Raw genomic sequence first — 141,949 nt, forward strand, 5'->3', positions numbered from 1 at the left:
GTACAATGCATGTAGCCGCGAACGCATTTTGGCGTGACGATGCGTGACGGCCACATGCGGAACAAGCAACGTGTGAGCCTCACGTGCAGTGATTTTCACCACGATTTCACTTCGTCTCGATAGGCAGATGGGGGGTTGCATGGTGGGGCACATGCAGGTTATCGGTCACTGGAGTGCAGTAGATTTGACCAAAATTAAACTGGTGGAAAGGAGGGACTAAAAACACTAGTTAGAAAACTTATACACAAACAAGAATTGGAAAAGGAAAAGAGAAGAAGATGGAAGCGAAGGCCCCATCCTGCTCTCTAGTAGAAGCACTGATCGGAGAGGATGAGTAACTCTCTAGAGAAGAGAGAGAGTTTCTCTTTTTAGAAGAGGCAGAGTGGTTTACTATAAATTAATATATCTTGATATAATATTCTAGATCTATTAAGTAAAGAGAAACTTTATTACCTGATATATCACACTAAGTCATATTAATTTATGAATTTATTTTTATAAATTTTTTTTGTAAAAATATTAATTTTCTTTTTTAAAAGAGTTACTCTATTACGAGGTCAGTATATAGAACACATCATTCACATTACTTAAATAATAAAATTTAATTTGTAAGATTTAAATTTTAAAATTGATCTTTTAATACAAATTATGCCATAGATGCATGATGCGTCCCTTCTCGTGAGATTACATCAATAATATAAATGCAAAAGTAAACGGGTTTGTAAATATAATTGTTCTTTTATTTTCTGAACTTTGTCATTTGGTTATTATTCTTGTTTCTACTATCGAGCTTGTCCTTTAGCTGTTATCTTTCTCCATCAAATTATTAATGAATTCGTGCAGAAGAGTCTTCCTTGTTGATGAATATTATTTTGATTATTATTTTCTTTTCGTATTAATGATTGATAGAAAAACAGTACAAGAATATATATGTGAATGGGGTTGTTATGTACCAAATGTTTTGGGCACGATGACATGCTCCAAATGCAATAATAATTAAGTTTTCATCACTTTAATTAAGTAAATAAATTTTATTTTTTTTAAGGAACGAGGGCATATTTATGGTAGTTAGTGACTCCAATTTCTGTTGGGGGAAAAATCTGAAAATTGTGCAAATAAAGAGTCATTTTTTGAAGAGAAAATCATCTATTTATGTAAAATAATAAAAATAATTAATATAAAAATTTAAAAAATAACAAACATACGATGATTAAAGTTGCGTTTGAATAGTGAGATGATTTTATATATTCTGTGAATAATAGTGAAAAAATAATAATAAAATATTAAATAGTAATAAAAAGTATGAGAATAATAATAATAAAATAATAAATAATAATGACTATCAAACTAGCCCTAAATCTTAATAATATTGTTTTTGTTTGTGAATATTTATTTTCATGACAAAAAGCTCTCATTACTAATATTATGTGATTTGACAAAATCAATAATTCTTCCAATTTTCAGTATACTCCAATAGGTCTAACATTTTTTAAGATTGTAAAAATTGTATTGAAAATACATTTTGTGTTTAAGTGAATGTTTGATGGCCAAGTTGTTATAAATTTTGTCAAACATGTCCTATATGGTCTAATTCAGAAAATATCTCATATAATGCAAAATCAATATTATTCAAAAACCCCACATATATAGATGACCTTTAGACAATTGCAAAGGATTGCTTTGCTTTATTCATTATTTCTTTTTTTTTCCTCTTCCATTCCAAGCAATATTTTTTTTATAATTTTTTATTTAAGTATTTTATAATTTAAAAAAATAGACAAAATATATATGTGAATCTCGTTAAATTTTAATGTTAGAATTCACGCTATTCACAAGCAACATTTATGTAAATGAATTATAAAAAGTGTTTATGTAAATGAATTACAAAAATAAAAAATAAAAAATCTTAATCCCTTCCATCCAGTTGATTGGGTAGTTCTTGTCATTAAATTTTTTTTTCATTTTTTAATTATAAAAAAAGAATAATTTTTAATTTTTTAATTAGCAAAATTTTATAATTGTACTCCAAATGATTAAAACTGAGACATTACATTTTCAAATTATAAAAAAAAAAAATGACATTCTACATTAAGATTTGATTGCTAAAATTGAGCTAATTTTTTTTTTTTTTTAATATTTATTTTAACGGTTAAGATTACATGAAGATTTAAAGCCTACTTTTTTAAGCAGAAGCCGAAAGGTGCAATATGTCACGTGAAATACAAATGAGAAATTCTTTCCACTCGTCATCGTCACACTTTTCACATCTTACGAAAAATATATTTATATTTTACGAAAATCATTTCTATAATTTTTGAAAAAGTTATAAATGTGACGTCTAAGAGTGAATAGTAGATAGCATTCTCAATACAAATTCTCTCTCTCTCTCTCTCTCTCCGACCTTCTTTTTTTAGAGTCTGGCTCTAGTCAGTGCATTCGCTCTGTGTTCAGGTGTGCTTGCGTTCTAAGCATTTTTGTATGCCCGGAGAGAGCCACACGTATCAACGACAACCCGAAGAGTATCCGCCGATGATTCTCTCTCTTTCTCGACATGGACCTTCAAACCTTAACGATCAGAGCTCCTGAACATCTCTTCATGTACCACCGCAGGTACTCTTCAACACTCTTACCTCTTCCTTCCGCTCTCTGTTTCACTTTCCACGATTCCAACTGTCTCTTCTTCTAAAACCGCTCTGTTTTGGTTCGATTTCTCGTCATCCATTCCTTCTCTTTGTTTTTTCTATTTCTTTTTATTCTTTGAAGAAAAGAATATGCTTCTTTTTCCTACTTTCGGAAAGTTGATTTTCTTTTCTTTTCCGCTCGAGGACCTCTTCGGTGTTGATTTCCTGGTTCTGGAAATGGCTTTTTTTTAGTGGATTTATGGTTTTTTGGCAAGCGTGGAGTATACTTCGTTTAAATGATGCTGAAATAGCTTTCTGTGTAGAATCGATTACTAACTGCTTTTAGTACGAAGTCGAAGTGCTTTAGAAGCTATTGGTGTTTGGTTTTTTGACTTTACACGGTAAATTTAGGCTGTTAGTGTGCGGATAAGACTCACTTCCAACATGTTGGGAATAAAGGGTTAGGTAATGGGTTCTAATTTCCTGCTTATATGCTTTCTGATTACGTTCTCATATGTTATGTTTTTTTAATATATGTTTCTTTTTACGTTTAAGGTAAAACGGAAGCAATAAGCACGAGTAATTTATTTTATGGAACTGTAGGAGGCTGGAATTTGTTTCAAACATCATCTGCTAATCAACATTACTGGACCTCCTAATGCTTTCTTTATATTTTCTGGCATTATGTTGCTTTTGTTAATAGTATACCTATTAATGTGCCGTTTTAAGTTCATATCTTGGCTCCTCAGTCACGCAATTCTTACTTTTAAAAAAATCAGTTTTGTCTGATTTTCATTATTTTCAACCAAATAAGGAGTTTTTGTGTGGCAAATTGTATGTTTTTATATTTTATTTTAGTTTTTCTGTCAACTTTTAATCTTATAATAATCTGGGAATCCTTGTCACATGTCATGTTATCTATGGCTTTTCAGGATTTTGTTTCACCCGGTCAGAGCATTCCAATTGATAGTGGCTCTTTCGTGCGAGTTTTTTTTCCAAGCTACATGTGGACTAGATTCCATGAATGGAATGCTGAAGTTGGTGAAACATGATGCATGTGGGCCCTCCAGAGATCGATTTGGTGTGGGGTTTCGGGATATTGGTGTTGGTGGTAATAGTTCTAGTTCTGGATATGTAAGTCCAATGAACTACTCAAGGCTTAGGATGGTTTGTACTGATTCTCATTCATTCTGCTTCCCGTCAACATTACCTAGTTTTTCTTCTAAAGAGCATGAACGCAAAGTTGCTGCTTTAGAAGTTTCTAGGAGTCGGTCTAACGGTCCTGTTTCTGAAGAATCTACCATGGATAGACAGTGGGTAACTAACAAAAGTCGTTCGTTGGACTATGGTATGTTCAAGTTAGTGAAAGGAGGGATTGTTTCTTGTTCTTTACACTCCAAAGAGGACATTAATGAGGTATCATCCATTCAAGCTGACAGTCCCAATCAAAATTGTCATTCTTTCTGTGGAAAATCTTTAATTGATCATTGCAGAATTTTTTGGCCAGAAAGGATCTCTATGGTGACAAAAACAGGTTATTTTGATGGTTCTTCTTCTCCCAATGTAGAAATTAAGCCTAATGTGCTGGATTGGGGACAAAAGTGTTTGTATCTTCCTTCATTAGCTTTCTTGACCGTGTCAAATACATGCAATGACAGCATTTTACATGTCTATGAACTGTTCAGTACTGATTTTCAGTTCTATCCATGCAATTTTAGTGAGCTTTTGCTAAGACATGGCAAAGTAGCTTCGATCTGTTTTGTGTACTTGCCTAGATGGTTGGGGTTGTCCTCTGCTCATTTGCTTTTGCAGATAAGCTCCGGCGGTTTACTTGTTCAGACTAGGGGCTTTGCTATTGAGTCGCCTTATGAAATTCTACCTATATTAAGTCTGGATGTTTCTTCCAGTGGAAGGTGGACTAAGAATTTTTCACTGTTCAATCCTTTTGATGAAAGCCTTCATGTGAAGGAAGTGACTGTAATGATGTTAGCTTCTCTAGGGAAAATTTCTCATCACACCGAAGTGCTTTGTAGTGTAGAAAAATCTCAGGGCTCTAATGACCTTGGCGTGCAAACCTTTAAGGACCAGTTGGTTGTGAAAAGTAGTCAAATTGGTTTGCCACTTTTGGGAATTAGGCCTCATAGAAACTGGGAGATAGGTCCTCATAGGACCGATGCAGTCATAGAGATAGACTTCTTCAGAGAGTTTGAGGGGAAAATCTTGGGTGCATTTTGTATGCAGTTGCTAAGGTATTCACAAGAGAAGCCTGAGACAGTTATGATTCCTCTTAAAGCTGAACTAGATGGGAAAGCTGTCTATGATGATCTTTCTGGATCTGTATCAGCATTTCTTGAACCTCTAGCACCATGTGATGCCTTTGAAACTGTTGTTGTTGCTATCTCTCTGAGAAATGATGCTTCTCACATGTTGAACGTTGTGAAGATTAGTGAAGTTTCAGACACAACAAATTTTCATATCAAATACATGGAAGGCTTACTACTTCCAGGCACTATCACAAAAGTTGCTTTGATTACTTGCACTCAGCTGTATGTTGAATTACGTGATTCTCCACCTGAAGTATCCAATATATACAGGAGCTGTAAGTTATTCATGCTGACAAATGACTCCAGTAGTCCTCAGATTAAAATTCCTTGCCAGGACATAATCCATTTCAGTTCAAGACAACATAGGAACTCTTCTAGTGGACTTGAATATCAGTCTAAAAAGGTTGAATCTGGCTATATGAGGCCAAGGTCCTTGGGCATTGGCATACATTCTTCATCAGAGATTAAGGTATGCTTATTCTACTCCCTGTACAGATCCTTTTTTCTTGATAGATGATTGGGGCACTGGATCAGCAATGAGTTTGTTTTCAAAAGTCTAGTTACTATGTTAATTTTTAGAAATTACTCATGAGAAAAGTTTTTTGTTCTAAATAAGATATCTGCTTTTCAGCAAACAAAAATGTGACTGTACATGCGCCTTGTCATTAACAAGTAATCAGATATTTGTTGATTATTTGAAAATAGTGACATGTCCTCTCTTACAAGAATATTACACCTTAGCCCATTATGTAAATTGGACAGCGCTAGCCTCTAAGCTGATAAAGCGATTGGAACTTATGAGATCTTGGAAATGTAATAGACAACATAGAAAGGTGCATATAGATATGCCCATATCTTGCTTTTAGCACGAGATATTTCTCAATAGTAAATTAGTAAATTGTGTTCCAGAGCATTGTTACATCTCTATCACTGGTAAGTTCTAAGTTCTTTAAGATACATGCACTGATTCTGTGAAAGTAATAGCGAGATGTGGAAGTTTAAAAGACTAAGAGGATAAAAAGGAGAGTGATCAAACAGAAGTAAGAGATTGGTAACTGGATTCTTTACTCAGTTGAGGGTTTATTTATACTTCTTGGAACCTTTCCCAAAATACGTTGAAATAAGTGCACAAAGAATGCTTTACCTTGTCAGGCATACCACAATACCAAATAGCAATAACCTCCAGGTCTTTAGAGACACACATGCACACAAAAACTAATACTCTTAGAAGAACTTTAGCACACACTTAAGAAATCTAACTTATTTTTGGTTTAACATTTTAGGTAATCTCTATTTTCTGCTAATAAATGAAGGTTGTATGCAACTGCAGTTTAATGAAGAAGTTCTTAATATATTTTTATTCAAGGTTTTACAATCGTATTTAAATGATACTGCTGAATGGTTGATACTTTTCATTGGTGGCCCATGTTTAGAAGCACAGAGACTGTTACCTTTGTCTAGTGGGTAGCATGATAATGTGTTATGGACTCAGAATGCTAGCACTTCAGTTATGGTGTTTCTTGTTGCATTCTCTTTCTAGCATCTATGTTTACAATAATTAAGATGCTTCTGTGAACTTATTATCTATAAGGTTCTAGACATAGCAGAAGCAGATAAATTGGTGCTAGAAAACTGGAAATCTCGCGGTACTATAAGTGGCATGTCTGTGCTTAATGATCACGAGGTACTCTTCCCAATGGTTGAAGTTGGAGGTCATCGCTCCAAGTGGATCACTGTAAAGAATCCTAGCCATCAGCCAGTTGTCATACAGCTTATCCTGAACCCTGGAGAGATTGTTGATGAATGCAGGGGCCCTGATGGTTTCACGCAACCACCATCCAGTAGTCAGGTTTGTGATGAATCTGTTCCTCCAGCCAATTCTTCTGAATATCCCTCCCCCTGACACTTTGGTTGACTTGGAAGATACAATTTTTGCCTGTTCACAGCCATTGTCAAAAGAGCTTTATGCCAAGAACTCGGGGCACTTACCATTGGAGGTGAGAAAAATCAGAGTTTCAGGAACAGAGTGTGGGATTCTTGGATTTATGGTGCATACTTCTAAAGGTTATGCTCGTGAACCTAGGGAATCGACAAAGCTTTTGATATCGTACCAGTATGATTTTTCTGCAGCCCTGGCACATAGAGATCTTGAACTTTCCTTGGATACTGGTATTCTTGCAATTCCTATGAAGGCAAGTTTGCCTCAGTTCATGCTTAATATCTGTACGAAATCAGTCTCCTGGATGCGAGTGAAGAAACCCTCTGTAGAAGTCCTCCTTGTTTTCTTAACGTTTCTGGTGTTCTGCTGGCTGTTTTCCCTAGCCAGAGCCTCGGGTTCCCAGGATGACTTGTGCAAGAGTGAGAGAAGTTCCATTGCTGCTTCCTTAAGGAAGGCTGGGAAAACCGTTCTTATGCATCATAAACAGGGAAATGGTAAGTTTTCTGTCTCTAGTGAGGTAAGTCTCTTAAGGTCTAATGGGGATGACAAAACGTCAATGCAGTCTTCTGTTGGAAGATACCCTGATGGTCGGGGTAGGGTCTCAAGACAGGGAATGTCCGCTCAACATGTGGAATCAACACTTGAAAATCATAAACAAAATAATCAAAAGGAAAGAGAATTTTCATCCTCTTTACTGTCAAAATCTAAAGCAGTCGAGAATTCTGATACAATAGAAACATCCCAACAAAGTAACGTTACAGTCAAAACTGGCAAAGAGAAGGGAAGAAAACAGAGGAAGAGAAAGGGTGCTGGTTCCAAATTAACAGGGCCGTTTGAAGTTTCTAGCAGTCAAAGTGGAAATTCTACACCTTCATCTCCCTTGTCCCCAGTCACATTCTTAACGGCTAAACCGACACGGCCGCTATCTCCTTATATGGAACAAAATCTTGAGGCTACATATCCATTTACTCAAAAAGCACATCGACTCAGTGAGAAGGATCACCTTTTTGGATCTGCTACGGAAATGAACATATTGGAGCCTAAGGTTTCTGAAAAGCATTGCAGTAGCAGCTTGTTCTTTCCTACTCTAGACCAGCCTACAGCATCAAGAAAAACAACTAATCCTTTGCTGTTGCCTTCTGCTACTTTCCCTTGTCCCGACGGGCATTCCCCTAATGTGTTGTGCTCTTCCCCTTTTCTGGCTTCAACTTCTGCAGTTGCTCCACATGCTCGAGCTCCTGGGTCCAAGCTTTTCAACCTGAAAACTGAAGAAAAGTCTGGACTGAGGGATGAATATACATATGATATCTGGGGTGACCATTTTTCTGGACTTTATTTAGTGTCAAAGGATGTCACTTCCTTAGTCTCCACTGCTACAAGTGATTATTCTGAAAGCTTCTTTGTAAGGGATCCACTAATCCTAATGACAAAGTGTCCATCTAAACTTGTAAGTTTTGAAAAATAAGGTTAATGATAGATCACTAAATAATTGTTAAAATTTCCTTGCAACTGCAAATCTCTCTTTAGCTTGCACATTTCTAGTCATTTTCATTCGCGTATGATATGAGAGTGAAGCCTCTCGATTTCAATCTTAAATTTTAACATTTTGCTTTAATTAAAGATTTGACTTTTGTTTTCCAAATCTATATTAACATGACACATCTTTTTCTTTGGCTTTTAAGCGGGTAGATGCTATGTGTAACACCCGGACCCAAAATTGGTATAGTCGGACTTTAGTTTTTTATTCATTTATTTTTTATTGGAGCTTATTTTTTTTAAGTTTTTATTTTACGGACTTGAGTAGTGATTTTTTTATTTTTTTTCTTTCTTCCCGCATGTTTCATTTTTTTTGTTTTTATTTTTTTTGTCTCTTTCGGTCTTTTATCTCTTATTTCCCGTAAGTTTTTTTTTTTCTCTCATTCACGTCGTGCATGCTCACGCACAACACAAACTTTCATCCGCGCACACGTCTCTCTCTCGGCTCTCTAGGGTTTCACCTCAGATATATATATAGACACTCATAGGTTTTTCCCATGCTATTAAAAACTGCCCAGACTCTAGCCGTCGCACCACCTTGGAATCGCAAGCCCAACCTCCATTCCCTTGGTTTCTTGCACTCCCATACCGAGAGTCACCCCACGTAAGCCAGCCCTCCGTCGTCCCTTTCTACCGCCACCAGTGCACCCCTCATAAGCCTCTGATCAGCTAACCCATCTCCACCGTGCACCGACCAGAATTCACGTTGCCCTCCCAAGCGAAATCGACACACCGTCCATGCTTTGCATCTCCACCTCGCCGTGCATCACCTCCTCTTGACCATCACTGGAGTCCAGCTCCTCCGCCGTTCACGACTGCACCATCATCAGAGTGCCGAGAAACAAGCATCTGCAGAGTGAATCGAACTCCTCTATTTTGAGTCCGAAAAACAGAGCATTTGGTTGCTCCCCCAAGCACAGCAGTTTCGCACTACCAACCCTTTCAGGCGTTTCCTCCACGGCGCAAAGGGAACCCATAATCCAGCACCTCAGCCACGCCTCGCCGTGCCACCAACGATAGCCACCCCAGGCCGTCGCCGCGTGTAACTCTCTCGGTAAGGAGCCTCTCTCTCCGTCTCCTTCTCGGTGCTCTCGTACCTCTCTCTCTCTCTCTCTCTCTCTCTCTCTCTCTCTCTCTCTCTCTCTCTCTCTCTCTCTCTCTCTCAATGCCTCACCACCGTGACCTTCTTCGCCGCGTCGTGCGCAGCTCCTCCCTTGGCGGTGAGTACCTCGCGCCCCTGTTCTCACGGTTGTGCACCGAGACTACATGAATGTTTTTTTTCCAGTCTACGTAACTGTTATTTTGCATAGTATTTTGAAAAGGGAATTACATTTTTACCCTTAGTTTTAGAATGTGTTCAAGTTGATATTTTTGGTCTGTTTTTACGTGGTTTATACGGGTGATATAAGAAGTTTACAGACAATAAATAGGATTTTCAAATTGTACTTTGGTAGCAAATTATTTTAGTAATTGTGAAATTTTATTTTAAACTTTTAAATTACGATTAAAGCTTTTTGTTTATTATTATTTAACGAAAGTTTTACTTGTACTTACCTTGAATCGCTTAAGTATTTTAACATGTTATTAAATAAATGTTTATTTTAAGAGTAAACAATATTGGTGTATTGTTATTTCTACATTTTAGATATATTTTAGTCTTTTTAATAATAGTTATGGTTTATTTTAAAATATTTTGGGATAATTATATTACTTAGTATTAAATTTCATAAGTTGTTTTCATTAATAAATAGGTCTGACTTTTAAATGTTTTAGTCATGATATTAAATTGGCATTGACGATTTTAGAAAGTGATGATTGATAATTTTAGGTTTTGAGGAATTGAATATGTTATTTTATAAGCTTAGGATTAAATATTGAGATACGTGATTAATTGGAAATTTATGAGAATTATGTGATTATTTTATAGGTGACGATTAATTATTGTCCGACGCTTTTGAGGAATTTTGAAAAAGTTAAGAAGTCCAGGTAAGCGGGGTTCCTATGCTAGAATTTGCATTAAATAAAATGAACTGAGATCCGTTTTGGAAAATATGCATGTTTTGTTATGAAAAGAAATTTGAACTACCTCAGTTATTTGTTCTACATTACTCATGACATTATGTTTAAGAAGAAAGTATTTTCTGTCATGACTGGTGTAGACATGAGCTTATTTTTGACATTCTGTTTCTAAACTTTGAAAATGAGAGCGAATATGAAATTTGTGCATAAATTATGTTGTGATATGATTTTGTTCTGTTCCGAAGGTTTTTGTTCAGTACTCTGTTTGGATAAGACGTGATTTCTGAAAACCTTTGGCATGACTCTCTGATTCAGAATTTGATTATGTTTCCGTTCTGTTCAGTTACGGCCCTGCCACGGGTGATAATAGTGGCATACGGCCCAACCACGGGTAATAATAGTGGATATGGCCCAACCACGGGTAATAATAGTGGATACGGTCCAACCACGAGTAATAATAGTGGATAAGGCCCTGTCACGAGTTATAGTAGTGGTCTCTGTTTTGAGTGCACACCTTGGTGACAGAGTGTTTTATGTTCTGCTTGGCTATCCGCAGATGCACAACCCTACCACGGGGGTTATACATGGCCTCTGTTCTGATATGATGTTCTGATGATGATGATGATCATTTATGCTATGCCAAAGAATATTTTGAATGAAATTATTTCTAAATCTTCGCTCTGATATTTTGATAACATGTTTTGCTTCCGCACTCTGAAAATGAAAATATTTTGTTCTGCATTCTGATTTCTGTAAATGTTCATGTTTATACATTGGTATATGTTCTCTGCTTACTGAGTTGTTGATAACTCACCCCTTATCTCCAATTATTTTTCAGATGATTTTTGAATAGACCAGCTAAGGATCAGAATTATGGAGCAGCGATGAGATGATTAGTTAAGCATAGTGGATTACTCATAGAAGATTTCTGAGAAGTGGCAGATTTTATTAAGAGACTTTGTAGTATTCTAATGACGTTATATTTTGGAGTCTATAAATACATTGATGAATTGTGAGTTTTAAGTTATAGGGAGTAACTCTTCGATCCCTGCGAGACCGGACGTTACACTATGTGTAATATTTGTTAGCCTTATTAGTGATCACACAAGACATTAACATGGCAACTCCTCAACTATTAAGCAAGGGTAACAAAAGGACCTAATTGCAGTCTTTTAATTTATTTTTTTTTTAGATTTGTTGTAATTTTCTAAATTTCCTGACCAAATAAAGCTTCATGTATTTTTATATGACTGAAACCAATGTGTCCTAAAGACGTGGATTTCACCATTGGTGACTTTTGTTTCTTGATCTGTAATCTAGTCGAATTTCAGATTTTCTTCATTTATACCATTTTTAAATTTATTACCTGCTCTGTTTTCCAACTTATTTTATTTTGAAGTTGTTATCCTATCTTCACTCAAATGTAATACTACTCTGAATAAGCTTGTTAATTCTGGTGATTTAAGGACTCCTGTTCTAAAGACCCTCCTCTCTAGAAACTGAGATTGAAATTCTTCGATTCCATATTTGAGCTATGTCACCCACTGAAAGTTATCTAGAATATGTAACATCTTAGACTTTATACTCCTTTTTGAAAAATTATTTAATGGGTTTCCACCCTGTATCTGGATGACCTTTGAAAAGCCTCCAGATTGCAATTTATTCATGACAGACGCTTCTCCATCCTGGATAAATGGTTGCAAAATAGCGACTTTTTAAAGAAGAAAAACGCTAGTTGCACCCGGGATGGCGGACACGCTGCGTACCCGGGTTCCAACCCAACATTTATTGAAACGGTGCGTTTCCATTTTAAGTTAAATGCACCGCTCCGCACTTAGGTCTGTTTTGGAGCATCATAACTTGTAAAATCAAACCAAGCCACCAGAACGATTCCGCTTGGGTCTGAAGATGAACCCGAAACACCCATGGAAGACGATGAAGAATGCCAATCTTCACCTCGAACTGTTCACATCTCATCTCCAAGCTTCCCAAGCTTGCTACGAAGACCATTCCCCCACGAGGGTACGATGGGTGGCCACAAGCTTCTCCTCAAACAACCTTGCCCACCGACATGCTGCCAGACGAAACATGAAGGGAGTCACAAGTTGTTCTCATGCTCTGATCTCATTTTCACACTTCACATGCCCTAAAACGAGATGGGTGTTCTCAAAAAAGAAGAAAAATAAAAAATAAAATGCATAAAACAGAGCATGGGTACAACGACACTCACTTGACGCCCGTTGCTCAGATGGCCATGGAAGACAACAGGAACACGATGAAGAACAACGAAGACGAACCCGCTTTTCTTTTCTGAGAGTACAAAATGGTTTCTAGTTTCTGGGTACGACGGCACTCACTTGAACATGATGGATTTTGGTGCTTTTCTTTTCAGTGCAAAATGGGTTCGGAACAAGATGAAGAATGACGAACCTGCAGAATGGTTTCTGTGCAAAATGGTTTTTGGTTTTTGAAATCAGAAATCAGTTTGGCGCTCTAGTCCTTCCCGTCTTTTTTTTTTTAATATAATATAAAGCTGACGTGGCATTAGCCACATCAACGATTCCGCAACGGGTACCCGAAGACGGGTACCTATAGCAGAATTGAAGAAATGACACTTCTCTAATGCATGTAAAGGCACCACAATAAAGGCCACCTTGGAAGGAGAACACTTGATAAGGTAAAACAGCTTTGAAGACTTTACACCCATATATGTGTTATTTGGGCTCTAAGCTGTGCTTATATGTGTTTGTACTTTGTATTGATCATTCCTTCTATTTTTAATACGTGTAAATTGAAAAAAAAAATACGATTTATATACTTTCTTGGAGTACGTCTTTAATGCACCCTAAATGTGGTAATGTTTACTGCTTTGTAAATTGGGGGAGGAGTGGATAAGGCAGATACTTGTAGATTGGATGTGCTACTTACTTTAAATTGTGTGGACCAGAAATCCATGCTCCAGTTAATCCATGGATGAATCCAAGAGGCAAAGCTTCTGATATTGGTAAACACATTTGTCTTGTTTCATTTGAAGGACTGAAAAATAATGATCCATAAGCGATTGGTATGGACTGGCAAGATTGCAGTCTTCTCCATGATGGGCTAGCTTGCGATGGTCTGAGGAAGTCCTTGCTTCCTTTTAAATGAACAGCTACTTTTTTTTTTTTTTTTTTGAGAATAAATGATGGAAAATGCTACTCCTTCCATTGGGATTTTTTATTAGTATTTTTAAATGATGTTGTGAATTTTTTAAAATATTAAAAGTGTTAAAAAATGTATATGAAGAAAAAATTAAAAAAAAATACATGAAATACACTGTTGGGAGCACCCAGCGCCAGCGGGGCTCCACAAGCTGTGGCTGTAGAGTCACCCTAAATGATACAGCTACTGTTGCATGTATGCCTGTGCACATCAAATTGATTGTTAGAAGGCTGTAGGTACGTACTTTTGCTTTATGATGACAGCCAACGCCACAAGGCAGTTCCTAGCTATGATCTCGACTTATAACCGGAAAAACATTATTCATCATCTTGAATTTTTTCTTCAATTATATCAGTTGATGTGTCATATAATTTGAAGTGATTAACCTATGGAGTTCTTAAAACTATGTCAGAAAAGTCGTTGTGATGAAGGATGAATAGCAGAATTGCTCTTGTAACAAATGAGAAGATGAGACTGTTTACTCCATGAAGGCTGATGTAGACAAGAGAGTGGCAATCCCGTGGGCTTGTGCAGGAAGAGCATACAATAGGGAGGCTATTAAGTAGAAGTAGTACTACTGCAGAGCAGCGATCATATAAAGGGAATTTCGGGACCATTCTTTGCAACAAGAAGCTGGCATGCATATGGTATATGGAAACTAGACAATGACGATGACTATGACTACCTAACAACAAAATCCAATCTTTCATTCCATTCCATTAATGGTTAATGTCTCATTTTTATGTTTATACCATTTTAAGCAAGGTGATCAAAGTCTCTAATTCTGTAGGAATGGGATAAAAGCTCGAGTTAGTTCCCGTCAGTCTGTTATAAGTTGGAGTTGGGACACCATTAGCTAGAGGTGGTCCATTTCCTTGTACGTGTGCTGGTTTGGACCACATTTTACAGCAAATGACCGTGACTGGTCTGGTCTCTAGCCGTACGTGGGGTCTTCCATCTTGGGGACCTTCGTAACATCCTAACATGGTTATTATGTGCCAAAGATCGAGATAGCTGCTTCCTCACTTCTGTACACAAGTACAAAAATCAGGTATGTCTTTACTCTTTTGACTTACCATTGAAGGTCGGGAGCAAAAAAACAACCTATACAATTTTTGTAAAATAGCTTAAGGTTTTGATCAATCACATCAATTGGCCCAAAGTTTTTGTTATTTGAGTCGCAACAGAAGTAGTACTTGACCTTCTAAAAGGTTTTAATTACAACTATTAAGTGTCATCAATTAAACAACTCAAATTACTAAGTTATGGTGATTTTACAATAATTTGAGCACCCACTAGCTAATTGTTTGAGTCGGACTAGCAAGTGGTGAAAACTGCCTTATATTTTCTTTGTAGACAATATTACTGATGTTGTGCTACGGATATATAGCCTCACGGCCATGAGTTCCACCAGAGAGATTCTCATAAGTGAGTGGAGAAGGACGAGGAAGGTCCGGTTTAGATTAAGAAAGTGTTTCGTTTCATTTCATCATTATAAATTTTTTAAGTTTCTACACAAAAAATATAATAAATAATTTAATTTTTTTAAATCTTAAAATAATAATAATATTAAAAAATAATATTCTAATAATATTTTTTTAAACTTTTATCTTTTATCTAAAATTATCTCACGTGAATCCAAACCAGCCGGAAGACTCCTTTTCTGAGATGGGACGGGGAAGACTTTCTGCATGTGCATTTGCTTTTGCCCTTTCCATGGTTTGTATCGATCTTCTCTTGTACTGCTGTTTCACTTTATGTTTTTGGCCTCACTATTCGCTACAAAATTTCATGTCGCATGCATCACTGCCTCTTGATCGATCCATGTTTGGGACCACTTGCTTGGACCCTGCAATAAAAAAGAAACAAACAAGAAAAAAATTAGGTTAATTTACTCGACCATTTCGTGAATTTTTCTATTTTCCTGGGGGATTATATAATATAATATATAGATATAAATGTTACAAAGGCTGCACACAGGGTCACCCTCAATTAAAGCGTGCATGCCATTGATACCTAGTTCCCTTGCTACTGATAAAGTTTTAGGGGTGTAATCGGTCCAGTCTGATCCGGTATGTATCGATTTTATATTTTTTAAAATTGATTACGTACCGGTTATCCTCCTAAACCGGTGCTTCCGGTTTTACCGGTTTCCGGTCCGGTCCGGTCCAGTTTTTTAATTTTTTTAAAATATAAATTTCACAATTTGTCATTAAAAATTTGTTTATAAAAAAAAATTAATTTAAAAAAAACTGTTTTATACTTTTATTAATATATTAGACTATATAATAGTATTAATATTAGACTATTGGTATAGTTATAAATTATATATTAGTATTAGTGATAAACTTTTAGTGATTTAGTATTAAATTTTTATGTAATAATTTATAAATTATAATAAGAAATTATTGCATATATGAATATATATATTATATATATTATATATAAAATTTCACATAAAAATTTATAATTATACATTATATATAAAACTTATATATATTAATATTTAATATATATAAAATATTTTGTATAAAACTTATATATAAAAATATTATTTTTTATTTTTTTTAATCAACCGGTCCGGTCCGGTCCGGTCTAAAAAATTCCGGACCGGAACCGGTCGGTTTTTACATTTTAAAAATCGGTTTCGAATTGGATTGGTTCAAAACTGATAAAACCGGTCTAGTTCGGTCCGGTCTGGTCTGATTTTCCGGTTTGAGTTTACACCCCTATAAAATTGTATTCAACTTTTCAAGGTACGTAATTTCTTCATAAGATAAATTCTCTATAAAACAATGCCCCTCGAATTTATTTATACTCGCAGCTGCTTGTCTTCTTCCTCTTAGCCTTTACCTCACACGCATTCAGGACTCCATCAATTCTGATGTATTTTTATTTTTTTTGCCCTTTGCTTTAGAACTTGGTTCAATTTGTGGGAAAGACTTTAATTTGATGCACTCGACTTTTCGCTCGACAAAAAGGTTGTACAATGATTTCCATGAGTAGAGTTGCTAGAAACAATCATGTAAGCTGGATGTTGAAATGAATTGAATTAAATTAAGTTGTGAATGATAATATCTTGTAGATCTCATTGAAATGATGAGTTTGACTTTTTAAGTCTTCGACTTCGTTTGGAAGTTAAACTCATCTCAACTCATCATTATAATTTTTTTAAATCTCAACAAAAAATATAATAAATAATTTAACTTTTTCAAATTCTAAAATAATAATAATAATAAATAATAATATTCTAACAATATCTTATTATCTCAATTCAACTCAATTTAACATTCAAACACACTCGAAATATATAAAATAAGTTGAGAGAATTTAATTTTTTTTATAAAAAATTAAAGCTAGCAGATGAGGACCATTGACCAAGACGTAAGTACGTACATCTTATGGATTGAAGTTTTCTTAATTTCTTAAATATATCACAGAAAAGAAAAGCAAAGCAGCTAGCTGTTTACAACTTACAACGACAAAGCTGGAAAAAGATCAAAAAGAAAAAGAAACTTCTTCTTTAACCCCTAATTAAATTACGTACCTTTATGCAAGCGATTCAAAACAAAGCATTAGCATGCATTGGGATAATATCGGTGTCACTTATAATAAAGTATATATACATACGTACCAAGAAAAACAAATGTGAATATATTTGTTTGGAAGGAAAAATATACATGATACGATACATGCAGGAGTAGTAGCTAGCTAGTGTGTATTATAATAAAATGTCAAAAAGTCTCACGATTTGACAGTTCTCAATTTTTAATATTTGTACATTAATTATAGCTAGGAACATACTAATATATGAGAGAGAAAAAAATTATTCATTAATCATCAAGACTTTCTTAAATTAGCATATGCTATTGATCATATTTTGAAAATGAACCAGATTTGGGAGTTGTTTAGATAATGAGTTGAGATAAAAATTTAAAATTAAATAAAATATTATTAGAATATTATTTTTAATATTATTATTATTTTAAGATTTAAAAATTTTGAATTATTCATTATATTTTATGTAAAAATTTAAAAAAATTATAATAATAAGATAAGATGAAACATTTTTTATATCCAAACGGAACCTTAATAATATATTAAATAAACGGTTGAATCAAGTTGACCTCCAAGTTACACGAATCGATCTAATTGCTAGATGATTAGCCTTCTCAGTTGGAGTTCTCGTCAAAACTTGTTGGTAGATCAATTAACCAGATGATTCTGGTGAGGTTGGGTTTCAATTTTATAGGTAGATTTGACTGAAAATTTTTCTATAAAAAATAATATGAAATATTCTTCTGAGGAACAGAAACACAGATTCCAATTTCACAATGTGAAAAGCTTGAAAACTCCTTTTTCTTTTTCAAAAATGAGTTATGTGCGCTGCGTCCCTTTGGTTGGGGCGCTTTGCTTGACCTGATCATCATTGTGCCAAGGGTTGGTGGTGCGTTGAGCAGCTCTGAGTTCCGTTTGCTGGGCCCCTGACGGTAGGCTATACAGCAGGCTAGAGACTTATGTTGTGCGTTGCCAACAACTGTGTTACTCAAATACTCAAATACTCCTTCCCAACCAACCCAGAACACCTAGAATGCCCACTTTGTGAATCAGAACAAAAAACCTTAGAATATACCTTCCTACACTGCCTTTTTACTAGAATCATCTATCGATAAAGCCCATGGCCACTAGACGGACATCACAAGTGTTAAGATATAAAATAATAAAATTTATATTTTTCTATTAATTTAAATTTTTAAAATAAATAATAATTTCATATGGTATCAGAGTAGAGATCTTAAATTCAAATTCTGACTCTATACTTTATCTCATTTAATTAAATATTTTGAAGTTACTCGTTAAAAAAAGTGTTAAAATATAAAATAATAAAATCTATATTTTTTCATCAATTTAAATTTTTAAAATAAATAATAATTTCACTTTGGCCTAGAGCATGCACAAGCAAGGCAACAATGCCTCCAAAAAGACAGCCGTTAGATAGCCCCAACAATAGGTGCTTTCAAAATTAATTACGATGTGGCCATACGAGAGGAGCACTCAATCATAACAGCCATCTGGCGCGACTCCACTGGCTGCACCATCCATAGTCAGATAGAAAAATGCATCAGTACTAAACCTTCAACGCACCCTCCTTGCGGCCTCCAAAGCGCAATGTAAAAAGTTCAGACGGATCACCATTGTAAGAGACTCATAAATCGTTCACAAGGCACTCTGTCAGCCCTCTATAGAGTTAGGATGGCAAATCGAACCATATAAACTTGTTGGCCGTAGAGAATATATGTTATAATATATATATATATATATATATATAGAGAGAGAGAGAGAGAGAGAGAGAGAGAGAGGAGTGCATTATCTATCGAAAATTATTGTCCAAATTTAAAAGCCTTAAGTGTGAGATAGTGACAAATGAAGTAAATCCTACAACATTTATTATTACCTATATAAATATTTTAGATAACATTGAATTAACAATAAATGATATATGATCCACTTTAGATGTTACTCACTCTCTTGCTTGATTCCTTAACTTAAGACTATAAATAATTAAATTTACATCTTTCTATTAATTTAATTTTTTAAAATAAATAATAATTTCACGTAATATTAAAGTAGAACATCCGATTCGAACCATAACTCCACATAGCATTTACATATTTTTATCACTTTTACCATTCTATCTAAACACACGTATAATTGATGTGTAAATATGTATTTTTAAATAAAAAGATAAAAATGACAAATTATCACGTATTAATAGCTAATGTGAAAATAATGAATACCATTTCTCTCCTATCATTTTCAATTTTTGAGATAACGGGCGAGTTCATAATTTTTTTTTTTTTTTTTAAATGCAGCAGAAAAGCACATAGCCCTTCTTGCCAGGTCACAAAGGAGTTACGGAGGAACTCTCTCTCGGTTTTGTTTAGTAGGAGTTCGCTTACATCACAATTTATCTCATTATGATTTTTTAAAATTTACACATAAAATATAATAAATAATTTAATTTTAATTAAATAAAATATTATTAAAATATTATTTTATTTTATTATTATTATTTTAAAATTTTAAAAAAATAAATTATTTATTATATTTTTTATGAAAATTTAAAACATTATTGAGATAAAAGTAAAACATTTTCACTGTCGAAAGTGCTAGTTTTATTATATTACACGACACGAAGAATCGTAGCACTGGAACAAATTTCAAAAGATTGAAAGTGATCGAGATCGAGATCGAGATCGAGAGTATTTTCAATTTTCAGTGCCACTGTCTGTCTCCGGTCTTCACCTCTCTCGCACTTTTCTCTGTTTATCTTTTTGTTTACGTCCAAAGTTGAGTTAGTTTCTATACTATTTAGAAGTAATGTTCGGTTTTACATGATTAGTTTAACACAGTCGGTTCTTGGCCCTGTGTCCCATTTTCCTTGATGACGCTTCAAGCTCGAAATCTCGTCGTTTTCTTGTCCTTCTTCTGTAGCCTTTTGTTGCTTTCTTTCACTCTGTTCGAGATATAAAACCAACCCAAAAATATGCACCTGCCATTTCTGTTTCTTGGTCGCATTGCTTTCTAGTTTCCCGCTCTATAAAACGTATGGGAACTCTCGCTCCCTCTCAATGAGATTTTACGTTTTACGTTATTGCATCTTAAATTTATTATTGATTTTTTTTTCTAGATTTTATGATGATTACCTGTAACGTACTTATCTTTTCTTCAGGGTGTTTTGATTGTGCTGCTTTGTTCTTTCATTTTCTGGAAAAAAGTACAAGAAGATGAATACCAGAGTGCGCACCACTCTTCAGGCAATGAAAGCTCCTCTGAACCTTGATAAAGTATGGGACTTTCCCCTTTGGTTTTTCCTTTTGTTGATAACTCCACCACACACCCCCCAAAAAAAAATCAAAGTGAGGTGTTTTCAATTACAATTTGAAGATGGGTCCGTCACTTTCTTCAGTAAATGTGGGTCTGGAGATTGAAAAGTTGAAAGCTCGTGGAAAATCTGAAATAGAAATTATAGCTAATGGCTTATCTGAAATGCCTTCATTTCAAAGCTACTTCAGCCAGTCTCAGTTTCCTCAATCTTTGATATTTTTTCCCACTAAAAAAATATAAGCATAGAAAATTTTACGTTTAATGGAGTATCTCTTTCCGAAGTGCAAAAAGCAAGCGCTTTTGATCCAAATCTGAATTGGGTTTATGCACTTCTCTCAAGAAACGAATAGTTTCTTCCTTTGCTCTCTCTCTCTCTCTCTCTCTCTCTCTCTCTCTCTCTCCTAATAGCCCCGGTTTGATTAATGCCATTTGATGTTGAATTTACAAATGGAGAAGATGGAGACTCAGGGGAGCAGAGTAAAAGGTGGCGAGAAACCTGTGACCAATCGAAGGCGATCAAATAGAGAAAGAAAAATGACGTTACTTCAAGATGTATTGTTCTCTACAAAACTATTCCATTTTTATCCTTACACCAGTATATTCCTAACTTGTTTTTATTTCCTTTGCGTTGATTTGATTAATGAGTTTTGAAAACACGTAGGTTGATAAGCTAAAGAAGAGGCTCAGACATGAAGAGAATGTTCACAGAGCATTGGAGAGGGCTTTTAGTAGGCCTTTAGGAGCTCTACCTCGTCTTCCTCCTTATCTTTCCCCACATGTCAGTATAAGACTCTCTCTCTCTCTAGGAGTATTTATAAAAATGCAAATTTGTTGAATGGTGAACAAGACTGAAAATGCTATGGGAAGAAATAAAGGAACCCGAGTGAATAGGACGTTCAGATCTATATGATCCTAAATATTGAAACTTTTGCTATATATTTCTACTTATCAAAAACTTTTGTTATATATTTCTTGAACTTTTGATGGATTCAAAATAATGTTGGATGTGGTTTTAATTTTTTTTTTTTAGACACTAGAGCTTCTTGCCGAAGTAGCTGTTTTAGAAGAGGAGGTTGTTCGTCTGGAAGAGCAAATCGTGAATTTTAGGCAAGGTCTGTATCAGGAAGCTGTCTACATATCCTCCAAGAGGAATGTGGAGAATTCGAGTGATACAATCGACCACGAGTCAGTTAGAAACTCCAAACATCAGCGATCAAAGTCTTTGCCCCAAAATGAGCTGAATTCAAATACATCTATAACCAGACCTCAACCTTGCCTTGCCAGAAGTACAAGTAGAAAGTTCTTTTCCCTTGATATCATCCACGATCGAACGGCTAATTGTTCCAATAGGCCAGTGATGGGGAAACAATCTCTTAATAAACGCAATTCCTCTCCATCTTGTCCAGAAGATGGGCAAGGAAAAGAGAGTTGGTTGTGTTTTAATTCTGTGAAGGACAAGCAATCTCCGGAAAAGAAATATGCAAAAAACATAACCTCGATGCAGAAAACTCCAATCAAATATGAATCAATGGAGAAATGTGCGGATCCTATAAGGTCAAAGGTATACAAATTATTAGCATTCTCCAATAAGACTGATCTGTACTTTGTTATAGTCATGAACTTTGGATTTTTGTTGTCCAGCTAGGGAGCAGACTAATAGAGGAGAGAGCACAGGAGAGTACCTCCGGTTCTTCAGATGAAAGAGTATTGGAAGCTGATAGCACTCCCAACAAAGTATCTGAGGATATAGTGAAGTGTTTGTCTAGCATTTTCATGAGGATGAGCGCATTGAAGGACAAAGTAGTGGAATCAGGGACTTTTCAAGCAGTAGCTTCTCATGGAAACAACAGAGAAACACAGTTTAGAGATGCTTATGAAATCTGTTCAGAATACAGAGAGAGAGATATTGGTCCTTATAAGCATCTCTGTGCAATTGAAGCAAGTTCAATCGATCTCAATCGCACAACCAATGCTTTGTTTCTGATTCATAGGCTAAAGTAAGTTCTTACCTTTTGGACTGATGTTCTAATGGTACTGGTGTTTAAGTCATACCTCTGAGGAAATCTATTCAGGTTGCTATTTGGAAGGCTTGCTACTGTGAAGTTAGAGGGTCTTACACATCAGCAGAAGCTTGCATTCTGGATAAATATATACAATTCCTGCATGATGAATGTACGATATCTCCTCTCACCTATGGCTCCAAATATTTTCGATGGCAAATTAAGACACCCCCAAACTTCCACACTAATCTCAAATACATCCCAAACTATGACTTGTTAAACTCACCCCCTTAATTGAACTTTGAGTTCTCCCTTGAGTTAGATTTGGGCATTATCTGGGAGGCAAATTCACAATGTTACCCTCTATTATGATAAAAATAGCATAATTTCTCTCCCTTTAAAAATTAGTAAAAGGAGGGTAATTATGTTTATTTTATTATAAACACGGGTAAATGCGTCATTTAACCACCATTTAGTGCCCAAATCTGGCCAAGTTGGCCCCTAACAAAGATTTTTATTTGGAAGTTGATTTGTCACGATTCATAGTTCGTGGGTGTGTTTGAGACTACTGGGATAGTTTGTTAGGGTCTTTTGTAAATTACCTTTTATTTTCTAATAGAGCTTTGGGATGCTGAATGGCTAAGAAGAAAAAGTCCCTTTCCAACACTACATACTTAAACTGTTCCATCAATTTTGTAGGCATTTTTAGAGCATGGGATACCGGATACCTCCAAAATGGTTGTAGCACTAATGCAAAAGGTAAGATTTATCCACTATTCTTGTATTCACAGCATCTAGTATTCTAGTTTCTGCTTTCCCCTCCCCTTCCTTTCCACCTCTTATTATGTACTAAAATTCAAATAATCTATCAAATTGATATATACACAAAGATATGAATTTGATGTAATATCTTAATCAGATGTTAGAAGTTTCTCTTTTAGCTTTGGTTGAGATGCCATTCGTCATCATCTTTAGATATTCTCCATCGAGCTTGTTCTCCTTACAATAAAATAAGAACAAGGATTATAGCCAATATCATATGATTGACAGCAATTGTTGGATAAATCATTTTTGCAATTGACTAAACTTTCCTGTGCTTGCTTCAGGCGACAATTGTTGTGGGGGGACACTTGCTGAATGCAATAACAATCGAACACTTCATCTTGAGACTGCCTTTTCATTTGAAATTTGTGAGTCATTGTCTCAACTTAATTTTTATGGTTCGTGCAGGTAGGATTTTGTTTTTCTGTGTCTGGCAGGATTGAAATTACTTATTTTTCATTCTTCTACAGACATGCACAAAAGCTGCAAAAAATGATGAGATGAAAGCACGCAGCATATTTGGATTGGAATGGTCTGAACCCTTGGTTACATTTGCACTCTCCTGTGGAAGCTGTTCCTCACCTGCTGTAAGTTTGTATTCACTCCTGATGATATTCTTAATTTGTGGGGGAAGTCCCAAGTTTTTTTTGTTTTTTAATATTTTGGACCATGAGAGTATAATTCATGGGTTCAGACTGTTCATAAGGTTGATTTTCAATTGGAGTAGTACCCTACAAGTAAGATATAATTAGTTCATTGCTTGGCATTTCTGAACTCAGTTATTCTGATAAATTATCATCATGTTTATGGTAACTTCCATACAGTGTTTTCGTAGTGAAAATATGGATGAATTCCTTTTTCATGAGTATGCTGGTACTGAAACATACATTTATATATATTTTTTCCAATGAAGGTGAGGGTGTACACAGCATCTCAAGTGGAAGAAGAGTTGGAAGTTGCAAAGAGGGACTACTTGCAGGCAGCAGTTGGCTTTACAAAGACAAATAAATTAGTTATCCCCAAGGTACTAGATTGGTATCTACTTGACTTTGCTAAGGATTTGGAGTCATTGCTGGATTGGATCTGCCTGCAACTACCGGATGAACTCCGTAGCGAAGCAGTCAAATGTCTTGAGAGAAGAGGAAGAGAACCCTTATCACAATTAATACAAGTAATGCCATATGATTTCAGTTTCAGGCTACTTTTACATGGATGAGAGTTTTTTTTTCCCTCTCTTGATCAGAGTCTGTCTAGTGTCACCAATTTTGGATGTGGTGAGGGTTGTGTATTGATAGTCACAAGTGGAAGCGCATACATATCAGATGTGGTGGGGGTGTGGTGTTTGATTCATTATTTGAGGAAGAGTAAATGAATGTGATCAATTCTTTAATGTTTTTCATTTTATTTTTCTTTTTTGAGATTTTCTTTTTTATCAACTTCCTCAATTCTTGACAGAATTATTAATGTTGAGCATTTTGTTGGCACTTTATAAATTTTTTTTTATTTTCTATTCTCATTCGACACTATTGGGATAGTAGTGTGCATACTTCCTAATCTTTTGAGAAAGGTCAGCTTTCTCCAAGACACGTCTTTCACATATTTTAATTACATCTAACATTATTTTAAGGAAAAACAAAAACATATCATGTAAATTTTTTCGTGCTTCATGAGAAAACTATACCAAATAAATTGCTCATAACAAAGTTACTGTTCAAGAGTAATGCTACTAGGTGCAAATAAGGGTGTAAATTCAAATCGGAAACCAGTTTTGAACCGGTCCGGTTCTTGGAATGTGAAAACCGGCCAGTTCCAGTCCGGTTCCGGTTTTAATATTTTTCAGCCCGGACAAGTTGATAAAAATATATATAAAAAAATAATATTTGTATTATTGTATATATAATTTTTATAAAAAATATTATATATATTAATATATATAAGTTTTATATATTATGTATAATTATAAATTTTTATGTGAAATTTTTATATATAATATATATAATTACATATATGAAATAATTTCTGATTATAATTTATAAATTATTACATAAAATGTTAATACTAAATCACTAAAAGTATATAACTAATACTAATAGACTAATGACTATAGTTATACTTATAATTAATACTACAAGTTTTTACTAAAAGTTTATGACTAATACTAATATTAAATATATAGTTTATAACTAATATTAATATATAACTTATAACTATATCAATAGTCTAATATATTATTTAGCTATACTAATAGTCTAATATTAATACTATTATATAGTCTAATAGATTTTTTTAGTAAAAGTTAAAACAAATTTTTTTAATAAAAGTATAAAACATATTTTTTTAAATCAGTTTTTTTTTTTATAAACATTTTTAATGACAAATTGTGAAACTTACATTTTAAAAAAACTGGAAAATTAGAAAATAGTCTAATATTACTAATTGGAAAATAGTCTAAAAGTTTATGACTAACACTAATATTAAATATATAGTTTATAACTAACACTAATATATAACTTATAACTATACCAATAGTCTAATATTAATACTATTATATAGTCTAATATATTATTTAGCTATACTAATAATCTAATATTAATACTATTATATAGTCTAATAGATTTTTTTAGTAAAAGTTAAAACAAATTTTTTTAATAAAAGTATAAAACATATTTTTTTTAAATCAATTTTTTTTTTATAAACATTTTTAATGACAAATTGTGAAACTTACATTTTAAAAAAACTGAAAAATTGGACCGGACCGAACCGGAAACCGGTAAAACCGGAAGTACCGGTTTATGAGGGTAACCAGTGCGTAATCGGTTTTGAAAAATATAAAACTCGTACATACCGATTCGGTCTTAGATTTTATCCAAAATCGGATCAGACTAGACCGGTTACACCCCTAAGTGCAAACCTAAAGGGTGCAAGCCTTACGTAAGCCCTTTATAAAAAATTAAGTCCTACTAGAAAAGATTGTTCATGGTGGGTCTACTTTTTTACAAAGGGTCTGTGATACCGGACATAATTTAGATTAATTCTGATGGTTAGTTTCAATAGATAATCGAGACGGAAAAGATAAGAGATTTGCCCAAAACACTAAGAAAACAACTCTGTTTTCAATTAAAAATTGTCAAAACTCATAAATCATCCAACAAACCCACAAGTCGGGTTGAAATAACTATAAATCCAAAAATATTAGAATTTTACCAAAAATAGAAAAATCCCAATAAACATAAAAAATTAATACATAAGTAAAGAAGCAATCTAGCAAAAATTCAGTCAAAATTGGGTTCAAAATCACTTCCTAACATAGAAACGAAATATTACCATAAAAGGCAAATAAATATCTAAAATTGGAGATTTGAATGAGAAAATAACTGATTTTGGACTCGGGAACAATACATATGCTTGGTGATCACCATGATGTGTGTGCCGAAAAGAACTTTTGAATTTGAGTCATATGCGCGAATCCGATACCCATAACCAAAGTTATAGTCAAAATACCAACACGTGTTCAAAACAGCCCCAAATCAAGAAAAAACATTTTTTCCTATTGTACTTGCATTGATCTACCATCTGAAGGTGGTTCAGCGCCATAAACGTGCAATCTGATAGTTCAGCATTATATGACCCAGATTCCCCTGCATCAGCATGCGTAGAACTGATCTATCTAAGACTTGTACAAATCATTACTCTACTGTTCAATTATAAGGTAGTCCAATCTCAACATTATAGAGCTAGAAAAATCAGCATTATGAAAGTCGACAACGACATATATCCTAACTTATTTGTACTTCAAGTGGCAACAATATCACCGGTAGTCAGGGTTTTGATAAAGTAAAGGTACATAGATGGGTAATTGTGAAGAGGTTATATGTCAATGTTGTCATTTGTAATATTAGTTAGATATATTAATTATATATACACTATACTCCTATCTCACTTTCATTATATAGCTAATATGACATTATTCATGATCGGTTAGATAAACTCTAGTTTTAAAAAAATATATGAATAATATTATCACAACATCCAATATAATAAGAGTGAGATGAAAATGTCGTATTTAACACTATCCCCGTACTATTAGTTGCAACTATATATTGGAATTACGGCCATGGAGGCTGATCAACAACTCAACCAGCATGCAACCATTTCAAAATAGAAGAGCAAACACATAATATAAACCCAAATTCATAATGTTGCCACACTCAAGACCTCAAATGGTAAAAGTAGAACCAGCAAATGAATCACCTATCCGAGTGCGCACACACGCTCTGACTACAGAGTTATATGGAGGGATCCGTAGCAATAATCGATGATATCAATCTTAAAAATCAAAGCAAATTAAAGAAATGTGAATGTCTTGGAGGATGGAACTAGATCAGCACCCTTCATAATTTATTCACTAGGACCAATGATGCATGATTGAAATTGGTATATTTTGTCCTCATTGGAATGCTTTTTCTCCCCTCTCACTTTTCTATTCATTACCATTTATGTTATTTGTCGGCTATGGCTGGAATGGCCAACAGACTGGGTGAGGTCCTCACAATGATTGCTGTAGGGAAAATGATGTACTCGTGAGTGAGAAAGCACGTAGATAGAGACATGCAAGCAAAGACAAAACACTTGCAAAGCTTGCATGCAGACGTAGCAGGCCAGGTGAGACTTTTTGGAGTGGTGTAGTTCTATATACCGTCCATTGCAGTCCTAGTACATGAAATGACCATTTTATCTTCATTTTAAAGCATGAATGAACTAAATTACCCTTCCTTCTCTACAATCTAAATCTGAAGCAAATTTGACCCAAATTCAAATCGCATCCCTACGTTTTTCCCTCTGCGTCGTGCATGCCCTTCGACCCGAACAACTCTCTCTTCCACCATCGATGACCACCCTCAACCCACCATCGACGGAACGACCTTCTCCACCATCAACTGCCGATGACCTCCTTGGTAGAGAACCTTGATAAGCATTTATTTATTTACATACATCATGGGTTGTTTTAGCTAGTTTGCACTTTGGATAACACACTAATTTCATGTTTTAGCTAGTCCTGCTGTCGGGTTTTGGTTTTAAGAAGAAATGATTTAGGGATGGACAATCTGATTTTTGTTTGTTGAATCAGTCTATAATGGCATGTTCCTAGTTTTTTTTGGTGAACCAGTCTATGATGGGTTGAATGGCTCGGCTAGGGGGGATAGCTGAGCCAGAACAGAGGCATCGAGAGGTCGTTAAGGCCGTTCTTAGGCACTCTTACCGTTGTGGCCTAGCATCACTCTTCCCATTGTGGCCTACCATTGTGTTGTGTTCTTGTACCAATATTTCGGAAAATATATTTCATTTCTTATTTATATACACCACTGGAATGCATTAACTTAATTTTTCTCAAGTTTGAGTTTTCTCTATGGATTGTCTTGAATCTATGACCATGTTCTACTTATAATATATATATATATATATATATATCTATATATATATATATGACCATGATCTCATGGCTTAGTTGTCCAGTATTTTGTTTTGATGTGTATAGTTTACTGTTTTGATCTCTTATGTGGGTATAATGACTAATGATGTGGGTATAATATTTGGTGTTTGCTCTTGTATGTATCATGTTCTTTTCAACTTTACTACAAATTTTATCAGAGAATGAAAAGAAGTTTAACAGTGATCGATGATATATGCAACCAAACTCATACGATGTGAGCATCTGTTTATCTTCTTATTTGCAAGCCAATGAAGTATATAACAAGAATAAATATTATTGTCTGCATGCAAAAATGACTTTGTCCGCATGTAAATACATCCTATGCAGATAAGCTGGGAAGGCAGGCAAAATATATGTTTCCTGGAGAATTCTAAAGCATAAATCAGAAAACAAAACTACACATAAACACAACCAGAAGTTAAGACAGCATTGCCCTATCAAGGCAGAAGCTGTGTGTAGAGCCACATTAGTTCGAATAGATCTGTATCCAGCAAAAAAAACCAAGTCATCTCTGCATATGCTGTGAGAATGAAAACAAATAGCAAAATCTCATTTCCAATGGAGATACCCTCTTCATTTATTTTATTTATTTACTAGTTTCACATTTCTTACCCAACAAAACATATTGTACTATTAGGAAACAATAAAAATTAGTCCATAAGTTGAAACTGGTGGTGTTAAATTTTGTAAAATTGAAACAAGTTCTTAACTTGGCATTTTTTTTCATATGGGATTAGTGTATACATGATTCCATAATAGGCAAAAACAGCATATAAACAAGAATCAGTCAAAGATTTAACTAGATTTTATTTAAGTCTTGTATTCTCCTTGTGTACTTGGACTATGCCTATTACTTGGTTTAATAACATTTCTTTTTTCCTATATAAACAATAACCACTCCCTCGAAATTACAATATCGAACACTTATTCATTGGATACATCTTACATCAGGTAGCCTATTTCTTCTTGTGTACATGAGCTTCACCTATTTTATTTGCTTCTAATAAAATTATCTCTTACTTATAAAAAAAAAAAAAAAAAAAAAACATCAAGTAGCCTATTTCCAACCATGACATGTCTACAATAGTAAGAATATAAGTGATGCTCTTCTTCATCATAACCTTTGTCATCTCCAGTCACACTTGATGATGTTGCACATTTCACATGGGTGTCATTTAAGTGAATGAAAATGAGTATATATTGCCTATGTTAGAAACATAATCATACTTCTGAACTTTGTTTCTAGCATTTATTAACTTTTGTTTCAATTGTTTTCTATTCTTGGTTGTCAGGTTTTCTAATTTGTTGTGTTTTAAATTATATATATACATATATATATATTTACTTTCATGTTATGCTTTAAATATATAAAGATTGTTCTTGATGGAGAAAGGGGAAGAATGCACATCTACTAGGCGACCGCTATTTTTTTCAGAAAGCAGTAATTATATGGATACCCCAAATGTGACAGATGATGAGGTAGTGATTGATAATCATGGTATAGTGCTGGGGAATGATGATGACAACATGATTTTAGAGCCAACGCCAAGAAATGATGATGATGGGGTTTCAGAGCCAACGTCGAGAAATGATGATGATGGAGTTTCAGAACCAACACCGGGAAATGATGATGATAGGGTTTCAGAGCCAACGCCGGGGATGTTTTTTAAAACTGAAAAAGAACTCATTTACTACTACAAGCAAAATGGGAGACAGACTGGATTTGGCATAATGACCCAAAGAAGTAAAAGAGAAGATGATGAGAGTGTTAGATATGTAACACTTGGGTGTGCTCGTGGTGGTAAGGCAAGGAAACGTATGACTCTACTTTGTATTCTTGTAAACTTTGTGTATTGTTGTAACATTGGATATTTATATCATTTTAAGTATATGAATAATGTTATGGGTATGAGATATGTTATTATTGTTCGGAATGACGATTGATCAAAGTGTTGGATGCTTATATTAAAGTGTTGGTTCAAAGTTATAATCTCATGGATTTTATTCAATGTAGAACAAAATAGATGAAATATAGTGCAAAGAAAATACTTCTCATAACCATTCATAATGTTCACAAGTTTGATGGATTTGAATATTACAACATTGATAAAGGTTGTAAACCTATCTATTACAACCTACTTAACAACATTACACAGTTTGATATACAATATTGCTACTAATTTGTAACTGTTCTTGATCCTATCCAATAACAAAATATTAGAATTGCAAATCTCCAATACACGCAGGGTCGCATGCTTGTATGATTAATATATTTCATTACACCATGAAGCTCATACTGATCATTTTGGATGTCATCTTCTGATTTTTACATCTGTACCCTTGCACGTTGGAGCTCTTCCTCCCATTTTTAGAGTTCTTCATCTTTCTTTTGGAGGCGACGTTCTCTTTCGCACACAACCTTTTTTTCATTTTCTACTTCAATATCTACCCATAAGAAGTACTCCCAGTATGAGCCTTCCTTGCAGCAAACATCTAATTAGTGTGAGAAATTACAATTAATACAACAATATCTGAAAAAATGTTGCACATACAAATTTTTTTAGTGTTACCCCTCTATTATAATTTGGACAATAATAAAAAGGTCGGCTTGAATTTTTTGTTATTTTCGATAATTTTAAGCGTGTCATCTCTTCACATAGACATTTTGGAGTATGATTCGAAGAAGATGAAGAATGCGATGAAGACATTGAGTATCAAAAATAGAAACGGTTCTCGAAACTGTGTTATTCTGGAAATGTGTTGTGCCTACATCAGATAATAATCTCTTAGTAATTGCTGGTCCAGCAAAAGCAAGAAAGAAAATGGATAAAAGTTAGTAGAAACTAAAGTTCCCAAAGTTTGGGTAGCTAGTACATTCTTCTTTAAAGTTTCCAAAGTTTCAAAAACAAGATAAAAACCAATAACAATGAAAGACATATGATAGACTGCAGTTAAATAATATCTTGTGGGTATCATGTGTGCAGGTGCAGCACCTAATGTTAAGTAAATGATAGTGGGTATCATGCGTGGGTATCATGCTTGAGATTGAAAATCAAGCACACATTTTCAGAAGAGAGCCTTTTGCAAATCACTTACATAGTTGGTAAATGATAGTATTCAAGTAATAAGTGAGTTGCAAGAAGTCTATCAACAAGTCTACAAGTTAAAACACATACACTTCAAGTATAAATTACCATATGGAACAAGTGAGTTGCAGGAATGAAATATTTTATGCAAACCCCAGAAAATATTTCTGGGTTCCATAAGTGAGTTGCAAGAAGCCTATCAACAAGTATGCAAGTTCAAACTCATACACTTCAAGTATAAATTACCATATGGAACTCATTCATGAATTTGAACAAACACGTAGAGTGCATTTCTAAAACCAGAAATATTTTCTACAAATAAATAAAGATCTTAACACAAATTTATAAACAAGCAAAACCATGCATACATTTTCACGCTCAAGCGAAGAATTATATGCAGAAGAAGACACTGAGTGAAATCCCAGAGAAGGAAATCCCTCACTAACTACCGCTCAAATCGCAGAGAAGGAAATCTCTCACCAAGATGGAGATGGCCACGGCGACGGCGCTGCACGATGGGCATTAGCGACGATTTATTAAATATTTACGACGACTATAATTTGTCGAAAAAAATTTTTCTAGCGATTTAATAGGCAAACCGAATGAGTATTTACGGCGTTTTATTTAGAATTTGGGACGTAAAAAAAATCACTAGAAAAAGTAACTGTTTATGGCGATTTTTTCAGTTCGCTGGTTTAACTTATAAGTGAGTAAGCAATTGTGACGAATATTCGGCGCAGTAAAAATCGTTTGAAAAGATTATTTGCAGCGATATATGAGGTTATTTCCGACGATTCTTGGTGTCGGAAAAGACAACATTTATTGTAGTGAGATGAGTTAGATATTATTATGAGCATTTTATAGATGAAATGTAGGATTTCAGCTATTTTCGATCTGTTGAAACCAAGCTCTTATTATTTTTCACTCGAATACGATATTTTAAATATTTTCGAGATATATCTATGCATATAGACACAGCAAGCTGTGAGTTTCATATAAATCGTCTACTCGATGGACTAACATTAAACAATATTATTTAATAATGTACAACCCTCGTGTAGTATGTTTCTCTCTCTTAATTATTAGACTATATATTTAGTTCAGATTCGAAATTGTATATAGAATAAAGTTAGTCTACTAACCCAAAGTGACCGCTTCATTTGACCTTTCAGTGAATTTGTAATTTAATGATGAAGGAAGTGATTTTAAGTGTATTAGTATATTTTTTTATTTTTTAAAAATATTTAAATACACTAAGAAAATGTGAATAGAAAAATTTTAAAAAAAAAATTTGCCAAAGCAATCGGTAACACTGAGCGATGCTACTCATGCGGCAGAGTAGCACCGCTCTTGTATATATAAACAAAAATGCTGCTTGCAACAGAGCTGTGGCACCCCCGCATCATCGCAATGCGACGTGGCAGTATGAGGAACAACGTCGTTCTAATTTGAGAAGAGCAGTCTGCAACTCTGCCCCATCGAAACACTTTGTCTCTCCCATCCCCACGACGTCAGAAGCCATCCCCATCGTCTTCGTCTTCTCCCTGTCGAAGCCCCCCTCATCTTCGTCTTCTCCATTAAAGTCACCACCTCACAATGCCACAGCCCACGAAGCCCCTATCGTCTCCTCCACAGTCAGCCTTTGTCTTCTCCACGAACGCACGAACACCCACAAATCATGATAACTTTGAATCCCATGGTCTAAATCTCAGTCCAAATGCGTACCCAAACTTTCCCAAAATCCAAACGGAACAGAGCATAACGAACCCACCCAACCCAAATGCACAAATCATATAAATTACACAAATTCCCTTGTTGATTTATACCAAAAACATAAAAATAACCCACAATTGAAAGAACCCAAAAGTCAGCAATGACAATGAGAAACTTCTTCAAATCTCTTCTAGTCATAATATCATGCAAGACTACAAAATCTCAGTTAATTTCAATTCTCAGAGCAGCAGCAACTTGCAAGAAGAGCAAGCTCGAGAAGATGAACTTCTGGGATTTGGGGTGGATTCTTTTTTATACAAGAGTAAAAAAAGACCCAAATTGCAGTAGCTCAACCGAGGAACTTTGCAAGCATCTCCATGAGAGATCAGGAGCTTTTCTCCCAAGCAAAAATAATTAAGAAATGGGATATGAGAACTTTGGAAATTAAGGATCCAAACCCTTGGACATTTTTTAGGGTGTGGTTGAATCTCGAGTCTAAACTCGTTGTAATGCTATCTTTCTTCTACTAAAAGACTAAGGACACAGGAACAAGGGAAGTGGTGGACAAGACGATGACAGTGACTTCGAGTGTTCGCGTGGGTTTCATGGGTTCGTAGAAAACACGACGACTGACTGTGGAGAAGACGAAGATTGGGCTGCGGCGGGCTTCGACTTCGTGGGGCGGCGACTTCGTGGAGGACGATGGGGCTTCGTGTGGATGTAGAAGACGAAGAAACGAAAACATAGTGAAGAGTAGCATTCGTGGGGATGGGGGCGAAATGGAAACGAAGACAGAGTGCAAATGACGTCATTGTTTTGCCACGTTGAACACGATGCCGCGGGAATTTCCCAAGACGGTTGCGAGTAGCATTTTTTATATATAAATATCTATATATACTAGTGAGGGTACAATTCCATCTAAAGTCCTTTGCATTAATGTATATATTTGGAATGTACGTATATTAATGGTCCTCATGATTTGGAATGTACGTGTGTATATATTATATATATATATATATATATATATATATATAAAGTCGGAATCTGTAATGCATACATGAATAAATGACTGTAGTACTACTGGATTTGATGGGGCCGGCATGGATCATGATGCACTCCCGAATTTTTTTGCAATCGATGATAGTACTGTTAGGGACCAACTTTATTGGTTGGCATAATATATATTGCAGTCCAACATTTTGGCAACCAATTTTATATATTTTTCTTGAATAAATATAAGTATTGAGTAATGATATTATGCTGTATATATTTTATAAATATTAGATATAATTTTAGAGCATATAAATTATGCACGTTTTATTTTTTAAAATGTAGAATTTATCATTATAAAAAATAATAATATTAATTCTTTTATCTAGATCTAAGATTTACCTAATTTTTTTTTTTAAAAAAGAGTATTACATTAGACTTACCCTCCGTTTAGACATAGAAACGGTTTCATTCTATTTCATTTTTTTAAAATTTTTATAAAAAATATAATAAAAATTTTAATTTTTTTAAATTTTAAAATAATAATAATATTATAATAATATTTAATTTAATTTTTATCTAAAATCATTTCATCTCATTATTTAAATGGCACTTTCAGTTATTAAAATTACAAATATCATTATTCATAAGTATTGAATCGATGTACTAATAAATATATATAATTAGGATGAATCAATAAAGTGGCCGAGGAATGCAGATAGCCAGATATATATATTATAGATGTGGACCAGTCGATGATCATGCCGCTTAAAAGGTGTAGGATTGGGACTAGTCATTCTGGTCCCCTAGTTTTTTTTTTTTTTTTTGAACTAGTAATGGTCCCCTAGTTAATGATTGAATCATCTAGGGTATCTTCCTTTCTTTTCGCAACGCTATCTTTCTTGAGTTTATAAGCAACATTAGCTTGAGATGATCATTAATTATTTAATTAGGATTGTAAGACAAAAACCATTACAAGAAAAACTAACTTTTGTGATTATTTGTTTATAACGAAAAGATTATTTATGATTAAAATATATTTATTTTAACTGTAAATAGTCATTTCGTTAGAATTAATTAATCACAAATAAACTATTTTCTTATAGTGAATTATATATTAGAATACGTGATAGACACTATAAATTAAAGAACAATCTTATAAGCAAAGAGATGCATTGGTCTGACGTCTACACTGTAACAACCATAGATCAAGATTAATTTCCTGGCCCTCCATATATATATACATATATATATATATATATATATGTATGTATAACTTTGCAAGCAAAAGAAATTTGTATTTAAATTAGTAAATCTCTTTCACTAAAAACTCTGTTGCATCTTTTACCCTTTTTCCTATAATCTAATTAATTGTATTTAAATATCTATGATTAAAAAAATATTTGTTTTTCGGTCATGTGAGAAGAAGGTAGTAGTGAAAGTAGGTAGGAATAAAAGAAAAAGAAAATAATAGTAGCTAGTTATAGAAAGATGAAGATAGAAAGGAGAAAAAACTCTCCTACTATTCGATTGATCATGAGCAGTATGGAGGAAGGGACTACTTCTTACTTGGAGAAGGAGGGATATTGATGATCGGCTCCATGCATGATCTTGGTTTAGTTTTTGGGAGAGATGATCAAGAAAAGAGTATTATTTTTCCTATTTAGAAAACAAACAAGTTTTGACGGAAGAGAAATATTTTAGTCATTAAAGGATTACATAAAAATAATCTCACAGACTGATATGGTTTGACGTGGTTCGTTAAATTATAAAATTATTTTTATTATAAAATAGATCTAATAAATCAGATGAAATCACGTCAATTTATAAAATTATTTTATATAATTTCTTTCTAGATGTAATAATACTCCGACGGAATAACATGACTAGGTGGCCACTTTAAACCAAAAGCCATTTTGGAAATTCTACCCTCACATTAAAGTTGTCTGGCAAGTTGCCTATTCCTATTCTTCTTGGCACTTGTACACATGGATAACACTAATTAGATGGGCCATGCTCAAACGGTCAAGCTACCATGGAATCTAGGCCTTTCAATCCATGAAACTTTTTTTTAAAAAAGATCCTCAAATATATACGACGTTGAGCTTAGTTTGGAAGCTTCTGTTTAATGGAATTTGTAATCATACGGCTTCATTTAGCCAATTAGGGAAAACTTCGAATCTGAGATGTTAGTTGAATGAAGAGGTCCCATTGGCCTTACTGTCCAAACACAGTCCACAAAGTTCCTCATATCTATCTATCTATCTTATCTATCTATATGATATATATATATATATATATGTGTGTGTATATATATATATATATATATATATATATATATATCAGAAAGCTGCCTATATATGTACCCATCTCTCTGATCTTTATTATTAGGAATGTTATCATATCTTCTTTCATCAGAATCCTATACATGGAGCCTCCATGATGGAGGAGGTCCCATGAAATTACTGGATCCGTGGGAAAAACAGAGCAAGTTCCATGTTAGCATGTAATCTTGTTAAGATCCAATGAATGATAAGGTATCCCAAGCACATATAACCCTTGCATATGCATGATGCAGACATATAATATTACATCGACCCAACAAGCATAAATGGGGTAATTAAAGTCGATGAGAAGTTCTATTTGTGAGTCGGTGTGGAAGATCATATAAGGGAATTAAAAATCTACTATAGCTTTTAAATTATATCTAAATTAATATCCGTTTCTTGTCTATATATATATATATATAGAGTACCAATTGAAGATATACATCTCCTGAGAATACTAAGAATATATAGGTGTAATATCGATCCATATGGTTTTTGAATTCGTAATGTTTCTATTAAACCAATGATCATAATTAACACTACACATGATGTGGAGACAAAATTACTGAAAGGCAGCTTGCATATTGTGCAATCAATGGAAATGCTACCAGACGTGGATCGCTGGATACAAAAGCTATGAAAAGACTTTCAATGTGATGTTTTATGACAGACAGACAGACAGACAATCATTAATTTGTTGATTTCCATGATTTTACATGCCCTAAATTTTCTTAATGGCCGTCAAATCTTTCATCTCAGACCCTACCATGCATAAGAGCACTCTGTATTAGTCAAAATTAAAGAATATTTCTTTATAAATATATGAAAAATTCATAAATAATTTCTATATTAAAATATTTATTTTTTTATTATATAACAATAAAATAATATAATATAAATTTAATTTTGGTTATTCACATCAAATTTTTACATTAGATTATCTATTTATTCATTATATAATAATGAATAACTAATAATTTCAAAATTATTTTATTTTTATTTTATTTTATTTTATCATATTTTACTATTCTACCTATTATATATTAATTAATAATCATATTCTTATTAAATTAATATATCACTAACTCAAATTAATATATCAATTATGATAAAATATGTGATAGAAAGAAAATGAGAGAGAAATAATTAATAAAATATGTATTTGATGTATGTACAGTAACCTTCAAATTTTAAAAAAATAATTTAAAAGTCACTATAGCTAAATTCTAAATATTTAGAATTTAGCTAATCCATTGTGAGCATATTTTACTCTCTAATAGCTAAATACTCAATGGATTTAACTTTTAGCTAATCCATTGAAGATGCTCTAAGAACATTAGCCATAAGTCTGAAGTTCGACTAGAATCTTAATTTTTTATTATAATATCAATTTTTGACTAGGTGAGTTTATATTGGACTAGTCATTTTAAAATTAAAATAATAATATAATATTATATCTTTTAATAATATTTGACAAAAATTTTCTGGCAATTCAATCACTCGATAAAGAGGAAATGGGAGAAAATAGAAAGAGAAGAGGGAGAGAAAAGCGTACACAGAGAAGAGGGAGAGAGAAGCTAAGAAGAGAGATTATCGTTTGGGCTAGAAGACGATGACAACGTAGACGATCGACGGAGAGAATGGTGCTTGCAAGTTGAAGAAGAAGAAGCTGAAGGTATCTTGTGTTGGGAGCTTTCAGGAGAAGAAAGGAAAAACAAGGAAAATGAGAGGAAAGAAAAGAACAAGAAAAAGAGAGAGCGGAAGGTAAATGAAATAATAAAATGTTACTTTCTAATATGAATAGTAACTCGCAAGGTTTGGAGATGACTTAAGATTTACTGTAACTCAAGTATTGAGTTTTAAACCTTTTAGCTAGTTCAATGTAAAAAAAATTTCTTACATATAATTAAAATTTAGACTTACATTAAATTTTGCTAGCCGTTACCGATGCTCAAAAGCACGAGTCTTCAACAATATGTTTATCTCAGCCAGGTTTGCACTTACTACTTCAATCATTTATGTTCCATCATCTATATATATATATATATATATATATATATAATATATATATATATATCTGTCTATTACTTAAAAGCGTCTATCACATACTGTTCATTACTGTTAATCAACAGTAATGAACAGTACGCAGTTTTTTTTTCTTTTTTTGTCCGTGTGAATGCCAATGTGGAACGTACTACCACAATCGTGCGTAGGGAATGAGAGAGAGGAAGAAAGAAAAAGTGGAAAAAAATATTGATTTTTGAGTTTTAAATGAACAATAAAGAAGCTGTTTTTTTTCTCACATGTTTTTTTCGCATATCCTATTATTGTTTATTATATTATACACTAAAAATCAACTTTAATTTATAAAATATTAATTTTTCATCATTAAAAAAATGATGAAATTTTACTGTACATTTTTAAGAGAAAAAAACTATCTAATTAATTTGAATTTTTAATATAATTTAAATTTCATAATAAATGATGAACATAAATAAATAATAATTTTATTTTTATACATTAGACTATTTTAATATTCGAAATTACACTTTATTTTTTTCTTCAATTTGAGAGATTTGGCAAACGTGCTTTTTTTTATCAATTAGAAAATCTTACGCCATACAGGATTTTACACAAATACCACTAATTTCAACATAAACAAGCTCATTCTAGAGATCAGCGCAATCACTGAATCAAATAAATAGCAAAAACAGAAAAAAAATAATTCAAAAATATGAACTAATTAATTACTGTCGTATGGCCGATCTGACACTTGTGTCATTGCCGACCTTACTATACTAGGATGCCAATTAACCTTTTATATATGTGTACGTATATATATGTCCTTATATTTAAAAGTGTATGTCGTCTGATGAATAGTAAGATGAACAGTAATGAACAATGATAAACAGTATTCTTATTTTACGCTTCCCTTCTTCGTTCATCTCTACATCCTCACAGCAATTCTCTTTACAAAATCACCACAAAATATCACAAAAATTATTACAAGAGAACTGCTACAGAAAAAGTAGACCGAAAATATGTCCTGAATGTGTATTTCACTTTTTTATTTTTATTTTTTTTCATGTATTTTTTTAATTATCATAAACATTTTTAAAAAAAATAAAAAATTCACAACATCATTAAAAAACAATTCCTTAATCACTAGGTTAAAAAAAAAAAGGTGAGAGAGGGAGAAAGAGAAAGCGAGACGAAAATGAAACTTTTTAGGATTGAAATCTAACTCTTCATCATAACTCTCCAAATTTGATCAAATAGTAAAAATTTAAATACTGATTTAAATTAATTTAAAATATATAATTAACATATAAATATCATATTATAAATACATTATCAAATTTAATTTATAAAATACTAATATTTCATCATTAAATAAATGATGAAATTTTGTTAAATATTTTTAAAAAAATATAACTATATAAATAATTAGAGTTTTAACATAATTTAAATATGATAATATTCTTAAATAACTAAAGAGAACTGCTACAATTAACGAAAAAGCAGCCCGAAAATATGTCCTAAATGTGTATTTTATTTTTTTATTTTTCTTTTCTTTTTTTTAATGTATTTTTTTAATCATCATAAATATTTTTAAAAAAATAAAAAATTTATAACATCATTAAAAAAACACTTCCTCAATCACTAAATAAAAAAATTAAAAAAAAATTAGGCAAACGTCCTTGGACGTTACCTACTGCTAGTATATATATATATATATATATATATATATATATATATGTATGTATGTAATTTTAAGTGTCTTAGAGTGTTTTTTTATTTTTTAAAATTATTTAAATATATTAAAAAAAACAATAACAACAAATAACAAGTAGGACTGTATAGAAACCGACAGCACCGGCCGCCACCGACGCGAACCGACCTGCCGCGTCAGGAACCGGCCAGAACCGGTCGGCATGCGGAAGAAATTTCAAGAAATCGACGTTCAGCGGTTTGGTCTCGATTTGAAGCTAGACCGGACTGCTGAACCGACCGATATAATAAAATCTTTTTTTTTTTAACATAGCCTTATCAAAATGGCACCGTTCCACTTGAGTTTAAGTTGAACGGCACCGTTTTAGTTAATAAGTACTACAACAGATATTGGAAAAGACTTCGTTTGGCATTAAACCAAACGTCGTCGTTTTATTAAGGACGTAAGAAAAAAATAATAAGTCTGAAACGATGTCGTTTCACTTAAACTTAATTGAAACGGCGTCGTTTCGTTAAGAGTATTCTTCTTCCCCGATCGTCTCCTTCCCGAACTCTCCTCTGTAACTCTCTCTCTCTCTCTCCTCTGTAACTCTCTCTCTCCTATCCATCTCTCCCTCTCTCATGCTCTCTCATAATTATCTCACTAGAACTGTCAAAGAACCAAGGCCGATCGAGAATCGATAGAGAACCGCCTCAATCGGTATCTTCCTTGCCATCAACCGATTACGGTCGGTGCCTCACCCATTTTTCTAGATGTCGGTCGGTATCAATTTTGTCCAAAAACTACGCCGACGACGTCTATTTTCACCCCTAATAACAAGCGTCAACTTGTAGCCCGATTCTTATAATTCAACACTGTGGTACCAGTACCATAAATTAATACAATGATTACGAAAGGAGGCAAAGCACAGGCCAAAAAGTACCTCTTGGTGATGGAGCAACCACCGCAACAATGACGGGGCAGATCACTGTAGGCTCAGTCGACCAGTCTATCTTTCTTCTCTTAATTAAAACAACAATACAAGGACTACGATACGTACATCCATCCATCCATCGATGATCTCTCCCGATGTTTAATTACTCTTGCTAGCTAGTTAGTCTCCTCTTTTCCTACCTCTCATTAATTTCTAGGCTAGCTAGCTATTTCAAACCAAGATGCGCAGCATGACCAGTTCCACCTCTGCCAGAGGCATCGCCGCCATTGTCGGCGTGGGACCGATGCTCGGCCGCTCCATCGCTCGCAAGTTCGCTCACGAGGGCTACACCGTCGCCATCCTATCTCGCGACTTAGGTATCTTTAATGTATACAGAATATATGTCCTATTCCCTTCTCTCTTACTAATTTCCATGTAATTCAGATAGTATCGAAGAGATGGGTCCAAATTTCTCATATCAAACAGTTGTACGTTTTGTTTCTGGGTCTTCCATTTCCTTTCTTGTTACTAATAATTGGCCGGGGAGGATATACATATATTTTTTAGGGAGATTGTCGAGGTTTGCGGAGGAGATAGCGAGGGAGGAGAAAGCGCAAGTGTTTGCGATACGAATCGACTGCTCGGACTCAAAGAGTGTGACGGAGGCATTCGAAGGGGTTCTCTCTCTGGGATTTGTGGAAGTTTTGGTGTACAATGCGTACCAGCCTGTGTCTTCGCCCCCAACCAACTTCGCCAGCATCCGCATCGACTCCTTTGAGAAGTCCCTCGCAGTCTCTTCCGTTGGTGCCTTCCACTGCGCCCAACAGGTATTATATATACAGTACCCTAACTCTTCAATCCCCACGAGCCCTTTGGCTTTGGTTGCCCTCTGCTGGCTGCAGGTTGCTCAGCTATGGCGTCGACGTTTCCTTAATTTTCTCGGGAACCATGCAATATTTTATGTGTAGCTCTTTTTTTCTTTTTTAATTTCCTGGGTTTGATTTCATTTATTAGTTTAAAACTTTTTTGCTTCCATAAAATTGGGAAGGTTCTTCCAGTCATGGTGGAAAAAGGAAGAGGGACAATTCTATTCACGGGATGTTCAGCTTCTCTCAACGGCATTGCTGGTTTCTCGGAGCTATGTACGTAATCTCTGGTTTTCTTTTCTTGTTTTCTCTTCTTTTTCTCTTCCAATCACTTACATGAATCAGATTACAATATCAATAAATGATCAGTTAAAATACCCACCTTTTTATTGTTTGGCTAATCTGTGCATATATATATATATATATATATATATTTCCAATTTTGTATTTTTTGTACTTGTATGGAATGAGACAGGTTGTGGAAAATTCGCGTTGAGAGCACTATCTCAATGTCTGGCAAGGGAGTTCCAACCTTTGGGTGTACACGTCGCCCATGTTGTCATTGACGGTGTCGTTGGCCCACCAAGGTAAAGGTTCTTTCATCTCTTTCTTTCACTGTTTACTTTCTTACATAGATTTGGAATCTACTCCTATATATATGTCTATGCTGCTGCAAGATATTCTCTCTGTAAATATATATAGATAGGACACGAGTACTTTTCCTGTCAAACGTTGCCATCAACCAAATATTGCTTTGATTGAGAAATTAAGTGAATCGTGAAAAGAAAGTGGAATTTGCAGAGTGAGGCCATCAGCGTCGTCGCAGAGGGCGTTGGTTGGGGAACAAGAGAGCGGAGGAGGGGATGCATCAGCATCAATGGACCCAGACGCGCTGGCGCTGAACTACTGGCACCTGCACGTTCAGGACCGGGCCGCTTGGACCCAAGAGCTCGATCTACGAGCCTCCTTTAATCCCAGATCCTTCTAGTACTACTAGCTCCATTTGTATCTTAAAAAAGTTGCGGCTCTGTATGTCGTGATTCCCGAGCCTCCGACCCTACATGCAACATACACTGATGATCTTCCAAGTGGCCGGGAATAAGTTCAACTGTGTTGCATACTTTCTAGCCACCAGCTAGTTCGATCAGATGATTGATTACTCGCATTATTGTTTCTCTCTTTTTGTATTAATTTGTTCAAATATTAGACATATAATTAGATGCATGCATGTTTAATTTGCTACTTGAACTGTGATATTATATATTCGTAAGAATATATTACTTGATGATATTATATTTATAAACGTGGTTTATTATCTCCAAGTTCGAGAATTTTAAGTAGCAGTGATACCAAGTAGTGGACTCTTACAATATTTATCTATGTCTATATAAATATTTCATTAAATTAGCAATAAATTATATGTGTCCCACTAATTTATGGGATCAAGGTCCTTCAAATTCTTATTCAAACTTGGGGCCTCAAGTGAGAGAGAGAGAGAGAGAGAGGGTGACATATGAAGTGGAACTTACTGCATTTATTGTTCATGTGAATATTTTGGGCAATAATAGATGTTGTTGGGCTTACTTCATATCTCAATCTCTCTCATTTGAAACTCTAAGATTCGGGCAAGAAATTTATCAAAGGATTTTTTTTTTCTAGTTTATGTGTCTATGATCTCTTCCACTTGAGACCTTCAAATTCGGGTAAACGTTTGAGGAAATTGTTTTGCATTAAATACATCTTTATTTTAAAAACCTAACGCTGGGTAGAATAAGAATTATCTGAACGGTTAGTTAATCAATAAAAATTAGGGATTGAGATTAAGAAATGATACAAAACATAGAGAAAACTCTAAAATTAAGGTTTATTCATAAAAGACGAAGAATGGTTCTGAGGCCCACAGGTTGGGCTTAAATAGCTAAAGAAATATGAGATTGTGAGAATCTTGTCCTAAAAGAAAATTTCCCAATTATTCCATAAAAATAAAATATGTAATAAAATAAGAATCTCGCCAAAAATATGGCCCAAATAGGAATAAGAATCATCTCAAAAAAAGACAGTGAAACATTACAATAAAAGGAAAAATGACTTATTTTGGGATTTGAAATAGGAAACAACGGTCATAGCTAGAGACCATGATGTGAGCATAAAAAAAAATGCTTTCTAAATTGGGATCATATGCTCGATTTTGATTCTTGAAACTAAAATTATGACCAAAATCCTGATGCGTGTGCAATATTGTTCCAATCCGATCAATCTTCACATTTTTCTTTCGTAGTGGCACTGATCTACACTCTCGATATGGTCCAACACTATCAATGTGAAATCTGCCAACTCAGCATGGTTAAACCCGAATTCCCCTTGATCATCAAAACCTTTATTATTAATCAATATAAGAAAAATATTTGTATTTTAACTTCTTTTTTTACAACCATAATAAACACTATAATGAGTATTAATTTATAAATAATAAAACTCAATCAATAAAAATAGAATGAGAAGGGGCTATAATTACTTTAGAGGAAAATGACCTCTTTCACTTTTGACTGAAAAAGATAGAAAAAGAAAAAGAGAAAGAAAGAGAAAGGGCCGGATAAGAGTAGTCCTACCATGAAGCCTGTTTAAAATGGTCCATGCTGGCAGGTATATTTTCAACTGGATAATGATACACTTAAAATTTTTTTTTATAACTATTCTACAATTCATTTTCAGTTAATCAATACAACCATGTTGCTCCATTAAAAATAAAATTTCAATATTATAAAATTTCCCTTCATTTATGTAGAGTTATAAAATAATCGTAAGAGAATCATTTTCCTTTCAACTAAAGAGTAACAGAAGTACTGGGCATTTATCTTGCATGAGCATACATTGGGACAGTGTTTGGGTTACGTAATCACCAACCAATCAGGGTTCCACATTGATTTCAGGTCAGGCTTTTGGGACTTCTACAGTTCCATCCCATTACTTAATTATAGCAAGGAAAATACTAATCTTGAGACATTCCATCGGAGTGGGTTTCGACTATTTTTTTATTTATTTAATAATTAAGAAAATATTTTTTAATGATTTTTTTTAATATTTAAAGAGATTAAAAAATGTATTAAAAAAAAAAGAGAAAAAAACTTTTGGCCGTGGGAGAAAAGTTTTGTTACACATCTTCCACCACACTCCACACTCTACATATTTTTTAATTTTTTAAATTTTTAATATTTTTTTTAAAATTTTTTTTTTTGAGTTTATTATTTTTAAATTATTTCAAATTTTTTATTCATTATTCATATAATAAATATTTAATAAAAGAAAAAAATAATAAAAATTAAAAATAATGTAGAGTGTGAAGTGTTAGGAGGTTGTGAAGATTTTTTAGTAGGAGAATTCCTCTATACGGAATCTTGGTGGCAGTGAACAAATTGGTCTAAGTAGGGCTAAATACAGTTTTTGTATGCGCAAGTCTCATGCATTCGTTTTGAAAAAATATATATATATGATTTATATTTAAAAAAATAATTTTTTTATGTGTGTTTCAGATTTACTTACTATTTAAATGGAACGTACAGAGTTTGCACCCTCCTTAAACTGTATCTAGAATTACTCTATTCAATATATTTATGCAATCTCCTCCCCCATTATATACATGATCTTCTCCTTTCCCTCCTCAAGTTTGGCAATCATGATGGACAAAGCAAGGGACATCTCTCACTATTCATAACAACCACCCAAAAGTTGGAAGAGAGTAAAAGATAACATTGGACTACATCATGAAAAAGATCTCTCAATATCATACCACCACATGAAAAGAAAGGGAAATTATTATCAATAGCTTTGATACATGAAGATCTTAAGGTAGTATAAGAGTAAGCAATTCCGAAGAATAGGATGCTCTATTACTCTAAAAACTGTCGAAATTTTATCTTACTTGCTCTTTTTTTTTTTTTTTTTTTTTTAATCTCGCCATATAGACCTTATCTGCCCATAAAAAAAATTGTTGGAAGTTACATCTCTAAGTCATTTCAATTAGTAAACGGATGTACTCTCCAACTAATTTATCACCAATGCTCAAATTTCTGAATGAACTCATGTCTAGATGAGAAATAAATCAGGCATTCGAGGGTTTGCCCGTGCACTAACTTTGGTAAATTAACCATTTGGAGCCGTTGGAACTTCTAGTCAAGGTCCGGAATGGTTAAGCGAAAGCGGCATTTTCTCATAGGAAATTATAAAGATACAGAATTTCATGCTAGTTTAGTTACACAAAAACAAACTATCTTATCTCATCTCATATAATCATTACAATTTTTTTAAACTCCTACACAAAATATAATAAATAATTTAACTTTTTCAAATTTCAAAACAAAAATTATATTATAATAATATATTATTGATCAACTTTTAACAAAACATCTCATCTCATCTATTCTGAATTGCGTAACCAAACTCTATATACAAAATTTTGTGTTCTTAACATAACACTCTGATCCTCAGTCCACCATTGTTACGAAACAAACTATTTTTTTAACCAAATTAATTAAAGGTACATCTTCTTGTTCAAAAACTTCCATTAGGGTGGAGATCTAACGTACAAAACAAAGAAAATGACAATAAACTAATTATTTGCATCTTAAATATGTTAAATCAGCTCTTTCTAAGATAAGCAGCCTCTTAATAGCTGGGTTTAAAAAGTTTAGACCTATTGATCAAATACAGCGGTGAATTCCCTATAGCACGTACATTCCTTGGCAAAAATATCTCATGTAATCTGATTAGTTTCTCGATCTCTATATACAAGTAATTATATGAACACATGGATTTCTCTTGACATGAAACTCCTTTTAGTCAAGAAACCACAACAAGAGAATAAGAATATACTAATTCAATATAATTATATATTGCTCGGCTTATAAATACACATGAATTGCAAAGTTGTATCTAGTACGTCCTTAGCTAGCTAGCCTCGTCCATCATATTTGAATCATAGGCATAATATGGTGAAAATCCATCTATATTTAATTTTGAAAAATCACACTAAAACCTATTAATTAATGCATCATCTAGAGGGGGTGAATCGGTGTGTGACACATTCTACGGGATATTTAAAAATTATGTAGGATGGGATTTCATCAATTAGATTAGATTTTTCTATAGACCTTTCCAGGTTAAAAAAATTACTCAATATCAACTAGACATATAGCATGGTCAACAACTTAAAAAAAATAATGATTAAGAGACAAGAAACTTGTTCACGAAGTTTAACCTTTTAAAGAACTCCTTAAAGGTAAAACACTCTGAGCAACGTACCTAGAAGAAACGAATTCACTATTTGAAGAAAACTAATTACTAGTTTGATTACAAGCCTTAGAACCATCCCCTTCTACAAAACTTTTAAAAGTAATTAGAATCCTCTCCTGCATGATAAAATGAGATGTTCTGCACCTACTGTAGTAGTAGCATTAGGAACTCTGGTAACCTTTAAACTTGTTTCTTCTACTCTAACTCTAATGGCTAAACTCATTTTAGATTAAACTAATTACCATCTTTGTGTTTTGTGTGGTTTTGCAATAATTTAAAGAGAGATTCCTTGAAAAACCCGTATTCTCTCTTGGCTCATCTAAATCATGATAGCTCAACATTTGAATAGGTTCACCTAGAAGTGAATTTTGTGCTAAAGCAATCTTTAAACTTGTTTCTAATTCTACTCTTAACTCTAATGGCTATACTCGTTTTAGATTACATTTATTACCATCTTTTTGTTTTGTGTGGTTTGCAATAACTTAAGAGAGGTTTTTCTTCATGTGAGAGCTCGAAAAACCTTTTTTCTCTCTTGACTCACCGAAATGATCATAGCTTTAAATTTTAATAGGTTCATCTGCATGGAAGTGAATTTCGTGCTCTTATTTCAGCTCTTAGGATAATGAAGCATTTTTTGGATTTTGAAATTGCACTCCTAGAAAATATATGTGTGTTGGATTGTATGTGGAGCTTGGTTTGTGATCAGCAAGAAAGGTGTAGACAGAAAGTTCACTCGATTGTCGCTCGACATAGCGCCTGAGCAAATCTCAACCCGTGAGTTTGCTCGAGGTACACTCAACAATGGACTCAAGCGAATATCAGACAGATTGTTTGCTCGAGGTGTGGGTGATGTTGGGCTCGAGCGAAGCACTAACCCTAGTGTTCACTCAAGCGGCGCTCAATAGCCTGAGCCAATGTTTGATTGGCTGTCTACTTGAGGTGCACTCGCCACCACCCGCTCGAGATTGAACTGGAAAAGTAGGCAAGAGGTGGGTGAGCAATTTTGAGAGAAAGAAAGGCCCTAGAGAGAGTTGAAATTGTGTGTAAATTGATGCTCTTGTAACTCACCGTGTAACTTTATAAAGAAACAAGTTTGTTCAATGAGAGATTGAACTGGAAAAATAGGCAAGAGGTGGGTGAGCAGTTTTGAGATAGAGAAAGGCCCTAGAGAGAGTTGAAATTGTGTATAAAGTGGTGCTCTTGTAACTCATCGTGTGATTGTAATCTCCTCTAGCATAAAATTCCCTACAACTATATGGATGTAAGCACGTTGTCGAACTACGTTAAATTATGTGTGTCGTGTGTGCGCTTGATTCCTGTGTTTCCACATTATTGTTTTGCACTATCTATCTCGATATTATTGTGTGTGGGTGTGATGACTCTTATGCTTTACCAGAACAACTAGTATTAGAGCTCCAAGGTTGGAGGTCGAGGCTGGACAATGTCTGGAGAAGACATGAAGGTTGGAATCAAGAAGTTTGATGACACTGATTTTGGTAATTGGAGGATGCAGATCGATGATCATCTCAATGGAAAGAGGCTCCAAATTTCCTCTGTTGGGACAAAAGCTGGAAAGCATGGATGATGTTGAGTGAAATTTGTTGGATTAACAGGTTATGGGGGTTATTCGGTTGACGTTGTTCAGATCAATGGCGCTCAACGTTATCAAGGAGAGAATCACGGCGTATCTCATGGCAGCTTTGTCTATATTGTATAAAAAGCTGTCTGCAAGTAACAAGGGGCATCTGATGAAGAAGCTGTTTAATCTGAATGTGTCAGAAGGTACGTCTGTTGCCCAATACTTGAATGAATTCAACATTATCACAAATCAATTGTAGTCGTTCAAGATTGAGTTTGATAATAAGATCAGAGTGTTAATTCTATTGGCATCATTGCCAAATAGTTTGGAGGCTATGAGGATGGCTGTGCGTAATTCAGCCGGCAAGATGAAACTGAGTAACGATGACGTACGAGAAATGATTCTTGTTGAGGAGATACGCAGAAACAACTCTAGAGAGTTTTCTAGTACGAGTTCGGCCTTGAGTGTGGACGATCGGGGTCGGGGACCTGACAGGTCCAAAAATAGGGGCACGAGCAGGACGAGACCTGGGCAACAGATACTCGCTGGAGTTATGGCAAGCCAAGCCACATCAAGAGAGACTGTCGAAATCAGGAAAGTACTAAGGATGGCGTTGTGAACGCAGTGGCTGAAGAAATACAGGACACTCTATTTCTTGCAGTGCACAATCCTGCTAATGATTGACTGGTGGATTCAGGGGCTTCATTCCATGGCACCTCACATCGAGAGATCATGCAGAACTATATTGTTGGTGATTTTGAAAAGATATACACAGCTGATGGAAAGGCACTGGATGTAGTGGAAGTGGGCGATGTGTGCATCGCACTTCAGAATAGGAGTGTGTGGACTTTGCAACAAGTTAGACACATTCCAGATCTAGAGAAAAGACTAATCTCTGTGGGACAACTTGATGACAGCGATCATACAATAGCATTTTCCAGAGAAGCGTGTAAGGTCATGAAAGGTGCGCTGGTCTTGGCGTGTGGTAAGAAGACTGACGCTTTGTACTTGAAATCAGAGTCCAATGAGGTGCAGGTAAATACAAAGTTGTAGCAAAGCAGGTTTGGTCGCACAAACAAGATGATGAAGCAAAAGGGAGTCAGCTTTGCAGTTCCTCATATAAACATGGAGAAATCCAAGACCACGATGTGGAGTAGAGGGCGGAAAGATGTGAGCAAAGCGTCTGGTGTTCCAGGGACGTCTATACCTATAGTTGCTGGTAAGACGACCAGACCTCCACATAGGGCATGTGTTGGAGACAGTGGTTGGCATGTGGAGAACCAGTCTCCAAGTGGGTGATTGTTGGGTTGTATGTGAAGCCTGGTTTATGAGCAGAAAAGATGCAAACAAAAAGTTCACTCGATTATCGCTCGACCTAAGCTCGAGCGAAACTCAACCCATGAGTTCGCTCGAGGTGCGCTCGACAGTGAGCTCGAGCTAAAATCAAACAGATTGTTCGCTCCAGGTGTTTGTGATGTTGGGCTCAAGAGAAGCACTAATCCTAGTGTTGGCTCAAGCGAAGCACTAACATCAAACAAACCGCTCGAGCTAATGTTCAATTGGTTGTTTGCTCGAGGTGTGCTCGACACCCACTTGAGCGAAGAACCCAGACTATGCTGCCTTAGGGTTTCTCATGCCTACTTATATATATGTAATGTTTTAAAGAAACAAGTCTGTTCAATGAGAGATTGAACGGGAAAAAGAAGCAAGAGGTGTGTGAGCAATCTTGAGAGAGAAAAAGGCCCTAGAGAGAGAGAGTTGAGATTGTATGAGTAGAGTGATGCTCTTATAAGTTATCATGTGATTGTAATTTCATCTGGAATAAAATCTCCTATAACTCTATCGACGCAGACATATTACTGAACCACATTAAATTTTGCATGTCATGTGTGTGCTTAAGCCCTGTGTTTCTACATTATTGTTTTCACTGTCTATCTCGATATCGTTGTATGTGGATGTGGTAACTGATCTGGTGCTTTACCACAACAATATGCAGATAAGCCGTCATGACATATTGCCACTAACAGGGTACTGCAATTTATTTTCAAATATGCAGATAACCGTATGATCCTCATTTCATACTATTGAAATTTATCTGATCAAATAACAAATTTATTATCAAACTTGATCTCCTATCAAATATATTAATCCCATTTAGCAAAATTTACCTACTATCCAAAATAACACGAGAGATACGTGTCCCTCATGATCTAATGGGTCTAAGAGCTCCAACAAAAATTGGACCAGAGCCTAGTACATAATTTATTAATTAAGGTCATCATGTATTAATCATTTCCAAGCATGCTTGAGAGATTTCACCCTATCTTTCATCATTCGGAGTGTTTCATTGCACTTTTGTCTTTGAATGTTGAGTATGGAGGAAATTTTGTTGTATAGAACTGTAAGACTCCCTAATGACGAGCTAGGATATAACCAGTTTTATCTGTTACAGTTGAGTTTAAGAAAATTCTACCTATAAAAAAGAATACCCAGAATCTCAGATCCTTCATCAAACTGACTAAGGAAATCACTTCTCCAGGGAATCCTTCTGTTCAAGCCGAGAAAACTAATTAAAACAAAACTTAAATGGAAAGTCGAGTAATTCGTGCATAAACTCATTGAGCCTCTGAGATTATGGACTGAAGATGGGCACAAACTTTTGATTAGAGAGCATTCAGCAGCAAGTACGATCTAACCCAACTTTGGACTTGTTAGACAATTCCAATATGTCAGGAGATCAAGTATACTTGTCTAACAAGTAACAACCATTTGACAAAAACCCTCACCTGCAACTAAACAGACCTGATAAAAGCTTTACAGAAGAAACACAAAACTCACAGGCTTCATTGCTCGAAGGAGAGCACAAGGGTCAACTCCAATCCCGAGAGTATGGGGAAAGCAGGCATGGTTCGTCGAGATGAAAAGTCCACATATGACCGTGCTGCTGACCACAACTGGATGGAAAATATGCATGAATATTGAAGGCCTAGAAAGTGCATTAATCACATATGACCAGCTATTTTGCACAGGTCAAGACACAGCATGGTACAACTAATGCTTTCTTGGTTCTCCAGCATGGGCTTTGAACCTGTCATTGAGCTTTTGCAAGGGTCCGGCTAGACACACCATGCAACAATTTCACAAATCCAAGGAAACTCAGCTTTCCATCTGTATGCCTAACCCAATCGTGAAGAACAGCATGAACAGGGACTGAAGGACCAAGGCCAAGTTCCTGAAAGTGTACAAAAATTCGAAGGTCAATCTGTATCTTGTTAGTTGACAAGATGAATTCAAGCATCAGTGTTTCTCCGGCCAAGTCCAACAAACAAACTGAATAAAAGCAAAAATGGAAGAGCATTTTTCATCTTCCAATTTTGATGAAAAAACCAGCAGTAGTTATCCAAAACAAGAATAAACCAGCAAAATAATCATGGGTTTGCATTTCAACCCGACCAGGGCAGGTAGAAACTAAACATTGAATGTTAAATTGGGCAATCAGATATCATTAATTTAAAAGAGCTTGTTTATAATAATACTGTGGGATCACTGGATGCAACATAGATCATCCATCTTATTTGGAACAAATTTAATGTTTCCCCTTTCAAGCTGTGACCCAAAACAAAGTTCACATTAGCACACTGAGAAAGTTGACTGTACAACAGCTTGATGCGCTGGGGGGACGGGGAGGAAGAAGAGAACTATAAGAAAAGTCTTAGCAAGATAAAAATTCAGAAACAGATGAACTATCCCAGTACATATCAACACAGTTTTTTGCAAAACATTGATTCAGTTTGGTGTTTACGCCATTACCAACTTTTCCAATTGCACAATATTCCCCATTGCAGCCAAAAAAATGATAAATGAAACAGTTGAAAATCACTATCTATCTAATTTCTAATAAAACTTGGTTCTCCAATCTACATCCTAAAAATAGATCCATTTTTTTTTAGAGGTCATGCGCAGGGTAGCATATTGTTGATCAAAGTCATTTCCTACACAGGCCAGCATGCACACAGTTATGTTATTTTTTAACCAAACATACCGAAGCCAACTCCTCAATAACAATAGCTCTGTTTCCATCCTTCTCAAAAAGTTCGTAGGCACAACGAGCATGTTGCTCCCACCGATCAAGAGCCTCAAGTTGATGCACGCTTAGTGCAGCTGCACAGAACTCCTCAAAGTCCATCCTTCTGTATTGCAATGCATTAAGCTGGAGCCAAAGAGAGGCAAAACAACTTGCTGTTAAAGTCAAGATTGAAGAACATTAACGAAAAATAATCACCACATCCAGCAAAGTTGTCAAGCAACCTACCGACACTAGAAAATCAGGGACCCGCGACTCCTTCATAGCTTGTGTTGCATTTTTCATCAAGGCCTAGCAACAGCGAAAGACTGAGGACATAGCTTACAACATCCAGTTTAAACGTAAGATATATTGATAGAAACTAACCACTTTGATATTTTCTAAGCTTATAGTGCCGTTTTTGTTTGGTTCCAATAGTGCAAACTGCTCCTTCAAATAAAATAGTTCATCTACAGTCAATGTTTTAGACAGAGCCTGAGACAACAATGAAAAGCAGAATGTAAGAAACTATTAGACGCTGAAATCGAGTTTACCATATGCAGATATAATTAACTTAGCAGACCTAGAACTGAATGATTAGGTTATGAAGAGAGATTTCAATCACTTCCAAAAAATCTAACACTTTAGATAGCATAAAAACTACCGAAGAACAGATTAGTAAATTATCTCCACTTATAGATGGCATCATATACACACCCTTAAAGCAGCCTTTCGTAGAGATGATGATCGCATATAAGCCTTCATGAGCTTGAATACAAGTATATCCAGAGGCACTTTTACATCATTAGAACTTTTAATCCAAGGATGACCTGCAAGAAAACTGTTTGAGCAACTCTATAATTACATGAGAACAACAACCAAACACTTTTGGAAGTGGATGAGGCACTATACTTAGAGCTTGAGCAGCTGTCATTCGTTTTCGTGGGTCTTTATTCAAAAGCCGCTTAACAAAATCTCTGGCCTCAGCAGACAAAGATGGCCAAGGCGGCTCATCAAAACTTGGATCAGCTTTTAATACAGCCCGAAAGATCCCAGACTCAGTTCTGGCCCAAAACGGACGGCTACCACACAATAGGATATAAGCAATTACACCAATACTCCAGACATCAGCCTCTGTACTGTATGATCTATGCAGAACTTCAGGAGCTACATAATATGCACTACCAACAATGTCGTTCAGCCTTTCATCTGCAAAGCAATTGAAACATTTTAACCATTGACACGTTCAACAAGCTATTATATAGTACGTAGTACAGCTTCTATATTATTATAAATGAGGACAAACCTAGTTTCACGAAATCTGACAAGCCAAAATCTATGGCCTTCAGTTGTGAGTTCTCATCCCTTGACGCAAAAAGGAAATTCTGATGCAGCAATAATTAACTATACTTGGTGAGAGAGTAAATCAATGAAAAAAATCAGAGTGCAACGAGCACATGCAGCAAGAAACTTTGAAACTGCTGTTATAAACATTGCTGAACAACTGATTCACAAAAACAAGTACAACAGGTATCAAGTCTTTGCCCACTGAGCTTCCCCAACTTTTGCATCCTGGCAGATTGCAGGCTGTCAGCATTTACAAACTACTTCCTCTGTTTAACCCCTGACCTCTTTGAGAGATAGAGGGACTGACTATATATTAGAGCCATCTTGAAGAATTTAGAGGGAGACAATTACAGAAAAGTAGTTATCTCTATCTAAAGGTGTACTCCGGCAGAAATCAATCTAATTTTCTAAAGATAGTGAAATAAATAGAATATACTCCACCTCAGGTTTAAGATCACGGTGCACCACACCCTGGAGATGGCAAAAGGCAACAACATTTAATATCTGTATCATGACAGCCTTTGCATCATCTTCCGTGTATTTCCCACCCCTGCAAAGGAAAAGGGCATGCAAGTATAAGCTAAGATGCATGTAACTGCTTTATCAGCTACCTATCAGCTTTGTCTTTCATAACTTCCTTTTTCTTCTCCTCACCCATCAACTTTAGTAGGCTCAAAGAGCACTTTTTTGGATCTTGCTAGCAAATAGATATATACCTTGAGAGAATTCTGTCTAAGAGCTCCCCTCCTTCGCATAACCTGAGAGGTGCAAGACAATCCACCAGGGCTCATTAAAATAAAACTTCATATAAGCAATTGTTGATGAGTCCTCCCAATAGAGAGCAAAAGCTCAGAAGATATTTTCCAAAACGTAACAAAAACATTAACAGCAGCATCAATTCAATGAAAAGCTTGCAATCAGAGCTTACTCCATTACTATATACACATTGTCATGGTCTTCATAAGCATCATAGAACTGTACGAGATTGTTATGCCCAGTCAATGCTCTCAATATTTTCACCTCTCTTCTCACATCCTCAATGGCAATGGCAGTGTTCATCTAACAAAAACAATTAAAAAAAAAACAAATAAGACACAGCAACGAAATCCAAAAGACAGCGCACCATACAGTGCTATAAACAAACATAAACACTTCCACCAAAGATAAAAATAGAAACTTTGGATAAGGATAATCAAAAAATACCGATAACCAATATTGTAAAACAATGACTAGAAACGGTTTACTATTAGCATAAAGCAAGTAGAATGGAAACTATGAGTCATAAAGCAAGTAGAATGGATATCTTGACTATATAACAAAGCGAGTAGAATGGATATCTTGACTATATAACATCAGGATGACAAACACTTTAATCTCCCACATCGATTTCGGTTTTTATAAGTAATCATGAATTTTATTCATTCTTAATAGGCGTGGACCAAGTATACAGGTTAATCCCCCACATGGATGACCCGTATGAGCAGAACCTTGTAGCATAAGTTATTAAATTTTCATCTTTTTTGCTAGAACATTCTGCCAGGTTCTTTAAATTAACTCCACAGAAAATTTTATTCACAGAACTCTCCCAATAAAAATGGATTCTTTTTAGAAATCTGAAAATGGTGTGATATTTACACAAAGAAGCAAAGATTTTCCCAACCTTCACTATTTATTGGGAATATTACACACACATATATGTGCAAATAGTAGGGGGATGAATACACTTTTCACTCTCAAACTACCATGGGTTTGCACTTTGCACCACAATCTATCAAAACTAAGGCATTGCCCGCTTAAACTATAAAAATCAACCAATAAAAAAAAGTATAAAAACTTGACATTTTGCATCCTCTTAAAATGTCAAGATTGTGCATCCTCTCTTAATTTCCTTTTTTTTTTATTGGCACTGGGTGTCCAAAAACAAAGTCCCGACTTAAACGAGGATGCAAAGTGTCAGTCTTTTTATTCATCTTAATAGTTAGAATTACACGAGGATGCAATGTGTTAGTTTTTAGTAGTTTGAATGTGTACTTTTCCCAATAATGCATGAAATTTTCCCATTCATGCATAACGTCCATGGCAAAATTAACTCTTTTATCTTTTCCATAACTAAAGGTGAAAAGAGTTAAAAAAATCTTCTAACCAAACTTAACTTGGATACCAATAAACATGAAAAAACAAAGGGAAAAAAAAAATCGATTGTAGGACTCGACCCTATAGTCTAATTGGTTCTAAAGCCTAATAATTCGAGGCCAACTTGTTGACCAAATACTTCTACGTAGCAACACAAGTAATAATAACTTAATCAAATCTAACACGTCATAGTCGGACCACTAGCGCCAGATTTATTTAAAGAAAATCTCAACTCCAATCATTATCAGACCTCCGCTACCACCTTAGACCTCTAACAGCGATCAAAGGCCTCTTCATATTATCCGCTAAACACATAAGCAATCGCACGAAATTACTGACGAGCAAAATCGATAAGAATCGTCAAATTCCTCTTTTGCGTTTCCCACACAGAATTACGAGTGATATAATAACCCGCCTACGGATCCAATCTCTACGGTGCCTCTCTAATCTTTGATTTGCAGAACCAATAATTCACTAACTAATAAGGTATACCTATAGTGAGAAACGCATTCATACTAACTACAGCAAAAATTCAACAAAATTAGACATAAAATTAAGGCGAACCTTGGCTTTGGGTATGACTTTTACGGCAACCTGTTGGCCTTTGAGCTCGCCCTTCTTCAACTTGGCACCGCAAGTGTATCCGAAATGTCCTCTCCCAACCTCGTCTCCCAGCTCGTACTTGTTCCCGAAATGCTTGGAGAACCCAAAGCTCTTGTCCAGCCCGGTCACCTGCTCCGCCTCGCTCCCCTCCGGTCTTGCCGCCTCGTTCGGCTTCACCAATCCGTGTCGCAGGGCCAGCACCGCCCGTATATGCTTCGCCGGAGACGGTGGCGGGAACGGCCGCTTGAAGAAACGCTTCGGCGTCGAGTTCGAGCTCGCATTTGCCGGAGATCTGGCCGGAGACTTCTTCGAGAAGAGGTAGTGCGCCGGGCTGGGACTGTAGAACGGAAATGACGGTGATTTCTTACCGTTCTGCTCGGCGGTAGGTTTCTGGCTATCGCCATTGCCATTGGCAGAGCTGGAAGTTGTTTTGGTGCTATCCTTGGCCTGGACGGATTTATTCTGAACCGGTGTAAAATTGTTCCCGGCAGGTTCAGGATCGAATTTCGGAGAAGAAAGGGTTGTTGCGGAGGGTTTGGAGATGCAGAGACCCATCCGAATATCCTCCCAAAGGCGGAGTGTAGGGATTTCACTTCCAAATCCAAGTCAGTGCATCGTAATTCTTATGGATAATGGATTTGAAATTCTTCGGGAATTGTAAAAAAAAAAAAAAAACAAAACAAAACAAAAACTCAGGCTTGTCTCCAAGTGGTTGGAAGCGTTAACAATGGTGGGATGGAGAAAGCGAAGGGCGTGGGATCCATAGAAGCTGATAAAAAGGAAACGACGATTGCTTCGCTTTTTCTTTTTCTTAATTCCACAACTTATAAATTCGTTTAAACTATTATTTGAGTCTCTTTTTTTTTAAATTTATATTACTTTTTCATTTTTTGGTCGACATATTAATATTTTTAATTGATCGAGCTATGGCACGTGGAGAGATATGATTGGTGGCAAGTAAAAAGACTATTTCATTCCACGTGGCGTGCATTGGGGCTCGTTCTTCCTCAATCAACGTAACTTGTCATCTCGATAATAATTGGCTGGTAGTTGTATATTTTGAGTGAGCCAAAATGAGAATACAGCTATTTTTTTAATTAGCCAAAAATTATGATCTGGATTTTATCAAAAATATAGGCATTTAGTTTTTTTTAGAATACTTAATTCAAACACTTTTTTTCTAAATTTCTAAAACATATCATTAACAGTTGGAATGTTGTTGTGTTCATGTTAATGTAGTATTAAATTTATGTTTTTAAGATCATTTACATAATCATAAATCTTAATAATATAATATTTTTATAAGAATAATTATTTTCTTCAGTTACTATTTATTATTTTACACTTCACATTCTGTTAATAAAAAAATGTGAAATATGAAATATAAAAATAAATAATAACGTAGCAAAACCTTTTTTTATAATAGGTAGATAATATCATTTTTTATTACAAATATATCCAATAATTACTCAGTAAATAATGACAAAAATCTCAGATATTTTTTTTACAAGGGTTTCCTGTTTTTGAGGAAAACATTGGACATTTTCATTCATGTAACGTTTGGAGCAAGCAGGAGGAGAGCAGCCGCGTCCTAAAGTCAAAACCACGCCGCAGTAGTTCTGCCTTTCTTCCTGGACAAGCTACCTTGGTGGCTAGATCCTCGTATTAATTTTTTGAAGGATAATATAAAATAAGAAAAATTCTATAGATCATATTTTTATTACATTATGTAAATTATAATATATTTATTACTATTAAATTATATTATATTTAATAATTTTATATCATTCAATAATAATAAATATATCACAATTTTAATTCGGACCCGGCTTGGTTGAAAAACGAGGGTAATGCAAGGTTAAAAAATTAATAGTTATTTTTTAAATATATAAATAAATCATTGAAACCAGGAAAAAATTCCTTACGTTGTCTATTAGATAATTCATCTTTCTTTTATTTATTTTTTAAGATCTCTATTTTTATATTTTTTTTTTATGGAGAACGCACAATTTTCATGCTTAACGCTTTTTTTATATTAATAACGTGCTTAAAAAAAATTTGGACTATGGCCCTTTTGGAAAATGGAGGCTTGTTTGGGAAACACATTCTATCTCATTTTATCTTATAATTTTTTATAATTTTTTTCTCAAACATCACTTAAATATAAACACTTTTCAATTTGAAATTTTTAACTTTTTCATCTAATTATTACTTAATCATTACAACTTTCCAAAACTTCTAAACAAAATACAAATATTAATTCAATTTTTTTAAATTTTAAAACAAAAATTATATTAAAAAATTATATTCTAATAATATTTTAACTTTATAATATTTTTATTCAACTTTTTATCTCTTCTTTTCCAAAACTCAATAAAATATTTTAACTCAAATCAATTCATTACTATTCATAAATTATCTTACTACTGTTCATAAATTTCTCATTCAATCTCATCTTATCTGTATAACTAAATGAGGCCTAAGAATGGGAGCTTCGATTCTGCCATTTGTCTCCTCATTCTTCTTCCTCCAAAAAGCTTAGAGATCATTTTTTGCAAGCTTTTATGTTGGCTTTTCTTCTCTCTCTTCATCTATCATTTTTCATCGAGTTTAACTATAGATTAGCCAATGTTCCTCATCATCCTTTGCACACCTTACGCGGATTTTTTTTTTTTTTCTCAAGCAAAACGTGTGTTTTGCATCGTTGGTTCTTCCCATTCAAATTTTGACAAAACAGCAACCCCCCAAGGAGGCAACCTGCTGCATCACGAGACTACCCTCACTGTCATGGTTCGTCCTCCATGGTAGAACCTCCACGCCGCATCACCACACACCCAGTCCAGCCACAACCAACCCAAGACGACAACCTCTGCTTAGCCATCGTAGCCCAGCCTTGAAACCACCGTGTAAGAGAGCCAACAAGCCACCTGCAATCATACAACAAGCATTTATTTTTCACACCCAAAAACAAAGCAACCCATGTCCAGCAGCTCTTCCACGCCTTTTTCCTCAGTTGCAGATAATGCCAACCAGCTGTGTTGTTTCGTTAAGAACCACCATTCAGTTGTACTCCTCTGCCTCTCACCATGGTTGCACTACCGTAGACAAGCCCCACAGCTTGGTCGTGCTACTTCCCACATCACCTTTATTTCGGTTAACACCCACTCCACCGTATGTAAGCCCCCCCTCTCTCTCTCTCTCTCTCTCTCTCTCTCTCTCTCACTAAAGTTTTTCTTCCTCTTGACTTTAAACCCTCTGGTTGATTTTTTTTCTGTGTTTAAATTTCATTACCATTCGTGTGTGTATGACCGGTGAGACGTGGGGAGGTGGTTTCATAAGATGGAGGCTGGTGGCTTGGGGAGGAACCCTTATGTGACTTGTAGCCAAGGAAAACGACAGACCATGTGGGATTAGTGAGTGGTTGAGGTCAAAGAAGACTTGAGGACTAAGGGGTTCTGTTGGATTTTTGGCTTCGCCTGGTTCATGGGATTAGTGAACTCGGTCCCCACGTAGGGGTAGGGTGTGTGTTGGGGGACTGGATGATGCCAAGATTATTTCCTTTTCGTATGCCTCCTTCGCACACCAAAATGGGAGATGTGTGAGTCTTACATGTTGTCGTAGTAACATATGAGCCTCATTTGCATTGCATCTTTGTCAATTTTCAAATCACGTACAATAGCTTAATCAATCCCGCAAGCTCAAAATATCAAGAATTAGGACTGTAAATGAGTCAGTCTGTTCGATAGCCTGCTCGATATTCACCCGGTTAAACTAGAACTAAACTCGACTGGTGGAAAAAAAGGCTCGCCTGTAAAAGCATATACCCGCTTGATTAAGAAATGACACATACCTGACTAAACTCGACTCGACCCGGCTAACGCTCGTTAAGGCCCGCTAGTTTATACCCGAGTTGACTCGTTAGCTATTGATAAATATCTACATACACCTATATATATATACATATATATATATGTGTGTATGTATTAACTAATAATATAAGTAAAGCACTTTTATAATTAAATATATTATATGTAACCTAATTACTTATGCTTATATATTGAATATGTTTTATAGTTATATTTTATAATTTGTACAATAATTAGTTGATAAGATTTAGTAATTTCATATACTAGTATATGGGAACCATATATGAAATAGATATATGTTATTGTATTATGTATATGTATTAATAGTTTATGTAGGCATATAATATATTATTATTATGAATAAATTATATTAACTAGTTACATATTAATTTTTTTTAAATTTTTAAATTTTAAAATTTAATAGATGTTCTACTTGTTAATTGTACAAATTCAATATTAAATATTTTATTTTTTATTTATCTAATTTATTAATTATTAAATATTATTCAAAAAATAAAAAACTCAAGTCCAACTCAAACTCGGCTCGATTGGAGCTCGTTTTTGGGTTGAGCTAGTACTCGAGCTCGAGTTGGAAGTTTAGCTTATCGAGTTGAGTTCGAATAAAGATTAAATAAAAATCTCTAGTTCTAGTTTTTTTAGTCAAGTCAAGCTCAGCAAGCCAAAGACCAACTCGACTTGCTCTATTATAGCCCTATCAAGAATTGACCAACCACCTTTGCTACACTTCGGCCTGGCTGTGCTGCATAATAAATTATGGCATACCTATAACTCATTAGGGGTGGGCAGCAGGCCTTGCACCCTGCTATCCTGCCCCAATCTGCCATATGGTGGGACAAGCAACCCCAGTGGGGGCGGAGGGTGGACTGGCCCACCTTGCTATTTATATATTTATAAATATATTTGAGTAATGCTACATACAGTCGTGGAATGCGCCAACGTCGTGCAGTCGTTTTGAAAAAGAGTGAGATCTACTATTAAAAAATTAATTTCTTTTCATGTAGGTCCTATATTTATTCACTTTTTTCAAAGCGACTGCACGGCGCTTGCACACTCACAACTGCAAGTATCATTTCTCTTTTATTTAATACTTTCTGCAAGTTACAAAATAGCCTAATGTGACTTTTATATAAGAAGTTAAGGCAATACAAAAGTCTTACTTAAGCAATGTGAGACTTTTGTATTACTCTTGTCTCCTATATAAAAGCCATATTAGGCTACATTAACTTACACATAATATGCACTAATAAATTTAAAAGATAAATTAGTAGTTTTTAAATTATGTTTTTATTTACAAATTTAATTTTACAATTTGGGTCAAAATTTGTATTTTTAACCATTTTTAGGCTCGGGAATAATTCATGGACCTTGTGGGCCATGGGCACTATTGGAATGGGCGGGAGGCGGGACTGATGAGGGGTTTGCCCCCACCCTGCATCCCATGGGCGAGATGCGGGAGTGAAAACCCCAACCCCCACCCATGTGGAAGTGGATTGTGGGAAAGGGTCGGCATGGGTGGATATCATCCCTAACCTGGAGAAGTAATTTTTTTTTTTTTTAAATACAATTAGTATTTTTCTAATTCTGGGCATAGTCCCCTGTGTTCAAGCTCTGATCATCTATCCAATTCATACATTTTAATTAAAAGAAAAGAGAACTTAAAAAGGTTGAAGAAAAGGGAACTGTCAATTAGTAATAGATTTTTAATGTATTCTCAGTAGGACTGTTCATCCGACCCGATAACAATTCTTCTGACCCGACCCGATAAAGAGGTATTCCGATTGGCCGATTATCCGACCCAAAAAATTTCAGAATGAACGGGTATTCCGACCCAATTTTTGTTTCTTTACTTATTTTTTTTCCCTTATTCTTCTTCTTTTAATTTTTTCATATATACAAAAAATAAGCTAGGAAAATTGCATCCAATTAGAATGATTTCATTGTACAGGTTTTTTTTGTTTTTTGCAATAAAATAAACTGAATTAGAATAATTTCGGAGGTGGATCAGTCCAACAAACAAGTACGCCTAAGCTCGCCAAGAAAAAAAAAGTACACCTGAGCTCACTGTACAGTTTCATTAGCAATATTTTTTGCAATAAAAAAAAATTGAATTTGGTAGAATGGTTGTAGGTAAATATCAATTTGAATGGGGATAATCAAATATGATCAGGAGGGTTCAGATGTTTATATTTCTAATGAAAAGATTATTCGCGAAAAACTCGTGGCTCGCAGTCAGCAAGGGAATGATGGATAGCCTCCTTGTAGATTTCCTCTTCAAGGCCTTGATGACTGACTTCCAGTGAGACCCATCGTGGCTCTCTTGGAGTTGAGGAGTCGGTGCGGGTTTTTGCGTGGGAGAGATACACGAGCTGAACTGCTGCTGCCTGTATGGTCTGAATTAAGACAATGAGAAAGCCGGGCATGTAGAAATGAAAATGATCGAGTAACGGGTAATACCCGTTAAAATGAGAAACGGTGCGGCCAATTCTCCGTTTTCGATTTTACCCATCGACGGGTTGGATTTTTGGGTCGGCCAAATTCGAAAAAACGGGTCAGGTTGGATAAGCAGCTTATTTGTTCAGCCCTAATTCTCAAGGTGATTAAGATCACGTATGTACGTAGGATCGGAGCAGTTGATCTTTACTCACCAAATGGCACTCTTTAACGTCCTTATTGTACATAAAAACAAAACATTAAAAGGTATTAATTCCCATGTAATCTTTAAATAGTTGGGTGTGATTATGGCAGCCCTTCTCTTTGATCAACGCTGTTGGTTTCTCTCCCGATGTCACACTCAGTTTCTGTAGAACCTCTGACTCCAGGACCTCTAAGTCTGACCGTCGGTTTTCCTTCCAGCGTGAACAGTTTATGCACGAAGCCAATGCCGATCATTGTGCATTGTTCATCCGTTTTTATTTTTTTGTTTCTTTCTTGTTATCCGTTTCAGTATTTTGTAGTTGTTTTGTTTCTGTTTTTAGTGGTGTTTTTGTTGACTCGAGTGAGGTTTGGGTCTTCGGATCGGACGTAATCTGGGGCAAGAGTCTTTCGAGAGTGGTGGGCGATGCTACGACCGGTGATTGTACGGTCGGGCTGTTGTGGTCCGTACGAATGCTGGGTGCTCGTTCCACTAGGACTTGAGATGACGATGCTTGTGGTGGGCATGACGTTTGGGATCTCACCAGTGCTTGTGGTCTTGTAGTTGTTAATGTGATTATTTGTAATTGTTTGTTTAACTTAGTTTTTAATAAAATAGGAATAGGCTATTGGATGTAATGTCCATAGTAGTATCTCGTACTCTTTTTTCCTGAGAGGATAGAGAGGACCTTCAAGTTCTGTTTTTATATAGCGCTTTCTCTGTTATGAAAGAGTTTGATTAGAAGTTAAAACAATATCCGCCACAAAAGAATTTGTGTGTGGGGAAGCTCTAGAACTGTTGCGTTAGTTGGCTTATAGACTAAATTTTCTACGTATTAGATTTTTTTATATTGATAAATCACATTTATAACTTCGATTCTTTATCGAAATTATTAAGTTTCTTTCCAAAAAAAAAAAAATACTGTTGGTTTGGTACTTTTAATTCGGTGACTTTTTTGCTCCTTTCGCGGGGCTATGCCAGTGGGGAACAATATCATCAACTCATTCATGACGCAGACACAGCTGATTTAATATGTTTTTATTTTTATTTTTAATTTATAAGCTGATGCATGCATGCAACCCTTGAAAAAATTATATATATGTAACTTTGTTTTAGGTTGATTTGGTTTCACAAATATTTAAAATCATTTTATTCTATCGTATTTTATCTCATCTCAATATTTAAATACCATTAAAATATAAATATTTTTCAATTTCAAACTTTCAATTTTTTTATTTAATCATTACCTGATTATTACAACTTTTCCAAACTTCTAAACAAAACACAAAAAATAATTCAACTTTTTCAAATCTCAAAATAAAAGTAATATTAAAAAAATAATATTCTAAACATTTTTAAACTTTATAATTTTTTATTTAATTTTTTCTTTCCTTTATTAAAATCCCATAAAAATCTTAAGTCAAGTCATTTTACTACCATTTACAAATTATCTTATTACTATTTACAGATTTTCATCTCATCTGTGTAACTAAACGAGGTCTTAGTTATTTTTTATATAACATTATTTTAAGGACTTAATTGGATAGTGAGATTAGGAGTGTAAATTTAAACCGGAAAATCGGTCTAGACCGGACCGGTTGGTCTGGTTTTGAATCGGTTCCGGACCAACCGGTCCAATCCAGAACTGGTTCCTATTTTATGAAAACCGGCTGGATCCAGTCCGGTTTCGGTTTTGTAGTTTCCGAGACCGAACCGGACCGGTTGGAAAAAATATATATATAAATTAATTTTATATATTATACAAAATATTTATATATAATATATAATTATATATTAAATTTTTATATATAATATATATAATTATATATCATATATGAAATAATTTTATATTATAATTTATAAATTATAACATAAAATGTTAATCTTAAATGTGAACATTTGTAATTTTTTTAATCATACGTTATTAATATAATTATATATAAAATAAAGTTGTTATAATTTATAAAATAAAAGTTTAATCTTAAATATGAAAATTTAATTGATCATATGCTTTAAACATAATATATATATTAAATTATTAAAAATATTTTATCATAAAAAGTAACACTTTATTATATATTTTTTACATTTAAAAAAAATTGAAAAACCGGAGGTACCGGTTTAAGAGGGTAATTAGGGCGTAATCGGTTTTGAAAAATGCAAAACTGGTGCATTCCGGTTCGGTCCTAGATTTTGTCCAAAACATGATCGGACCGGACCGGTTACACCCCTAAGTAAGATGAGATGAAATGTGAATAATAATGAAACGATTTGTGAATATTAATAAAATGGATTGAGTTAATATATTTTATAGAGTTTTTAGAAATGAAAGAAAATGTTGAATAAAAAATATTATAAAATTAAAATATCGTTAGAATATAATTTTTTAATATAATTTTTATTTTAAAATTTAAAAAAGTTGAATTATTTTTTATATTTTATTTGAAAGTTTGAAAAAATTATAATGATTAACTAATGATTAAATAAAAAATTAAAAAATTAAAAATTAAAAAATATTTATATTTTTAATGTTTAGATATTGAAATAAAATGAAATAAGATGTGAAGCTCAAGCCTAAATGAAAGATATTTTTATAACATAATGTCATAACTTATAAAAATAACATCGCTATGCAATTATACTCTCAGCATATTTTAAATATAGTTGTATAAAGAATTGTAAAAAAAAAAATTATACATGTATTATTAATGTTAGATAATAGCTTTAATCATAAAGGAATTTTATAAAAATAAAATTATAAATTGATATAAATATTTTTTAAAATTATAAAATTAATATAATATATTAAATTATAAAATTATTTTTATTATAAAATATCTTATAAAATTATATAGTTTATTTTTATAAAATTATGAATTTTGAAGGTGAGAGAATACATATTAAAATAATATGAATAAACAAAAAAAATAAAAAATAAAATAAAAAGAGAGAGAAAAATGGCAGGGGCACATGGGCCCCAGCTTCCCTCCACAATTAGTACAACATTTATTTCTTTGAATTCTTTCTTGAAAAGAAAATGGGGGGACGGTTGATTTGGACAGTGATATAAGTCTTGCTGTCGTTTTTTTTAATATTTTATGCCAACAGTTTATCTCTGCACCACTTGAGCTATAGTTCCGACTTTTGTACCGCAATGATGTTGATAATCATGAGCTTATGAAGTGCCAGTTTTCTGTTCATTTGGCGCCAAATCAAAACAATGAAAAAGTTACCCTCGGCACTTTTGTCTTCTGTTTATCCTTATTTTATGAAGATGTTTTTTTTTTTTTTTTTGTTTTTTAAAAAAATTGACTTATCATAAAGATCAACACGACAATAAATAGTCTTAGAATAATTGTTTTCATTAATTATTATTTATTATTTTATATCCCACACTTCATATTTTATAAAAAAAAATTATCATATATAAAATATAAAAATAAATAATGACTGATATATAATAAAACCCATAATTTTATTAGCATTCTTATTTTACATTTTTATAAAACGTGAATAGTCAATTATCATCACGCTTAGATAAAGAGTTCTAAACTTATCTCTTTTAATTTTTTTTAGAGTTATTATTTATTAGGTCGGTTTGTAAAGCACACCATCTATATCACTTAAATAATAAAATTTATCTTCTAAATAAAATTATACCGTAGAAGCACTTTATTATATACTTTATACACAAATAGAGTTTTTCCTTTTTATTTATTTATTTATAAAGATATATATGAATACCTCAATCTAGATGAATCATGTTAGGATCTCGTGGAATAATATCTAGTTGATTAAAAACATACAGCAGATCCATTGAACAAAAAGATATGGTAATAGTCAAACAATAGAAAATGTTCTTGAGAATATTAACAATAGTATAAATGCCATATTAATATCAATTTTGAGTTCAACATCTTTGGTCCACTGAACATGAACCCATAATTTGTATATTGACTTAATTAATTAATCTATATTTCAACGACATATTCATCATAGAACATCAAGTTTGACCAACAAAAAATCATCACAAAAGACATAATAAATCGTTCCCATAATTCCATCTTTCCCAAAGTCAAAAGGAACTCGTGAGAGCGAAAGTAAAAAAAGATCTCCCCAAGGAAAAGTGGAAAAGAAAACCGGTGGAATTTCATCATCCACACCCACAAAATGAGCAAGTTGTCCATCCTTTGTCTTCTTCTTCTGCCCGTGCATCCTATACAAGCTAGCCCCCCCACGCATCATGCGCATGCTTGCCTCGCACTAACCTGCATCAAAAATCGAGTGCACCTATACCACCCACCGCCCCCTTCCCATCTTTCATAACGCAAAAATACAACATTTTTTTTAAAGAGTAATTTTACATGAAAGCTTTATATCAAACACATCGTCCTGATTTATCATTTTGATAATTTTCCGTGCTCGATTGCTATGATAAAGTTCAACCCAAATCATCAAACCACAATATGGTGAACAATATGAGGGCCTGATAGTGAGTTGTGAAAGTGCTCCAAAATCTTTGCAGAATGGAGACACCAAGGATTACGTGCTATGATCTGACCGACAGACACCGTACATCAACTCCACTATTCCACTAATCATGCAAACAAAAGAGACCAAGCTAGACAGCAAATCATGCGGACAGCCACCGGCCAGGCTTTCCCGTAAAGAACAAGAAATTTGAACTTTGAACCAAGCTTTCTAATTTAATAAACAGCTTGAAAAGTCCAATCCGATGCTTGGCTTACTACGGTGTGAAGCCTGACATCCAAAGGCTTGGTGTCTCGGAAATGGACTCTTCCCAACAAAGAGACGTGTTCTGTCGGTGCTCGGTCAATGCCGCGTGACTTCAACCCAAAGAACATATACATGGTGTCAAACAGATCCTTCCTTATCAAATTTAATTGTTCTTACATATCTGATAAACTGATATGACCATGTTAACTTTAAGCAATATATAAATATTACAAATTCAAACCGCGTAAATCAGTTATTTTTAATATGGTGATATAATATTTAATTGAAAAACTTCCATTGCAGATAGATTGATCATTATAACAGAATAACAGATTATGTAGCAGTCTAGGTACATCTAAACAACGTTAATGACAGAGAGAACTAATTCCTGGGTATATTGGGCAAAATAATCATTGTTGGTTGAGCCTTAGTTCCTTTCAGAAGCCAGCATACCACTTCTTGAATATAGTTGTTTTCAATCTTGGTTGTAGCCATGTGACTGAAGAATGCCAAGACAACCAAACTAACCAGAAGTTTTGTCCCCACCAAACCCAGACTCCAGAAATCCAGTTTGGTTGAGATGACTAACATCACCCCACGATTTTATGGTCCACTCATCCCCATCCGACAAGTGAAGGATGTTGACGGATGTATTCAGTACCTTTCCTCTAGACCTTCCATTTGGGCAAGCTCGCTTGTACAGTGATCTGACGACTCCCCCATGAGTGACCACAACCACTCGTTCTCCTGCAACCAATTAAAGCAGCTTATAACTGGTCATTCTCCACTTAGAATGTCTTATAGTAGTTCAATATGTAACTTTTAATACAGTTACTGAAGAAAGAATAACAATACAACCTTCCAAGTTTCTGAAAATTTTCACTGGAAAAGTTCTGAATGACCTACACATACCTTTATGCTTTCTACCAATTCTCTCCAATGAAGATGTGCAACGTTCATAAAGTTGGTCAAGACTTTCTCCACCGCCCTGAAAATGTAGTGTAGTGTAGTGTAAAGGGATAGATTCCAACAACGTTTCTGTTTATCACAAAACAAAAATTTCATGCACATACGATATTTAAATTACTTACTATTAATCATATTTCTTCAGGTATCTCACTCTCTCTTATCTTAGTGCATAAGGAATTACTTACTCAGAGACAATATGTTGACATGATAACACAGAGATTATTTCTAGTCCTATTCAAGATAGAAGATGGCCGTGGTAATTATACAAGTTTAATAGCCCAAGAGAGAGGAAGATTATGCGAGTCCCAGGTCCTGTTTCTTGCACTGGAAGATTCTCATGTCCAGTTATTTCAGCAAAAATAAAATCACTTAAAAAGTAATTGCACATGAAATAGAAGCCATGCTGAGCCTAGGTCAGCTTGAAACACAAATTTACAGTTCAAGGTCTAAAAGCCTTAACTGAGCCAGTATTACTTGGCCTCAAATTTGTGGAACAAACTTCAAACTGACGCTGCTGACCCTAGCCAGCATAGATATAGCAGACCATTCAAGAATTAGCCACCAATTTCAGATATATTCTTCACCACTTGCTTCCCTTTGAACCCGTCACTGGACTGATCGTGTTTGACAGTTTAGAGACTATCCACATTCTTTTTTCTTTTTTTTTTTTGTCGGGGAACCTCTCCAAGGCAGGGCCCTTCGTACAACTCCTGCAGACTCGCAGAGTAAACCCTGGTCTCTTGCACCGCACTTTTAGAAGTTTACTTACACAGAACTGGTTAAATCGCTGACTTTTCACTAGGAGGTGTGGTCCCAAAGAATTGTTTGCACCTATAAGGTATTGAACCTTGGACCTTGAAGGGTGTGATACCTCAAGACCAAGACCTTCACTACTTGGGCCAACCCCTTTGGGTTCTATCCACATTCTTATATATTAGTAATGCCACCAACAACCTAAGTTCCCCTACCATGAGCAACATTAAAATTAAAAACTGCAGATGTTGTTATGGAGATATTGTGATACCCCATATGATAAGGATAAATGTAGGTGGTGAATGAGATCCCACATTGCTTGGGAAGGAAAAGTTCTTGCTCTTTATAAGGTTTTAATGGGGCTCTAATTGTATCATTGACTAGTCCTTTTAGAGTATAGGCCATGTGGTTTGGGCCTTCCATTGAGGCTTTACAAATAGTATCAGAGCCTATCCCAACTAGAAATGTGGGACATGAGCCGTGCCGCCTACAACAGACAGGCCCGACGAGGACGTTGGGAATTTAAGGGGGGTAGATTGTGATACCCCATATGATAATAATAAGGGTAGGTGGTGAATGAGATCCCACATTGCTTGGGAAGGAAAAGTTCTTGCTCTTTATAACGTTTCAATGGGGCTCCAATTGTATCATTGACTAGTCATTTTGGAGTATAGACCATGTGGTTTGGGTCTTCAATTGGGGCGTTACACCCATTCTGCAGCTCTTATCACAAGCCATAAGGTTCCCCAATGGTGTAATACAACTCTAAAAGTACAAACAGAGTACTTACTGGAATTTCCTGATCTGTCTTGTGATTTAAAAAGGCCCGGTAAGCCTCAGGACTAAGTTTGGCTGCTTCACGTAGTACAAGTCCTTGAAGATCTCCCAAGTGTCTTTCCCGTAGATCAGGCTCTTTAATAACCTGAAATTAAAATTCAACAGATACTAGATTATTGACTTTCTCTAAATACAGAGTGTTAAGATATCATGTAATGTAATTACCAACTTTTCCATGTAAAAGTAATAATACTTATGACGGTTACATATAAAAATAAAGAAAGAAATTATGTGTGTGAGAGAGAGAGAGAGAAGACAGAGAGAATACAATACCATAAAAATATTTCCAAACTAAATTCAACTACATACCTTATTATGAAAAATCCCCCCCACCCTCCCTTTTTTAAAGTAGAAACTGATTAGATATTTTATTCAGTCAAATTCAAAGATATACAAGAAAAATAACAAATTAGGATTTGTTTCACATTGATGGTACTAAAATCCTATTGCTCTTGTCCACAAGTAGTTGAACCAAATAAGGAAAAGAAGATGAGATGATAAATGAGATATTCAATTACATGAAACAGTAACCCTAGAATACCCAAGTTGATTTTGTGGTTCAAGTGAAAGGTGCTCAAGGCCAAAGGCCTGAGAATGGGGTCGGTCAATTATGATATGTCAATAAAGAAAATCATCACTTCACTTGTAATTCAGCAAATGATAGGGCCTTACATTGTGTTACAGCAGCAAAAATGAGGCGAACCTCAAGTAGTTTCTGGAAGAAGTTTAGTTGGGTTGATTATAAAACCATGATTCCAAGAATATGTTACTAGTTCTGTTTATTACCAAACACCATTATTCATGTTGCTTTCTTTATACATGTATGTTTACCATTTATATATATATATATTTTATGAATTATTTTTTTATGTACCTGTTATAGAATAAATACTTGCAAATAAAAATTGATTACACCAAAGAAAATGACTTCAATGTGACTACTCTATAGTCTATACATAACTAGAATCCGAATTGAAATCGAGAATCAGAATTGAAATTAGTCGTCATCTCCTCACATATGTTCAAGTAAATACAACAAATTGGAACTTCAAGAAAGTAGCTTCTCAATGCATACCTCTAGCCCACCACAGCAGGTTGCAATTATCTGTGCAGTTTCAAGAGCCCTTTTCAAGTCTGAAGAGTATACGACGGAGATTTTACCCTCCCTGGATAGTCTATCAGCAACCTTTAAGTAAATATAATTAAATAGTAAGGTCGAGGCAATCGAGATAACCTTTCAAAGGTTTATAACCAATTATTTTGGTTTTTAATGCAAAACTAAGCAAGCAATATATAGATGATAACTTACTGCAGATGCTTGTTGTCTCCCAGAATCATTTAGTTCAACATCCAAATGTCCCTGTTTAAATATGTTTAATGCAAAAGTAGAAAGATTGGCAAAAATCAGAACCAGAAAAAAGGATTCGAACACGGTCTACTATATTACAAGTGAGCACGAGTCGAAAGGTGTAAAATGTATATTTCACTCCCCGATGGGCGTTCACAGTCTAGATTATACAAATACATATAGGAGGATTGATAAGAAAACGATATGAATAAATATGGAGCTGAATTGGGATTTGTAGGATTATGTTCCATGTTCCATGTCCCATATAAATGCTATTTGAATTTGTTAATTTTCGTAAAAAAATTAGAATCACTAATCTGGAAATATAAAACAACACCACTATTATAGAGCACAGTCCAATTATAAATACGATTTTAACAAAAAAATAAATAAATCAATTAAAAGTGCCACATCTCATATGCTTTAGGAAGGCCCCAAATCTAACTAGGTATATCTAAGTGTTCATTTGACGATAAATTTGGATTTACGAGCAGAAAATCAACGAAACAGCAGACTTTACAAACTCGAGCAAGCCAGTTTGACATCCTAAAAAAAACAAAACGGACCTGAATCCTTCCATCAGCATTCCACTCCGTTTCCCCATGACGCACCACGACAATCTCAGCATAAATCGGATTTAGCACGCTGCAAAAAAGAAATCAACGTTAAAGCTAGAGAGAGAGAGAGAGAGAGAGAGTGAGGGAGAGAAATCGTTTAATAGAGGAATGAGAAATGGGGGGTCGGATCAGACCTAGAATCGACGTCGGACATGACGACGAGTAAAGGTGAAGCTTGGAGGTGGAGGTATGAGGATGGATTGGCCGTGAAGCTGAAGCAGTGTTAGGAGAAGATTGGAAGACAGGAGCGGAGTGCTGGAATTACACTACATTTATAACTTCCAATTCATAGCATTTTATTCAGTCGTTCATCATTAGAACCTGATTCCCTGTTCCTCTATTGGGCCGAAGAACCAGATTCTGTGCTCATTGCCCAATGTTTAAGATTCTTTACGTTTTTCTTTTCGGAATAATCATCCAAAACAATCATTGAATTGCCTCGATTATTTACACAAATCAAATAAGATGAAAGATAAAATTTAAATAAAATCTTATTAAAATATAATTTTTATTTTTAAATTTAAAAAATTGAATTATTTTTTATATTTTATTTGAGAATTTAAAAAATTATAATAATTAGATGAGATGAGATGATTTATGAAAACAAACCGGACTACTTGTTACATTTCATAAAATAGATTAAAAGATTTTTTTTTTCAATTATCCTATTTATTCTGCTGTTTTATTAGAGATGGATGAATCTTATTTATCTAAATATTATTTAAATATAAATATTTTTTAATTTCTTCATTTAATTATTATCTAATCATTACAAATTCCACAAATTTTAAAATAAAATATAAAAATTAATTCAAATTTTTTAAATTCCAAATTAAAAAATTATATTTTAATTTTATAATATTTTTATTCAATTTTTTATCTCTCATTTTTCAAAATCTCATAAAACATCTTATCTCAAATTATTTCACTACTATTTATAATTTTTTCATCTTATCTCATCTCATTTTAAGAGAATTATGAAACACTTTACAAGAGAAAAAAAAGTATGTAAGTACCTCTATACACTCATCTCCTTCAAAAGTGGACATCCTTTCTTCAAATGGTTGTTTTCATTGTTACTTCAAAGTTTCACTTGCTTTACTTCCCTGTCATATTCTCAGCATCATTATTATGAAACATTTCTTTCTTAGGATGCAAAAGTAAAAATAAATAAATCAATAAATGCTTATTTTGAAAAAAATATAATATATATTTCGTTTTCCCATTGCTTATCATTACCTTTATATTTTTCTAGGACCTTTGAGGGTACAAGGATCTCGTTCATCTTTTACAAGAGATGTTTATTGATTTTATTATTAATTATTAATTAGTTACTTTTAATTATTAATTATTTAAATAAACATCTACTTAAAATGTACTGTTTGGGTATAAAATGTAATGAGTTTATAGGTTATAGTCCAGCCCATAATGCATTCAAAGCCCACAACAGTAGAAGAAAGATGAGACAAAAGACAAATTGTCTAACCTGTTAGTTGTAACCAGTTTTAGAAGACATAAAACTGGCTGACAACACAAGAGTCAATGAAATAATTGACTAGAAACTGGCAAAGACAAAACATAAATGAAGGAAAAGAGATGAAGTTTGGATGGTGAGTTGAGATGAAAATTGAATAAATATTATTAGAATATTATTTTTTAATATTATTTTTATTTTGAGATTTGAAAAAGTTGAATTTTTTATTGTATTTTATCTAAGAATTTGAGAAAATTATAATAATTAGATGAGATAAGATGTGTGAGGAGAGAAATCCCTAAGGACCGAACCTAGGCCCATGTATAAGGCCTAGACTAGGCGGGGTCGGCCCGGAAGGCCCAAGAGGAGTGACATAGGGCAGAGTATCTTGAAGAGGACAAGAGGTGCACAGGGCAACCTGACACCATAACTGGATGACCGTCAGAGACATCCTCGTCCCTGACACAGCAGGGCAGCCTGATATTGTAACTGGTTGAATGTCATAGATATCCCCGTCCTTGACATAGCTGCCCAAACGGCGTAGGAGGACAAACAAGCCTGACTAGGGCCATGCCGCAGTTAATAGAGTAGGAACGAGCACGCCATGGCAGGGGCCACATCGTATTCAATGCGTCCCGAGGGTTGGTACGCTACAGCATGCCCCTTGGGTGACATCAACATCCATGGTCAGAAGTGGCAGGTCTACAGGGAAGCAGGAGGTTGGCAGGGACACCCGATCCCGGAATGAAGTTGCATACGAGTCACCATCACCTCGGGGCTCACCCCTACCAAGTATAATTACCATCTCTCTATCGAGAAGGGGTTACTCACACTCTTGAATATCTCTACTCTTACTTTTCCTGAGCTTTCATTTTCTCTTTTCATCTCCTACCTTGCACTGACTTGAGCGTCGGAGGTACCACGGCCCCCAAGCCCCCCATCCTCCATCTTTGCAGGAACCGGGCCTAAGCCCAACAGTGTGGAGTTGCCTAGTTTGTGAAACACAACATCAACAAGATGAGATGAGATGAGTTGACTTCTAAATGCAAACAAACGGGCAAGGAAGACTTCAGCAACGAACAACCAAGGCAATTAGAGACAATCTCCTTCATCATCTTCGGCCTCTCTCCTCTTCCATTTTTACCGTTCTAATAGAAAGAAAAGTGAGATTACGTGAGCTTGTATACTCACCATATATAATAGATTTCGTTTTCAAGAAAATAGATGCCAGTACTAACATATGTCTCGATGTCCCTTTCTTTATTGAGAAATAATAATTTCAGTCGTGAGTATATAAGTACCGCACAATCATTTTGAAAAAAATGAATATATATGTGACTCACATAAAAAAATAATTTTTTAATAGTAGACCACACTATTTTAAAAAAAAAAAAAATTAGCATGTAACATTACTCTTCTTTATTTATATTTGTCTTGCACCTTATTTCCATCTCAAATGATGGATGAGCCATCCCAAACACTATATCACCATCCGAGTCCTACATGGGCTATTCAACCATGCTAGGGCATTCCACCTTAACTAAAAAAAAAAATGCATTAATATGTATTATATCAATATGAATATCTAAATCTAAAATAAAAAATAATATTTCGCTAGTCCTCTTCGCCTGGAGTCCATTCGTGTTCATCCCACTCTACCCGAGATTGCTTCCAGGCTGATTGTATATTGTTCCGTGAGACCGAGAAGCTCAGACATATATGGGCCTTTAGACCCCCACCCTCACTGATACGATCGTTATTTCCTTGAAATACGCAATTAAATTGGTCCTACTCTCCATCCAAACCTGCAGCCCATTTCAGTAGAGACCAGAGAGAACGAACTTGGGTTCAAAGGAAGTAGGACTACAGCTTAAAGTTCCGTTTGGATATTACAAATTATTTTAAACGATCTATAAATAATAATAAAAAGTTTATAAAAAATAATGAAGTAGAATATCTGTATTCCCAAACAAACCTTAAGTCAACAAAGGCTGAAGAGAAGGAGGAGAAGTTGGTGGAGAAAAGAAAATGATTTTATAAAAACATTCTCATTCAAAACATGAGAGGTATTAACTCAATTGATTGCTTCCAAAACTTAAAACGGATAGCCATTGTAATCAAACCAGCAAGATTTGTAGATATTAAAAGGAATACGAGTTTGATTTGTTAACAACGTCTAAACGTACATGAGTTCCCAAATGTTTATTTTTCCTTTATTTTTTGAATAAATAGAACGCAAAGATTGATAATTTTTACAAAGGAATTATGCAATCTATCATCAAATGAAAAAAAGCATCCAATATAGTTTTCAATGCTAGCAAATTTAATGCCTTAATTTTCATAGAAAAATAATAAATACAGTTTTAAGTATAAATGCGATGCAATCATTTAAAAAAAATAAATAAATACGAAATTTATATAAAATAAAAATTAATTTTATAATAATAGATTCTATTTTTTTAAAATTAACTACACGACACTTATATATTATATAATTACATGTAACATTACTCTAATTATTTTGCCGACACATTCATCAAAGAGGCTCCGATGAATTATGTCTAGTTTGAAAAATTACGTCCTTAATTAGTCAATGCTTTCAACAACCATGATGATCACATCAGTACTTGGGCATTTCATCAACCACTACTCGCGCAAAGATTCCTTCATGAAGTGGTTGAAATGTCTACTCTAAAACTACTTTTTAAGAATAAAGTGAAAAAAATAGAGTGATATGAAATGATTAGTGTTTAATAGGTCAGTTTGTTTTCAGAGATGAGATGAGATGAGTTGAGATTAAAGTTAAAAAGTTGAATAAAATATTATTAAAATATATTTTTTAATATTATTGTTGTTTTGAGATTTAAAAAAGTTGAATTGTTTATTTTATTTTGTGTGGGGATTTAAAAAAGTTATAATGATGAGATGAGATGAGATGAGATAAGATGTTTTTGGAAAACAAACAAGGCCCTTAGTGGCTGGGAAATATCTCTACTTTTTTAACAGGATATTCTAAGGTACGTACTCATCAAACTATACTTCATAAAAAATTAAGTTAAAATGAGATAAATTAAATTAAAAATTAAAAATTAAATAAAATATTTTTATTATTATTATCATTTAAAATTTTAAAAAAATTAAGTTATTTATTATATTATATGTAAAAATTTATAAAAATTATAATGATGAGATAAGATGGATTGAACGTGTTTCTCAATCTAAACCTAAGATTTCTTATAATTTCTTAATTCAAATATTTTATATAAATTGGAGATCAACTATATACACAAGCGGCCACCACTATATTTAAATCCAAAACTCATGATAAATTCTATTAATATGGTGTCTTTAAATAAGTTTTTTAATTGGAAAGCTTAAATAATTTGTTTTAAGCATTCTATTGCTTGTTATGAAACAAAAAAAGTAAAAAATTAAAAAAATGGAAAGATGGAGCACTTAATATGACCCACCGTCCAACTTCTCTCTTTTGTTGGACTTACTTGTCGTCTCACCGTCAAACTATAAATCAATAGCATGTCGGTTGAAAAATTGAGAACAGTAAAAATGTACCCTCGAATTCTCCCTGGATTAAAATTCACTTTGATTCTTGCCAACTCTATTGATAAGACCGGTCCATCCCAAAAGTAAAAAATAAAGGACTCCAAATCTGATTTTTGGAGGAGGATGAACCTCCTTCTCCCTCATTTCTCCTTCCACTCATATTATCTATTAAGATAATTCTTTTTATTAAGCTTTATTTTACTTCCTTCAAGATTAAAATAAATATATCTATAATTTTTTGATATCTCTCGAGAGATACGTGTGATATAAGCAGATTCTCAGACCGCAAATTATTAGGAGGAAAATAACAGTTTTGATAAATTACCGCGTGTGGTCCTCACATGTAGCCCCCATCTGCACTTGGTCCTAACGCGCCACTTCTTTTGACAACTTTTCTCGCCACACATGCCAAATTACCAGACTCGTCACTACCAGATCTTTCAGATCTTATCTTTATGGCTAAAAAGATACAAACGTGTTGTCTTCATGCGCTGTCAGAAATTTCAAAATCTATCGAAGTTGGTCAAAACTGTAATCCGTAATTTTTCGCATTTATTTTAATGCTTTTCTTTTTGGTTTTCTTATTATTAATTAAAATAAAAAAGAATTCGTCTCTCATACTTTTATCTGTAAAGGTTGAGTCATCTTCGTTTATGAAGGGTGAGGCTAAGTCTTTGTTTAGGTAGAAAATGTTGTCTCTTGAACGTTTGTCTGTAGAGAGTATCAGCAGTAGTGAAAATCAAACTAATCACAAAAGAAAATAGTGTATTGGTGGAGTTCCAAATGTATTATTTTAGTTTATAATGTCTTGTTTAATATGGAAACATCTCAAAATATATTAGATCATGGATGGAAGTTTCTTGATAAATGAATTATGAAAGTTTTTCTTAAAAAAAAATAAAAATAGCATTATCAGTTGAAAGAAAGATAACTTAGGTATTATATTTTGTAAAGAATTAAAAAAAAAGTAATGTTATATATAATTTTAGGATGTACAAGCTTCATGTATTTTTTTAAAAAAATAATAGGATCTACTATTAAAAATTATTTTTTTATAGGATCTGAGATTTACCTATTTTTTTAAAAAGAATACGTGAGACTTACACATTATAAGACCTTAAACCATAAGACTATAAATAGTAATGCCAGGGACAACCACGTTGATCATAAAAAAAATTTAAAGAGTACTAATGCTAGGGACAATGTGCATTTGGTAAAAATATGGATCCCATCGTGACAAAATGAGATTTTCACACATTTTCATAATAGAGTCTATTTTTTTATATAAAAGATCTGCACAAAATCTATACATTTTAGGCTTGTATATATATGATTATTAAAATCTAAAATATATTCATAGATAAGAATAAAATATTGTAATGTTATTCATTATTCTTATATCATCATATGATATGATATTAGGTGATTAGAAAATATTTATTATATTTTATTTATGACATCATAAAATATTAAGAGGATGATAATAAAAAAATGATAAATAGATTTTTTTTTAATAAAAAATATAAAAATTAACATATATCTCCAACGGGTTCAATTACGCCAACCCACTGGGGATAGTGTAACTCTGCCCAAATAATCATTGCTTCAAGAATTTATTTTTTTATTATTATTTATTTTTTTTCTACAATAGAGGTGAAGGTTTCGAATATAAATTTTTCATGATATGCCACTTCAAGAATATTAATTAGCATTTATTTTGATATTATCTTCTTTTTTTTTTGATAAACTATTTTGATATTATCTTTAAGTATATATATCAGTTCGATAATAACAATACCAATAATCCAAAACTTCTGATGATTTCATGCATGGTCAAATAATCCTTAAAAGAAGAATATTAGTTGTATAGTTGTGATATAAATATCTATCATGCCAATAACACAAACCATCCAAAAATTTTATCTCTCATTTTTTTTTTTTTATAAGGTCCCGAACTACCATCTCATCTCCTTTCTAAATATCACTTAAACATAAATATTTTTTAATTTCAAATTTTTAATTTTTTCATCTAATCATTAAAATTTTTCCACACTTCTAAACAAAATATAAAAAATATTTTTTTTTAAATTACAAAACAAAAATTATATACTAACAATTTATTAACTTTATAATATTTTTATTCAATTTTTTCTCTAATATTTTTCAAAACCCAATAAAATATTTTAACTCAAACTATTTCACTACTATTTATAAATTTTTCATCTCATCTCACAAACGAGACCTAAATATTTGTTGGGACAAGAAAAGAGGAACAAGTCTTTTTTTTTTTTTTCTTTTTTCTTTTTAATCACCTCTGTGCAACAAAACCATCAAAAGGAAAAAAGAAAACAAGAAAGTAAAAGACTGATGAAGAAACTCACTTAATTCTTAGATAAAAGAGGATTGATGATTCTTCTACAAAAAAGAAGTGCTTGAATTATCCATCTCTCTAAATTATAGAACACGTTTTGAATTATATATAAAACTACAATATCACATTTCCAATCGATGTCGTCATATGTTGAAAAAAAGGAGCTGGAATAGGAATCGAGAAGAAGACGAGATTTGGCTTCACATTTCCAGGTCATTGTCTTTCAATTAAACCAAGTTAAATGCTCAACTGGATATATATGATAGGATCCATAAGAGGTAGCCATAATGGAATCTGCTCTATTATATATATATATATATATAAAGAAGTTATCCATAATTTGTTTTGGTCATTCTTAATTGATTTCACGTTAAATAATTGACGTACAATTAAATAATAAACAAATTTCTTAATCATAAAAAGTGATGATTGAAAGTCGGGCGGCTGTGGTTTTAGATAATGAAATCTTTCTCGTAGAAGATAAGCATTAATTCCACGCACCTAATCTCAAATGGAATGCCACCAAACGAGTTCTGCTTTTTGCATATTATTTAGTGTGTGCACGCTTGATGAGAGAAAAAAAAAAAAGTGTTTGCATGCTTGACATGTCATCCATGTCATTGACAAGTCTTGGTTTCGACTCAATTGAGTAGCAAAGTAGCAATCACGAGACCCATCATAATATATACACAGTAATACAAGTTATAAGTTTCAAATGTATAAATTTTATACAAGCTTTTGATAAAAATGTGGGCTCCATAAAAAAAGTGATTTTTCTCACTTTTTAAAATTTGTGGGCTTCAAAAAATAAGTTTGATAAAATTTGTATGAAAATTGTATATTTGAAACTTACATATATATATATATATATATATATCATTTATCTAATATATAAACATAGGATCGAAGTTGGTGATGCATGATTAGGGTTTGATGATAGTGAGCGGTCAGACTAGAAGTTGATAGTGTTGGACTATTTCGAAAAGACAGATTAATATAAATATGATAGAAAAATGTGAACATTATTGCGGAAATTAGAGTGATATTGCCCACGCGTAAGTATTTTGATCATAATTTTGATTATTGGTATCGGAATTGCACATATGACTCAAATTTACAAAGTTTTTTTGACGTGCAAGTCGTGGTCACTATGCTACGTCTGCATAGTAGTTCTTGTTTCGACCTTGAAATAAGCTATTTTTTTCCTCCAAATCGTAGTTTAAGTTACTTTTTTTTTTTTTTTCTTTTATGGCAATATTTCGCTGTCACTATTAGTCTATTAGAGATGATCAATATTCCCATTTGACCCATATTTTTAGCCAGTATCTTGTTTTATTATGTATTTTATTTTTAGGCAATAATTGAAATTTTACCTCTTCGGGTAGGATTCTCATAATCTTGATTTTCCTTAGCTATTTGAGCTCGGTTTGTGGGTTTCAGAATCAGTTTACGACTTTTATAAATAAACTCTATTATTAGAGTTTTCTCTATGTGTTGCATCATTCCTTAGTCTCAATCCCAATTTTCTATTAATTAACTAGCTGTCAGAATAATTCTTATTCTATATTGCTTCATGTGAGAAATCATTATTAAAATATATATACATTTAATAATCAGAAAAGACATTAATTATATGTCCTTATTTTACAAATTAAAAAAAAAATATTCCATTTAAAAAAATTTCACAAATTAATGTGTTTAATTAAGTGTGATATGTTCAATCTACTTTACAATAAAAATAGTTTTACAATCTAATATATCACAACAAGTCAAGTCAGTTTATAAATTTTAATTTTGTGAAATATTATGAAATCACAACTTATACCAAAAGTTTAAGATGATGGAAATAGTTAGATTCAGTTATTTATATTTTATCTCAATACTCCCTCATATGCAACACATAGAATATTTAATTAATTGAATTGAGTAGAGTATGAAGTTAGTATTTAAACTCGGGACATCTACTTTAATATTATGTGCAATCGCCACTTGTACTAAAATTCTAAACTGATGGAAAGAAGTAGATTTAATTATTTATATTTTATGTTAACAAATAGCAGTGTAGACCAAAATCTTCTCAAAAGCTGTTAGTTAATAGTCCCGAACCCACAAATTTTTATAGTCATATAGTTGTTCTTGAAACACATTGTTTTGAATTAACATGTCAAATTAGAAATTTGCTGAGGGGAGGAAACTGATGTCAAAAGTGAAATCAAAGAAGGTGTGCCTCCAAGTTCCATTAGCCGACAAAAATGAAATAATTAATGCACACATGCATGGCACATGAGATTGGAGTTGTGGTCATAAATATCCGATCGAGGACGAAGTTTATAACTTTATATACATACATACATATAGGCCGGATACTTGAATCTTGATACACAGCAGTAAGAAAACCAAGCTGGCATAAGTAATTGGGTGAAGGTGGGGAGAAATTCAATATCAAGAAGCTCTTCGGAATCAAAATGGCGAATGCTGTCGGAAAGGGGAAGATGGTGACTGTGCTGAGCATTGATGGTGGTGGCATCAGAGGGATAATTCCAGGAATTCTCCTCGCCTTTCTTGAGTCTAAGCTTCAGGTACTTCACCCGCCATAGCCAGCTCTTCTTCTTCTTCTTCTTCTTCTTCGATCTTTTCCTTTTCTTAATTACTATTTATTGTATGTTTAGGAATTGGATGGGACCAATGCAAGAATTGCAGACTATTTCGATATAATCGCAGGAACAAGCACAGGTGGATTGTTGACCACCATGCTTACAGCTCCCAACAAGGACAACCGTCCCTTGTATGCTGCTAAGGACATCGCCAACTTCTATTTAGAACACTGTCCCAAGATTTTTCCTCAGAGCAGGTAAATTCTAAAAATCAACCACAAAATGATAGATTACGATCATAAAAAGAAACTTACAATTTGATGCATCATGACCACGTACGGTCAAAGCAAGTTCTTTTATAAATTAGTTGTTTTTGTGGGAACAACAGACACAAAAGCTTTGTGAGCTCAGTGACGAGCTTGTTCGGTTCGGTGATGGGACCAAAGTACGACGGTAAGTATCTGAGGTCATTGATGGCCGAGCTACTTGGCAACCTTACTCTGAAACAGACCCTAACCAACGTCATCATACCGACCTTCGATATCAAGTTACTTCAGCCAGTCATCTTTTCAACCAACGATGTATGATGATCAGTCCTAATTAATTTCAATAAGTTCCTCAAATTATTTGAATTATTTGGGCCACAGAATTGAAGTCTCTAAATATTGTTATAAATTCATGTTTTGTCAGGCAAAACTGGATGATTTGAAGAACGCTAAGCTTTCAGATGCATGCATCAGCACTTCTGCAGCACCCACTTTTCTCCCAGCACACTACTTTGAGACAAAGAATACCGAGGGAAAGACTCGAAGTTTCAATCTCATTGATGGTGGGGTTTCTGCAAATAATCCTGTAAGTTGCTGATTTGATTGTTTCTAGAGCAGTTCTTCTACTTGCAAGTCAGTGTAAGAGATACACTGTCTATAAGTTGAGAAGCTCTCTTATCCATTGTAAACTAAATCCGCAGACGATGATGGCCATAAATCAGATTCGGAAAGAAATGATGATGCAAAAAACTGAGATAAAGGGCATAAAACCATTGGATGAGTGCAAGAGCATGCTAGTTCTATCGTTGGGCACGGGTGCAGCCAAGTACGAAGAGAAGTATAATGCAGCCAAAGCCTCCAAATGGGGTTTGATTAACTGGATGTATGACAATGGCGCCACTCCATTACTTGATATATATTTTGATGCAAGTTCTGATATGGTTGACTTCCATGTGTCCACCCTCTTCCAAGCTCACGAGAGTAAGAATAACTATCTTCGTATTCAGGTAAAGTACGTATTAAATGGGTTTGGTTACATTCGCATTCAGACAGCTTGTTTGGTGTATCAATATGATAAACTAACCAATTCTCCAAATAATCAATCGATTAATGCTCACTCACTTTCATCAATTGGAGACTCGAAGTCTTGAACTAATTTTCAATGAGTGAGGTCCAAAAGTATATAAACTTATGATGAATTTCATGTTTTCAATCAATATTAATATTGTGACATGTTTTGGACATATATACATGATGATTATAGGATGACAACTTGACTGGAGATGCATCATCCCTTGATCTTGCAACCTCAGAGAATATGCAGAGGCTGGTGGAGATTGGGAAGGAGCTATTGAGGAAGCCAATGTCAAGAGTGAATTTGGATACTGGAAGGTTTGAGGAAATCAAGGACAAGGATACCAATGAAGAAGCACTTGCCTACTTCGCCAAGCTGCTTGTGGAGGAGAAGAAACTCAGGCAAAACCAATGAAACTTTAATTTTGCAATATATATATATATATATATATATATTGACCAGGACCCAATAAATCAAATATCAACAGCTGAAAGCTAATCAATATAAAACAGGGACATCAAATCCCCTGTTCAATAATTTCCACTTCTAATATCTGTACCATTATTCCTCTTTTGACTTTAATTGCACATGGAGGAGGTTATGTTATTTACCTTGAGAGGGTAATGATAAAATGACTTCCATAATTGCTGAAGCTCTAAATCAGATATTAGTATACAAAAACTGCTTCTAAATTCTCGTGCAAGACAAACTTCCAAGAGGAAGAAGCTTTTATAACTTCAAGAGAATTCAGATCAAATAACCTATTGTCTCAACACTATGGCTACGAGTCACCTACCAGAGTCTTCTTGAAGTCTATGATACAATTCTGGAGCCCCTGAAATAGTAGAGATCATGACAGGAAAAGGCATCATTAAATTCTTATCTTTCTGCAGCTTATCTGAATTTACTAATCTTTTGGTAACATAATTAACACTGCTGGGACTATTTTGCAACACTGGGATGATGTGTGTGGTGGAGCCTCAAGATTAGAGTGAAGAGAATAATGGGATGCCAATGGTAAGTCAAAAGTTCAATGATGAGATTGTTTGCCAGTATCAGTAGAGGAAAAGAACAGTACATAAAGCCGGAGTGGCAATCATGCAAAAAAGTGCATTGAAGTTTTTTTTTTTTTATAAGTAAAAAAAATGCATTGAAGTTCACGTCCTTTTATTTATTTTTGCGTTTTCTGAATATTTGGGGTCTCGGTTTGCAAGGAGCTGCAGAAACTCTTACCTCTAAGAAGCCAATTTGTCTTTTGCAATTTGTGTGCTGGGGAACCTTGGCAGCTGACTGAATTTATCTTCACATCGCTCTGTCCGACTATTGAGTAAAGTTCTTCCCATTAAATGCTGCGTTGCAATATGAGACATCCAGCTGCTGCGAGTTCTTCATGAACCGATGTTCCAGTAACATGGCAGCTGACGGTCTCTGTGCAGGATTTCTTTGAAAGCAGCACCGAAGAAAATCCTTGCCCTCGGATGACAATGTTTCTGGTATGCTAGGGGTATCCCTCAAAATCTTGAACATGGCTGCAGCCTGGATCCATGAAAAATACAACATAACAAGAGTGGGAAGATCTGAAATGCAAGTGTACAATTAAAGAAACTGTAATAAAAATATACCATCCACTACACTAAATTCAGGGCAGCAGACAAATCTGCAGTTGAGTGGCAATGTCACCCAACTCTACAGATGTAGGTAGTAACATGCAATATAGAACTACTGGTACGTTGTCTCGTTACCCCACTTCAATTTCACAACTCTACAAGCAGACAACTAGACTTCAATGCCAACAGAAACAGCATAACCTAAGCTACACATGATTCTCCACCTCCATATGGAATCCACATGAGAAAGTCAACTCCTGAACTGATTGCTATAAAGATAGAAGCATGCAAAATAAACTGTCTTTTCTGCCAAAAAGAAAAAAAAATGCAGGAAAAAATCTGAAGAGCAAAAAATCCACCAAAACCTCCTTAGGCTTGTAAGAACACCTCTACCATCAGTCATTTTAAATACCACGTTTTCTCAGGTATATGATAGAGGTTCCAGACAAGACAATAAATACAAAACTCATTTCTCATACACCAGCAGTTTGTGAGACAGTTGCCTAGCACAACAGAAGGAAAACTGAAGGATGTATTTTATTTATATCTACATGCATCAAACGACGGTCCAAACAGGAACCTGAGACCAACAATTTTTAACACAGCAATCCAATCAATGGGAAAGGATAGACATTCTGCATATAAACTGATTTAACATGGTTGATTGATTATAACCATGCTCAGTTGTCAGTAAGTTCTCTGGATAGTCTTTACTGATAACAGTAATGCAAAGCAACAACCAAAGGTCATTTTTCTTTTGCCTGAAACTTACAATACAATGGCATATATGCAAGAGAAACAGCAACTTCTATTGCAACACTGTGAGTTGAAGTTTCATGATAAGTAAAGCAAATATAGGAACGTTAGGGGCCTACCCCTTCAAACTCACTCCAAGGAGGTTTTCCAGTGAGCATTTCAATAATCGTACAACCCAAACTCCAAATATCTACAGCAAGAGCCAGATCGGAGCTGGAATCTCTCTGCATCACACCTTGCATGAGCTGTAGAAAGACAATGATGTCATTATTGGAGGAATACGGTCAATGGAATTAATGTATCAGCAAGAAGATACCTCTGGAGCCATCCAGTATGGACTCCCCTTTAGAGAAAGATCAGCTGCTTGTCCAGTAAGCTGTGTAGACAGTGTCCCAAATTATGCACATGTTTACTTTTCTAAACCTCAGCTCATTACTATGGCAAGGTTAATTATCTACTGGCAATATCAACCATATCAACTAATTAGATATGGGCAATATCAACTAATAAAGGATCCACATGTTTAAAAGCAAGCACCTCGCGATCCACCCAAATGATTGAAGAATGGATCCACATCTTCCAAACTAAAATATTTAGAAGAACAATATTCAGACTAAGGATCATACAACTAGGATTCTGCTTTCAAATGACAGGAGCATGTTGTGGCACATTTGCATGAGCAAAAAAAACAAAACAATTTTCACAATAGTAGTCTACCAAAATTTTGCACAAACTCCTATGTGAACAATCTTAAATAGAGGTTGGGCAAACAAATATCATTTTAGCCTTTTCAAATTTCTTCAACAATTACTAAAAATTGTCTGCGTGGGGAAAAAGGAACAAGTAATGGTAGCCCAAAAAACATTTTCTCTACAAAGGTCAAGGAGATAAGGCACTATTATCTACCATATGGAAAAGGGAAACTGGCTATGATGAAAGAGTAACCATTGCACAAAAGAAAATATTAAAATGCAAATTTATAAATATAAAACAAGGGAAAAAAAAACAACTCACATGTTTAGCCATACCAAAATCAGCAAGCTTGACAACTCCAAAGGAATCAACAAGCAAATTAGCCCCTTTGATGTCCCTATGGGCACAAGGAAAAGAATATTACAATCGCACTTTATGAAAATTATCCCCGTGACTACTTGTCCCATGCTGAATAAATGCATAGAAATCTTTTTTTTTTTTTTTCCAAGTATAAATGCATAGAAATCTTGCATGCTTTAGCACCATTTTCTGATTTTGCAACACCAGGCACAAGCTGCGACTGTCTCAAAAAGTTAAATTAAACGTGTACCTATGAATTGTTTTTGTGCTATGCAAGTAAGCCAAACCATTGAGAATATGGCGAGTAAAATTGCGAACGACAGATTCTGTCATGGCTCCACAATGTTCACGAACATATTTGTTGATGGAACCAGGATGAACATACTCCAGATATATATAAAACCGGTCTTCAACCTGCACATGCATATCATTAATTCTGCACATCGATTCAAGGATAGTTCAGTTGACAATGTTGAGATGGATGTCTAATCATGCAACTGGGAGAACACTCACTATTTCACTGCCATAATACTGCACAATATTTAGATGCTTCAGTTGGCTGAGAACTTTGATTTCCTGAAGCCAATAATAGTAAAAGCAAGAAGAGACATAAGCCAATAGTAAAAGCAAGAAAGCCAAGTAAATAAACACAAAGATCATTTCTTCTACAAGTAATAAGAATTTTATTATAACAAGAGAAAACTGCAGGTACACTGACTGTGCACGAAGCTCTCACATGGAATAACAATAAACATAGAAAGAGAAATGATAAAATCAACAAAAAAAACATAGAAGTGGTGCCAAGCACATGAGACCACTCTAACAACGGCAGAAGAATCTCCACTCAATAGTAGACAATAATAGACAACTGCAGCCCATGATAATTTATTTTTTGAGAATTTTAAAGCTTAACATCTAAGAAGACTGCCATACATACTCCTGAAACATATCTACCGCAGCAGTACATGGATCACAACAAAAAAGCAACCACATTCTCGTATCTATAATGAATAAAATAAGTTAGAATTATGCCGACTAATCACAAAATCCAAGAAATGAAAGGTGTCTGTGACTCTATACCATATACTGCTACTTCTGACTCCTCAAAAGTGTATGTGGTACTCTTTAAGACAAAACATTTTGAAAGACAAAGCAACAACCCAAATAAAAAAATAGTACACTTACAGTATCCTTTATGTTGCATGAAACCTACAATAAGCTCTCATGCACACCTAAAAGTTAATACAGCCCTCACCCAAAAAAAGGGAGAGAGAGAGAGAGAGAGTAGTCCTCAGTGGAAGCATTGCAGGACTAAACTGATCATTGTATGCGAACCACAGGCAAAGGAAAGATTCATAATTGATAGAATACCCCTCAGCAGAGCAAGGGGCATGGAACCTATGTTATAATGCATGCTCATCTATAATATAGAACTAGGACAGAATCTTCATACTTCAAAGCAAAAAAGGCTTGTCCTACGCACAGTTCATAAGAGGTCATTTCAGTCAATGGAAGAACACCCCCCCACCCCAAAAAAAAAAAAAAAAAAAAAAAAAACACCACTAGGGTGTCAAACTCAAAAACTAGAAGCAACTTTTTCTTCTCCAAAGAAGGAACAACCATGACATGTACCAAAAAGAAAAGGATAATTGATAATACACCCGATTAATGTACAAATAAGGGCTACAAAATTCTTTGTGGCAAAAATTAACAACATTATTTTCAGACAACAGGTGAATTTCTCAATACCTAGAAGTACAAAAGTTCACCAAGCAAACACACAAAAAGAAGGTGGCATCCTGACATGATTAAAAAATTGATATTACGCAGAACCAAGGGATCCATACGCCATAAAACCTTCTTAGAGAAAAAGAAACGTGTAGAAGAAAAAAAAATGTAACAATTGAGAAAATCTAGAAAAGAAAAAATAAATCCTAGTGAAAATCAAATACCTATAATTTCAGTCATAGGGAAACTTCTCAAGGCCTGTAGAACAAACAGACACACATGCACACACCATTCCCAGTCAAATCATGGACTCTAACACGAAAGGAAACCTTTGTGGTCCCAAATTGTGGCCATGCAATAATTATCCTAAGCAACTTTATGTAACCTATGACCACGTTCACATATTTCAACCATTCATTGCGGGCATGACTGTCATGGCTTACCCATTGACTTGTTAGCTCTGTACAGGAGGACATGGATGGCCAGAGGTTCCCAAATAAGAAACAAAAAATGCAAGCTAAACCATTTTCTGGAAATATTACATCAGGTATAGCCTGAGAGGGATGATATTATGTCAGGTACCATAAGACTTCACTGATTACAATATATGCAGCTCTGTAGTGAACTAGTAGTGCAATAAATTCTGAAGGATAACCTGCTGCAATTGCTTGATACACTCTGCAGCTTTTGGGTCATCAGGAAGTAATTCAACTTCCTTCATTGCACATAAAGCTCCAGTTAGCCTGCAAGAAGAGAATTACTGTGGTCAGACTATACTGCAGAAAAAGAAACCAACATAAGAAGTATGCGGAGCATATATACCGATTGGTGGCAACATAAACACTTCCAAATGTACCGCGCCCAATAAGCTTTCCTTTTTTCCATGGACTTTTCATTGGCACAAACTCTGATTTAGCTATAGCCTGAGGAATGGGAGCTGAGGGTGAAGGCATGGCTGCACCAGGAGGAAGAGGTAATGGGTGGACATTTACAGGACAGTCAGTTTCAAAGCGTGCTATTGAGGTGTCGTGGGATAATTTTGAATGCAATGGCGATGCAGGTCCACTTGGGCTTTTCGGGTTTTGCAGGTGACTTCTTGCCGGACTGTGATGGGGAGATGTATTACAACTAAATGCAGAGTAATCAAAGAATGCAGGGGGAGGGAGCCCTGGTATCATTTCCGAGGTAGGCATCTCCGGAGCAGACCAGGCTTGATTCCCCGTAGGAACAATGTAATAGTAATACGGAAATGCATCAGCTGCACTCCGCCTTTGTGGGCTGAGTGCAGGACTTGAGAAAGGACTAGTTGGAGCACTCCTGATGGGAACATCGACCCTGAAGCCATTTGTTGAGCTTTTAGAGCCATTTAGGTCTTGAGACTCCCTCCTAGATGACTTCTTGTCAGCATGATCTGTAGTCTTTTTTGTGTATCTCGCATCTTGGCTGGCAAACACGCTGATAATAGAACATAGTTAATACTTAATAGAGGTAAAAGGTTAGTACAAATAAGGTAATACAAGTCAACGAGGCATCAGTCTATGCGTGATGAATCAAATTTCAGACGATGATCAAAATAAGAACTTTTCCCAATAGAGCAACTGCTAAGATGCGAAGGGCATACAGCATACATTGGCCACAACGAATCACGAGGAGGAGCCTTTAGTTTGAAGTTCGCCAATCAACAAAGTTGCACCAGGCAATAAAATTCAAGCTTGCTTTATTAGAGAGAGATACTGTATATACAAGTCTTAAAAGGTACTAGAATAATTTTACTTAGTATCCTACACATACATTTCTTTTAATTTTTTTTTTATTTTTACATAACAATTACGTAGAACAACTCAATTAATTTAGTAAGAATAATTTTTTTAAAAAAATATTAAATATGTAAAATGTGTGGCTTGGATAGTGTACTCAAAAAATTGAAATAAATATTAGAATGGTGCTAGGCTGCCACACAGTAATAGTAATGATAGTTAAGCGTGCCGTCTAGTACAAAATTAGTTTTTTTATTTTTTTGTTCTTTTTCTTTTCATATTTTTAACATATATTAATATTTTTAATAAATAAAAAAATACATCTTTTAATCATTAAGTTAAAAATAAATAAATACAAAATGAGAGACGGCATATTAACATTTTCCTAAAGATTAACCTCCAATTCATACAACAGCCATGAGAAATTAACATGTTCGCAAACCCAGACGAAACGGGAGCAAAAGAACTCCACCAAAAAGAACTAAAAACCATTCGTTGATTCATGCCTAACCAAGTAAATTATTGTGAATCAAATACGAAAATAATTAGCCAATTAAAATAGCCTGACACCCAAAAAACCAGTAAATATATATATATATATATATATGATATTAAACGAAGTTTATAAATATCGATTATACAAATCGAATCAAGATGAAATATTTACCTCTTAATTGGAGAGTTGGAGAACGCTCCCCCTCTATCTCGCTCCTCTACGCCTCGGCTCGGCCCAGTCGTCGGTGAAGGGAGCTGGAAGTCCACGTAGCTGGAACTCAACCTATCCTTGCGGCCAAAGATCCCTAATTCCGGCAGCGGAAGCGGCTGCGGCTTCGCCGAGGATGCGGACGCCGCCGTGGAAGAGAACCGCGGGGTCGAGAAATCGGCATCGTTGCTCGGAGATAGCACATGCTGCGCCAGAGGCTCGGGCGGGCCCGAGATGTCGTGTTGATCATTCAAATGACGGAGCTTCCGCTGTCGCGTGAGCTTCCTAACCGGACCGAAACTCCACCCGGTGGAGACGTCAACAATCCTCCCGCTAGGCGATTCACCACCCCGGGATTTGAGCGAGGACGACGAGGATCGAGAGCTGGAGGAGGATGAGAACGAAATGCTAGGCAACCAACGCATTGTTGCACCCAATCATGCTACGTACCTACACCAACATAAATGCTTGTATATTAATCAGTGACTTTCAAAGGATCAGTGGATGGATACGAAGGAACTATGTTGCTGGCAAGGTCGTTGGGCAAGAAGACAGGGAGAGTACCCTAGAAGGAGGAGGAGAAGGTCCATGGGAAGAACCGTGGATCTTCTTCTTCTTCGAGGGACATATGGACGCGGACGGTGTTGGAGGTCCTCGATTGCTTTCAGTTCTCTCTCCAACAACGTACTTCCACTCCAAACGGGAAAGAGGGGGGTCTCCATTTTGAGAGGTCAATATGCTCTCCTACTTCTAACCAAGTCAAGCCTTTTGAGAGACACGATGTGTGTATTTTGCGTGTATTCGTTTTTTTTCTTAATTAAAATTCCGTTATTTCTTCTATTTTGGATGGAAGGTACGTACTTTGTGCCGCCTCCCATTGACAGATGTAAGATGTATGGCGTTGCATGGGGTGAGTAAATTATGTGGTATGTTATGTGATTTCTAGCATTGAGGTAGGTGACTAAATTATGATAATAAAAAGAGTAATGTTATATATAGTTATGGAGTGCGTAAGTGTCATGTAATCATTTTGAAAAGAGTGAGGTTTATTATTAAAAAATTAATTTCTTTTTATGTAGGTCTCATATTTATTTATTTTTTTTAAAATGACTGCACGACGCTTATATTTATTCATTGACAGATGTCAGATGTATGGCGTTGCATGGGGTGAGTAAATTATGTGGTATGTTATGTGATTTAGCTAGGTGACTAAATTATGATAATAAAAATGATAGTTATAGTGTTTTTTTTTTTTTAAAAAACATTATGTGATGTTTGTATAATTTATGATTATATTTAATATTACTTAAATACAAAATACTCTCATCCTATCACAAAATGTTATGTTATTTCTTTTATATATAACAAAATTTTATGTTATTAGAATTACGATTAATGCTATATACACATTTAGGATATGCTAGTCTAAAATCAATTTTCATGGTTGAATTATTTTTTTTTAAAATTTTTGTACGAAATTTACACGCTCTAGATCTGTACAAATTATTTTCTTAAAAATACATATTGCTTGTTATTATAGAATTCCATGTCATTCAAAATTAACGTGATAAATACTTTAAAATTGTATATAATTTTGTAATATAAGGAAAATACTACATCATCTTTAATTAATTACTACGAGAAGCATATATAAATATGTATATATATGTATATATATAATTTATATATGGTCTTTATTGCTATAAAAGAAATATATATTATTAGTGGGTCTATAAGTAATAAATGAGAATCCAATCAATGAATGTTACCGACTTTGAATCAATCGAAGCATTTCAACGAATTAACGTAGTCACTAGTCATTTTTATTTGTTCCATGCAAACTGTGGACACAACAAGTACCGGGACATCAAACAACATGATGGAAAGAGACCCTTCTGTCCTCACCCGATTAAAATGTACAATATCGTCATTTTAGATTTTTGGGTTTTTGGGGTTTGAACTTTGAAGTGTACGTAGGGCCTGAGAATATAGTCTATGATCAGAGACTGCGGCCCAAAATAATAATCATTCAGGGTAAAAATAATAATCATGTCTCATATCGGATATGAAAATGCTAGTTAGCCCATTGGATTTGTTTTCTGGGTTTGATTGTTAGCGTATTTTATTTTATTTTTTATTTTTTTAAAGAATAATATTATTTATCATCTTAATTTTTATCATCTTCCGATTATCTTATGATGTAGCATTAAATAATTAGAAATTATTTATAATATTTTACTTGTGAATGTAGATATCATAAGATGATAATGAAAAAATAGATGATGAATAAATTTATTATTTTTTAATATATTTAAAGAAGTTATAACTAGCGAAATTGTATTATTTTTTTACATGTTGAAAAAATATTAAAAAAAAAAAGTGAACTAGCGGTCAGCCTAGCAATAAAAACTGGGCGGCCATATCGGATATTTTCATTGATCCGGCTTTTATCTATTCTGAGTTCAAAAATTATTGGCCATCGTTTTGTTGAAAACTACTTGTCAATTATTGGTGACCTTGAACCTGAGCTTTAGTGCGTAGTCAAATTTTTCTCCTGAGTCTGTAATTATGTGCACCCCTACTACTCCTCCGGCCTGGCAGGATGAGCCATCGAAGTAGACCTGCCAAGACTTGCACTAGGGCATAATGATTATCTCCTTTGGAAAGTTTGAGAATTTAGCTACAAAATCCGCCAACACCTGGCCTTTAATTGTTGTATGTGAAAGATACTCAATTTCAAACTCACTTTATTTGACTGCCCAATTAGTCATTCGACCAGATGTATCATGTTTTTGTAATATTTTTCTCAGTTGGACATCGGTAAGCACTTTTATCGGGCGAACTTGAAAATATGGTCTTAACCGTCTGGCGGCAATTACTAATGCAAACGCTAACATCTCCTTTCGGGGATATCTGGCTTTTACACCTCGAAAGACCCTACTTATGTAGTAAACGGGCCGTTGAATTCCTTCTTCTTTTCGAGTCAATACGACGGATACTGCATTGGGTGATACTGCCAGGTAAGCAGTTAAATCTTCTCCTGGTGTGGTTTGATTGAGTAGAGGTGGATGGGCCCGATATTTCTTTAATTCGCTGAAGGCCTATTCGCACTCTTCGTCCCATTCTCGTGCTTTTCTCAGGACTTTGAAAAAAGGAAGACACCGGTCGGTCGATTTTGCAATGAATTGGCTCAAGGTAGCTATCATTCCTGCGAGTCTTTGAACCTCGTTGATTGTTTGAGGCGGTGACATATCCACAATTGTTTTGACATTTTTGGGATTGGCTTTGATTCCACGCTCAGAGATCATGAATCCTAAGAATTTCCCCGACTCAACTCTGAAAACACACTTTTGTTGATTGAGCTTCATTTTGTATTTTCTAAGTACCGCAAATGCTTCCTGGAGATCATCAAGATGTTGTTCTGGTTTCTTACTTTTAACCAAAAGGTCATCTACATAAACTCCCACGTTTCGCCTGATTTGATTTTTGAACATTCGGTTGACCAGTCGTTGGTACGTTGCTCTCGCATTTTTTAGACCGAATGACATCGCCCTGTAGCAATAGAGGCCTCGGCCTGTGATAAATGCAATTTTTTTCTTATCATCAAAGCTCATCCTGATCTGATTATAACTAGAGTATGCGTCCATAAAGTTAAGTAGGGTGTGTCCGGCCGTTGAATCCACTATTAAGTCTATCCTTGGGAGGGAAAAGCTGTCTTTAAGACAGGCTTTATTCAAATCAGTGAAGTCTACACATTCTCCACTTTCCACTTGCTTTTTTGATCAGTATGGCATTGGAAAGCCATTTAGGATAATGAACTTCTTGGATAAACCTCGCAACCAAAAGGCGGTTTACTTCCTCGGCGATGGCTGCATACTTCTCAGCACTGAAGCTGCGACGGTTTTGTTTGATCTTTTTTGCCTCAGGATTTACACTAAGACGGTGTTCTATTACTGACACATCGATGTCGGGCATTTCTTCATGACTCCAAGCGAACACATCTCGATGTTCAATGAGAAGTTGCCTTATGGACTGGCTCAGCTCGGTAGACATCTTAGTTCCCATTCGTACGGTTCATCTCTGACTTCTCTATCTAGTTCTATTAATGCCAGAGGCGGGTATAAGACTGTTCTCTCGTGGTCTTCTTCGAGGGCTTGTACAACTATTGCTTTAGACTTCATTTCTTAGGTATAGTAATCTCTTGCAGTTTGCTGTTCACCACGTATTTCACCCACTCCTAATGGGGTCAGAAACTTCACCTTTAGGTGATACGTGAGGTTACAGCCTTCATCTGATTCAAGAATGGGCATCCCAGAATTGCATTGTATTAGGATGGGGCTTTTACCACCAGGACGTCTACCATAAGAAATGTCGTCTTGGGGGTCATTCCGGCTAATAAGGATATAGTGATTACTCTAATAGGCTGGATCATATCCTCGGTGAAACTTTTGAGGGGCGTAGGTGCCGGTCGTAACCGATCACTTCTGATCCCCATTTTAGCAAATGCTTCCCAAAAGAGGATGTTGGCGGAGCTGCCGTTGTCAATCAATACTCTTCTTGTCCGATAGTTGGCAATTTGTGCTGTTACTACCAGAGCGTCGTCATGGGGTCGTGACAAGCCTTCTCCATCTTTTTCACTGAAAGTTATAAGGTGTTCTCTAGTTTGATCCCTGTTGTTAAGGGATGGTTTGTAGGCAAAGAATACCTCTTCATACATGGCCTTCCTTGCATAGGCCCTTCATGCCGAGGAGGTTGTCCCCCCTCCAGCATATCCTCTAGCTATGGTGTTGATTTCGCCTATTAGGGGTTCTTCTCTATCCAAGTTTCTTTGATGCAGACTTCCTCTTCGTGGATCTGTGGTTCTTCTTCTGTCAAGGCTTCTATTTCTCTGGATAGGACTCTGACTTCTTTGAGTACCACTTCTCCAAGCAGAGTCTTGATCTCTACGAGTTGGGCTGTGATTCCTGCGAGTAGGACTCTGGTTTCTCCGAATGGGGCTTCGGTTTCGGTCTCTCCAAGAGTAGGGACGGTAGTCACGTTGTGGTCCATTCCTCTCGTCTTCATGACGGTCAACTCGGGCTTCTAGGTCTTCCATCTTTTTCCTCCTTGTATAGCAATCTTCTGTATTATGTTCGCTACTTCTATGAAAGGAGCAATATCTGGGACGTGACGAATCTTGTCTTTGTTCTTCTTGAGAATTTGGATTCCCCTCATCAGTTTCCACCGTTAGGTCAAAGTGGATACGCGGTCCTGATTTTCCATGTCAGACTTGCTCCCCTTTGCCCTTGGTTTCATAAGTCCCCTTTTTGCAGTCATCCCTGTTCGACCCTTTATTCCTGTTTGTTGTCTTTTTGTCCACTCTTTCTAAGTCGGTTTGCTTGGGGGCAGTTAGTGCTTGGAGTGTATCTTTGGCATTTATAAAACCGTCTGTGCGGTCCATAAACTCTCTCAGTGAGGTCGGGGTCTTTCGAGCAATTTTCGTCATGAAAAGGGTTACGAGGCCAGACCCCTCCTAATAGGGCAACGAAGGTGATCTTTTCATCTTGGTCATCAGTCGTCATACGTTCTTTGTTAAATCGAGAAAGGTATAACTTGAGGTTCTCATCGTTCCTTTGTTTAACGGATAGGAGATAGGCCGCCGGTCTTCTTCTTGTCTGGCTGGCCATGAACTGCTTCAAGAAGAGATGTGCCAGCTCATTGAAGCTGTCAACAGTTCCCGGCCGTAGGGAAGCGAACCACGCTTGTGCTGCCCCCTTTAGAGTGATGGGGAACGCTCTGCATGCCACTTCATTGGGGAATTTTTGTAGGGTCATGTGAGCCTTGAAAGTCTCTAAGTGTTCAAATGGATATTTTTGACCCATCATACACTTCTATTTGAGGGATTTTGAACTTCAGAAATATAGGTACTGCCATAATCTATGCATTATATGGCAGTTCCATGCTGGTGAGAAGTTGATCTACCGTAGAAGGTTGGCCTATTTGTTTAGCCACTTTTATCTGGATCTGCATGTTGACCCTGTGCCACTCTTCATCTACAGCGATTGCGTTGGGGGGGACGAGCCTCAGAGTGATGACTCTGTCGATCGTCTTATGGCCCTGCATCACCCCTTCAAAAGACAACATTTTCTTGTCGAAGGGTCTCCAACTCCTCCATGAGTTTTTGTATTCTTCAGTTTGTTCATTGAGTCTCCCTTTCATTGCTTTGGACTGTGCTGTTTCACGTTGCGAACTCTGAGAGTGTGTTGTTGCCGGCATACGAAGAACACACTAATTATGAGACAATAGAGTCTCACAGACGGCGCCACTGTTAATGTCGTGTTTTGCAAGCCTAGGTAACTCTACGCTGGCAATGCTCGAGCGGCCACCTACACAGTAACAAGGGGGACCTCGAGGTCTGTTGTTCCTCTTATGCTTAAGTTAGTTATGGGGTAGAAGATGAAGATGAGTAATATTGAATATGGGAGTGTAAGATAACCAACTTGTTTGCTGCAAGTAGTGTTGATTTATACTTGTCGACCTGGTCTCCACGGTAGTGGAGTGTTGTATAGCAGGAGATAATATGTTCACGATGTCTACTTATCGAGCTATCTTTGTGCTGTTAGTTGACCGATCTATAAAGTGCTCAGCGTTGCTGTGTGTTGCTCGGGCCTTGGGTCGTATTGAATGCGGCACACCTTCTACCCTGGGCTGTATTGAATGCGGCGTGTTTTCTGTCCTCGGTTCCTCCTCCCGACTTTTATTGAATGCAAGATTCTTTCTTCCTTAGGCCTCTCATGTATCTTCTGACTTGGTTCTTGAAGTAAACATGGTCCGACCCAGCCCAGACCTTGCATCTGGGCTCTAACCTGGGCCTTGTTTTTAGCTCGGCCCAAGGGATTTACTCCCTTCACATCCTCTTTAAATTTGATTGGATACAAATAGTTGAAAAATGAATAAACAATTATGTAAAACAATAATATATTCAGTGAAATTTTAATTAGGCCTATTACCCATGCATCTTATACGGGCAAGCAGTCGGCCATTTTGGCCACCTCACCCGCTTGAGCAAGGAGCCTATATTTTGTCCCTGCTACCCAGCCCGTCTTATGTGGGCGGGCAGACTAGACGAGTTGACGGATTAGCCAACAAGCCGTCTGGCCATTTGAGACGGAGATCGAGAAAGTGACAGAGAGTGAGACAGACGGAGATCAAGATCCAAACGACAAACCCAAATGCAACAAAAAATCGCAATAATCTAACAATGACAAATCATCCAACAAAAATCAAACCAAGTTACCAAATGAAAGTAACAAATCAATCAACTGACCAAAATAACTAAAATCCAACAAAAATTGAACAAAAATCGAATTGGTACCAGAGAATGCCGTGAGACCGTGAGTCTCTAGTTTACAACTAGAGAACTACGTAGTGTGGCAGTGGGTTTCTGGTTCGTGACTGTAGAACCACAACGTTAGACTTACTAAAGACGAAGAAGATAAAGATGAAGAATGCGGAGAAGATGAAGAAGAAGAACATACAGAAGACAAAGGCAAAGAATGCGAAGAAGAAGCAGCAGCTTAGGGTCCAGGGGGTAAGTCTGAGATGCAATAAGGTCGGGCAACTAGGTTAGAAACTAAAATTAGGATTTTTTTATATAGCTGGTGCAAGCATATGGATATCCTACCTGCAATCCCTCCCACTTGATTTAACATTTTTTGCTACTAAGTTCGCCCACACGATACCACACGGGTTGGCGCGAGATACACGGATGGGTCAGGGGTTGGGCTCCCATTGCCTAGGTCCAATTTTAACAAAATATAAACCAAACTCAGAAGAATAATTCAAACATTTGTGAGAATGTTGGAATGATTTAATTGTTAAAAATATGTCCTCAATTGTCACATATGTTCGTCCATGGATGTTGATGTTAAGATATATCAAAGAGATAATAATTTTTTTGAGATATAAAGAACGAACTTCCGATCCTCAAAAGTCATAATAAAGTATCATTTTTCCTTCTTTTGTGGTCTATTATTAATTTGCCTGTAGTAACTTTGTCCATATATATAAGATAGATATATAGATAGATGAACTAAAAAATGTGCTAGTTAGCCTAAAAAATGCAGAATCTTTGCAGCCACCGTCAAATCGTCTTTCTCTGACTTAATGATCTCTTTTTGATATATAATATTCAAAGGAAATGCATTAAGAATTGGCGTTTTGTGGCTATCAGGAAACACCGTCTTGTCTGCTTCCTAAATTTTCTTTCTACGTACCAATTACTGCCGCGCGCGCACACACTAGTTCTTTATTAAATAAATATTTAATATTCAAAAATAATATTTTGGTTGCAATTGCTTATTTGTGGCGATAAACATTGCCGCAAATAGCATTAATGAGACACCCTCTGGCCTATTTGTCTCTTTAGTATACTATTAAATAATATAATTGATTTCTAGTTTTATGGAATTATAGGAGGGCATTGAGGGATCGGTCTCTTAACATCTGCCCATTCACATTTAACTTCATGCAGTTAAAATTGAGCAAAAAAACTAGAGAAGAAAAAATTATTAAAAAACTGTTTATTTTTTTATTTTTAAATATTTTAATAAAAAATATGGAAATATATTGATAGTCACCTTTCTTAATAATTAAAAAAAATTAAAATACATGAACAATCAAAACCAATAACAAACGAAGGGGCAAATTAGCATTTTGTAAATAACAATACTATATACAAAACTAAAATATATAAATCTCGCGCAGACATTCTATTAAAAAAAATAGATCTTATTATAAAAAATATGAAAAATTCTCTCTTTTTTTTGTAAGTTTTAATTTTGAAAAAATATTTGCATCAGCTTACTATTCATCACACACTTAACACACTTAGTGTATTGAGATTTAAAAAAAAAAAAAAATTAAATGTATGATGTGTGAAGTGTGTAGGTTGATGTATAGAATTACCCAAAAGGTAAGGTCTAGGAAGTGAGAAAAGGAAAGGGTATGAAAAGGTAGGGTCTAGGAAGTGGGTGGTAGGGAAGAAAGGAGTTGTTTCCGGACATGTTGCTGATGAACGTTGGCATCAGAGTATTCATGATGTCTGTCGTGCATGCCTTTTTTAAGAGTTGTTTGGTATTCCATGTCAAATCCATAGACTTCCCACAACCAGCCCTTAGAAAAGTCAAACTACTCCGTCCACCCCCAAAAAAAAAAAACAAGTACGGGAAGAAGTAGGAGAGAATCAGGTAGGCTGCTAAAATATGCATGGTAATGCAATATTATCTTTTATTTTATTAATTTTTTCAGATATATTAATGATAATAAAATTTGAGATATGATTAATATAAGGATCTAAATTGAGTCAAATCTATTTAATTGAGCCAAATCTTTTTTTGACACATAAATTCAAGTATCATTAATTAATTTTCCATGGCCTACGTTCTATTTAGTCCAAACACAATATTAATGGACTCTGAATTTGTGAAGGAATAATCGGAGGTATTAATTGATATTGATAGCACTTGGACAAAGGATATTGATAACGTACTTAATGGTTGTTTCGAAAAATAAAAATAAAATAAAGTAAAAAGAATACAAAAATGAGATACTCAAATAGAAATGATTTATATAAATTTTAAATAGATAAATTTTATATAAATTCTCATAAAAAAGCAAATTTTATATTAAAAAATATAAAAAAATTATTATCTTTATTAATGAGACTATTATTTTATATAAAATTTATTTATTTATTTAAACATGTACCTACATTATTATTCAAGTAGAAAATATCACCCACTCACTCACTCACACACACAGTCACAGCCCATTTTTGTACGACGTTTTATAGGCAGGCAGGAAGACCGGGAGGAGGTATTACATTAAGGAAAATGGAATAAGTCACTGTGCACGCAGTTGGACAGCAACACATGATGAGTGTATGCCTGCCTAGCCCTCCAATTTCTCCTCTTTGTCGCCTGCCTCCGCCTTTCAATGTGTCAGTTGATCACTCATTTATGGCTATCAGTACGTACGTTTACGGTTTATAGATGTTTAGGTCGCATGATACAGATCAGATAAAATATTATTTTTAAATAATAATATTATTTAATATTAATATTATTTTAATATTTAAAAAATTATATTATTTATTATATTTTATATAAAAATTTAAAAAAATTATAACAATAAAATTAGATGAATTAAGAATATTTCTATATTTAAACAATACCTTAATCTTTTACTAATACTGTTCAAAATCAGATTGATATAGCCAACTATCTTATTTTTATTTCGTATATGTTATTATTTTTATTTTGTATATGTTATTTTATTTTTAAATTAATATGTAAAATATATCATATTCATAATTTAAATGATAAAATTTAATCTACAAATTCAGCCGTTGAAATTTCTATTTGAAATTAAATTATATCATGTGCGATATAGAGACCTTAAAATAAGATACTGTTTTGTTTGATAGGACTCTTGGTACCCACATCTACTTCTATCGACCATTGCTGTCTACCACGCGCGCAATGTTGACGACCTCACGGTGTCTAGATTCACATTTTTCACCAATCCGATTCAATTTTGATCGAAAAAATCTATTTATCATCTTAATTTTTATCATCTTCCTATTATTTCATGATATAGTATTAAATGATAGGTTCATAAATAAAATATAATAAATAATCTCCAATCATTTAATGCCACATCATAGAATGATGAGAAGATAATGGAAGTTAGAATGATGAATAACATTACTTTATATTTTATTTTTTAAATATATTAAAAAATATAAAAATAAAACAAAAAAATAAATTAGTACTGCTCTTTCCTATGTTGAGTAGTAACAGAGTTACTATTCTATTACTTCCATCTATTATTTAAATATATTTTAAGTTTTTTTTATTTTTTTATATATTTTTTTAACATCTTTAAACACTAATAAAAAAATTTAAAAATATATAATTTTACTAATATTTATTTTCTTAATTATTAATTAAAATAAAAAATAAAATAAAAAATAGATAATAATAAAATAATAATCCTATCATCGTTCTTCTTATGTTATCTTGTAATGAGTCGACTGTGGCAGACCTGACGGCTGAAAGGGTTGCAACCCAATCAGACAATTGGGGGAAGCTTAAGGATTTGTCACTTCGAAATTGGGGGAGATGTAAATAGGCTCGTTAACCAGTCAATCGAAACGACTGTTTCGCAGGTGTTGTGTTTTTTTCGAAAAAACAAAACACAAAAAGGTAACGGTGAAAACGTTGTGGTGTGTGCTCGTACGGATACTGACCGGTAATAGCAGGTCAGTCTGTCACCACCCTCTCCCTTTATCTCGTCACCATGGGAATGCCAGTATGGTAACAGTTCACACGCGTGTTAATTAATTAACTTCACCCAAGGCTGCAATTACCTAAACACCCTCTCTAATCAATCCATGATTTGTTTTAAAAATATAATTATTTGATGTATAGTCAACACTATACATCAAATTTAAAATCTTTTATCAAAATAAAATTATATATAAAAACAAGAATTTCTATTTGCAGTTTTTAATATTTGTCTCACAACATTATATAAAATTACATTAAATGATTAATAGATAAGAATAAAAATATTATATTTTCTATAAAATACATGGATCAAAATGAATTGAACGAATTTAGAAATGAAAAATAAGGTCTCATTTGTTTTCACTGATGATATGAGATAAATTGAGATTAAAGTTAAAAGTTAAATAAAATATTGTTATAATATATATTTTTAATATTATTTTTATTTTGAGATTTGAAAAAGTTGAATTATTTATTTTATTTTGTGTAAAAATTTAAAAAAATTATAATGATTAGATGAGATGAGTTGAAAGTAATTGTGAAAACAAACGAGAATGAGCGAGAAAGACGAAAGTTGGTAGTGTTTGAAAATAGGGTGGCTTTACAGCCACCGCTCCCAGTCCCGCTGGGAGCTACCGTTAGTGTAAAATATTAGGTTTTTTTATTTTACTTTTTTATACATGTATTTTTTTAACACTGTAAAATATTTTTTAAAAAATTAAAAAAAAAACATAATATCTTTAAAAAATATTTACTTAATCACTAAGTAAAAAAAATATTAAAAAAATTAAAAAAAATATATAGTGAACTCGGAGCGGTGAGAGTAGCTTTACTCATGAAAATATTTATTAAGAGATGATCTTTCTTCATAATCCTAGATATGTCGATAAAGGATGCTAATGTTGGTATAAACAATGAAAAGATCATTGAATAACTTATTTTTAAATCAAAACCGTTGGAATTTAATTAATATTGGACACACACACACACACACACACATATATATATATATATATATATATATATATGTCACATGCGTGAGCCTTTAAATGACTACTGCCGTACTCATCAACAGATTATATATATAATTTGGTCATAACATACCATCTATCAATCATCTCAATGAGATTCATGATTGATGATTTACTGAAACTTGCACGCCAAGAATTATAACAAATTAATGTCTTCACTTGGTCCCTATACTTTCCATTGTTCACCTAATTGAGATCTGATTTTAATTTTGGAAAATAATATTTGTACTTATAATATTTATTTACATATCGATACGTATGTGCTCATGTGTCAGTTATTGATATGTTAAAAATTATAAAATTAAAAATTAATTTTTTTTATAAAATTGTAAATAAAATTATAAATACATATAACACTACTCTTTAATTTTATATGAGGAAAAATTGAATAGTTAAATTATACAGTTACGTCTTATAGACGATCTTTAATAATCTCATATATATTTCATTTCAAATAAATAATATCAAACATTTATTTTTCAACCAATGAACGTGACATGTCACCTCATTAAATTAGTAGAGATTTTTAATTGAGTTTAAAATTCTATGTAACTACGTACCATTAATTCAAAACAAAGTTGTATCATTACTCTTATGACTTATCAATATTTCATATTTTATATTAAATTGGTATTTTAATATATGGATAAGATCTTCTCATTTTTATTACTATATGAATATATATAGGTTTTAGAAGGAAATAACCAAATTATCTCATATTTTATACTAAATGAATAGTAATTTCCATTTAAAGTGAGAAATGGTGAATATTTGAATATATGGATAAAGTCTTCTTATTCTTATTTTATATCTTTGATTGAATACAGTATTCAATGTAAAATGGACTAGTACCACTTCCTATAATTTTCTGCAGGCCTCGTTTGTTTTTAGAAAACATTTCATCTCATCATTACAATTTTCTCAACTTCCAATACAAAATAAAATAAACAATTCAATTTTTTCAAATTTCAAAATAAAAATAATATTAGAAAATATATTATAACAATACTTTATTCAACTTTTTAATTTTAATCTCAATTCATCTCATCTACGAAAATAAACGAGACATTTAACCGGGTGTTTTTAACCAATATGCAACCGAACATACTGTTTACTTATAAACACATTTAAAACATAGGAAAAGATAATTTAAGTATTTTTATTTGTAGTCATCATTAATTTTCACTAAAACTTTTGTGAAGACTTTAAATCATAATTTTAGTTTTGATCATGTTTTCTTAAAATTCATATATACATTTTGTAATAAAATAATGAGATGAGATGAGATGAGATAAATTAAGATTAACTCTCAATTCAAACCGAGCCTAAGGTGCAGTTTGGATAATAAGATGAGATGAGATGATTTTAATTGAAAATAAAATAAAATATTATTTTTTAATATTATTATTATTTTAAAATTAAAAAAAATTAAATTGTGAGAAACGTGACAGAAATGATTGCAACAAGTATTTTGTCTCATAATCTCATGTATAATTTGTATGTATCATATTCGTTAAAATTGATGATGTTGGTTCTTAGAATAATTTATTATTTTATATCCGAGTATATACAATTTAAAAAAATAAAAAATAAAGAGTAGAACTGCAGGGACAAAGAGGTAACTCAGAGACGCATTGAAGTTGTTGCTCAGAAATAAGAGAGAGGTCCTTTCAATAACTGATTGCAAAATTCGTGTCGCACAAAAAAGAAGAAAGTGTATCCAAAAAAATAAAAATAAAAGAAAAGAAAAGAGTTTATTGATCCGACGGCCATAACCAGCCTGCCAAAATTTCAACGGCAGGCAATAGAAAGCATATAAATTTTGACGTAGAGATCACCATGGAATCATCTCTCTCCTTTTCTCTGTAAAAAGTTGTTTTGACTATTTCTGTTCTTTCTTTCCATTTTTTTTTTCGATTTCGATTTTTCTTTTATATTTATATTTAATTTTTTTTTTTTGTTCCCAATGGGATCATCGTGAAACTCGAAGATCGGATCAACCGCTCTCTCGCTCTCAAACCCTAGACTGTAGAGCCATCCCTCCCCCTCCCCTCCTCCTCCCCCATCACGTGAGTCTTGAGGTTTTTGGTCTTCATTTTTTGAAGAGTTGCTTCAGGCTTCCGCACAAACGACGAAGTTCCGGTTCTTAGAGTCTATGTTTTGTCGCAGGTTTCACATGGCCTTGGGATGCACCGAGAGGAAGAGAGAAAGAGAGAAGGGACCGATACTGTGATCCGACGACGGAGTTTAGCAATATCTTAAACGTAAACCCCACCGAGGTGAGATTCTGATATTTATTTATTTCTTTATTTTTTGGAATCGGAGAGAAGCTAGCAGGCTGGATATGGAGATCGCTAGGGGATTCGTTGCGTCGGATGATTTGGTTTAGAACTTTGATTTTTTTCCTCAAAACGGATCTAGAAGGATCCATACGATGATATTTTTCTTTTTCATTTTTGAGATGGTGTAATTTCTGCAGAGAGAGAGAGAGAGAGAGAGAGAGAGAGAGAGAGAGAGAGAGTTCTCGTTCTTGAGAGCCAGAAAGAGAGAGCGGCGAGAGCTTCTTTACGAAGCCATTCTAAATGGGTTTTCACATTTCTGGTAATTTCACAACGAGTAGTTCTCGTTTCATTGTTTTCTGTTCCACTGTCGCTCTCTCTCTCACAGTGTAGTGGAAGTTTGAGAAATATCGGCAATCGTCCCGCCGATCAGGCTCTAATAGGTTTCGTTCCCCCATGTTTTTTCTTTATTTTTCATCTTGCAGTGCCATGAACCGCTTCGTTTTCCTTTTCCTCCATTTTGCTTGCTGTGTAAGACAGTCTTTTGGTATCTTTGACTCATCGTGTCGGTTTCTTAATAGCTTCGATACGAGACGATTTTAATGATCCATTTATTCTTTAAATGAAGCTTCCCTTAACCATCCCCCCGCTTCCTCTTTTCGTTTATCTCCTTCATCATCCCTCATTTCGATGGCTGGTTTCCTCATTATTATCAATCATCAACAAAAACACACTCTCTCTATACATACTTTCTCTCTCTAGGCTATTATCGTTCATGAATAATTCCATTTGTCGTTTTATATAACAATTATATATATAACAATTTTTCTTTTTGTGATTTTGGGCTTCTTTGTTTTTTTCAGATTTTGAAAGACAAAAATGTCGTCATCGAACTCTCCCTGCGCAGCGTGCAAGTTTTTGAGGCGGAAGTGCACGCAAGAGTGCGTGTTCGCACCCTATTTCCCACCGGACCAACCCCAAAAGTTCGCCAATGTGCACAAGGTCTTCGGCGCCAGCAACGTCGCCAAGCTTCTTAACGAGCTCAACGCGGCGCAGCGCGAAGACGCCGTGAACTCGCTGGCGTACGAGGCCGAGGCTCGTCTTCGGGACCCAGTGTATGGCTGCGTGGGCTTCATCTCCATTCTTCAGCACAGGTTGAAACAGGTCCAGACTGATCTATTTAATGCCAAGAAGGAGCTTGCTTCCTATATTGGCCCTCAGGCTATGCTCACCATTCTTCAACCCCCGGGATATATGACCCAACAGCAGCACCCTGGCAATCCTTCGTCGTCGGCTGTTTTGCCCTACAACATGTCGCCTATGCTTGGGATTCCCACTGGGGCTCCTACGCGTGGTGGGGCATTGGTGATTCGCGAGCCCCAGCAACAGCATCATCAGCACCAGTTATTTGAGGCACAGCAATTGGCTGCGGCTGTGGCTGCGAGAGAGCAACAGGAGATTTTACGGAGTTATGAGCAGCAGCAACAATTACAGCAGCACGCGCAGCCTCACCAACACCAGCACCAGCACCAGCACCAGCACCAGCACCAAGCAGAACTCGTAAGGTTCAACAGTGGGTTCGACCCGGCGGCCGCAGCGGGAGGTTCGGTCACTGCTACTGGCTTCAATCAGGTGAATGCTGCTGCCGCTGCTATGTCGCCTTCTTTGGCTCTGGGCACATTTGAAAATCCTTACGATATTCAACCACAGCAAGGGGAACATCATGGCCATCATCATCACCATCAACTCCAGGCGCAGCTCTTGCTCCAGCCACAACAACCACATGCACACCAGCAGGGCCAGCAGACCCAGCCGCAGTCTAAGCCAGAAAGCGAGGAGGGTAGAAGTGTTGGTCCATCTTGTTGATATTTTCTTTCCAGAAGCTCTTTAACCTTCCCGCTTTTTCATTTAACTGAGTTTCATTCTAGGTATGTACTCTTTCTCTCTGTGGTTTATATATGCCAGTGGCTGTGCACATGAGGGTTTGCTTGTTTTGTCCATTTTATTGAACATCATTGTGTGGTAGATGATTTTGTTTGGATTTTTATGACTGTCTTTTCATAAATGGGCAATCTCACCTGGTAGCAGTGGGAAGCTAAAATTACTCTTTATTGCATAGAGCACAAGGAGGTGGGTTAAAGGAACAATCGTCTTTTCACAAGGAGGGATGTCCCCTTCAACCCCAATCAATAATTAGTAGCAGCCTCGGATTTTACTTCCTCACCCTTTGGCCTTTACCCTTTCAAATGTCTAAAATCTGCTTAAAAAATGTTTCCACGTTGTTTTGCTAACAGAGAAAAGGATGTGATCCTTTGTCAAGAGGGGAAAAACAAACAAAGAAGAGAGAATGGATGCCGTGTGATAGGATGTTTCTTTGGGTCAACTATGCAGATTATTTGCGTATCTCAAATTATGATCCTAAAGGAATCTTTTGTATAAAAAATAAGGTAGCTATGGGGTTTTGATGGGTACTAATTGGATGAAACATCACTTGTATAAACAAAAAAAAAAAACCACTGAATGAAAAATATATTCATAATATTTGACTAAAGATGCTTGGATTTGATGTCCCTACTCCCTCGATCGTGTCCTAAAAACAAGAGTTTCCCTCATTAATTATATTTTTCTGCTCTACCTAACAATATCCAATTAAGTCTGCATATCACGTTCAAGTTAGGTTGCCTTTTGTTGAAGAAAAAACTTGGATAATTTTTTATTAGTTCTTAGAAATATAAACTCGTGAGTTGAATTAGGGCATTTGGTGCATGCATGACTTTAGTTACTTGCATTATTTCGTGTTTGATCAAACACTGAAAGTCTGAAACAGTGAAGGCTAGTGACTTGAAAGTGGAGTACTGTTTTGAGTTTCATTTATTTATTTATTTATTCGTTCATTTGTGAGTATCCGCAACAATAGAATATCTTTTTTTTTTCTTATCAGCTGAAATATATAAAAATTGATTAATTTATCAGCCATCCAGTGTTTGTACAATGGAGATATGAATGAATTATTATCATAATATTTTTATTGTTGTTGTTAAGTTCGAGAGAGTTTAGATAATTATATATCCATGCTGATACTTTTTTCCACTATTTTTCTCTTTTTCTGTGCAGGTCGTATCTGCCTACAAGTGAGAGAGAGATCTAGAGAGAGGTTCCGAAGTCAATATTTTTTGGGGGTTTCGAAGAAGACTTTCAGGAGAGATACATTTTACAAACGTAAGATCTGCATTGATCTTCGAGTACAGTCTTTTGTTTTTGGTTATATATTTATTTTTTTCCGGATGAGCAGTACTGACGGTTAATCTTTATGTAAATCGGAATTTGGGAAGCTCATGTTCAGTTTCTAGCATTCGTTGCAAATAATATTTATAATGCAATAGTACTTGCTGGTAGTAGTTTGTCTTTTGCATATATGCATCTTTTTAAATGCTCATAAATACTATAAACATCTTGATTATTTTAATTAACATAGATCTAAGAATTAGAGTGAAAGAGATATATGTATTGACACGATCGAGAGACGCGTTTTCGGAATCAAAGCGTTTTGGGTCCTATCCTTCTTTGAAGGGTAGCTATAGGGTATTATAAGTTGCTTTGCTCTAACAAAGCTTTCGTCTCTTCGATAGCAGTCTTAAGAGTACTGGTAGTAATGGCTGATAAAATAACAAGCAAGATTATGTAAGGGCCTATCTCTGACAGAGGAAGAAAAACAAGAGCTCCTTTTCTTAGATGAGGCAGTCAATTAACAAATCAAAAACAAAAGGTGAAAACTGTCTTCTTGCTTCACTCCTCAATGAAAAAAACGTCAACAGGGTGGCTTTCAGATCAACTATATATGGTAAAGATCTGGAACATTGAAGCTGGATGGGTAACTTTTCGGTGAAGTAGGCGACAACAGGTTTCTGGTGGAGTTTCAACATTCCACGGACAAAGAAAGAGTCATGAATGGATGACTTTGGTCTTTTGACAGACACTTAATTAGCTTAAGTACAGATGTAATTTGAAGGGATGGTTCCACCAAATGAAGTTCAGTTTCAATTCGAATCATTCTGGGTGTAACTTCATAACCTCCCATTTGCAGCGATGACAGAGGAGATGGGAAAAAGTATTTGTTCAGGCATGGGAATTAAGGTACTCAAGGTGATGACAGATCATGAAGGCATTGGATCGGGCAAATTCCTGAGAGTTCGTGTAGATCCACTACAACAAATACATGCTTTTGCTGCCTTTTTTTTTTTTTTTTCTCGGCGATGGTCATCAGCCGGTAAAAACACTATGGCAGCAAATAATGTCTGAATATCTGACGATCTAAAGAATTCCCATTTTTTTATTTGCTACGAGACAGTCTCGCCACAATTGTCTTCTTCAGCCATTCGTGTGATTCAATCCATTATAACTGCGAGAAAAAGTTTATTGCGGTGACTGATTTGGTCGGCACAACAGCTCGCCGCAACAAATTACTTCCAACATCGACTTAACTAATCTTGTACGAGGTCTGTATTTTGTTGCAGTAGGTGTTAGTTGCCACTAAAGCTTGCCGCTAGAACTGATTTCGCACAAAGAATTGCATCGTCAACCTACAAATCGCCACTATAACTTATTCTATATATAATGTACTGCTGTATGACGGACTTGTACACGCGTTTACACACGGTTTTGAGCTTGGGTGCCCCGATTCTCTCTCTCTTCCTTGAATAAATTGTTGCTGCCGCTACTGTCACCACAATCATGCTACCGTGCCGTAGCACTCCTCTTGCTGAACCAGTTGACTACTAAGTATTTGATGCAATGAAAGTCATAAGGAGAAAGAGGCTCTCTTACTTGTAATGCTGAATATTTCTGTTGCACACCTCTTACTGAACCAGTTGGCTACTGAGTATTTATGCTGCACACCTCTTGCTGAACCAGTTGACTGCTGAATATTTCTGCTTCCCACATCTTGCTCCTCCATCAGAAATTAGCTCTAAGGGTGTATATTCTCAAGGTTAACCATTTTGTCAACAACATCAACTTGGTAGGGCTTTTTATGGTTTTATGGTTTTCCACGACTTCAGATAATATATTTCCAGCAACGTTTAAACTAGTAGGATATTGTTAAAGTATTATTGTTATTAAACTATGGTATATTGCTGTTCAACCTCACAACTTCAGTATTAAGAGTTTATATGAGCTTATTGGAGGAACCACATTATGTGCGTGCAGTTCTAATGATTTAGTCAAAGAGAGGGAGACACCGAGAAATAGCTACTGGACCAGGGAGACAGGTTTTACCTCTAACAGGACGACATCCAATGCTTGAACCAGCAACCGAGACTTTGAGAGATGAAGCTGCAGTGGACTCTGATGACTCCACTCAACCTTCAGATGAAGTACCTTCATCTTTTCCACCCTGTACTCCTGCAGAGGTGAATACAATAGTTGAGGGTAAGTTTCCATATTTTCCACATTCTATTTCCTATTCATGATAAACACCTTAGGATAGGATTTATACATGGTGATCTTATTGTTTCTGTTGCTGGGTTAGTACAAAACAATAGTACATGTGGTAGGGGTGTAGCGAAGGGGATAGAGTTTGAGAGGATGCGAAAGTATGGGAAGATACCGCTTGAGATAAAAGATGGCAAGATAGGCCTATCATGCAACAACATAACATTCTACACAACAAGAGTGACGTGGATGAAAATGAGAAAGAGGAACTTAATTGTTCGAGTATGGCTTTCGATCTTGAATTATTTATTTACATTTTTCAGTACTAGTTGGATAAGTAGTTAAAAAACTAAATATATATTAGCTTGTCAAACACAATATTTAGTTTTCATGTGTGAAAAAATTCATGGGGATTGAAATATAAACAATGCACTAAATTTTAAAATACAAACTATGAATGTTACAAGCTAATCTAAATATATATTAGCTTGTAAAACACAATCTACATGTTGTTAGTACTCGTGACACAATGTTAGCTTGTTGGTGATTCTTGCAGCTTGCATGACTTATTTCACATAATCTTAGCAAGAGTAAATCAATACTCATGGGGATTGAATTTTTAACAATGCATAGAATTTTAAAACACAATCTGAATCTTACAAGCTAATCTAAATATATATTAGCTTGTAAAACACAATCTGCACATTGTTAGATCATGTGACACAATGTAAGTTTGTGGATGATTTTTTCTTGCACGAGTTATTTCACATAATCTTAGCAAGAGTAAATCCAATATTCAAGGCTAAGATGTTAATCCAAATGTGTTGCAATTTTAGTACATGCATTGGGTTCCTAACACAACAAGTATTGAATTAGTTTTTTGTATATATAATGGCCCATGAGTTTTTTAACACAATGGCATTGATCATAGGCTGACTTTGTCTTTGGATTGGACCAAGAAAAATCATCGTCATACAATCACAAGTCAGCTATCTCGTGCATATAACGTGTTTCATTACAAGCTACACAAAAAATACTTGAGTTATGCGTCACATGAGGAGGCAGTAGCTAATAGAGGTAGGGCTGAGCATCGACTGTTTCGGAGTCGGAGGGCCCAACCTCCAACTCCGACTCCGACTTTGTCGGAGGTCGAATCCGACCTCCGACTCCGACTCCGCGATGTACATTATCCGCTCCGACTCTGACTCCGACTTGTCGGAGAGGAGTCGGATTTTTTTATTTTATTTTTTTGTCTTTTTTAATTTCATATTTGACCCACTTTTTAAAAAACAAAAAAAAATTTGTGAGCTTTCAAATTTCAACTTTCTCAATATTACAATCTAAACTAAATAGAAGACCATGCAATATCAATCTATTGTTATCATTATAATTTATACTAAAAGAAAATGCAAACAAAAACCTGCATTACAAAAGTTTCAAAGGGAAGGAAGAGCTACCCAATAAAGCTTGATGCAGATCGTAAACATCCATTATGATGAAGAAGTAGATTAAAATGACAATAAAATGCAACAATATCCTAGAGAATCTGTCAAAAAGGGACACAAAGTTTGTTTTGGATGTTTCATGCAAGTAACACCCAGTTACCTCATGCATGAAAAATTGTTTCGGATATACTATTTCAAAGGGCCAAACTTACTGATATCCACATCATCCATTATCTATATCCTAATATCCACATCCAACTAAATACTAATCAGTGTAATCACTACAATAAACATTCACATATCACACCTACCATCCATCATCCACATCTATTATAATAATATTTACTTACCACTGCTACAATAACATGCATTCAAAAATTAAAAAGAAAGTCTAATTTTTACATGTACTCCAATCATCCATATCCTAATATCCACATCATTCTAACAACAAAAGAAATCCAACAAGGTTCTAAGAGCCAACCAAAATAAATGTTCCAACAACATTAAAATATTTAATTACAAACTTTCAAATGCACCAAAATAAAATAAATTACAAACTTCTAAATGCCCAACAAATGAACCAAAATATAATAAATGTTACAAATTTCCAAATGTTCCAACTTCCAACTTTCAAGTTGTGCCTGAAAAAAAAAATGAAAATATTAGTAAGGGAAACAACCCAACTTTAATATCATATGAAAAATAAATTTAAACAAACATAAAAAGCATGTATATTACATCTTATTAGGAAGATGTAAAATCTTACATAGTTGTAATATTCTCAAAAAGCCTATTAGGAGGAATGGATCTATTTAGTTTTTTTGAACTACGGTCTCGGAAACTTGAATAAATATGGACCTATGGTATAAACAAAATAGAAGTAGATAGCAGAGTTGTCTTTGAAAAGTAAATAGAAATCAAACCTCAAAGGCTCAATATGTCCAATATGTCAATCATCTTCACGAAGTAAGTTGGCCATACCAGTGATTAATTCTACATTAAGATGTGAAAGTATAGGAGGTTAGTATCAGAAAATGTCAAAATCAATATATATAACAACTTAAAAAAATCTCTAAATACATTACCTGATTCTAACTTATAACTCTCTGCATCATCAATGGCATCTGTATAATTTTGACTCAAGCATATAGGAGTTGACTTCAACCAGTTTTGCGTGCACACAAGAGTTTCGACAGTTCTAGGAGCCAAAGAACTCCTAAATGGATCCAGGACACAACCTCCTGTGCTAAATGCCGACTCAGATGCAATGGTGGTGATCGGAATGGCCAAGATATCTCTTGCCATTAGAGCAAGAACTGGATATTTGCTTGAGTTGACTTTCCACCATACCAAAATTTCAAAATTCCCTGTAGGAACTTCAACATCCTCCAACAAATACTGTTCTAGTTTAGACTTACAATCCATCAAGGATGCTGATTTTCGATCTTTATGAAATCCCATCAAAAAGTCCATGGGATCATCATCATTACAGGTATTGCTACTACTCCCCATTGATGCACTAGCCTCACCACTCTGACTCCGAGTTGACTTAGACCCAATTACACAACCAGCACAAAACCCTACATATTGTTCATACAAATATTCCATATCCCTCTTGAGGAGTACAACAAATTCCCCACACCTCTCATTGCCCAATGTTTTGTTGAACCAATATGCTTGACCAACCAATTTGTACCGTGGATAAAAAATAACAGCAACAAACAACAATCGATTTATTTTTTCAAGATCACCCCAATATTTATTATACTTTGTCTTCGTTCTCAAAACCATTGAACTCAAGTGTCAATTACTATTGTTACAAAAAGTATTCAAGATTTTATGAATATTAATGAGCTCTTGGACATACAAATTTGATATGACATATAGTGTACCAGAAATACACAAGGTGACATTATAAAATAAGGTGACATTATAAAATACCTGAAGAAACTTCGAAAAGTTTCTTATGGTCTCCCAATCATCAGCCCTAGGAGCTCCTAGATCCTTTTTCCCATGCCCATCATCAGACAAATAAAAGGGTCTAGGAACTAGAAAAGTCGAGTTCCATCTAGTAGGCACGTCAAGACACAAGAAACTAGAACATGATACTTTTGACCTATCAACACAAGACGTGAAAGTGGCAAGTCTTTGGGGAGAAGACTTCACATACTTAATCATATTTCTGACTCTTATGATCGAGTCATCAACATCTTTCAAACCTTCACTCACGACAAGGTTTAAGATGTGTGCCGTACACCTCATGTGAATAAACTCGTGAGCTGCAACACAATTTTCACTTCCTATTTCTCTTGTTCTCAACCAATCAATAGCAGAGTCGTTAGAGGTAGCATTTTCCACAGTAATTGTGAGGATTTTGTCAATGCCCCAATCAAGTATACACTCCTCCAACTCCCTCCCAATCGTTGCCCCCTTGTGGTCGCTAATTCGAACAAATGAAATGATTCGTTTTTGCAACTTCCAATCACTATCAATAAAGTGAGCGGTCACACACATGTAATTAATATTTTGGATAGAAGTCCAAGTGTTGGTGGTCAGGCACACTCTTTGTTTGGTGGTCAAAAATATTTTCTTCAAGCTATCATTCTCTTTCAAGAATAGTTTCATACAGTCACGCATTATGGTAAATCGAGAAGGAATTGGAAACCTAAGATCAAGGGATTTAGTGTATTCCCGAAACCCTTGGCCATCAACAAACCTAAAGGGTAACTCATCCACTATCACCATCCTAGCAAGGGCTGCCCGGATTTTTTTTCTCATTGTACTTGATCATCCCTAAGTTCTTCTCCCCTTGGCCTTCAATTCTTGCTTCTGGGACCAAGAATGTTTGAGTCTTATCCAACTTACTCTTACGGTTTTTGGGACAAAGTTGGATGTGTGTTTTCATGGCCGAAGTGCCTTGCCTTTTGGGATGGCATTTCCATTGCCTCCCACAATGGTTACAAGTAGCTATAGGTTCTTTGGGATCACAATCGGGTATTATTGTGAAGTGGACCCATACCAAAGACCTATTCTTAGGAACTCTACTACCAGGTGGAGGGTGAGAGTTAGAACAGAAGGCACTAGGAGTGCCTACCGAAGATTCTATTGGTCTGCTGGACTCTTCAACTATGGGACAGGGAGCATCAATAGGCTGTTCTGGGATGCCAGGAGAAGATGCAGCTGTGGATGTAGTAGTGTTTTTGCCTTCTATATTCATGATTTAAGAACTAACACACAACAAACAAACAAAATAGTATGGTTAAGACAATCACTAAAACAACCGAACACAGCCCCAAAATCATAATACAAACTCATTAACTCAACTTGTGGATGTTTTACAATCACTAAAACATAAATATATTTGAGAAAATATATACTCATCTAAAACAGAAAAATAGAAAAAAAATCAGACCCAACATTCAACAGTCGGTGAACGAAAACACCACTAGCACTAAAACAACATCAAAAATTACATATAAAAATTACATATAAAATTACTAAACCACTGGCAGCAAGATGTTGTTTGCCTAATACAAATAAAACCATCATTTATAGAGTGAAATTAAAAACATCAAAATCAGTATTCACTATTCAGAATAGCTGCAAAGTCTTTAGCTTTCCATGTTCAAATCCTTCTACATCAGGCTATTCGTACAGTTAGGAATGAATTATAGAGCCAACAAAAATTAATCATTGCCATTAATTGAGTAGATGTTTCTATCTCATACTCATAGATTACCAACCTCAAAGATTTGAAAAAATCAACATTACCAACCTCAAAAATTTGATTAAAGAACAGAGATGGGTTTGGGTAACCTACCAAGAGGAGCTGCGTGAGAGGAGAGTTGCGCAAGACGGTGAGAGAGGGGCTCTGTGAGAGGGCCGCACGAGGGAGAAGCTGCGTGAGAGGAGGGTTGCGCTTGCGCGAGAGAGGGGTTGCACGAGAGAGGGGCTCTGCGAGAGGGCTGCGCGAGGGACGGGCTTCGCGAGAGGGAGGAGTTGTGCGAGAGAGGGTTGTGAAAGAGAGTGCGCCAGCGCGAGAGGAGTTGTGAGAGAGAAGGCTGCGTGAGAGAGAGGGCGAGTGGCGAGTGGCGAGAGAGGGCTGCGGCGCTGCGCGAGAGAGAGGGCTGCGCGAGTTTGAAGAATGAAGATTCATTCGGGAACCCGCACCAGACCTAAAGTTCAGTACCCCACTCCCAGGTCTCCAACGACGCCGTATTGTGTATTGTATAGTTACTATAGTAATATACATTATATACTAATTAATATAAATCTATTTTATATTATATATATATATATATGAAGATTCATAAAAAAATATATGATATATATTATTATATATGAATATTAAAAAAAAGGACACCGACACCGTATACGAAATATTATTAATACACTAATATACTTGATATATATATTAATATATATAAATATATGTAATACACTAATAGTATTAGTATATTAGTATTAGTATTAATATTAGTTATACTAGGAGTGATATTAGTTATACTAATAGTTATATTAGTATTAGACTATTAGCTATTATTAATACTATATATTATACTAATAGTGATATTAATACTATATAATATATATAGTTATAGTTATAGTTATTTAGTATAACTATATTAGTATAAGTTATAGTGATTTAGTATAGTTATAATACTACAAGTTATAACTATAGTCTATATTAGTATTAGAATTAGTTGTAGTGATTAGAATAACTATATATTAGTATTTGCTATAATGATTTTAATTTAGTATAACTATGTAATAATATTAGCATAAATATTATACTAACTATATCACTAATAGTATTAGTATACTAATACTAGTATATCGCTATAATTAATAGTATCCTATAGTAATATAACTATATTAGTATTACTTATAGTGATTTAAATTTTAGTTTAACTATATTAGTATAAGTTATAGTGATTTAGTATAGTTATAATACTATAAGTTATAACTATAGTCTATATTAGTATTTGCTATAGTGATTTTACTTTAGTATAACTATATAATTAATAATAGTATTAGTATAAATATTATACTGACTATATCACTGATTGTATTAGTACACTAATGTCTAATACTAGTATATCACTATAGTTCATAACTTAATAGTATCATATAGTAATATAGTATTAGTAATTGATACTACAGTAATTTATATAGTCATTTATATATAGGCTTAAAATGGTTTACTAATTTATATATAGTAATTAATACTATTAGACTATTAGTAATTTATATGAATAATACTTTAGTTATTATACATTAGTATTATATGTTATTATAAATTTATAGATTAGTGTTTATACATTAGTATTACAATATTACATGTCGATGTTATTATTCATCTTAGTGTTTATAGTATATTATATATACATTAGTTATTAGTATTATATGCTATTATATTTATACATTAGTAATTTAGTGTTACATGGTAGTAATATTGTAAATTTGTAATAGTATGATATTTACATATAGTCATATACTAAACTATTATTAGTCAATTTAGTCTATATATTATAGTATAAATATATTATTTAACTAGTATATTATTGAGTTTAACTAACTATATAAGATATAGTTGTATAAAATTTAAATAATTAATATATAGAAAAACACATATTTTATAAAATATGTATAAAATCGGAGGTGGAGGCGGAGTCGGAGGGCCACGTCGGAGGTGGATTCGGAGTCGGAGGCGGAGGCGGAGGCGGAGGCAGAGGCGGAGGATCGGAGTGGAGTAGGAGTCGGCTCATCAATGGATCCGACTGCCAAGAGGAAAAAACCTCCGACTCCGACTCTGACAAGTCGGAGCCGGAGCGAAGTCGGAGCGGAGCCGGTGCGGAGTGGGATTCGGAGTCGGATTGTTGGATTTTTGCTCAGCCCTAAATAGAGGTGCGTTGGTAGAGAAGCCAGTATGGGAGTGGTTATGCAATTAGTAGGCGAGTGATGACTTCAAGGTAAGCATCTGTGGTTGTTTTTCTTGTAGAATTCACATGTCAAAAGGTAATATCAGTGGCTATTTAAATAAGAAAAGGAAATTGTTTTTCTATAATATTCCCCACATCCTTAGCAATAATGAAAGTTCCATTAATTGTTGTTGATGGCAGTTGACCTATGGTTGAAAAAAAAATCCACAATTTTATGTTTTATTGCAAAAAATGTCCAGCCAAAACAAAGAAAATAGATGTAAGCAAAGGGTCAACCACACAAGCTGAAGTATTTCGTTTGTTGTACTAATGGAAAGAAATGTATTGAGATTATATAATGTCCATGTTGTTACTTTTTATGGAAATTAAATTTCATTTGCCAAACTATGCTAATGTGGTTGGTATGCCTATATGCTCATGTAGAAGGACAAGAATCTAATTGATTTCTACAAAGATGTGCATTGGTCGAATAAAAATGGGAGATATATCACACCAACAACAGAAGAAAATTATGTGAGTAGATCCTTGTTTATACATAAGTAGCTGGTTGATTCATTATATTTTTAATTATTTAGTATTTGAAAAGTTCACTGTCTAGTGTTAGCACATAAGTATGGAACTTAGTGGACAAGCTTTATGGTTGTATGATGATAATGGTTTTAGTTATTTTAGTCACATAATCAAATGGTTTAATTGATGAATGCCAAAGACCCAGAGGCTCGCACAGATGAAGCAGTAGCAACCATATTTAGGAAGGTATTGGGACATAGGTCAAGTTATTCTAAAGGGCTGGGCCACTCTGTTATGCCCGAATCTAGTAAAGTGGCTGGAGTATCCAATGAGGAGTATGAACAGCTTGCCGAGGAGAATGAAACAAATAGGAAAAATGCAAAGTATTACCAAAATCAGGTTGAAGAGATTGAAGGTGGTTCCAGGATCATGAGGGAGCATATGCGGGATTATGAGCAACGTGTAAACATGAGAATGTCATAAGTGGAGACGGAATTAAAGTCTCAGAGAAAGACTCAAACTGCAGTTCCTTAGCCTTTTCTGCATGCCAGTAGTTACTAATTTTGCATTTTGACCTACACTTTTGCTGCACTTTTGATAAGGGGTGCTGGGGATGTTGATAATATAGTAATACTTTTGAAAAGGGATTAATTATATTCTGATCTTGGTGCAGAGGGTCAAGGATGGGAGGTAAATTGGTTTCTTGCTCTATATTGACTACATGCTTTTAAATTATTTGATGCTGTTTGGAGAGGTCATCTATGACAGATTTAGTGACCTTTGACCTTTCAATTTTATTACCATTAAAGTGACAACTGTTACATGGGCATGTTTGGTGGTTTGATAGAATTCTAAAATTGTACTATGTAAATCTGTTTGCATTGTTAAAATTGCCATAGATACTCTATGGCAGTTTTAACAATTCAAACAGATTTTTAACTAATTATCATCAATCAAAGGGACATTGCTGGATATTGATAGATTTAAAAATGCCATTGAAAATCTGTTTGCAATGTTTTCCAGTTGCAATCGTTACTTGGGGTGGTTTTTGGGAGGTTTAACTAAAACGAAGCATGATTTACCTACTGCATGCTAAAAACAATGACTCATATATTGACAGTAAATGATACTTAATCCTATGAGTGGTAGCTAAATTGGGCAACAAATAAATTTCAGTTATACCTTACTGACTTTTGAAGAGGTTTTTAGGCATACGAAAAATGCTTTCATTTGGGGAATTGTGTTATAGCAAAGCACAAATATTGTTCTAGTGCAATAGCAGGATATGGTGAAATATAGATAGGACTAATTATGTATCACAGGCCAAATTAGTGAACTTACTGTTGTTATATATGCATGACAGGATTCTTGTAAAGGTAAGGTAGAAATTTTAGATTCGAGAAGCGATGCCAAGGTGGTACTGCTTAAAAGAAGTTCATGGCCTTGTGAAAAGTAAGGTAAACAAAATAAATATCCATCAAATTCCATTAAATAAGGCTTATGAAAAAAGACATTCAATCATTGGGAGTATTACTGACATGCATGCAGTATATGAATTGCTTCAACACAATTGAATCTGAACCACACTCATCTCCAACAGGCAATGAAGGAAAAATGAGACACTTTTCCTGGAGATGGAGTAGTCATTTTGTAGAGTGTTTTAGGCTGCCCAACACACAATAAACAACAAAATTTGTTTCTGTTTGGCAATTGAAAGTACATTTAATGAAGATGTGATTTTAATAACATAAAATCTTAACCATGGCTGCATTTTCTGAGATGATTTTTATGCCATTGTTGTGTATTGGAACAGGTGATCAATATTTTACCATCCAAGGACAGTGGTGATTTGGATGTGCATCCCAAGACCCCAAAGAACTTTTAAGTTTAAATTTTCCTCTGTACGTGGGGTATGTACATGTACACGTAGAGATATATAGTAGGACTGCTAGCATGTTGAAATAGCAAATATGAATCAGAATTTCGAGATCACATCTAAACTAAGTTATGGACAAAGTAGAATGAAAGAGTAATCTCTAGTTGAGATATTTGACATACTGCTTTTAGCAAGAATGTAAACGATTAAAGTCTTCAATTGCAAGCATGTGGTAGAACCTATAATTGCATGGTTGATTAATTTAGGCCTATATATATATATGCAATTTCCTCTCTATGTCTGATATACACACACTGATATATATATATATATATATAGGCCTACATGTGCCGATATATATCATGTCCAAAACCAGATTCAAGCCTATAAATATATATATATGTGTGTGTGTAGGGGGGGGGGGGGGGCAAAACCAAATGATCACCATTTTTGAAGTGAATTATATACATGTGCTTGTGTGTGAAAATTAACCCTATATATATATTGTGCAAACCCAATGTGAGAAAACAGACATTATTACTTACAGAGTGTCAAACCAACATGAATGTACATGTTAGGGAAATGTACGCACCTTTCCACAGATTAGCCCTAGCTCTGCTTATGATCAATCACCATGCATGACTACATTACCATTTCCATAGATTAGCAGAAAATTAATTAGAATTAAATTAGGTCCATTTGCCCTTGAGAGTTTAATAATATATGATTGGTCTGCCTCAAGAATTGTAAAAATGTAGAACCAAAATTGATAAAAATATGCAAGAAAATATCTTTTTGGGGAAAAAAGTTTCGCCATAAAATTCTTACCAAGCGCCGAATAACCTGGGGTGCAATTCGATCTTCCAATTCTGTAGCGGTGACATGGGTGGATGCTGTAAAATGGCTTCTTGGCATCGATTCCTTAGTAATCCCCGGCGAGCATACAGTTGCGGGTAAGTGTGTTGGGTGAATTTGAAACCGCGGCAGTTTGGGAGAACACTGTAAAAGGACTTATGCATCACGTGAAGATCATGTAAGTGCAGCAATAATATTATTGCCGCTAGTTTCTTCGGCACATTTGAAATCGTCGAACGATAAAACCTTTTCTCGACAACCAAAACGCTCGTAGGGAGCTAGTCAATTTATCGGTGATTCCATCAACTTGGATGGAAAACTTTTTGTGGCAGTTACTGATATTGGCTTTCTCGGCATGAAGATCGACGGGAAGAGACGTAATTTTTTGGCGGTTCCGTTGCATCAAAAAACAAAGCAAATGTCACACTCTCTTACTGGCGTTTGGCCTGCAATGTAAAATCCATGGCTTAAAGATTTTTGCGACAGTTTTGAGCTTTTTTGTGGCGAATATTAGACGCCGCAAAAACTGGTGTTTGTTGTAGTGAGATGTGGATATATCTAAGCCTCTAACTCATGGGCGGTTACTCAAAATTAGTGATAAACAATTGTGGATTTAATTTAAATATGAACGGCTACCTAATCTTTGTTTCAAATGTGGTGTTCTTAATCATAAAGACAGGAAATGCAACAAACAAATAACGGAGATTCAGTCCCAAGATCAATATGGCCAATGGCTTCGTGCTGGTCCAGTGGACAACTCTCATACGATGGCCAAAAAGTACGGTGTCTCTCCTTTTTCCAATGGACAGGAATCAAGCCGACGACTGAACTCTAGTGATGAGAATAGCAGTGCCTCTAAGAAAGGAAATGATCAATCTTGTGAGGAAGACACGATGCAATCTAAGGCAAATAAAGATGCAAAAATGATGCAACAGTTTATGGACAAAGATTGTGAAGTCTTCCCTCCCATAGAAGTTGACGCCAGTAATATTATAAGTCATTCCAATCAGAATCCCTTTATTAATATGTCGCTTAATAAGGGAATTAGTGAAGATATTCCAATTCAAATGGAGACTGGAACACGATACTCTGTTATAATTTCTCTTGGTAGTATCATTTCCTTTTATAGCCTTGAAGAGTTGACTAAAGATTCCACCCCATCGAGACAAAGCTCTCCTCTCATAGAACCTTGTAAAGTCTCCACGTGGAAAAGGAAGGCAAGAGGCAGCAGTATTCTTAAACGTGGAATGTCGGGAAAATCTAAGAAAGGTCATAAGGTGCTATGTAGTAAGAGGCTTGCAGATCAAAACATAGACACTTTGGTGACTAAACTAGATTACAAGAGATTAAAATCCCAACTCACCCCTGTAAGGAGCTTAACTCAAGAGGAAATGGTGGAGGCTATGCAGCCCCACCATCTACAATGAATTACCTAAGTTAGAACTGTCGAGGGTTTGGGAACCCTCGGATAGTTCATGAGCTTCACCAACTGGTGAACATAAAGTGCCCACAACTGGTCTTCCTCATGGAGACTAAATGTTGTAAAGAGAAGGTGGAAAGAGTTGGATATAAACTGGGGTTTGACAATAGTTTTGTAGTGAATAACAGGGGTTGGAGTGGAGGATTAGCATTGTTGTGGAAATCTGATTTGATAGTGGAATTGGAATCATTCACTAATTGGCACTTTTTGGCTTGGATATCCAGTCCACAAGAAGATATGAAATGGATATTCACTAATTTTTATGGAAACCCTGACACTAATAAGAGGATGGAAAGTTAGCAGCTTCTTAAAGTACTAAAGTCCCAAATGCACGTCCCATGGTTATGTGTAGGAGATTTTAAATAGATTCTTAAACAGTCAGAGAAATTTGGAGCCGCAAGAAGACCCTTCAAATAGATGGAAACTTTCTGGTCACCACTTGAGTTTTGTGACCTCCATGATCTAGGTTACCAATGTGACAAACTTACTTGGAGGAACAATAGGGATGGGGAGGCTTTTATAAAGGAAAGATTTGACCAAGCCCTAGGAAATCAAGCCTAGCTGAATTTTTTTGAACATCACTCAGTGCAAATTCTAGCAACCAGTTGCTTTGATAATTGTCCAGTTTTGGTTTCCATACAAACACAGGCCCTCAGCAATCACAAGAAGAGAATCTTTCATTTTGAAGCTAGCTGGTCTAATATGGAAGACTGTAGAACTCTCCTTCAGAATGCTTGGCATGGGGCAACTTCTTCCTCAAGTTATCTGCATAAAGCCACTGAAGGAGCAAATGCTAGAAAAGGTTCATACAGTGGAGTCAAGACATGCACAGAAGCAAAAGTAAGGTGATTAAGTCAAAGCTTGAGATGTTAAGTGTGCTGCATGAATTAAATTAAGGACATATGAATAATGACATCAAATGTTTGCAAATGGAGATTGATTGCCTACAAGAAGAGGAGAACACTAAGGGGAAGCAAAGAGCTAAGCAAGCTTGGCTTAAGAATGGGGACATGAATATAAAATATTTTCACCATTTTGCTAGCCAAAGGAGAAAGACCAATAAGATAAATCAGATTCTCAACTTAGAAGGGGTGATCACTAAAGTGCCAAATGAGATCAATACCATATTTCAAATACATTTCAATGCCTTATTTGAATCATCCAACCCAATAGGTATTGGTCAATGTGTGGAATCATTGTAGCCTTCTGCAACAGAAGCTATGAACGTTGTTCTTACTAAATACTTTACTGCAGGATCAATAGGTAAAAGAATCAATTTTCAGTATGAATCCCCTTGGTAGCCCTGGCCCTGTTAGATTCCCTGTAGTCTTTTTTTTTTAAAACCACTGGGATACAGTAGGCTCTGGAGTATGCGCAATAGTGTTAGAATTGTTGAATAAAGGAAGTTGGTCTGAGTCTTTAAATGATATTTTTATAGCCCTCATCCCCAAAACAAAATCCCCCAGTCAAGTCTCTGAGTTCAGGCCCATCAACCTTTGCAATTTTTTGTACAAAATCATTGCAAAAGTCTTGGCCAACAGACTAAAAGCAATTCTTTGTGACATTATCTCACCAACACAAAGTGCCTTTGTGTCAAGCAGACTCATTATTGATAATGTCATAGTTGCAATTGAAGCTTGAAGCATTGCCTACTATGAAGGTTCTAATGAAAGGGAAGGAAGGCTTCATGGCCCTTAAGCTTTACATAAGTAAAGTTTATGACCGAATTGAATGACATTTTCTGAAACATGTAATGGAAAAGATGTGGTTTGATCAGAGATGGATAACACTAGTGATGAGATGTGTCAACTCAGTTTCTTATTCTCTAATTATTAATGGTGCCCCACAGGAGCAGTTCTATCCATCTCGGGGGTTAGGGCAGGGTTATCCCCTATCACCCTACCTTTTTATTCTTTGCTCAGAAGTTCTCAGTAGCTTATTAAACTTAGCAGGAGGAGCAGGTTTGATCACTAGTCTTCCCTTGGCCAAAGGTCGAATCTCTATTAACCATCTCTTTTTTGTAGAGATAGCTTAATTTTTTTGTAAGGAAAATTCTATGGAATGGAGTAGGCTGTTCGTGTTGCTGGATTCTCATTCATCAGGACAAAGATTGAATAAAGACAAGACTTCCATCTTTTTCAGTAAGAACACTCGAAAGGCTACAAAAGAGGTCATCATAAGCATAGCAGGTGTAAGGGCCATAACCTCGTATGAGAAGTATTTGGACCTACCAGCACTAGTGGGAAGATCAAGAGCCAGCACTTTCAGGAGCTTAATAGACAAGGTGAAGGAAAGGCTGAGGAATTGGAAAACCAAGTTCCTCTCTTAGGCAGGCAAGGAAATTCTTATCAAGGCAGTGGTGCAAGCTATTCCCACTTACAATATGGGTCTCTTCAAAATTCCCAAGCAGCTGTTATATGAGCTCAACAGATGCATGAGAGACTACTGGTGGGGACAGCAAGCTGAGGAGCAGAAGATACATTGGGTAAGCTTGCATCAAATAGGAAAAGCTAAAAAGAATGGAGGGCTTGGGTTCAAAGATTTTGAACTTTTCAACACTGCTAACCAAACAAGGGTGGAGACTTATTCAAGATCCATCCTCCACTACTGCACAGGTCCTTAAGGCCAAATACTTCCCTGCAACAGATTTCCTCAAAGCCAAAATGGGGAGTAATCCCTCTTATATCTGGTAGCAAAGCATTCTCGGGGCTCGACCTCTTCTTGAAGAAGGCTTTATATGGCGTATTGGAAATTGTAAAGAAGAAAGTATATGGACTGATAGATGGCTTCCACATCAAACAACTTTTAAACTCCAAAGTTCCATAAGATTTTTACATGCAGATACCAAGGTGTCTAATCTAATAGACCATGATACACACCAGTGGAAGGAGGCTCTTGTGAATACCATTTTTAATGCTAAAGAAGCTGCTCTCATCAAAGTCATTCCAATTAGTGCTTGCAATAGGCCTAATAAATTAATCTGGAGATGCACTTCTTCGAGAACATTTACAGTTAATAGTGCATATCACCTCAATGGGGAGATATAGGATCGGATGAAAGGACAGTCCTCAACTTTACAGACTAAGCAAGAAGATTGGACCAAACTTTGGCATCTGCAGGTTCCTAATGCTTGCAAAGTTTTTCTCTGGAAAGCATGTCTTGATGCTCTTCCTACGAGAGTCATACAGAAGGAATGTTGTTGGTAATCCCGATTGTGTCATCTGTAAGCAAAGGGTTGAGACAGTGGGGAATAACACACTATGGGAATGCCCTTCACCTAGTAATGTATGGGGGCTTTGAGCAAGAAGCATTCAGAAGAGTGGATCAAATAGTCAGACTTTTAAGGAGCAGTTAGAGAAGTTGTTGGCTATTTTAACTCAGGAAGATATGGAAGAATTTGCAGTAGTGTGGTGGAAAATCTGGAAGAGGAGAAATGAGTTTATTTTTAAAGACATTTTCCAACATTCTCTAAAACTAGTTCAAAAGGCAAACCTCTTATTGGGCGAGATTAGACAACTTCCAATCTCTCATTGTAATAACACATCAGATCATAACATCTCTGTTGAGTGGAAAGCTCCTCCACGGGGTACTTTTAAATTGAATTGGGATGCAGTGGTAGACAAAACTCATTGTTTGGTAGGGATTGGTGCCATTGTTCGTGATTGGGAAGGAAATGTCAAAGCAACTCTGGGAATGCGAAAGACCCATTACCCTAACTCCTTTTTAGACGAAGCTGTAGCTAGCTGCTCTCCAGACATCTCTGTTTTGTCAAGATTTGAGTTTCAAAAATATCATCCTAGAAGGTGATGCTTTGCAAGTAGTTAAAGGCATTAACTGCAATGAAGAGATTAGAACCAGTGTTGGAATGATACTGGCTGATGCACTCAGTTTTGAACAATTTTGATTCTTGGGTCAGTAGTTCATACTGGTAGGAATAACAATACACACAAAAATGAAAGAGATATATGTATTTATTAATATTCATTTGAACTTTTTGGATAATATTAAATATTGCTCATAAATACTATAAATATCTTGTTTTTTTTTTCTTTTTAATTAACATGGATGCACCAATATGGCAAGGCATGATAGATTTTTATATGAATATTTTTTTTCTATCTTAATATTTAAATATGTGTATTTAAATAGAATGATAAAAATAATAAATTACATATTGATTAGGTAGAGATATGTATGTGGTGTAAAGCTTGATTGTAGAATTTCTCTTTCTTATTTCATTCATTGGCTTGAAAATTACTATCTTTTTTATTGTTTTGTTTTGATTGTTAAGAGGCCGATTAATTTATAAAGAAAAAAGAAAAATTCAAGGTCAACATATTTAACCAAAGAAAATGTGCTTAATTATTTAATTACTCAGTTTACTATGCAAGCATGTGCACTTATTTTATTTTATTTTGTCTTTACTGCATGGGAAGTACTATATATATATATATATATATATATTTATATTATAACATGAATCGTTGATGATGAGGACGTAAATCCCCAGCGTAGAAGAATTCAAAAAAGAAAATGAAGATAAAGACAATCAAGAAATTGACATAAAGATATTTGTACCAATTACAGGTTACAAATCCATATGGGTTTTTCAAATAAATCTTTTTTCTTTTCCAGACTTTTGACCAAGATATGATCTACCCGGCCATTCGATGACCATGCATGCATGCATGCATGTTGACTGATATTTATTTGGCTGATATGGACTCATTTAATAATTTATATTTAGGGAATATTTTTTTATACCTAATAATTATATATGATGGTCCAGCTCATTTGATTGCAACAAGTAGCATGCATTCATCATCACCAGCGTACTCATGTGCTTTCTAACGATATCATACATGTATATATAGATCATTTCCTTATCCGGAGTATAATGATCAAGACGAAGGCAATAATGATACCGATAGGGTACGTAAACATACCATGCATGTTCTATTATAAGTACATCAATTCTAATTAATATAAAAATTTCAAAATGGCCGTTGTTGATGTAATTTTTCGGCAGGATTGAAGGTTAACAAAATGGTCGAATTAATGACCCTCGATAATGGTTTGATGTTGATTATATGATAGTACTTGAATACTCATCCATGAAGTAAATAAGAAATAAAACACATCAAATCTCAACAAAGAAAGATTTATATGGTTTGGCATAAAAACATACATTTGAGGGCGAAATCCATTTTGCTTAGTAATTTGATAGTTTTTCATGACTTCACGTATCTCTTAATATAATGGAAAAATAAGTTGGGAAGAGGTTGAAGAAAATGTATGTGTGAGAGTCCCATGAGTGTAGAGGTGTAATAATATAATAAGTGTAAATATTATATAATCGAATAATTTTAGTTGAAATTAAGCCTTTATACCATACATCATCCACACAGTATAGTTTGAGTCTTACAAATCAAATTATATTATATGAATGGTGTGTGATGTAAAGGCCTTCAAATAACACTATTTAATATATAAAGATTGCTGATAAGGCTGGCTAGCACTATGAATGTACATGATAAGGCATAATTGATATACAAAAGAATGTACACAAATTAGCTAGAGGTTTTTCCCGAGGCCAATCCAAACCGATGCAAGATCTCCATAATTGATACATGACAGTTAAAACAAGAGTAATGGTACTCATCATTTCGATTATCATTATCCTTTCATTATCTTATAATTTGGTATTAGATGATTGAAAATTATTTATTATATTTCACTTGTGAATCTATCATCTAATGAGATATCATGAAATGATAAGAAAATAGATGATGAATAAAATTTTTCATTCTTAGGTACAAGAAGCCCAAATGCTAGTACTAACCCTAATAATACTTGGTTATAACCCATCAAAATAAACACCCTCTACTATAATTTGCAAATAATATTTTTTTTCAAACAGCAAGCAGAGTAAGATACCAAAATAATAACAACATATCCGTCACAATAAGGTGAGATGCGTACATTGCGTACCGTCGGCTCTACCCTAAACAAATATCTAAATAAGCAAACACTCGGGAATTGTGATATAGTGTAATCCGTTGTCGTCCAGCGGTTAGGATATCTGGCTTTCACCCAGGAGACCCGGGTTCGATTCCCGGCAACGGAATAGGGTTTTTTGGTTGCACCCTTTTTATATTTTACACCCAAGAGAAGAGGGATGCAATGAAGAGTGTCCGAAAACAACCTTAAAGGTGCAAAGCATAGGGAATGCTAGTTATATTATTTACCCTGAAAGACAAAATACATAACAACTCAAGGCTGAGTTTAGTTTATTTGTGACTAATAATATTTTGTGAGTCCCGTTGAGACGAGTTTAATTTTTTTAAGTTGAGATGTGTTTAACTTTTTAGATTAAAATGTATGAAGTAAGTTGAGATGAGTTTGAATTTGGTTTGACAACCAAACACAAATTAGTCTTTATTTCTAGGCTGCAAAGCACACATCTGAAATCCAGAAAGGTCAAACCAAGTCCAAAAGCAACCTCATAATTATCCTTCTATTGAATGAACGCAGTGGAGAAACAGAAGCCTTCACATTCTTGACATACAATATCCAGAGTGATGAAAATTAATAACTACAGCCATTCACTCAGAAGCTAAGAAAGAGATGCAAAGTCAAACAAAATACCAGACAAAAATATCTATATATTGAGAGAGAGAGAGAGAGAGAGAGAGAGAGGGGAGAGATTTCCTTTTCCTTTCTTGTATTTTCAATTTGCCCTGTTTGTGGGCCGTGCAAAAAGATCCAACAAACAAAACACTGAAAGCTAAACTAAACCTATAAGCAAAACTTCCGTTCCCTTGGGCTTTCACAAGAACGGTAATGGTGAGACTCACTGTTCTGTCTTCATGAAGTGAGAAGCTAGGAGTTTTGAAACTGTGAAGCCAATAAAGGAGTCAACGTCAAACAGTTCTTTCAGCTTCTCATCACATATTATTCTCCTCTTGTCAGATGGGTCCTTCATGAACAAGTAAAGAACACGGACTCAGTGACTCTTCAATCACAAATTTGCAAAGAAAGAGGCGATAATAAGCAAAAACTGACACTAAAGCATCACCATAACAATTTGCAGCAATTTATAATGAGAAAAGTAGACTCCAAAACCCTAATCAAGAATTTTACACGGTGAAAGTAATAGTTCAGTATCCCAGGGTACCAAATATATGAGATACAGTAATCATAGTGTTCCATCAAGGCAAGAAACAACATACCTGGAGGTTGTTTTGTTTTATGTACTCCCATATTCTCTTTATGACATCACCCCGTGATAATGCACTTTCCCCAGTTCCAAGGAACTTCACCAAGGTATCCGAAAGTTGAAGAGGCGCAAGAAAACCTGATTTACCTCCCTTCAGCCTTTTTTCTTTCCTTTTTGGCTCATCTGGATCTGAAATGGAGATCTAGATAAGGTCCATAAAAAGAATTCCTTAATGAGACAAGTAACTGGCTAGTATATGTTGTTCAGAGAAAAATAATTAGATAATCCAAATACATTGTTGGAAATGAATCTAGTAAAATTCACAAGTGCTACAAAGCCCAGCGGAGCTGAGCACCAAGCGGAAACTGAACTATTCTTTCACCTTTAGTGTAAATATTCTCAGTGAAAGCAAAGCTTGTACCAAATAGACTACTGCAGCACCAAAAAATATTAGTCTAATACATATTTATATGTGTTGCAACTTAAAGGTGAAATACAAGTGAAAGTATGAAGTTGAGCTAAGCCGAAGATATGTTGCCATCAGCAACAATCAGCATGCACTTGGCGAGGAGAAGGCCACTGGCACACCAAGTATCAATGCAAAACAACATTTACAACAACACATCATAATGTCATCAAGAACACTGAATTAATTTATCCCACCTTCTTCTCTTTCTTGCTTCGGCTGCCTGTCCTTCTGCATTGACTTGACCGGCACAACTATATCAAACAAAGAAAGCATAAGTAATGTTTGAAGAGTTATATAAAAGGCAGAAACTAGAAGGGAGAGGATAGTTTGAGTCAGCACTAGATAGAACAAAGCAGTGTAATGGTCCTGAAGTTAATAAATATTCTTTCTTATTCAATAAGACATCATGGGATCATCGCAGCTGTTAATTTCATACTCCTTCTCAAAGAAGGAACACAATGACAATTGAACAGGAAATATTCTATTCAACATTGAACATGTACAGATCCAAAGTCTCAAATAACGCCACTTATATTTGAAAAAAATTAAGAATAATAACAGGGTTAGAGCATACCATCATCTGAGTCCAATGGCCAGATATGCTTTGATAAGGCCTTATTCATTTGGAACATGTTAATGGATTTAACACTAAAAAGGGCACGCAGTGGTTCATCACAATTGATATTCCGCCGATTATTAGGATCTTGCAAATTGTTCTCTCTAATATAGGCCCACAGTTGCTTGACGACCTAGAACCAAGATAACAAAGAGATGATTTTACAATAATGAAAATTCCCACCAGATTAACTAATGAAAAATTGAAGATATCTTCTCCACATATTTCTGAATATACCTCAGTCCTTGCCATTTCAGACTCCCCAAGGAATTCCTGAAGTTGAGGCGAAAGGCTACATAATTTGCTAAAACCACCCCCCCTCTTCTTTACCTCATTTTTATGCTTGATTGACCTGAATTTTTAAGAAAAGCCAACAATCAGCTTTACAATAAGGTGAAATTTCAGTTAAACAACTCTATCAGCCCTTAAATCATAAATGACAATGTAGTATAAATAAATTCAAGGTAAATAAGGGGACATTTTATTGAAAAATACATTAACAGGGACAATTCTAAAATTAATAAATCAACAATTTGTTTTAGAAAATACAGCACAAGGTTAACCCAAAAATGCAGGATTTAAGTTTGTGGACAAGATTTCATAAAGGTGTCCTTTTTTCCCCCTTTTTGCTCTTCTTGGTAAAGACTACATACAGTCTTCCCATAGTGCAATCGACTTCATTCATAACCTCTAAAAGAAAGTAACATATTTTTTTACTCTCTCAGTGACAAGCGGAGAAAGAATAAATCTTACATAGCATTCATAACTTCTAAAAGAAAGTAACATATTTTTTTACTCTCTCATTGACGAGCGGAGAAAGAATAAATCTTACATAGTTAAGATGGTTTATGGAAGCAAATTCAGAAAATACGTCATTAGTAATGCAAAGGTCCCCCTCCCCACCTTACAAAAAAGAAAAAATTACTCCACTTTGGAGGGATCAACACAGGGAAATGGTCTTAAGGTAAATATTACAAAAATTACTTCCAAATGAAGATTCAGTTCCCAGTGAATTTCAAGTGGAATCTTACAAAAATCAAGCATACGAAAAGCATGATGGGTGGGTGATTTCACTGTATGACATAAATTTTGGACACCAAAGCCAAAAGAACTTTAACCACATGCAACTGGTAAATATTGAAGGCAATGGATTTTCTTCCAATAAATTGGATATTTTTTCCCTAGACAAGTAAAGAATGCAAAGAAGGGAACTGTTTCGGCTTGCACTTCGGATCAATGGATGAATTCACCATTTTGGACTCATCGCGAGAAATTTTCTTTTATAAAGCTTAGGAACGAATGTTGCAATAACTTGCAACCATAAATATTGAATAACCCAAACACTGAGAAAGGTAAAAAAAAAGGACCTTTATTTCAATCGAATAAGTTCTGAGAAATAATTTCTTGAGATAATAAGGTAAACGAGGACATAACTTCGTGTGTATGAATCTTCAATATAGAAAGAAAATAAAAGATTAATTCCGTAAAAAGACTGGCTCCGATTGCAAATGCAGAATCAAACGTAACCGTAAATTTTATATATGTGAAAATAACTGCAAGAAAAAACTGACCGTCTTTTGCCCTTCCCATTATTCGTTTGTTGAACTTCTTCTTCATCGTCCTCATCCTTCGAACCAGAACCGTCGGTTTCTTCCGATTTAGCATTCTCGGTCCGGTCGTCTGTTCCTCCTTCGTCAACTTCAGCTTCAGCGTCTTCTGCAGCCTCCTCAGTTTTCTCATGCAGGCTCTGCAAGAACACGTCCACCTGTTCCCTTATAAACGCCTTCTTGTCCGTCAAATCCACTCCAAAATCTGCCTCGAGCCTTCGGCGTACGGTGGCGGTGGTCGTCGTGTTCAGGTCGGAGCTCTGGAGAAACTCCCGGAGCCGCAAAATAAGCTCCGAGTCCGATACCATTTTCCTGGGTTTCGGGCTGGCTTTGGGTCTCGGTCTCGGTCTCGGTGAGCCTCTGTCAGATAGCCGCTGGGAAGAGATTCCGAAAAGGGAACAAAATGGGGGAATTTGGGGCGTGGAGGATGGAAGGACAAACGTGGAATTAACCGAAAAGATTCTGTCTCCCTGTCTCTTTCCGAAGTAAGTTTCTCGTTTCTCGTTACCATGAGAAGTAAGTGGGGCCTAGTCGACAGTACTCGTGCTGTAACGTTCTTGATAACCAGAACACTGCTGAACTGCATCATCTGAACACTAAACTTCATGAATTGAAAGAATAATTAAGGAAGAATGCAAAAAGCACAACAAGAGTGATCAAACGCAAGATTTTATTGATGAATCTTGACAGAAAATTTTTGAAGAATTCCCAGCCTCTCAAGACTCAAATTTCAATGATCAAAGATGGAAGTCTACACAAGCCATGTAATTGCTTTTATAATTGCAGACCATGAATGTAACACTCGGGCCCAACATGAAACTCGTGCTTGAATTTTTTTATTTATTTTCATATATAGATGAAAAGTTCACTTGGGTTTTTTGAGTAAATGTGGGTTTCGGCTACTGACTAATTTATTTACAAAGATCCGACTCATGTTTTGTTTTTAAAATGTTTGTTATCAACTTCAAACGGATTAGGGTTACCACTCTAGAGTCTATTTTCTCTTTAAAATTCTTAAGTCCACGTATTTTATATTATTATATATACATATATATATATATAGATTATTCAACCTTGTGCATTATGGTGGATCCTTTTTATTTTCAAATCCAAGTTAATTTCTAGTTGCTCTTAACCATACATGCACGTTATTTTCTTTCCCTCCCCATGTTCAGTAATGTAGCTAACGCCCATCAAGTGGCAACAGCAGCAACCGCTACCCTCCATGCACCTAAGTTTCGCAGCAAGCATACAACCAGTGCTCATCTCGCAGCAATAAACCGAATGGGAAAATGCCCACATACAAGCATATCTCTATATCTATGGTCGCGCCTTCCTCCACGTTCAAAAAATAAAAACCTGAACCCTACACATTTGTGCAGATTTACCTCCAATTGTTTCCATCCACGATGCTCCATTTGAACCTCTCATAACTGCACACTCTCTCTCGCGTTGCAACTATTCTTCGCAGGTGCTCTCTTTACTTTCATCCACATTCGGTGACAATTGCTCGCTCTCCTCAAATTACACTCATCCGTTCCTCTCCCTCACAAGACCGGTTCTCTGGCACGACATCACCTAGCCCCATTGATTGGTTTCCTTCCTGCCTCCCAACCTCCTCCATATCGATAGCCTTCTGTTTCTCACCTCTTAGGCGTTAACCACCGTGCCTCACTATCCCTAGAGCAAGAAAATCCCTCTATTGTCCCCTAGTTTTCAGCCTCGTTACATGACGAAAGTCATCGCAAGTAGCCATCACCAACGTGGTTCTGCAACACTTAAGTCAGGAGCAGCCTTGTGCAATAAAAGAAAAAATGCTTCAAGTAGACAATGTCATTCTTGCAACCACACGTCGCTGTCAAGCCGTAGCTTTGCACCAGCATTCAAGCGAAGGATCGCCGCCTCACGCCTCTCACAAACAGTCTTCCAGTGCACGCACCGTCGCATGCGGGCCTCCTCCTCCTCTTCCTCCTCTGTTTTTCTATACCGAAACAGAGCAACGTCACCCCAAACTTGAGAGCAAGCTATCGCACGTCTCCTCCTCTGCAAACCACCTTCCACCTCCAGACCATGCAGGACGCACTAGTTGCAGCCAGTCGCGCCTAGTTGCAGCACCGTAGGACAGCCCCCACGGCCCAACCTCTTCGTGACCTCAAACGAGAACCAACCCCATGCACACATCACCCCCGCACGATCACCCACCACCCTCAGGCAACTTCATAGGCAGCAGATGACGTCGGAGGACAAGCCTCCACCTTCGGACGCTGCCCTGGGTGACCCCTATCTGTAGCTCCCCGTCGTGCTTGGTGCGTTAGTCCTCCCTCTCACCATCATCTCTCTCTCTCTCTCTCTCTCACATCTATGCTAAGCTTCCAGCTCCGTCCGTGTCTCTGCCACCTCGCAGTTGCCCCCACGGTGAGCCTCTATTGCACGACCTAGGTCTAGGTATACTTCCCTACAAACAAAGAAAAACATGACTTATGGGTTTTTACGTAAAACTCTAGAAAGATTAGTTGTTAGTACAATTTTGTCCCTTGAATTACAACGTGTATTTTTATGTTATTTGTAACCATGAGTCTGTTTACAGGAATCAATATAATATTTTTTTTAAGTGGGTCTAATACCACTTTATACTAGTACCAAAAATTTGGAGGAAGTATTGATATTTTAGGGTTTAGTGAATTTTAGATATTTAGGTAAAATAGGCTATTTTGGTATTAGAGAATCGAAATATGTGTTTGACCAATTTATGGAAATTACGTGAGATTTTTATAGGTGACGATTGATTTTGGTTTAGCACTGTTGAGAAAATTTTCTAAAAAACTAATAAGTCTAGATAAGCGGGGTTTTTATGCTAGGCTTTACACGAATTGTTTAGATTGATGTTGACTTTCTGAAAATTTTGAATGTTTTGTTATGAAATGAGAATTTAGGAAAAAAATCATTAGTCATTTATTTGCATCACTCATGAAATCTATATGAAAGAGGCAAAATGTTTTCTGTATGCATTGTATAGACATGAGCTTTATTTTGTCATGATGTCTCTGAAATGTGAAAATGAGCAATATTAAAAATCTGAAAATTTGTGCAATGATTAGAAAGATGTTCTAACTTTTGTTTTCAATATGTGAGAATGATCTAAATATGTTTTGATACTTTGTTTTGTTTTGATATGGCATCTGAAAACCTTTGGCATGGTGTACTGGTTTTGTATCTGACTCTGTCTCTGCTCTGCTTTGTTATGCTTTGCTCTGCTCTGTTTGGGTTGGTACCAACTTCTTTGTCTCTAAGTGCACCCACTTTGGACACAAAGTGGTTTTATGTGGTCTTTCCTGTGTGCACACTCGGGGCTCCGAGGAGAATAAGGGAAAGATCTCACCTCTGTCTTTGCCTGATTTGGCCATCGAGAATAGCACAACCCTACCACGGGGTAAAATATGGTCTCTGCTCTATGAGATGCTCTGTTTTGATGTAATAATGATACTTAAGTTATGTTATACCAAAGTACTCTGGGTTTTATGTGTCTTAAAATTATTGTTCTGTTACGTTTGAAAACATGTTTTGTTCTACATGATAACTCTGGAAAATATTTTGTTCTACATACTATACATTGTAAATGCTTATATTTGCACACTAGTATATGTTATCTACTTACTGAGTTGTTGATAACTCACTCCTTATCTCCACAAATATTTTTCAGATGATTTTGATATTTTAGTTGAGAATCAAGATTATGGAGTATAGATGAGATGATTTTTAATCATAGTGGATTAATCATAAAAGGTTTCTTTGAGTATTGCCGCTTTTGTTAAGAAATCTTGTCACATTCTGATGACTTGGTAATTTGAGAGGTTGATTATATTGAGGAAAGTAGTCTAAAACAAAATGTTTTATATGATATTGACATTTTGGATTTTATGAATATATTATTAGAATGTGAGTTTAAGTGACAAGGAGTAACTCTTCGACCCCTGCGGGACTTGGGCGTTACAATAAATGAATCTTAAAGCGCAAAACTAAAAATATGAAACACAACTTATACACCTAACAAGCCAAACACATCGTTTAACTAAACTCCTCAAAATAGAAACACACTAAACAACACTTACAAATAACAACTTATCAATTAACAAAACCATTTGCTACAAGTCGCATACTACTCAAAACTCCATGTTTCATTAATTTGACAGTTAAAGCCGTTATCCTTCTTCAATCTCATTCTATTCAATTTTTGTTACCAGTTCCATCCCATCACAACATCACAGCCCTTCTCCCCTTTTCAAGAACCTTCCCCCAAGCACCCGTGACAATCTCTACATTTTCATGCCCCCAATGCACCCGTGACAATTACAAAGCAATGCCCACCAAATGAGGATACAGAAACCTCAGTTTGTACAATAATTCCCACGAATTATCCTCATTTTTAGCTCCTACCCACTTAACTAGCACCTCAGTAGTAGTATGATTGCCCATTTTTTTCATTCTTCTTTTAAGAATTCTTTCAGTCTCGGGTTGAACAGTTACTTCATCATCAACTGGAGGAAGAGTAGGCAAAGGAAAAAATCTAATCCCCTAATTTCTTCTTAAGACATGACACATGAAAAACTAGATAAATTTTCGATGTGGGTGGCAAATTCAATTTATAAACAACTGAGCCAAACTTTTGAATGACTTGAAAAAGACCATAGTATCAAAGGGCAAGTTTCATGTTGTGTCTCATAGCCACTGATTTCTGCCTATAAGGCTAGAGTTTAAGAAAAACTCAATCTTCTTGATCAAAGGTTATTTTTTATCTCTTCCTATCAACATAGACTTTCATTCTGTCTTGAGCTTTCTTCAAGTTTTCTTTCAAGAAGGATAAAATATGTTTTCTAGTCTTCAAGTGTTGATCTATTACAACATTAGCAGTAGTGTCTGCCATATAAGAGAGTAATCTTAGTGGTGGCATCCTATATAAGGCTAAAATGGAGAAACTCCTGTGGAAGAATGCACAATTGTATTATAATGCCACTCAGCCATTGGCAACCAATTACTCCAACTTCTTGTTTTGGATCCAGTATATGCTCTCAAATAAGCTTCAACAACTTTATTTAGTGCCTCAACTTGACCATTAGATTAAGGATGGTAAACTGAGCTCATAGCCAAGATGGTACCTTGCATTTTGAAGAGTTATTATCAAAATAAGCTTGTAAAAATCACATCACGATCTGAGACAATAGTCCTAGACAAACCATGAAGCTTGAACACCCAAGAGAAGAATACTTCTGTCACTTTAGATGATGTATATGGATGAGACATAGGAAAGAAATGACCAAACTTGGTCAACTTGTCCACCACAGTTAAAATCACTGTCATGCCATTAGAACTAGGAAGCCCCTCAATGAAGTCCAAGCCAAGGACTTTGAGGAATAGGCAAGGGTTGGAGTAACCCTCCTGGCAGCACATTTTCAGACTTATTCACTTGACATGTCTGACATTCTTTTACCACCCTCCTGATATCCTTCCTCATACCAGGCCAATAAAAATCAAATTTAGCCTTTTTGTAGAGTCTTATGATAACCAAGGTGACCTGCTTCTGGACTGTAATAGATGTGTTGCAAAACTCTCTTCTAAAACAAAGAACCAAGAACTATAGCCAGCTTCCCTTTCCTTAGAAGAAGTCCTTGTTGTAGAGAAAAATCTTTAGGAACCTGCTCTCCTTTTTGCAGTGCATCAATTAATTGAGTCATCTCAGAAGATTCCAAATAACTCTGCTTAAGATCATTTATCCACACAGGAGTAGGAAATGAAATCAGGGCCAAGGTAGCTGAATCATCTTCCATCTTTCTAGAAAGTGCATCAACTACTTTATTATCTCTCCATCTCTTGTACTCAACCTTAAAGTCATAACCCATGAAATCCATTTATGTTGTGCTTTTGTAGCCACTTTTTGTTCCAACAAATTCTTCAAAGTTTGCTAGTTAGTCTTGATTTTGAAGGGCTGACCCAACAAGTATGGCCTCCACTTTCCCACTGCACTCACAAGTGCAAAAAATTCTTTCTCATAGATTGATAAGAGTAAAGCTTAGTAAAGCTTTACCCTTAAGAGCCTTGCTAATAGGCTGGTTGTTCTGCATCAACACAGCCCCAAATCCGACCCCTAAGGCATCACATTCGATTGTAAATTCTTAGGAAAAGTCTAGCAGCTTCAAAACAGAAGGGTGAGCTACAACATTTTTGAGTTGTATAAAAGCTTCATCAGCTCCATTAGATCAACTAAAACCATTCTTTCTCAACAATAAGGTCAATGGAGCAGCTATTGACCCATAATTCTTAATGAACTTTCTGTAATACCCAGTTAGGCCTAGAAAACTTCTCAAAGCCTTCATTGTTTTAGGAATAGGCCACTCAATCATAGCTGATATCTTAGTGGGGTCTGCTTGAACTCCCTCCCCAGAAATAATGTGACCCAAATAATACACTTTCATCACACCAAATCTATATTTAGATCTTTTAGCAAACAATATATGTTGCTGTAAAACAGATAACACTGTCTTCAAATGCACAAGATGCTGAGTTAAATATTGGCTATAAACCAAGATATCATCAACAAATACTAAGAAAAATTTTATAAGAAAATGTTTAAAGACATGATTCATTAAACCTTGAAAAGTGATAGGTGCATTGGTAAGCCCAAATGCCATTACCAAGAACTCATAATGACCTTCATGAGTTTCAAATGTTGTCGTAGAAATATCCTCATCTCTCACCCTTATTTGATGATAACCTAATCTTAAATCAAGTTTCGAAAAATATCTTGTCCCAAACAACTCATCAAGGAGCTCATCAATAACAGGAATATGAAATTTATCCTTGACAGTTTCCTGATTGATCTATAATCGATGCATATCCTCCATGTACCATCAGTTTTTTTCACAAGGAGGATAGGTGAGGAAAATTGACGTTGGCTTGGTCTAATCACCCCATTAACCAATAAGTCTTGAACAATTTTTTCAATTTTTGGTTTTTGGCAGTGAGGATACCTATAAGGCCTCACAAAAACTGGAGTAGTGCCTTCCAGTAGCACAATCTGATGATCAAAATCTTGAGTTGGAGGTAACCAAACTGGTTCCTAAACAACATATGTAAATTGTTGTAGCAGCTCCCCAACTTCTGGTAAAACTACCATTTTATCCCCTTTATCTTGTACTGCTACTAGTTGCAATAACCATCCTTACTGGCCAATAAAAGAAGACTTTAACATGTTCACCCTAGCGTCTACTTGCACTCTATCAGAAAAAAGACCCTGCAACAACAACTTGTTCCCATTCACCTCAAATTGCATGGACATGTTATTAAAATCCCACTAAATAAGGCCCAATGTTTTAAGTCATTGAGCCCTAAGAACAATGTCACAACCACCCAATGTTAAAACATAGAATAGAACCAAAAACTTGGACTCTTGAATCTTCACTGTTTCCTCACATCTGCCTTGACTAAAAACTTTTGCTCCATTTGCCACCTTCACTTGCAACCCGGCATCTTTTTCAACTTTTAAATTGGCTGCTTCAACTACTAATGGATCCAAGAAATTATGAGTGCTTCCTGAATCCACAAGTATCTTCACACTAAAAGACCCAATTCTTCCTAACAGTTTCATTGCATTGCTGTTC

The 141,949-nt window shown here is 35.0% G+C and overlaps 9 protein-coding genes and 1 non-coding gene across 12 annotated transcripts; 6 read left to right on the top strand and 4 right to left on the bottom strand.

Moving 5' to 3' along the window:
* The first annotated feature begins 2,434 nt into the window (after positions 1-2,434).
* Positions 2,435-8,349, top strand: LOC109018953. Its single transcript, XM_019001149.2, has 4 exons — positions 2,435-2,610; positions 3,554-5,414; positions 6,537-6,794; positions 6,892-8,349. Exons 1-4 carry the CDS (start codon positions 2,552-2,554, stop codon positions 8,347-8,349), a joined length of 3,636 nt encoding a protein of 1,211 aa, XP_018856694.1. The 5' UTR covers positions 2,435-2,551.
* A 12,006-nt stretch (positions 8,350-20,355) lies between these two features.
* Positions 20,356-24,817, top strand: LOC109018961. Its single transcript, XM_035683678.1, has 10 exons — positions 20,356-20,488; positions 20,985-21,080; positions 21,190-21,306; positions 21,559-22,089; positions 22,170-22,525; positions 22,601-22,700; positions 23,228-23,287; positions 23,635-23,718; positions 23,821-23,937; positions 24,264-24,817. The coding sequence occupies exons 1-10, from the start codon at positions 20,429-20,431 to the stop codon at positions 24,564-24,566; spliced, it is 1,824 nt and encodes a 607-aa protein (XP_035539571.1). The 5' UTR covers positions 20,356-20,428; the 3' UTR covers positions 24,567-24,817.
* Positions 24,818-41,600: 16,783 nt separating this feature from the next.
* Positions 41,601-43,788, top strand: LOC109018955 (estradiol 17-beta-dehydrogenase 1-like). The gene is made up of 5 exons (XM_019001151.2): positions 41,601-41,980; positions 42,171-42,430; positions 42,652-42,745; positions 42,945-43,056; positions 43,271-43,788. The coding sequence occupies exons 1-5, from the start codon at positions 41,845-41,847 to the stop codon at positions 43,455-43,457; spliced, it is 789 nt and encodes a 262-aa protein (XP_018856696.1). The 5' UTR covers positions 41,601-41,844; the 3' UTR covers positions 43,458-43,788.
* Positions 43,789-51,939: 8,151 nt separating this feature from the next.
* On the bottom strand, positions 51,940-58,287 carry LOC109018972 (CDPK-related kinase 5-like). Its single transcript, XM_019001172.2, has 11 exons — positions 57,445-58,287; positions 55,676-55,806; positions 55,464-55,505; positions 55,189-55,297; positions 54,707-54,785; positions 54,313-54,609; positions 54,118-54,230; positions 53,788-53,895; positions 53,650-53,712; positions 53,380-53,547; positions 51,940-52,569 (listed from the first exon to the last, which is right to left on the bottom strand). Exons 1-11 carry the CDS (start codon positions 58,036-58,038, stop codon positions 52,429-52,431), a joined length of 1,845 nt encoding a protein of 614 aa, XP_018856717.1. The 5' UTR covers positions 58,039-58,287; the 3' UTR covers positions 51,940-52,428.
* Positions 58,288-69,017: 10,730 nt separating this feature from the next.
* Positions 69,018-73,640, bottom strand: LOC109018973 (phosphoglycerate mutase-like protein 4). The gene is made up of 7 exons (XM_019001173.2): positions 73,398-73,640; positions 73,213-73,291; positions 72,608-72,658; positions 72,374-72,484; positions 71,252-71,383; positions 69,652-69,727; positions 69,018-69,486 (listed from the first exon to the last, which is right to left on the bottom strand). The coding sequence occupies exons 1-7, from the start codon at positions 73,415-73,417 to the stop codon at positions 69,263-69,265; spliced, it is 693 nt and encodes a 230-aa protein (XP_018856718.1). The 5' UTR covers positions 73,418-73,640; the 3' UTR covers positions 69,018-69,262.
* A 9,361-nt stretch (positions 73,641-83,001) lies between these two features.
* Positions 83,002-85,154, top strand: LOC109018969 (patatin-like protein 2). Its single transcript, XM_019001167.2, has 6 exons — positions 83,002-83,248; positions 83,339-83,520; positions 83,652-83,844; positions 83,954-84,115; positions 84,231-84,536; positions 84,794-85,154. The coding sequence occupies exons 1-6, from the start codon at positions 83,135-83,137 to the stop codon at positions 85,016-85,018; spliced, it is 1,182 nt and encodes a 393-aa protein (XP_018856712.1). The 5' UTR covers positions 83,002-83,134; the 3' UTR covers positions 85,019-85,154.
* Positions 85,155-85,354: 200 nt separating this feature from the next.
* Positions 85,355-92,942, bottom strand: LOC109018968 (mitogen-activated protein kinase kinase kinase 5-like). Of its 2 annotated transcripts, XM_035683676.1 has the most exons (12): positions 92,773-92,942; positions 92,173-92,658; positions 90,571-91,203; positions 90,404-90,491; positions 90,192-90,302; positions 88,534-88,596; positions 88,271-88,434; positions 87,982-88,057; positions 87,284-87,343; positions 87,087-87,212; positions 85,838-86,140; positions 85,355-85,439 (listed from the first exon to the last, which is right to left on the bottom strand). In XM_035683676.1, the coding sequence occupies exons 2-11, from the start codon at positions 92,631-92,633 to the stop codon at positions 85,925-85,927; spliced, it is 1,998 nt and encodes a 665-aa protein (XP_035539569.1). In that variant the 5' UTR covers positions 92,634-92,658; positions 92,773-92,942; the 3' UTR covers positions 85,355-85,439; positions 85,838-85,924. The 2 variants fall into 2 exon arrangements, with proteins under 2 accessions (XP_035539569.1, XP_035539570.1); XM_035683677.1 differs by lacking the exon at positions 87,284-87,343 and having other exon boundaries at positions 92,173-92,942.
* Positions 92,943-106,534: 13,592 nt separating this feature from the next.
* On the top strand, positions 106,535-110,243 carry LOC109018950 (LOB domain-containing protein 36-like). Of its 2 annotated transcripts, XM_019001146.2 has the most exons (4): positions 106,538-106,638; positions 106,739-106,848; positions 107,712-108,776; positions 109,963-110,243. In XM_019001146.2, the coding sequence occupies exon 3, from the start codon at positions 107,728-107,730 to the stop codon at positions 108,712-108,714; it is 987 nt and encodes a 328-aa protein (XP_018856691.1). In that variant the 5' UTR covers positions 106,538-106,638; positions 106,739-106,848; positions 107,712-107,727; the 3' UTR covers positions 108,715-108,776; positions 109,963-110,243. The 2 variants fall into 2 exon arrangements, with proteins under 2 accessions (XP_035539190.1, XP_018856691.1); XM_035683297.1 differs by having other exon boundaries at positions 106,535-106,848.
* Positions 110,244-130,441: 20,198 nt separating this feature from the next.
* On the top strand, positions 130,442-130,513 carry TRNAE-UUC. Its single transcript has one exon. It is a non-coding gene; the product is annotated as a tRNA-Glu (tRNA).
* A 390-nt stretch (positions 130,514-130,903) lies between these two features.
* LOC109018949 (upstream activation factor subunit spp27-like) lies at positions 130,904-134,799 on the bottom strand. The gene is made up of 6 exons (XM_019001145.2): positions 134,262-134,799; positions 132,928-133,042; positions 132,649-132,823; positions 132,269-132,325; positions 131,619-131,794; positions 130,904-131,365 (listed from the first exon to the last, which is right to left on the bottom strand). The coding sequence occupies exons 1-6, from the start codon at positions 134,603-134,605 to the stop codon at positions 131,240-131,242; spliced, it is 993 nt and encodes a 330-aa protein (XP_018856690.1). The 5' UTR covers positions 134,606-134,799; the 3' UTR covers positions 130,904-131,239.
* Positions 134,800-141,949: the final 7,150 nt, after the last annotated feature.

The sequence above is a fragment of the Juglans regia genome, chromosome 12 (assembly GCF_001411555.2).
Source record: "Juglans regia cultivar Chandler chromosome 12, Walnut 2.0, whole genome shotgun sequence".
NCBI lineage: Eukaryota > Viridiplantae > Streptophyta > Magnoliopsida > Fagales > Juglandaceae > Juglans > Juglans regia.

Bases quoted from the DNA above. Each gene is read 5' to 3' on its own strand.
- LOC109018949 (XM_019001145.2), bottom strand. From the start codon at position 134,605: ATGGTATCGGACTCGGAGCTTATTTTGCGGCTCCGGGAGTTTCTCCAG. The intron at 133,043-134,261 runs GTCAGTTTTTTC...TTAAAAATTCAG, and splicing joins AATGGGAAGGGCAAAAGACG to GTCAATCAAGCATAAAAATG. The intron at 132,326-132,648 runs GTATGCTCTAAC...TGTTTGATATAG, and splicing joins GCCATTGGACTCAGATGATG to TTGTGCCGGTCAAGTCAATG.
- LOC109018969 (XM_019001167.2), top strand. From the start codon at position 83,135: ATGGCGAATGCTGTCGGAAAGGGGAAGATGGTGACTGTGCTGAGCATT. The intron at 83,521-83,651 runs GTAAATTCTAAA...TGGGAACAACAG, and splicing joins AAGATTTTTCCTCAGAGCAG to ACACAAAAGCTTTGTGAGCT. The intron at 84,116-84,230 runs GTAAGTTGCTGA...CTAAATCCGCAG, and splicing joins GGGTTTCTGCAAATAATCCT to ACGATGATGGCCATAAATCA.
- LOC109018950 (XM_035683297.1), top strand. From the start codon at position 107,728: ATGTCGTCATCGAACTCTCCCTGCGCAGCGTGCAAGTTTTTGAGGCGG.
- LOC109018973 (XM_019001173.2), bottom strand. From the start codon at position 73,417: ATGTCCGACGTCGATTCTAG. The intron at 73,292-73,397 runs GTCTGATCCGAC...TCTTTTTTGCAG, and splicing joins ATGTCCGACGTCGATTCTAG to CGTGCTAAATCCGATTTATG. The intron at 69,728-71,251 runs GTAAGTACTCTG...CTACATTTTCAG, and splicing joins AGACAGATCAGGAAATTCCA to GGCGGTGGAGAAAGTCTTGA.
- LOC109018968 (XM_035683676.1), bottom strand. From the start codon at position 92,633: ATGCGTTGGTTGCCTAGCATTTCGTTCTCATCCTCCTCCAGCTCTCGA. The intron at 91,204-92,172 runs GTAAATATTTCA...TTCTATTATCAG, and splicing joins TCCAACTCTCCAATTAAGAG to CGTGTTTGCCAGCCAAGATG. The intron at 87,344-87,981 runs GTGAGTTGTTTT...CTGTCTACACAG, and splicing joins ATTTTGGTATGGCTAAACAT to CTTACTGGACAAGCAGCTGA.
- LOC109018955 (XM_019001151.2), top strand. From the start codon at position 41,845: ATGCGCAGCATGACCAGTTCCACCTCTGCCAGAGGCATCGCCGCCATT. The intron at 42,431-42,651 runs GTATTATATATA...AAAATTGGGAAG, and splicing joins CCTTCCACTGCGCCCAACAG to GTTCTTCCAGTCATGGTGGA. The intron at 42,746-42,944 runs GTACGTAATCTC...GGAATGAGACAG, and splicing joins TGCTGGTTTCTCGGAGCTAT to GTTGTGGAAAATTCGCGTTG.
- LOC109018972 (XM_019001172.2), bottom strand. From the start codon at position 58,038: ATGGGTCTCTGCATCTCCAAACCCTCCGCAACAACCCTTTCTTCTCCG. The intron at 55,298-55,463 runs GTATATATCTAT...TTTCCTTTGCAG, and splicing joins TTAGACAGAATTCTCTCAAG to GGGTGGGAAATACACGGAAG. The intron at 54,786-55,188 runs GTGGAGTATATT...TTGCTGCATCAG, and splicing joins ACCGTGATCTTAAACCTGAG to AATTTCCTTTTTGCGTCAAG.
- LOC109018953 (XM_019001149.2), top strand. From the start codon at position 2,552: ATGGACCTTCAAACCTTAACGATCAGAGCTCCTGAACATCTCTTCATG. The intron at 2,611-3,553 runs GTACTCTTCAAC...ATGGCTTTTCAG, and splicing joins CTCTTCATGTACCACCGCAG to GATTTTGTTTCACCCGGTCA. The intron at 5,415-6,536 runs GTATGCTTATTC...ATTATCTATAAG, and splicing joins ATTCTTCATCAGAGATTAAG to GTTCTAGACATAGCAGAAGC.
- LOC109018961 (XM_035683678.1), top strand. From the start codon at position 20,429: ATGAATACCAGAGTGCGCACCACTCTTCAGGCAATGAAAGCTCCTCTG. The intron at 20,489-20,984 runs GTATGGGACTTT...CAAATGGAGAAG, and splicing joins CTCCTCTGAACCTTGATAAA to ATGGAGACTCAGGGGAGCAG. The intron at 22,526-22,600 runs GTAAGTTCTTAC...AAATCTATTCAG, and splicing joins TTTCTGATTCATAGGCTAAA to GTTGCTATTTGGAAGGCTTG.